The following is a 144,179-nucleotide window of genomic DNA, read 5'->3' on the forward strand; positions in this document are numbered from 1 at the left end:
TTAATTTATTACTGTCTCTATTATTATTTTAAATTTTATAAATAAATAAGTTAAATAATAAAATATATGAATATATATTTATAAATTAACTATAAAAATAAATTATTAATAAAGATGGAAAAAGAGATAAAAAATAAATGATTGATAAGGAGAAGAGAAAGAAATTATTAATGACCAGAAGAGAGGTAAATAAAATTTAAAATGTTGAGTCATCATGCCTAGTCAGCCTTCCACATAGTTTCGCTGCAAATCTTTCGCTTCCCTTATCATTACTCTTTTTTATAAAAGCAAGTTTTCTTCATTGTTTCTTTTTTCTTCTTTGGCCAATACCCCGTTCTTCACTCCCTCTAACTTTTTTGCACCTTAACATTCAAGCCAACTCTTGCCCATTTACCCAAAACATACACACTCACATATTGTCTTATGGTCCCGAGAAAATGAGATTTTATTTTTACGTAACTTATTTCAGATTTGTATATAAAATAATCGTTTGAGCAACATACCAAATGAGGATAAAGAACCACCCAATGAAATTACAAAAAAAACATGCAAAAACATTCACATTATACAAATCATACACACTTGCTACATAAATGAGATTGTAATGTTCGATTTGAAAAGCAAATTAAGCAAAAAATGATTATTTGAAGAGTATGACATTAGAAATTAAGCAAAAAATGTTTTACACAAATTTAAGTACAACTCTGTGCCACACGATGTGCCGCTTCGCGTAACGTGATGTGTGCCGACCGTGCCGCTTCGCGTGCCGACCGTGCCGTTTCGCGATGGGCCTTCACGAAACGTGAAGCCATTCGCGAAACGTGAAGTCGCGAGAATCAAATGAATCTTCCCTGAAACGGAACCGAATTAGAGCAATATCAACTTCATCATCGACAAAATGAACAACCACGATGAACAATAAGATGAATAATAAGAAAACCTCATGGTTTAGGTTTGAAAATGAATATAATGAAAATAAAACATAAATCGATCCAATCACCTGATATTAGAACGTGTTTTCGTCGTCGATCTGTATAATGTGTTCGTGTAGGTTTAAGTTTTCGCCGTGGTTCCGCCGCCGTCGTGCCGTCGCGATAAGAGAGAGAAGAGAGAGAAAGAAAATGACGAAATGAAAAAATTTAAGTATTTATATAAAAAATATTCTTTCGCGAAACGCGAAGCCCCTTCGCGTTTTGCAAAAAGGGTAATTTTGTCAAAAAAAAAAAATAAAACACCACGAACGCAATTAAATTTTTTTTGCCACCACCTCAAATAACCTCATCTTTGAGGTCATTTACTCAAATTTCCCCATTAAGAGGGTTGATTTTTACCTTTAAAATACATTTCTCCTGTTGTTTTGACTTATGGATATTATAATAGAAAGAAGGAATGAGTTAAAATGCGGTTCATAATGGTGCAAGAATATTATAAAATATTTAATTAAAGTACGTACAAAGAAATGACGACTTTCATTCTTTTTCCACTACTAGCAGGCTTCAACTAAATCTTTTATTTTGAATTGACACCAATTCAAGTATTGGATATTATTGACATCAAATACAAATTTCAAGATTTTAAACCTGTATGTACAAAATTTGGATAAGAGAATGATACATAATTTATTAATACTTTAAAATATAAGTTTTGAGAATGTAAGTGTATACCTGCACTGTTAATTATGTGAGGTAAAGAGAAAACTGTTGACAACATAGAATATAAAGTCTATCTTATAATTATTGTCAGTTGCTTTATTGTTTAGAATCAATCATCTTTGGCATTACAGTTGTTCTAGGACCATAACTATTTTGTGTCATTCCCCATCGTCTCCTCCAGTCTTTCAATTGTTCATCATATTTGGTGGACTTTGTATCGTTTCCAATAGACTCATTAATTTCAATTTCCTCTCTAGGGATGCCCAATACGACTAAACATCATCTTTCTCAATTTTTACTTCCTCGCCATTCCGCAGGCTGATCGTACAATTATCGTAGTCGAATGACCTGACGAGGTGCCAAGAGAGTTCGCTTGAACATTTTAAAAAGCCAAGTGTAAGAAATCCTTTGAAGCCTATAGCCTTCACGACCTCTTTTTGTTCTTTTGTTAATGCTTTTATTAGATTGAAAAGGTAATTTAACGAGGTCATAGTCAAGAAAATGTGGTGTCCAAATTTTCTTGGGGAGGGAGGAGGTGAATGATCTAGAGATGAGGAAACATATTGTGAGGTGGAAGCTAGAGATGAGGGAGCGGAGGGTGTAGTGGGAGTAGTAGCAGTAATGGCCATCAATGACAAATCTGTTGTCGAGGGCCGATGACGGTTCCTTTTATATACTCTACAAAAAATAAATAGGATATTAACAAATAAAGACGAAGAAGAAAAATGATATTAACAATGAAAGCTATCATAAAATTTCAACGAAATAATCCCGAATATGACCATGTTTTGGAAGAAATAGTCCTGAATATGGTCATCTTCGGGAAGAAATGGTCCCGAACATGGTCATGTTTGAGAAGAAATGGTCCTGAACATTGTCAGTCTAGGAAGATTTTAAGTATCATGTGAAACAATCAACTTATGAACAATCAACCTATGAATAATAATCATATGAATAACCAACCTATGAATACATGGTTGTAGCCTTATCCAAAGAAACAATCAACCTATGAATAACTGGCATAAACTTTTCTTGTTATTTATAGAATAGTTTCTAGAAACTTATACAACTGTTATTGATAGTGTCAGGATCGGTGTTGACTATAGAAACGGGGGTCTGACTACAATTAACATCTTAAGACTTTCAATTCGATTTTAACTATGTTAGAAGTTAAAACTTGTTTCTATTTTTCACAAATCTTCACAAACTCTTGACAAGTTCAAGTGCGGAACAGTTTGTTGGATTCGAAGCGTCAGATAGATGAATGCAAGCAACAGAAAGTAAAGAACACAATGAGTTTTATAGATGTTCGGAGATAAAACTCCTACGTCACCCATTCTTCATCAACATTAAGGATATTCACTAGAAGACTTTGCTTTAGTACAACAACTGCACAAACCCAATTAGAAACCTACATGACTTAACAACTGCCTACTTTTGAACTTCTAGCTAACCCTCTTTTGAACAGAACAACCTCTATTCAGCTTAAAATACTGAAATTTCACATAGAAAGAACAATAGATGAATTATAGAATATTCACAATGTGAGTACTTTTCTCTTGAGCTTTAGAGTGAGAGATATGCATATGACAAGAATAACTCAAAGTGATCAAGAGAGAAAGTTGGTTGATAGAGAGATCGAGCAAGCTTCATGCAAAAAGTTGTTCGTCCGTTGTCCTTGGGTATCTATATATATTTGAAGAGAACCAACGATCGAATCTTCTTTGTGGACACGTGTCATGTGTCTGTTGGACGACAACCAATAGTACGATAGTACATCAGACTATGATCATTGGGATCATGACCGTACATGACTGATAGTACGCCAAATATCCTCTGATATTGTGTTGTACTAGAGAGGTACAACGCGGATAATTTGAATGATAAGCTCATACGTGCCAGTCTTTCATTTGTTGAGATCAACTTGCGTGATAGACTGTTAAAAACGAAAACTGCAGATGAGCTGAAAAAAGATGAGACGCTCCTTCAGAAGTAGTTTGATGAAGATAGACGATGTCTGCTCGCGCTCTTCTTCAGACCTCGTCTGATGAAGATAGACGACGTCTGCTAGCGCTCTTCTTCAGACCTCGTCTGATGAAGATAGACGACGTCTGCTCGCACTCTTCTTCAGACCTCGTCTGATGAAGATAGATGACGTCTGCTCGCGCTCTTCTTCAGACCTCGTCTGATGAAGATAGACGACGTCTGCTCGCGCTCTTCTTCAGACCTCGTCTGATGAAGATAAACGACGTTTTCTCGCGCTCTTCTTCATACCTCGTCTGATGAAGATAGACGACATCTGCTCGTGCTCTTTTTCAAACCTCGTCTGATGAAAATAGACGACGTTTGCTCGCGCTTTTCTTCAGACCTTGTTTGATGAAGATAAACGACGTCTGCTCGCACATTACTCAGACCACGTCTGAAGTAATTTAGACGACATCTACTCGCACATTACTCAGACCACGTCTGAAGTAATTTAGACAACGTCTACTCACGCATTACTCAGACCACGTCTGAAGTAATTTAGACGACATCTACTCGCGCATTACTCAGACCACGTCAGAAGTAATTTAGACGACGTCTACTCTCGCATTACTCAGACCACGTCTGAAGTAATTTAGATGACGTCTACTCGCGCATTACTCAGACCACGTCTAAAGTAATTTACACGACGTCTACTCGCGCATTACTCAGACCACGTCTGAAGTAATTTAGACGACGTCTACTTAGACAATCTTCTTTTATATCTATACCTACACAAGAATAAATTACCCAACTTAGTTTTGTTCAAACCCCATCATCAAAATAATGTCGTACATATTCTTTAAAGTTAATTAATTATTTATTTCTTAATTAGTCTTTTTTTATTTAATTTAATATAACAATTTTCCCCCTATTGATGATGTTAAAACTCAGTTAAAAACAAGTTAAATAAGAAAATCAAGTTAAAACATGAACTCAAAACATTATCCAATATGTTTATGTCAAAAATAAAATACATAAGATGATCGATTAAGGTTCTTCCCTTTTAACTCTTGGAGTTCCGTTTTGAAGACCCATTTCTTCAAACATAAGATGTTCCAATTGACCTCCTCCTCTTCGACTACCACTGCCACCACCTCCATTGCCTCCACGACCACCTCGATCAGTTTGGCAGTTACCTCGGCCACCTTGAACAGGCTTCCTTTTGGATCGAGTGCCACGAGCACTTGCCCCCCATCTATTGTTACATTCCCCCTTTTAACATTATCAGGGTTGACATCAACAAGGGCTCTAGATTTGGCAGCAACAGCTAGAGCATCTTCTTTGGCCTAAAAATGCCTAGCAATTGTTTCTGCTTCTTCCAAGCGTTCGACTTCAGCACTCCTTAGAGATTTGGCGACTTCTAACCGTTGAAGATTGAGAGATTCAAACAAAGTCCTTGTCTCATTGTGAAGCTCAAGAGTGAAGGACTTAGTCTGGTCATGAATGTCAGAGTTGTGCCTGTGCATATTTTATTGCATCCTCATATACTGAGTGTGGAAGAGCTTTATTTCATAAGTGTTTTATAGCAGGTTCTTATTGGTATCCTTCAAAGTAGTAGATAAGACAACAATAACTTCATTAGTTGCTGCAGATCCCCTTTCAATGTCTTGCACCCTGGAAGACATATCTTGTAATTATTGTTACATGGGAGCAAAAGCATCTAGAAGGATCTTTTGGAAGCTCACAACTCTAGGAGAACCTTCCTCAAAAGAGGATGGGGCAGAAGAGACAATTTGCGAAACAACAGGAACAAAGCGAATATGATTGGCATGAAGACTTACCTGTATCGAATGCTCTAGTTCTTTGTTTTGGGCTGGTGCTTGGGGAGCATTGATCATTGCCTTGTAATCATCTCTAGCTCATTGGATCTCAGTGCAGAACTCCATAACGTAACTTGATATATCTTCAGATCGAAGATGATATCAGGAAGGGAGTTGGATTTGGATTGAATGGGAGACAAACATTTGGATTGTTGAGAAGATGGACGTCTTTCTTTAGATTCCTTCTCATTAGATGAAGAAGAAGAAGATTCAGCAACTTGGGCTTCAGACGCCCTTTGGGAACGGACACGTTCCCCCTCAATAGACGGGGTTTACTCTTGTTCGGACGACTTCGAGAGTTCCCCCTCAACAGATGGCATCTGTTCTGGTTTGGACAAGGGGGAAACTTCAGATGTTCCCTTCTAAATGGGCATAAGCGTCTGCTTAGACGTAGGAGAAGTAGCTTCCTCAATAAGAGGAATTTCTTGTTGAGCTTTAGACGGGAGGGGCGTCTACTCAACATAATGACAAGTAGAGAATCGCCTTTCCTCGATGGATGATTCTAGTTGCTCGTTGAAATAAAGAGTCGCATGCTCTTCATCTACCAAGAGCATCTGCTCTACTATGAAGATTTGACGAGGCTCTTCTTGAGGAGACGACATGTCATCAATGCATACTATTGGCTCATCATCGTTTGGGCAGTTGAACTCTGCACGTAATGGTTTATTCTGAAGAGCCTTAGATCGGGATGACTCGGTGCCGTGAACGAATCTCATGGCAGTAGAGCAATATGACTCCATAAGCAGATTAAGGCGGTTAAGGATCTTCGCCTCCGTTTGAGCTATTTTGTGATAGTCAAAGTGCTATTTTTCTAACAAAAGATCAGATGTTTCATGAAAGAACCAAGCACATTACTGTATGATATCATTTTATACATGATGTTCTTGGTTACATGGTGATATTGATGTGAGCAAAATAGTAATGTTGATAATCATACTAATATGATGAAGGCGCTCCCCATTGCTATGTTTGAGCATTGCTCGGAATTAGATGGTCTTGGTTATTGAAGCCCATAGGGCTTTTGTAAAAGGTGGAGACTATAATGGTTATTGTCTATATTTTGAAGATTAATTTTTATTTTGACATACTGGATCTGTGTCAAGGTGGATATTGTTAGATTATGGTGACCTATATGGGTTTTGATCGGTCCTAGACTTAGGCTCGCGGTATAATAAAATAAAATCATAACTGTTTGATATTGGGCCCACTAGGTCTATTTATGTGACCTATAAATATGGTCTTAGTTAGAGTTTTATTAACACACATAATATATTTCTCATTATTCTTCTCTATCTCTCTCTTAGTTGTAATCTTCTATTTTAACCATAATGAATTGTTTCCTCCTCTGCCCATGGTTTTTTCCATCTTGAGTTTCCACATAAATCTTGTATTATTTATGTGATTTCTTGGTTGATACTTCATCTCTTCTTTATCTTAATTAGTCTTAGATTCATATTCTATTTTTCAACATATTACAATCGGCATTCAATATAAGAATAATAGTTCTTTAACACTTTGACTCATACATTCGGTTGAAGCTCTCATTTTTACTCAAAATCGGTTACTCTCTAGCCTTGATTTAGGTCCTATTTGTTTGTTAAAATAAGCAAAAATCTTATTTGATTTTAGATTTCAATAACTGGTATCAAAACTTTGTTGATATTTTTTTTTGGGAAAAACGACTTAGCGTCATTTTATTAAAAATTCCCAAAAATGGGAAAAAAACCACGAGTTTAAGAGATCATTCTAGACAGGCCTAGAATGATTTTGAAGTCGTAACATTCTGAATAAAAGCTAAAAAGCTAAAAACGTAAATGAATTATCTGATTATAATGCTTTCAATTCTAGTGAGTTTAAAAAACGATAAATTCCAATTCCTACAGATATTCCAGTTATGCTCCGTGCTTGAAATTCTTCTCCACGTTCCCGCGAGGGCGCTGTAATCCGATACAATATCTTTCCATAACTCTACAATGCTCCTGCGGGTTCTGTCATATACCATTGCATTCCGTTCTTGTCAAATGTTATACACCACTACTCCAAAGCCGCACTTGAACACGCTTATTGCAAATCTATTTTCCTTGACTTTGAGTAGTGCTGCATCATTGATTTCATTCCATTCGCTTGAGAAACTGATCAGCTCCAGGCTTTTATAGAATCTGTCGCAAAGCTCCGAAGCAATACAGCAACTCCTGAATAGGTGATCTATGGTTTCTTCATTTCCTCTATATAAAAGACAGCTCGCGTCCAGGATGCTCATATACTTACTGATACGATCACGAGTGCTGAGTCTTTCCTAGAAGGCGAGCCATAAGATGAATTGGTGTCTAGGGATAATCTTCGTTGACCATACAAGAGGAGCCCATTCTACTTTTTGCGCTTTTTCTCGGGTTATCTCCCATATTTTCTTCGATACTAGTTTCCCATTGTCCTCAGCTTTCCATTCATGAATATCCGGTATGTCGTGTAGTTATATGTTACTTATATGATCAAGTATCCTCTGTCTTTCTGAATTTCTTCTGAGGAGTGAGTCCCAATTCCCGTCTTTAATGTCTCTGATTTTCACTTCTGTGCAGTCCCTTCTGATGCGGGTATTTTAAACTCCTTCTTGTGGATGATAGGCTGGTTTTCGAACCAGGGGTCGTGCCAGAATAGAGTGTCTTTCCCGTCCCCTAGTCGGATGTCATAAAGATCTGCAATATCGCTTCTTAGTTTAAGAATCTTTTTCAGAGACCAGCTCATACCTTCATGAATTTTGCAGATCCAGATGTTGGTTTCGTATTTCATAAACCTCGTATGCACCCATTTGATCCATAGTGACTCCTGATTGCGCTCCAAAGCCCATAGATGCTTGAAGATGAGAGCCTTATTCCACTCGATACAGTTTTCAAGCCGATGTCTCCCTCGTCCTTCGGCTTGCAGAGAGCGGTCCATTTGACTTTTTTTCCTCCTTTTTCGCTACTGCCTCAGATCTTTGTTGAGATTTAACATAAACTAATTAGAGAATAAGAGGTTGTGTTCTGCATCTGGGTTCTAATTCTCAGAATAGATCGACAACGGTTGTGAGAAGAAAGGGTGAAGCTTGTTTGACTAGTCGAAGCTACCAGACGAAGACAAATTTTAGCAGCAATAATAAGAAGTAGGCCTCTTCTTTGTTAGTTGGTTTTGAAAACAAGGTTTTCGATTTTCTCTTTATTGCTAATAGATCTATAGAAATTGAAAGAGAGATGAAAGTTTTCAGATCCAATTTTTCAATCTGTCAAAAAACAGAGATCTAGAGATATATTTTTATTAAAGAAGATAGAAGATAATAACAGCAAATGACAGTAGGAGAGAGAAATAAATCAAAAAGCTTAAGTTTCCTTTATTTAGGTCATGTTTGTTTGTCAAAATAAACAAAAGGCTTATTTTATTCCAGATGTCAATAAGTTCTCGAGGCTTTATTTAGCTTTGGTTTTGGACTTGTTTGATTTATGTTGAAACTTGTTTGTTTCAAAGTGAAAATTTGAGCGTGTTAAGATGTCTTCTTCTAATGCCAAATTTGAAGCTGTAAAGTTCAATGGAATGGGTAATTTCAGTTTGTGGCAAATGAGAGTTAAAGATTTGGTAGCGCAACAAGAAATTATGAAAGCCTTGTGTGCTGAAAAACCAATAAGAATGAAGGACAAAGATTGGGAAAAGTTGTAACAACGGACATCGGAGACCATACAACTTTGTTTGGTAGATGAAATCATTTATCATGTGATGAATCTGCAATATCCAAATGATATATGAAAAAGTTAGAAAGTTAATTTATGTCTAAATCATTTACAACCAAGTTATATCTAAAGTATAGGTTATATGAGCTAAAATTCATGAAGATTCAGATTTTGTTTAGCATTTGAATATCTTTAGTCAGATAATCAAGGATTTAGCACATCTTGATGTGAATATTGATGATGAAGATAGAGCAAAGATTTGTGTGTGCTCATTACCGTCTTCCTACGAGCACATGTTGACTACTCTGATATATGAAAAAAAACTATCATAGTTGAAGAAATTATTGCAGCATTGTTGGCCCAAAACCAACGGAAGTATAATGTATGGGAAAATTCTTAATTCGACAGTTTGCATGTTATGGGAAATCAAGGACGTTGAAGAAGGAATGGAAAAGAGTATTCTGGAAGAGAAAAATTCATATCCAAGTCAAGGAGCAAAAAGACGTTTTGTTATTATAATTTCAAGGAGCCGGGACATATAAAGAAAAATTGTCCAAAGTCAACTAATGGTGTTGAATCTTCCAAATCTATGAACATTGTCCAAAAAGATGACTTGGAGTAGAATGATGGTGGTGTACTTTCAATTACACATAGTTAATTCAAATGGATTCTTGATTCGGGATGTTCTCATAACAAAATGCCTAACAAAGAGTGGTTTGGTTAATACAAGTCATGTAATTTTGGCTTTGTTCACTTAGGTGATAATAGATGTTATAGTATTATTGGCATGAGTGAATTCAAAATTAAGATGTGTGATGGTACTGTTAGAAATTCTTTTAATGTTAGACATATACCTGAAGTGAAAAAGAATTTGATCTCATTTAGTACTTTACATGAAAATGAATATTCTCATAAAATTGATGAGGATCGAGAAACCATTAACATTTGTAAAGTTGCATTGATTGTCATGAAAGGAAAGCAGACCAAAGAGAATATATACACATTATTGTTTGGGAGTATAATTATAGATAGAGTTTATTAATTTGAGTCAAGTGATGATAACACAAAATTATGGTATATGCATCTTGGGCATATGAGCGAGTGTGGAATGGTTGAATTACATAAAAGAAATATGTTGAAAGGTGTTTAGAGCTGTAAGTTAGAATTTTTCAAATTATATGTTTTTAAAAAAACAGACTAAAGTTAGTTCTGCAGCTAGTAATCACAATACAAAAGGAATTCTTAAATATGTGTATTCTAACGTATAAGGTCCGCAAGGAGGATCGGACTTATCAAAACTGTGGTCATGGGCATAGTTGTCTACTAGGCGCAGCAGATGGTCATTCTGAAAAAAGTAATGAAGGAGCTCGACACGTTGATGAGGAACTTTATCTAGGGCAGTAGCGGAAGAGGAGGAAAGAAAATCAAATGGACCGCTCTCTGCAAACCGAAGGACGAGGGAGGCATCGACTTGAAGAACTGTATCGAGTGGAACAAGGCTTTAACCATCAAGCATATGTGAGCTTTTGAGCGCAATCATGAGTCACTATGGATCAAATGTGTGCATATGAGGTTTATGAAACACGAAACCAGCATTTGGACCTGCAAAATTCACGAAGGTATGAGTTGGTTTCTGAAAAAAATTCTTAAACTAAGAAGCGATATTGCAGATCTTTACAACATTCGGCTAGGGGACGGGAAATACACTCTATTCTAGAACGACCCCTATTTCGAAAACCAACCTATCATCCACAAGGAGAAGTTTCAAAATACCCATATCAGAAGGGACTGCGCAAAAGCGAAAATTAGAGACATCAAAGACGGGAATTGGAACTCGCTCCTGAGAAAAATTCCAGAAGGAAAGAGGATATTTGATCATATAAGTAACATACAACTACACGACAGACCGAATATTCATAAATGGAAAGTTGAGGACAATCGGAAGTTGGTATCGAAAAAAATATTGGCGGTAACCCGAGTAAAAGCGCAGAAAGTAGAATGGGCTCCTCTTGTATGGTCAACAAAGATTATCCCTCGACACCAATTCATCATATGGCTCGCCTTTTGGGAAAGACTCAACACTCGTGATCGTATCAGCAAGTATATATGAGCATCCCAGACGCGAGCTGTCTTCTATGCATAAGAAATGAAGAAACCATAGATCACCTATTCGGGAGCTGCTATATTGCTTTGGAGCTTTAGGACAGATTCTATAAAAGCCTAGAGCTGATAAGTTTCCCAAGCAAATGAAATAAAATCAAAGAAGTAACACTACTCAAAGCCAAGGGAAATAGATTTGCAACAAGCGTGTTCAAGTGCGGCTTTTGAGTAGTGGTGTATAACATTTAGCAAGAATGAAATGTAAGGATATATGGCAGAACCCGTAGGAGCGTTGAAGAGTTATAGAAAAATATTGTATCAGATTGCAACGCCCTCGCGGGAACGTGGAGAAGAATTCCAAGCACGGAGCAGAACTGGAATATTTGGAGGTCTGATAAAGGTATAGAATACACAAATACGTAGTTCAAGAAATTTTGTGAAGAGCATGGTATTCAAAGACATATATAGTACGTAAGAAACCACAACAAAATAGTGTGTCAGAAAGGATGAACAAATTCATTGTTGGGAAGGCAAGGTTTTTGAGATTGAATGTGGGGCTTCCTAAAATTATTGGGTAGAAGTTATGAATATGGCGGGGTACCTCATTAATAAATCACCACGGGCATCCTTGGGATGTAAACTTGTTGAAGAAGTGTCGACAGATAATGTAGTTGACTTTAATAATTTAAAGATTTTTGGTTGTCCAACTCATGTGCTTGTATCGGGTGATGAAAGATAAAAACTTGATCCAAAATCCAAGCAATGCATCTTTCTAGGTTTTAAAAAAGATGTTAAAGGATACATGTTTTGTGATCCAACTGTAAAGAAAATTGTTATCAGTAGAGATGCGATATTTAATAAACAATCTATGTTACAACAGAGCAAAAACATCATTGTGAAAACTTGTTTTGTTTCAGATACAATACAGATGGATTTAGAAAAATCCTCGGTAACATCTGATAGGCTAAGGATTAATTTAGAATAGCCTTTAGTGGTATTTGATAGGGGAGAGAGTTCAAATTCAGCGTCTGGTCGTGATACAAATGTTTTACAAGACTACACTCAAGTTAGAGATAGAAAAAGAAAGACAAAGATGCACTAATGTGAAAAACTCCTAATAGATTTGGTATGAAGACATGGTCTCATTCTCTCTACTTATAAATGATGATGAGCGAGTAAGCATTTAGGAAGCTATTACAAGTCAAGTGAAAGATAAATGGATGAGTGTGATGATTGAGGAGATGGAGTCTTTGTAGAAGAATTATACATGGGAGCTAGCTCAACTTCCTGAGGGTAAGAAATCGATTGGGTGTAAATGAGTCTATAAGAAAAATCCAACAATATCATAAAAAGAAGGGAAAAAGTTCAAGGCTCGACTTGTTGTAAAGTTTTTTTTATAATAGATGGTGATAGATTATGATGAAAACTTTTCTCTAGTGGTTATATATACTTCAATTAGGGCAATGCTTGTGATAGTAGTCAGTCGTGATTTGCATCTAGAGCAAATGGATGTTAAAACTTCTTTTTTTCAAGGTGATTTTGAGAAGAAAATTTATACGAAGCAACCAAAAATATTCTCTCAATCTAAACGTGAACATCTAGTTTGTAGGTTAAAGAAATCGGTGTACGAGTTAAAACAATCTTCAAGACAGTCGTACAAAATGTTTGACTCCTACATGATTAAAATTGGTTATAGACGATGCAAATGTGATTTTTATGTTTATGTCAAAAGTTTTGATGATGGGTCTTTTATTTTTCTATTATTTTATATGGATGATATGTTGATTGTTGCACAACATATGCATGATATTGTTAGCTTGAAAACTTTGTTGGAAAAAAGTTCGATATGAAAGACTTAGGCGTTGCGAAGATGATTATTGTTAGCTTTAAATTCACAGGAATAGAAGCTCAAGAAAATTATGATTATCTCAACGAGACTATGTTAAAAAAGTACTAAACATATTTGGGATGAGCAATTTGAAGTTAGTGTCCGCTCCTTTGGCGAATTATTTTAATTTTTTTTAACAATGTCTGAAGACGGACAAGGATATTGAAGTCGTGACAAATATTCCATATGCAAATGTAGTTGGTTGTTTGATGTATGTGATGGTTTGTACACAACCGAATTTGGCTCAAGATGTGAGCAAGTTAGTAAATAATGAAAAAGCCTAGTAAACAACATTATGAAGCAATCAAATGTATCTTTAGATAATTGAAGGACACTTCAAGTTATGGTATTATTTTTGGTGGTGAACGACTTAATTATATAGTTGTTGGACATGTGAATTCAGACTATGCTGATGATATGCATGATAGAAGGTCTACAACCAAGTTTGTGTTTACTCTTTGTGGAGGACGAATATGTTAGAAATCAACAATTTAGTCTACAGTGACATTATCAACAACTGAAACAGAGTATATAATAATAGTTGAAGTTGTTAAAGAAGCATTGTAGCTTAATGGGCTAATAAAGGAATTGGGTATGAAGCAAGGTGGAGTTCAATTATTTTATAACAGTCAAAGTGCCATTTATTTGGAAAATAATCAGGTGTACCATGATATTATGAATCATATTGATGTGAGATTTCACAATATCAAATAGTTGATCGCATATGGTGAAATACTATTATAGAAGGTTTATACTAGTGAGAATCTAGCTGATATGTTGACGAAACCAGTTAGTACTGACAATTTTAGACATTGTTTTGGTTTATTGAATGTCTCAAGTTGTTAGGGAATGGTGGTAGACCAGCCACTTGTAGCGCCTGAAATTCTATGTTCTTATCTTCTAAAAATTTTGAATTTCTCAAAGATAAAGGTGTGTGATTTATCTCTTACAAGATGGAATATTTGTCAATGTGGAGATTATTGTATAATGAGACTTATATAGACATGTTAATTAAATTTAGAGTTAATGGGTTGGGCCTAAAGTAGTTTAGTTTTGTGATATAATGTACTATTCTATAAATATAATGTAATATAGGGTTTTAACATTAAGAGTGAAATAATATAATCGACGACACTTTCGAGGACGTAAATAATTTGGCCGAACCTTGTTATATCTTGTTTTTTTTCTCTGTTGTTATTAGTTTACGTGATTATTCGAATTAGCATAAATAAAATAGATCAAATAATGATCTTACATCCAAAAATAAATAAGATAATTAAGTTTTATTCATATTTAATTTTGTTATCTAATTATTTATTTCAATTATGATATAGAATTTTTAGTAAAATTGTTGATAAATGAAAATTTGTACTGGTTTAATTGTTTTGTTTAATAGATTACAAATATGTTTATATATTATGGTTTTGAATTTTTTTAAAGTCAAAGTTAACTTCAAATTTAGTTATTAAGTTTGTGTAATTTTTGTAGAGTGAATTTGGATTACTCGGAAATTGAATTCCTCAAACTTGAAAATTGTAGTTAAATGTATGTTTTTGTATTTCATAAACCAATTTGAGTTGATGCTTTCGTATTATGTAAATAAGATTCAAGTTGATGTTTTTAATTGATTAAACACATTCTGTATAACTGGTTTCATGCAGATTTTATTTAACAGTTTTGAGAGGGTTTTTTATAAGCTATGTTATGCTGGTTTTATTTTAATTTGTAATTCTTTTTAAATATATTGAATACTATTGTTATTACTAATTAGTTGCTGAAATTAGATATCAGTTTAAAGTAGTAATGCAGTTTTTACTTATGTAGTTTGTACGTAGTTGTTTAACAGGTTATGACTAAATTTTGAAGGAGGATTTTTTAACTAGGTTTTTGAGCAGATTTTTTTGTGTGAATAAATATCTTAATATTGTGAATGTTCAAAAGAAGAAATTGACGAAGGAGGTTTAGATTTAAGACATTAGTACATTAATCAAAAATAGATTTACAACAAGCGTGTTCAACTGCGGCTTTGGAGCAGTGGTGTATAACATTTGGCAAAAAACGGAATGCAAGGGTATATAGCAGAATCCGCAGGAACGTTGAAGAGTTATGAAAAGATATTGTATCAGATTGCAGCGCCCTTGCGGGAATGTGGACAAGAATTCCAAGCTCGGAACAGAACTGGAATATCTGTAGAAACAGAAATTTACCGTTTTTTTAACTCACTAGAATTGAAAGCATTGTAATCAGATAATTTATTTACGTTTTTAACTTTTTAACTTTTATTCAGAATGTTACGACTTCAAAATCATTCTAGGCCTGTCTAGAATAATCTCTTAAACTCGTGATTTTTTTTCTCATTTTTTAAAATTTTTAATGAAATGATGCTAAGTCATTTCCCAAAAAAATAAAATAAAAAATAAAATAGATTAACGGAAGACATGACTTTTGAAATCCATTACTCAAAACCCATTTAGTTAAAAAAGGATAAACTCAGGTTTAGGGTTTAAATGATAAAGCATCAAAACAAAATAGTGCTAATACTCTAAACATATTACCTTTTTCCATGAAAAACACTTGCATAAACCAAATCTAAGACATCATTCAAACCCAATTAAACTGAAAAAGTAAAACATTTAAAACACAAAACTAAAAAAAATAATTCATTAACATAATGGCGAGGTCAATACTCTTCAAAATCCTATGATCTAGCATACTTGGTACTGGAGAATAATGATAAAACATATTCCCAGTGAAGTTTGTAAGCTTTCCCTTTTGACTATAAACTTATTTTTCATTTCAATTTTTTTAACAATCAAAACCAACATAAATTTAGAAAGGATATAACAGAAAAGCAAAATCTCCTTAGTCCTAGAGAATATTGACAAAACATAGCATAAAAACAAATAAAAATAATCATATTCTTGCTCAGTGTGTAAAATATCAATCTTTCATACTTGGTTTGATGTATGGTTATTTATATACTTTTGTTATTGGTTTGTATTGCCTAATTCTGCAATAAAACTAATATACTTGTTTATATGGGGGATTTTACATTGGAAGAGATCTGTTTTGACTTTAAAAATAAATAAAAGATGCAACATAGTAAATGGGGTATAACATAAACTTAATTTTGGTTCTATCAATCTTTGAGGTAAGTAATAAAATATTTAGAAAAAACAAAAACCTGCAAACTAGCACGAAGCAGCATCAACTAGAGGCCCCGACTGAACAAGTTAATGAATACTGAAAAGATAATCAATTAAGTTCACAAATACACAACTAGCTTTCTAGCTGTGAGATGTCCCCTTTGAGTCATTCTCTATTTTTTAGTTTGATGTTTTGTGGTTCTTTACATTGTTCTTCCTCATCACATATATGATTACAACAATGTTACTACCTTATATTGGAGGTTACATTTCAATTTTTCCTGCGATAAGGTGTTTAATGAAATGGTTTTACCTTTTCAAAATAGCATGTGAGACGGTGCATCAATGGATTAACCTTGGGCACCTCCGAATCACGAAAAGATGTCAGAACAGGCCCTTGTTTTGCATATTGTTGAACATCCAGCCGCACTAACGAATGTAGTCAATCATTGACGATGATGTAGAGACAAGGAGGACATGGGATTAACACGATCGTTTATAATGATTATGAACAACAACCACATATCTTGGAGGTTAATTTTATACAAAACAAATGACAAGAGTATGATGGAATAGTGGTGTGGAGGGTGTTCAAAACAATACTACTAAATATGATTTGAACATGTGAATTGAGTATGAGAGAAACATGCGAAGTGAATAGAAGCTTTTAAGCTTTGAATCAATCTTTGGTGGACTCTATCTCTCCCTCAATACGAACAACAAAGTGGGGTTGAGCCCCATTTTTGAAGATTATTTGTCATTCAAATTTCAAAAGAAGAGTTTTCTTTGTATTGCATTTTGTGACAATATTAATTTCTGACACAACTTATATTGTATTTGGTTTTATTTTCTCACAAAAGATTATCTCTCATGCTAATTGTGGAAGAATCACTTTTCAAAAAAGAAAATCTTGCCAAAACAAAGTAGTTATAGTAGAAATTTGGGGTCAAGACATGATGCTATATATATATATTAGGTTATGGTTGATACTCTCCTCTAACAAATAACAAATTTCTTTTTTCTACACCATATGGAGGCTTCATTTTGGAGAAGATCAAAACAAATATACCAAAGAACAATTGTCTACACGAAAAGAGAGTTTTGCAACCTGGTGGATGCAAAGGAATACTAAATTAAACTTGATCAGATTATGAAAAATGTATAGAAATCTATGAAATCATTCTCACTTTTCAAAAAATACATTGTATATGAAATTAGAACCCATCCATGATCCAACTGCATTAGATTCTCTCTAATAACATATTGATTAAAATGAAAATAATGAAGATATAATATTATCATGTCATGTTAGTATCTCCAAAGAAATAAATCATAATCTAAAACAAAATCAGAACCTCACTTATACAGATGTAGGCTCTCCAAAAACAAGAGATTGAAAGAAAGAGAAACAACTCAATCATCTACAATAAGAAACCAGTATTTGATTGATTAATGAATAGTCTCACATTTTCAAAAAAAAATAACAATTATTTTCAAGATATATATAAGCCCTATCATGATTTTTATGGCTTCCATTTAATCATCTTCCACAAAAATGTGAATTAATGAAAAGATTTTCAAGAAAAAACATCATTAAAACTAGCAAGAGCAAACTCAAAACCCTTTGAAGTTTGATATGAGCTTATATATATAGATAGATTCTTAGATAGCTTGAGAAAGAGGAAATACCATGAAATGAAGAATGAATGCACTTGCATTTCAACAGATCTGCAAAATCCATGAAAGAAAACCCATCAGAAAACCTAGTTTTCTTTCTCTCTCATGGAGAAAATACCATCGATCTCCCGTTCGTCCGCATGTTCTACACCAGTCTATCTATAAACAAAACACGTACCCATTAACGTTATTCGTCAATCGGTTACATTAGGGTTTACCTAATCGAACAAATCCAATAAAAAAGATTTCTGTCTAAACCTATTCTTACATTCAAACGAATATTAGCTAGCTTTTTCGCTGTTACATTCATTAGAACAAAGAAACTGAATCAAACTAAGAATAAGATGAACCCTAAAAACTTAATAAAAACGGTTCAAGGAAAGAGATAAGCGGACATGCCGGAATTAATCCGGCGGTGTAAACTGACAGATAGAGCAGTGAGCACGCAAAAGTAACTGTATATATCATCTATACAATTAAACCGCTGTGTGCTCACTCTCTTCTGTCAATTTGAACCGCGTTTTCATCCCCCATAAACCCTATTTCCATGAACAATAATCAGATCTGAGAGAGAAGATAGAAGATAAACTACACATGCATTTGAATAAATAAAAACAGTCAATGTATCTAGCCAAAAGGTAGAGAAGAAGAGATAAGATTTTATTTGCACTCTCTCTCTCTCTCTCTCTCTCTCTCTAGGGCTCTGCATTCATCTGCTTAATTACAACGCCGGACAGGCCGGTGGTGGTGACACGTGGACGACGGCACGCCGATCGGAGCTAATCTAAACAGTACCCGACAGCAAAAATAAGGTAGAGAGAGAAAGAAGAAAAAAAAAAGGACGAATCCAGATGATTGACATTGTTTGTGGGAGATGAGGGGACGTTAATTTATGCAAAAAATTTCACTAATTTATTTGTTTAATGGAACATTCTTTATCGCTTTCGCCTATAACAACGGAGAAACACCATCACACCCCACTACGTGTTCGGTCGTGGTTGGTTGGTGGAATAAATTAATTGTGAATTTTGGTTTTAAGAATATGATGCTTTTTTATATTAAATAGACATAATGTTATTCAACTTGACTGTCAAAAAAAATTGATCTCAAATATGATGACTATATGTATAAATAAACTAATAAAATGTAGAAAAATAAAAAATTATCCCATTCCAAATAAAAAAATAATGATTGTTCTTGAGATATTATAGTTGAACCAACTAATATAATACAACTCAATGGTCTGTTTTCTAAGCTAAGTTCTAAAGTTTCAAGTCTTGTTTTTATTTGAAAAATCGACAAAGACTGTTTAACAAACTTTTTGCTAATTTGAGTGAGCAATTAAGTATCTAATCTATTATAAAAAAAAAAAAAAAAAAAAAAAAAAAAAAAAAAAAAACTCAAATATATGTATGGTTGCTTAAGTCATTTTCTTTTGGTGGATGATTTTTTTTTTTAAAAAGACAAATAATATTAATTTTTTAATATAGAAAGTTAGAAATGACAACGAGTACCTGCATACTGATATTTGTGGATACCTAATGGTCGAGGTTGGATATTTTAAATGTCAGGGTCAGAGAAGGTTACTCGATCAGGTTTAAGGTCGACCGATGGGAAGTGTGCGAAACTAAAACTCATTAAAAAAAAAAATATAACTGTTTTTTAATACATAAGGTGACTTTTCACCTTCCACATGTTACAGATCATTAAAATAAATATTTCATTTATTTTGTTCTTATCTATACATCATCTCAATTTTAATTTTTTAATATTCTCAATATTATTTCTCTCTCATGAGTCATTAGTTTTAACTTATTTTTAATAACAAAATGTAATTAGTTCTTTTTCCTTACTCTTCATTTTCATTTTTTCTTCTTCTACTTTTATCTTTAAATTTTGTTTAAACAAAGTTTTTGTTTTCTTAACATCTACTTAAGTAGGAAAGTAATCAAATATTTATGTCTTTTATCATTTTCATCAAATAATTATCTTTAAACATGACTTTCATTTTTATTTCAAATGTTTGATAATATCATTAAAATAAACTTTTAAGAATGGCAGATATGGATTTTTCACAAAACTTCATCCAATCAAATATTACAGTTATATTAATATTAAATAAATAAAAAATAATAATTTTTTATTTTAGACTCAAACCTGAGTTGTTTTTATTAGAGGATCAAACTTTAAACTGTGTCAGATGAGTTCGAACTCTCAAAATTTTAGTCCGTTGAATATTTTAAGAAATGGATAAAACGTGTCATCTTATTTTAACATATTATTTTCATTTTCTAATTAATTTGTCACATTTTTAAATAAAATGATATGTAAAGACGTTTTAGACATTTTTAAACGTGTCATCTTATTTTAACATATTATTTTCATTTTCTAATTAATTTGTCACGTATTTAAATAAAATGATATGTAAAGACGTTTTAGACATTTTTTTTTTTGTAAAAATGAAGTATTTTTATTTAGATTTACGTATTTTAATCTGTCAAAATTTGTTTGAGTGACTAAAGAAATGTGTAATATTTTTTTAAGAAAAAATTGTATTTATTTTTCAAATAACTTCATAACAATATAACTGTATATAATTTATCATTTTTAGAAGTATTTTTGTGTTAAATTAAATATATTTTCGAGATATAAGTTTTCAAAATTGTTAAATACAGTTTGGATGCCTTGAAAAGTGTGTAATGTGAGGCAATAATTGGAAAAATAAACAAATGAATTGCTATTATTTTTTATAAATATGGTAAATTAATTAAAAAATAAAAATATTATGTTAAAGTAAGATGACACAAGTTTATTTGTGAAAATTTTTAAATGACTAAAATTATAATAGATAAAGTCTAATATCGTATCATTTAAATCTTATTTAGTGAAAACGACACAAGTTCTAGCCGCGAACTAACAATTGAGCCTTAGATAAAATTAGGATAAAGTTTTAATTATATATTTGTTTCTAAAATTGTGGACTTAAGAAATGTATTAATTTTTAAACTATGTGAAATTATTTTTTCGTCTGGTTGAATAAAAAATTGGAATAATTTGTTTCTTTACAAAATTTATAATGATTATAAATAATAAAAATAACTAATGGTGTGAGAAAAAAAATAAAAAAAAACATCAAAAATTTAAATGAATATTTTCATTTACTAATACTAATCAAGAAGATAGGAGGGTGTAACATAATTGAGATGCTACTAGTTGAACTATAGGTTGGTCTCCTAGAGAACTCAACAATTTTATCTCTTATTGTTTTAAGAGGGTTTAATTTCTAGACTATGCAAATACATCTCTCTTATTGCAATTAGTGATATTTGAATTTGAGATCTCAACTTTTCGAATACAAATCATGTTTACTTAGAATTTTTTTTAAAGAAAATTTGTTTTCTATAGTAGGCTAATATAACATCCAATTTGCATGATCTTTTATTTCAATTAAAGTGTTTTTTAAGTGATATTCAAATTTGAAATCTCAACCTCTCGAATACAAATTGTATTACTCGAGCTATTAGGGTCATTTCTTAGAAGTGAAGGCTCTATCAAGATGCTCTCATTCTAAATTTGTCTTAATTTGTGTCTTCTTAGATGTGAAGGCTCTATCATGATGCTCTCATTCTAAATTTGTTGTATGTCTTCTTCTTCTTACTACAAATGATGGGAAAGTATTTTGAGGGGCATTTGATTTAAGAGTAACATTGGCTATATATGAATGTCATAATAATTTGGATGATGAGTGATTTGGCCGGCCTCTACAATTATTGGAACTTGGACACTTATAGTTTGATGACGATCAACGGTCTATCATGGACCCTCGACATATACTATGTGAATTGAAAAAAAAAATGGCGAGAATCAACGAAAAAACATTTAACTTGAAGTTTAAAAGTCTTTATGAATGAGACTATAAGTAATTCTTTCTCATTATTTATTATTATTAATAGAAATTAATTTTTGATAAATTTAGTAACCAAACTAGTAAGAAACTGAAATAATAGTCATATGATATATATAAATGTTTGAATTGATACTTTAGATCTAGATCTTGTAAATTTTGAGAGAATCTAGTCATCAATTTTAAAAAAAAAAACATTAAGTAATTAATGGATATAAAAGGAAAAGAAAACAAGATATCCCAATTTGTTTTGAAATATGAAAGTTTGTCTACCGTCAAGATGGGACTGTGACTCAATTAGGGGACAGTTTGGATTTGTAGTATTTTATTCCAAGATTAATTAATTTGTTTTCATTAGAGAGAAGGAGAATCTTTATTTTCAAAGAAACAAATACGTCATATCATTAATTTCAAATAGATAATTCATTTTTTAATAGAAACAAGTAGGCATTAATTTTTTATTTTTAACTAGATCATTTGGATCATTTTTTCCATTATCAATTGAACTTTGGAGTATGGTTAAGATAATTGGAGAAGAGAAGTCCTCGTGAGGAAAATCCCAAAAATGAACAAATTGAGAAGAGTATGCTTATTGAATCAAATATAATTTCTCAAAATTATACAATAGTTATATATATAATACAAAAGATTAAAAATAAATATAATTAAACAAATTCACATAGTAAAAAAGCATGATTCCAAATTTTATTTCAAACCGTTCCTTAAAACAGATTATTATTTTCTGTTTTTGTTTGAGCTTATAAATTAGTTATATACCCATTTTGTAAGTAATTTAGTGTACTATACCGCAAACTTAATTGTTATAAAATATAAAAGATATTCAAACTCAAAAGTCACAACTAAAAATGAAGAATAAAATGTGGGATGGGAAGAATTTTCTAAGTCATTTTTTATTATTAATAAGGATTAATTCTATAGCTAGAACGACCCTCACAAATTGCAAATACTAATTTGTTAACAATTAATCGTATTGAAGCTATAGCGTCATCGTTTGCTGGAATCGAACTCTCGAACCTCAAAAGATTCATTTACAGATCAAGGGAGTTATTGTTAAAAGTGGAAGGGAGACCGAGATAAATCTTTCCACATATCCTTAATCTGGTGCCTGCAGCAACTCTTCTTGAGGCGCGCTCCCTCTTCAGCAGAAGCTGGAGACGGGTCCGACATACTTTTTAAATCCATCTCCTTAACATATTTTCCTCCATATGAGATGTCTCAACTTATTTGGTCACTTGATATGATGAGAAGACTCATTGGCTTATTAATAATTTGTAATATAATATTTATATTATATTATTGTGGTGAAAACCATCCCTAAGAATTAAAGTGAAATAATAATCGTAGTGGCATGGAGAACAATAGTATAAAAATAAGAAATAACAACACAAAAATCTTATCCAGGTTTGGACCAACAATGTTTTACGTCATACTTTTGGAGAATCAATTCAATAGAGTCAATAGGGAATACAAACTCTAACTCTCTCTGTTTGTTCTAGGTTTTAGTCTCACACCCTCCTCTCGTTTACATTGTATATATATATGGACTTTTAAAATTCATAATTAAGGTAAAGATAATGTGATATCTTGGACATCTCCACCATGATATGATCTCGTGGTGATTTAGTTGATATTTTTTTTTATAAAAAAACGATTTGATTGACATCTTCACCATTATGTGATTTAATGTCTTTTTGAAACCAACAAATAATCGCACATATCTTTTTTCCTCTTTTTGTACCTAACATTGAGGCACACCAAATTGGGTCTCAAAACCCTAAGCCTAAGTCTACAAAATTCTCCACATTGCATCTATATTTATCGTCAAATGAATAAGTCTCATCATCAACACCCTAGAACTGATCCTCCTACTTCTCTGATTATGTTCCAACCTTTGTGACGTGAATTAAGTCGCAACATTTCCGAAGCTTGATTCCCGTCACCACCTTCGCGGTCATATCTGTAGGATTTGCCTCTAGTGAACCTTCTCCACAACTACAGTTCCACTCGCTATGACATCTTGAATGTAGTGAAGTCGAATGTCGATGTGCTTTGTGCGTTTGTGAAACATCAAGTTCTTGGTCAAGTGTATGGCGCTTTGGTTATCACAAAAATAACTATCGTGTATCGTGCTTCACCCCCAAATTCACCCACGAGACCCTTCAACCAAAGTGCCTCCTTGACGCCCTCTATCACAATGATATATTTAGCCTCCGTTGTTGAAAGGGCAACTACGGATTGTAATTGTGCCTTCAAACTTACCGAGCATTCAAATAGGGTAAGCACATATCCCGTTAGGGATCTTCTTCTTTTCAATTCACCTGCAAAATCAGCATCAACAAATCATCTCAACTTATCATCACCTACACCCTCCCATTTAAAACAAAGACCGATATCTAAGGATCCCCCAACGTAACGGAGAACCCACTTCATCGCCTCTCAATGTTCTTTCCTTGGATTCTCCATAAAGAGAATAACAACACTAACCGCGTGAGCAAGATCGGGTCACGTACATACCATGGCATACATAGGCTCTTGACGACACTCGCATATGGGGTGTTTTCCATTCACATAGTTTCTTCCTCAGTATTTGGTGATATCTGTGAGTAGAGTTTGAAATGAGTAGTTAATGGCGTTTGAACCACCTTAGTATCATACATACTAACTTGGTGCCCACTTTTCGGAGGTAGTCGGTTTGAGACACGAACATGGAGCCTTTCTCCCGATCCCGCCTAATCACCATCCCCAAAATTTTCTTTGTCGACCCCATATCCTTCATCTCGAACTCATTCTTTAGAAAACTCTTGACCTTGAAAACCTCTTCCTTGTTTCTCGATGTAGTCAACATATCATGAATGTATAACAATAGAAAGACCCTGCAACCATTAACCCACTTGACATAAACACAACTATCAAAATTGTTACTCACGAAATCATTGCAAACCATGAACTCATTAAAGCGAAAACACTGTTGTCTTAAGAATTATTTCAAACCATAAAGCGAGCGTTTAAGGAGACATATATTTCATTCATCACCAGGTTTAACGAACACCTTAGGTTGCGTCATGAAGATCTTCTCCTCTATGTTCCCATGAAGAAATGTCATATTCACGCCCATTTGCTCGAGCTCCAAGTCAAAATGGCTCACTAGAGAGAGCAACACACGAATGGACATGTGCTTCACTACCAGGAAATAGATCTCATTAAAGTTGACCCCTTCGTATTGTGTGAATCCCTTAACTACCAATCTCGCCTTAAACCTTGGCTTGTTACTACCCTCTACACCTTCTTTATAATTGAACACCCACTTTTAACCAACCACCCGCTAATTCTTAAGTTTGTCCACCAATTTTCACATCTCGTTTTTGTCAAGCGATTTCATCTCCTCCATCATAGCACGCTTCCATTTGGTTCTTTCATTTCTCTATATTGCTTCTTTAAACAATCTTGGCACTGAATCTTGTACCTTATCTTCCACAAGAAATGCAAAAGCCGCCAAATCGAAGTAACCAAATCTCTATAAAGCTTGGGTTGTCCTACGGTCTCTATCTCGCGCTAACTAATAAGAGTTAATGGTCACTTATGTACCTTCCTATTCTACCTGAACGTCTGTTTCATCCTCTTCACTAGCCTCCCTCGTGTCTACCGATTCTTTAGTAATCCCTCCTAGGAACTCCACTTCAAATTCTCTCCAACGACTTTGCTAGCTTTGACTAACTATGTTGCTCCATAATAGGAATCGGTTTCCCTAAAGACTTCTTCTGGTGTCTTGCATTCCAATGTCGTCGATGGACAATGATTGATAAGATAAGCCGTAGTGTTAGCCGCCTCACCCCAAAACCGCTTGGATATACCAACCTCAAACAACATACATCGGACATGCTCAAGTAGTGTTCTTTTCATTTGCTCCGCCAAACCATTCTGTTGTGTGTCTGTTGGACGGTTTTATGACAAACTATCTTTTCTTCCTTGATAAACTTATTGAATTCCTCGCATAGGTACTCAAAACCATTATCTATTCGGAGCTTTTTAACCTTCTTCTCAGTTTGAGTCTCAATCATCTTCTTCAACTCCTTGAACTTAACAAATGCCTCATCCTTGTGCTTCAAGATGTATACTCAAATCTTACGCGAACAATCATCAATGAATGTGATAAAGTACCGACCTACACCTGGTGTTACAGTCCTCGTCGCCCCCACAAGTTTGGACATAATTGAGCGTCTTCCGAGTCACTTTAACCAACTGTCCAAACTTCACCCTTGTAACTTTACCGTATATGTAGTTCTCGTAAAACTCTAAATCATCATGTTACTCATTTCCAAAATAGTCTCTCTTACTAAATTCCTTTATACCCCTCTTACTCACGTGTCCCAATATCTTATTCCATAGACTCATGGGCGATACATGTCGAGGCTCCGCCACTACCGCCATATCATCAACCAAGGTGCTGCCCTGAAAGACGTAAAGACACTTCTCTTGTACCCCTTTCATTACCACTATCGACCCCTTTGTGACACTCGATATGTTATTCTCACCCTTCCATAAAAAACCAAGTTGGTCTAGTGAGCCGAGTGAGATTAAATTCCTTCAAGGGTCTAAGACGTGTCCTACGTTCGTCAATACCCTCTCGATTCCATCATGTGTCTTCAAACGCAGTCATATAATCCCCATAACCCTACAAGACTTGTTGTTACCTAACAAAATATCACCCACCGAAGAATTCTCATAGGTCTTGAACTAACTCTTATTAGGTGTCATATGGAACAAACACCCGAAATTCATAATCCAACGCTTGTTGAACTAATTAGTGGAGACAACGAGAATGTCCACACTTTCGTACCCATTTTTGACCTCTTGAACAACCATTGCTTCTCCACTTTTCTTTCCACCATTACTTAAATATGGACAATCTCACTTAAAGTTACCCTCCTTGTCATAATTATAGAACATAGTAGATTTCTTTTTGATAGACTTCAAATGCCTCTTCTTCTTACTTTTATTGTCTTTCCTCTCGGTTCTCCTTTAAACCAAGAATCCATCTCCACTTAAATTGCTCTCTTCATTCTTCTTCTTTTGGTCCTTTGATCTCAACGAGCTCATTACATCATCGATAATCCTCCCTCCTTCCCATGCTCAAGTATGTCTACGAACGTCTCTTACGACTTCGGTAAAGAATTCAAAAGCATCAACGCCTTATCCTCATACTTATATTGCTCTACGATATTTTCCAAATCAAGGAGAATCTTGAAATAATCGTCGAGATGCGTATGCAAGTCCTTCCCCTCAGTCATTCTAAACTTGAAGAATATTTGTTTGATGTAAATCTGAGATGATAATGTCTTAGTCATATACAAAGACTCCAACTGAGGCCACACCTCTATTGTCGTCGTTAGACTAACAACATCTCACAACACATAATCACTTATAATAAGAATCAAGGTGTTATAGGCCATTTCCAACACCTCCATCTTTTTCTCAACGTCTATCGAGGTCAGTAATTGAAATTTCCCCTCGAGTGCTTTAACAACTCTCATGTTTTCTAAGTGTGCCCTCATCTTCATCTTCCATAACCCAAAGTCCTCTATCCCATCAAACTTCTTGATATCAACCCTAGAAGTCAACCTCATCGCAAATTTTCAAATAATTGACCAAATCAAGAAAAAAAATACTGATAAAAAAAATCGAACCGCGACCGCCTTAGCCCAACTTGGCTCTGATACTAATTTGTGGTGAAAAACTATCACCCTAAGAATAAAAGCATAATACTGGCAATCGTAGTGAAATGTAGAACAATGACGTAAAAGTATGAAAAAACAAAAATAATGACACAAGAATCTTACTCAAATTCGGACCAAAACTGTCATACGTCCTACTTTTGAAGAATCAATTCAATAGAGTTATAATAGGGATTAAAAACTCTAACTCTCTCTTTTTGTTCTAGGTTTAGTCTCATACTCTCTTCTCGTTTACAATGTATATATATAGACTTTTAGAATTCATAATTAGGGTAAAGATCATGTGATATCTTTGACATTTTCACCATGATATGATCTCATAGTGATTTAGTTGACATTTCTTATAATAATACGATTTGATTGACATTTTCACCATTATGTGATTTCCTACATTTTTTAATCCAACAAATAATTGCACATATTATCCTTCCCCTTTTTTACTTAAAACCTTAGGCACACCAAATTGGGTCTTAACACCCTAGGCACAATTCCACAATCATTATATATTATTATATACTATATAATAGAAATCAAGAGCTTTTAGTCCAATACATAAAACCACATATAAAGAGAATAAACAAAAGTAAGAGTTAGATATTTAGAGTTTTGGCGAGACAATCGAGCAGTCGAATAATGTAGGTTTGGGTTCGTATCATAGGTGGTGAATTCTCGTAGAGCTCTCTACAATCTAAATAGTCTAGATCTTTATTTAGACTTCTCTCAATACTCGCTTGAGTATTCCACTTCGGTGAGATAGTTCTTTGTAATTGTTCTTATTGTAATCCATAATTAACGATAAGGACTTTGTATTAGTGAACATCTAGGGTGCTATAGAAGATTTCTGAGTAACTTACTACAATATAGGGAAAGTTCTTTTAAGATGCCAACGGGTCCTATGATTTTTTATCATTGTTCAATTTTCTACGCAAAAATTGATGTGTCTATGTGTGCTTGATTTTATTTTTGTTATTTAGTTTAGTTCTTTTGATTATCTTAGTGTGGCATGTGAAGAGGAAAAACAACTATTTTTGTTATCAAAGAGATTTTTCCAACAAGTGGTATCCAAGCATTTGGTTGGACTGATCAAATTTCTTATGTGCCAAATGAATGAGTAGAATTCGAGGGGGATAATTAAGTTTACCTCGATAATCTTTTCGGTCTAAAAATTTAAGATGCTAGATTTGCTAATTTGCAGAGATTTTTTTAGGCTTGTACAAGGTGTTATAAAAAACATACAAATAAAAGAAGTAATAAAAGAAGTAAACACATTCAAGAATTTGATAACGGAGTTCAGTCAAATATTACCTACGTCATTGAGCATAAGGCTATCAATTAATAAGAAGAAAGAGTTACAAATATTGGGTACTTCAAATCAAAATAAGAAGAGTATAATTTATAGACTATGAAACTTCCCTCACTCCCATCATTATCCGATATGGGATTTTAATTGAGTCAAAAAGTCAACAAATCTCCACATTTGCACAATATCTAATATAAATCGTCATCATTAAAAAATAATTCTTGAGTACTTTCAGCTTGGCGTTCTTCAATGTCGACTCAAAAACGCACAAGATATTTACCAAATCAAAACAATGCTTAAATTTATCTTTTGTAACCACCTTAGTCATCAAATTTGCAAGATTCTCTAGTATTAAAGTCCATAAAGAGAGTCATCTTTGCTCGTGGATTTAATTTTTATTCAAATACATGATAATATACATAAAACCCAAAATATGCAAAGAATCACAATTACTTGGAAGTTTTCTAGACCATATCTCTAATGGAATCTTGCCACAAAGTGCAGATGATGGTAGGAGATTTACCGAATATTGAGTGTATGTCACATCCTCTAGCCAAAATCTCTTGTATAATCTAGAATTAGACAACATATAACAAAATTTTCTACCAATGTCTTGTTCATACGTTTCGATACTCCATTCTACTGTAGTGTTTTTCTAACTATGAAGTGTTGAACTGTGTCACACTCTTAGCATAACTTCTAAAATGGATCGTTCTTGTATTCTCCACTATTATTAATTTAGAGAATTTTGATCTTTCTTCTTGTCTGGTTTTCAACTTGAGTTTTCTATTTAAGGAAAATCTCAAATACTTCATCTTTGTTCTTCATAGTAAACACCCATACTCTTCTGAAAAAATAATCAACAAAAGTAACAAAAGAATGTCAATCTCCAAGAGATAAGATCTTGATAGATCCCAGACATTTGCATGCACATAGTCCAAAATACCCTTGGTGTTATGGATAGCAATGCCAAATTTACTCGTTTTATTTTCCAAGAACACAATGTTTATAAAAATCTAGTTTACAAACTTTTGTTACATTTCAATAATTATTGATTGACAAAAGTTTGCATAGATTTCTCACTAGCATGTCCCAAACGCATATGAAATAGCTTTATTGCCTCTAATTCCTTAATACTGTCGGAAGTTAATGCAATTGGTGTTGTCCCATTAACTACACTACCTTGATAGTAATATATATTATTACTTTTCATGATGGCTTTCAAAACCACTAGTGCTCTAGAGGCCACTTTAAAAATTACATTTTCCATACTCATATATATAGGTCTTTTCACTACAAGGTCGCCAAATAAATGAGATTCTTTTTCATATTCGGTATGTACCGAACATCTCTAACAATTCTAATAGATCCAACATCATTTCTCAACTTAATTGAACCTATCCCTTTTGTTTTACATGTATTATCATTCCCCACATTAATAAATCCTTCATCTAATTCTTCAAAGTGAAATAACCATTCTCAAGCTGGTGGCATATGGTAAGTGCAGGCCGAGTTCAGTATCCACGCGTCAGGATGAGATGTTGTGTGTGACATCGTTAAAGAGGAGTCTGAATTTGCATTGCTTTTATTTTCTATAACACTTGTATCTTCAGGATCTTTCCTTTTCTTCTTCAGCTTTCTGCAGTTTTCTTCCAATTTTATTTCTCACGACAGAAAGCATATTCAACTTTGACAACTCTACTTTTGGATCTTCCTCCCTCCCTTTTGATTTTCTTTGTTGGCAGCCTTTTGCCACTAATGCTTCATATGTTGTAGATATTTTATTTTTATTTTTATCATACTTTCTCAATTCATAACTATATAAAGTAGAATTTACACCATCAAAAGATATTTTCCATCCCGTGAAGTAACGTTATTTATAAATGTTCAAATTTATCAGGAATGGGTGATTACAACATCAAAACCAAATCTTCATCCTCAAATTTTACATCAAGATTTAAAAAATCTAGTAGTAATTGATTAAACTTAGAGATGTGTTCATTCATAGTGATACCTAACTGGTAATCAAATCGGAACAAATGTTTTTTATAAGGAGTTTATTCTAACCACTCTACTTCATAAATTTGTTCTCTAATGCTTATCATAATTTATATGCAAAAATTTCGTTCTTAACGGCATACGTATGCTCTCTAGAGAGGCATGATCGAATTGTTATGTACACCAATCGATTCATGATACTCTAGTTTTCTTCTATATCATCTAGCATTTTGACCTCAATAAAAACATCTAGACCCTATTAGAAAAAAAAATCTAGAACCTCACATTGCCAAATACAAAATACCTAGTACCATCAAATATTTTTATCGCAAATTTCAAATTCGACATTGAGGGTCCTCGTCTAGGATGATGAAGAAATTTATGCCCATTTTGAAGACTGAAACGCCATGACAAGAATGAATCTCTAGCTATGATACCACTTGGTGAGGAAAAAAGACAGATAAAAGAAAAAACGATAGAAAAAACACACTCAAAATTTAATAACGGAGTTCGGCCAAATATTGACTACATCTCCGAGCATTAAGGCTATCAATTAATAAGGAAAAAGATATATATATATATATATTAAGTGCTTTTAATCAATGGAGTAGAGTTTCTTTTATAGACTAAGAAACTTCTCTCACTCCTATCATCATTCAATGTTGGATTCTAATTATGCCAAAAAGTCAACACAAGACATAACAAAACTAGACACGATAAGAGATGAAATTTGGAAAATTCTAAATTGGAAAGTAGTAGATACGATCATGTAGTGGGTTGAAAAATCATTTTCCACCGTATTATAGAATAAAACAACGCGTAGTCTCTTTGGAAAAGGTTGGAGTCGATGTTTAAGAAGGTTTATTCTAGGAACAAGGCAATGATAACTCGACAACTCATAAACTTGAAGTACAAAGACAATGGAAAGATGATAGAGAACACTAAAAATTTATTGGCTTGGTGAATTAGATGACATCGATGAATATGACTCTCGATGATGACCTACAAACTCTACTACTTCTTAGCTCATTACTGGATAGTTGGGAAACGCTAGTGATTTCATTGAGAAATTTAACGAAAAATGGTATTCAAATAATGGACATGGTCAAAGATAATATTTTCAATGAAGATTCTACAAGAAGAGAGAAAGGTGAACCAACTTCAAAAACCCTAGTATGTGAAAATTCAGAGTCGCGTGAAAGGAGTAAAATCAGATCTCCACATAGAATAAAGGAAAGGAATGACTCGAACAAATGAAGATCAAAGTCTCATGATGATCTTAAGAGTTATCAATGTAACAAACTTGGATGCATGAAGAGAGAATGCTAGATATGAAAATGAGAGCAAAATTAAGTGCAGAATGGTGAAAAAGAAACAAATATGGTTGTAGAGGGAAATGTCATCGTCATGTGCGAGGATGGTTGCTTAATCTCATAAGTTAAGACATTGATTAGGTGATTGATTCCGATGATTCTTTTCACGTTACTTCTCATGATAATTTTTTCTCTACATATTTGAGTGGAGATTTTGGCAATCTCCGAATGGGTAACAACGGTTCATCGAAGATAATGGGTATCAATGACATTTTTCTTAAAGACTACAATCGGTTACAAGCTGATACTTAGATATGTGAGGCACATTCTAGACATTTTCCTCAACATGATTTCTATAGGAAAATTTGATAACGAGGGTTTTATGAATTATTTTGGTGAAGGTTGGTGGAAGCTCGCCAAATATTCGCTCATGATGGCTAGATGAACTAAAACAAATACGTTGTATGTAATGCAAGCCAAATTTTACAAGGGAGAGATTAACTTAATTCAAAAAGATGTGGATATTGATTTGTGACACATAAGGTTTTCCCACATCAATGAGAATGATCTTGAAGATCTCATTAGGAAACAATTCATTCCCAATTTGTAAAGTACGTCTTTAAAAACCTATGATGTTTATTTAGTAGGAAAAACACATAGAATTGCATTTCATATACTCCATCCGCATAGAAAATCAAATGTTCTTGATTTGATTTATACTGATGTTTGTTCTATGCAAGAAAAATCTCTCGATGAAGCATATTATTTTGTAACTTTTATTAATGATCAATATAGAAATGTTTGGTTTTATGTTCTAAAAACTAAAGAACAATTGTTAAAGGTCTTTAAAGATTTATATGCTAAAGTTGAGAGAGAAACAAGTAGAAAATTGCGACGCTTGAAGTCAGACAACAAAGGTGAATATAGAGGTCTATTTGAATGATATTGTAGAAATCACGAAATCAGATTAGAAAAAACACTTTCAAAGAAACATTGGCACAATGATCTAGTTGAAAGAATGAACTAAACGATTGAAGAAATGGTGTTGTGTATGTTGTCTCATTTAAACTTACTTAAGTCCTTTTGGGGGGGAGACGACGAGAACCACAGTTGACTTGATAAACCTTTCTCCTATAACAACATTGAACAATGATATTCTGAATACGGTTTAGACAGGAAAATATGTCTCTTACAAGTATTTGAGAGTCTTTGGTTGCATGGCGTTCGTTCATATCCCAAAAAATGAAAGGTCAAAGCTTGATGATAAAGTGAAATTATATGTCTTCATGGGGTATAGTCATAAAGAATTCGGATACAGGCTATGGGATCCAATGACGAAGAAGATCGTAATAAGTAGAGATGTTGTGTTTCTTGAAGACCAAGTTACATGTGATAGTGAATAGGTTGAATAAGATTGTTCTTCTACTAAAATTTATGTTAGTTTGGATGGAACTTTATCTGTCATGAGTTTTTATTATGAGGGAGACACTCAAGAAGGAGACAATGATGGTATCAATCACGAAAAATCAGTTGAACACATTGAGGAAGAAACTACACCGGCGTTAGTTAAATAACCTTTGAAAATATCTAATATGGAGAGTCAACCCTCTATTAGACATCCTTCCAATAAGTAACTTTTGTTCACAAATGGAGAATAAATATAAACATACTAAGAAGTAGTTAAAGTTGATGACAATAATGAGTGGTTGAAAGACATGCAAAAGAGATGCAATCCTTACATGATAACTACTCGTACGACTTGGTAAAGCTAACTCAAAGAAAGAAAGCACTCAAGAATAAATGTGTGTGCAAGTTAAAGACCGAGAACAATATCTCACAATTAAGGTACAAGGCTCAATTAGTTATGAAGGGTTTTGGTTAGAAAAAAAGGGATTGACTTTGAAGAAATCTCTTCGGTGGTAAAGAATTGCTCCTCGAGTTGCACTAGAGTTGGTTGTACGCCTAAACCTAGAGGTGGAATAACTTGACATGAACTTTTTTTCTTCATGGTGAATTAGAATAAGGAGAGTTTATATGGAGAAACCCGAGAGATTCAAAGTCAGAAGCAAGGAACAACATGTGAATTATGGATGTAGTAAGACTACATCAAAACATTGCGTGTTTATTAAAAAGTACTTAGATGACGACTTCATCTCTATTGTTGTATGTCAATGACATGTTGATCATTGGTCTTATGCTGTCAAGATTAATAAACTGAAAATAAAGTTGAGAAATATTTTTGCAATGAAAGACTTAGGGTTAGCGAAGAAGATTCTTGGAATAAAGATCTCGCGTGATAGGAAAAATAAAAAATTGTGGATATCTCAAGAAAGCTACATCAAGAAGGTTCTTAAACGATTCAATATTACTACAGCGAAAACAGTCAACTCTCCACTTACAAGTCACTTTAAGCTTTATACAAAGAAATATTTGACAAGTGAAGTGGATACTCAAATTTGGGAAAAGAGCACTAAGAAATAGTCAAGTGGATACTCAGGTATCTAAAAGGCACTTCAAATATGTGCTTGTGTTTTAGTAGTTACTAGCCTATTCTAGTTGGTACACTAACTCAGATATGGCTGGTGACGTTGATTTTAGAAAGTATGTTTTAAGATTTTTGATGACCTTCATAGTAGGAGTTGGCTCTTGGCAGTCCAAGTTGTAGAAGTGTGTTGCTCAATAAGAAAAGTTATAAGGAAGAGTTGTGGATGAGAATATTCTTAGAAGAATTTGGTCTGCAATAAGAAAAGTACATCATGTATAGTGATAGCTAAAGCGTTATTCAACTCTCCAAAAACTTCATATTCTATTCGAGATCCAAGCATATTGAAGTGAGGTACCATTGGATTCGAGATGTGCTCAAGCCAAAATAATTGAACTTAGAAAAAGTTTATATTAGTGATAATGAATCTAATATAATGACCAAACATTTGTCTAAAGAGAAGCTTGAAACTTATCGACAAATAGAGGACTTGTTAGAGCCCACTCAATGATCTGAAGGGAGAGTTTGTTGGGTCCAACTAATGTGATGGGTGTTGGGGTAACCATCCCATTGGGCTTGGAATAACAACATATTATATATTATATTATTATATATTATATAATAGGTAATAAGAATTTCTAGTCAAATACAAGAAATCACACATCGAAAGATTAAACAAAAGTAAGAGTTTGATATTCAGAGTTTCAGCAAGACAGTTAGTCGAACGAGGTCAGTTTTGGCTAAAATCATAGGTGGTGAATCCTCGTAGAGTTCTCTACAATTTCACTAGTATATATCTTTGTTTAGACTTTTTTCAGATACTCGTTTGAGTAAAGACTTTGTATTAGTGAACATCTAGTGTGTTAGAGAATATTTTAGTGTATTTCACTACAATATAGTGAAAGTTCTTTTAAAAGGCCTACTAGTCTCGTGGTTTTTTGTCCTTGTTAGATTTTCCATGCTAAAATTGATATGTCTGTGTTAGGGGTGGGTCGACATAGTATACTTTAATATTTTATTCATACCTTATACCTTACCGAAATTTTCGGTATACAAAAAATTCATACATTTATCTTACCTTGATTTCGGTATACCTTGATTTCGCTATACCTTAATTTTGGTATACAAAAAAATCATATTTTTATCTTACCTTGATTTTGGTATACCTTAATTTCGGTACGATGTCTGTATTATATATCTTTGATACCTAAAAAATATATTAACTTCAAAAAAAATCAATTTAATATAGTTACCACATAAACTTTATACAAAACTAAAAATAGATATTTATCATAAATTAAACTATTCATTTTAAAATCTATCATTTGTAAAATTAGCAAATGTTAGAAATTAAAGTTAGTTAAAAAAAATAGAGTTAACGAGAATAAACAAAGGCATAGTCTTAAAGTTAGACTAAAGTGAAGGCGAAAGAGTAAAATTCAGAACGGTCTTTAATCATATTTGTATATGCAAATTTGTTTTATAAATTGATAATACAACTCATGTTAGATAATAATATTAATAATAAATATTAGTTAATTTAGACTCTATTAATAATAAAAACTCACTCTTTTAATTTTTTTCAATTTTCTTAAACAATTCAAGTTCATCATCATTTGAAGAATATTTCTATAAGTTCAATCCTTTTGTTTTTAGTCAATCATTTGTGCAAACCAATATTTTCACAGGACTCTAACTGTTCTAAAATTATTCACTATCATTTTACCCAAACTGAAAGTAGACTCACTAACAACCGTTAATGATTAAATTGTAAAAATATCTTTGACAATAATTGAAAGGATTGAATACCAAATTTCACTTCCTTTTCACCACTCGAAGAAATTGAAAGTTGGGTTGGATCTTTTTCAATCTTATTGGTAAGGTAGAGATTGCATTGAATAATATTTTAGTATGATTATATTTTAATATTATTCAAAAAAATTATTTCTATAATTAAATTAATATTAAATCTATTTAATTATTTCTTTATAAGTATTATATATACATTATATATATTTTAATTTATAAATACTATTTCAGTATTTCGGTATATCTCAATATATCAAAGTTTCAAAAATATCATACATTTACCGTATCAATAATTTTGATATCGGTACTATACCTTACATTTTTCGGTATACCTTAAAAATTGATATTTTCGATATATTGCGGTACGGTATTTTCGATATACCTATAATATCGATAATTTTTCTCACCCCTAGTCGTTGTGTATAAGGGTGTTCAATATTTGGTCTGAACCGAATATCCGGCCGAATTCGAATTCACCGAATTCAAATAAACCGAATTTGAATTTCATTTTCGATTTTCGAATCGAATTTCAAACCAATTCAAATTCAAATACGGTTTTCGAATTAGTTTTCGAGTTTGGGTTTCAACTCGAAAACCAAACCGAAAACCGAATTCATTTTTATATTATTTATTCTTCCAAACTTAGTTTATGAAAAAGTTCAAAATAATCAAATTAGAATATTTTGAACTCGAGATTTAATAATAATAAAAAAATAACAAAAGCACCAGTGGTCTAGTGGTATAATAGTACTCTGTCACGGTACAGAATTGGGTTTAATTTCTGACTTCTGCAATTTATTTTGAGTTATGCTAGTTTCAAAAAAAATGAATTCGGTTCGGTTTTTGAATTGGCTAAAAAAATAAAAATTCGAATAAACCGAACCGGGAAACTCAAATAACCCGAAAACTGAACCGGTGAATACCCTTAGCTGTGTACTTAATTTTATTTTTTGTTATTTGGCTTAGTTCTATTGATTATCTCATTGTGGCATACAAAGAGATAAATAATAACTATTACACGTTTTTTTTCAACAAAAAAAAAATGTTTTTTCCAACACAAACTACATTCAAGTGAGAAGCCGTGTAAAGAAGAGATAACTAATTAGTAGAGGCTTGTCAATATAAACTTAATCCAATAGAATTTTTTTTGAATAATTTTAGCAATAATTAGAAAAATGTTAGAATATATTATAAAAAATATAAATATGGCAGTTCAATGAATTGAAAAAACATCTTGATGGAATTTGAGTGATTTTTATGGTTAGTGTTGTTTATATTAATTTTAATATTATTCTTGTATATATGTTTGGGTAACTCAAGAGAAATTGTGTCTAAGTAGTATCATCTTATCGGTTTTGTGTTTTTGTAAGATTAAATGTGAAATCATTGAAAATTTTAACTTAAAAATAATTTAAAAAGATATTACATGTATCAATCATAAAAACACAATAATAGAAAGAAAAAATATATATATATTATTTATCCACTTAAATTAATTAATAGAAAAAATATCTTCCAAAAATCGAAGGTTGGACTTTTTATGGGAAACCGAAACCACGCCTTCATACATACAATCCTGCTACTAATTAATTATATATAAATAAAAGCTCTTCATTGCCATAAATTAGATCATAACAAATGTCTTTGGTTAGCATATTAATTGGATTTGGACCATTTCTAAATATTTGTGTACATTATTATTATTATTATTTATTCTTAAATATATTTATTTTTTACAAAGTACTGTTTGCCACTGGATCCTGGACCATCATCGGTATTTGTGTCCATCTATTCAATATTCTTCTGTTATTGGTTCAATTTTATAGCTTTAGTAAGAAAAAAACACTCACTATTAAAATTGGAGACCATTCTTTTATTTGATATTGTTTGACTTTTCTAATAGTTAATGGTAATTTTTAGATTTAAGTAGTCTTTTTTTATTTGAATTACTTGAGATTTATTTTTATATAATTATCACTAAATCGAATTAGAGTCAGACTACACATTATTTTATATGCATTCTTAATTTTATTTAAAATGTGTGTAATATTATTTTTATTATGTTATTGTTATTCAAGAAGTTTACTTATTAACTTATCTCATTGGGTTTGTGTCTTTCTATCACAAAATGAATGGAAAATAATTATATTTTAAAAATATATATATAAAGTTTGTTCATTTTTATTTTTAAAACAAACTATAATTAAATATATATATATATATGTTTGGTCAAATTGTGATCCACTGTTTAATTAATTAACTAAAATGTCTGTTATTTAAAAAAATATATATTATTATGTTATTAATACCTTTAAATTTTTTTATTAAAAATATTTATTTTCTTAAAATCACTCAACTCAACATTTTTTAAATAAAATAAAATTTATTTAAATAACTCAAAAATCAATAATTTGCTCATGAAATAGAACATTATTCAAAAAATTAATAAAATCTCAAAGTATTATATATTACATAAATATATTATATTTATTTTTTATTTATTTTTAAAAGTTAACATGGTCACTTAACTATGACCTCCAACTTCGAGTGTGTTTAGTGAACATCGAATTCATGATATATATTTAATTTGGATCTCTTAAATTCGACTTTTGACAATTGAGTTTACCATGAATTATATTTTTTTTTATAAATTATATCTGACGGTGTTAATTTAAAAATAACCAACTACTCAAATAACCACTTATTAAACATAATAATAATAATAATAATAATAATAATAATAATAATAATAATAATAATAATAATAATAATAATAATATAATAGTAATAGTCATAGTCAAATTAGCCATGGTAACTCAAATAACAATATCAACTATAAGTTTTTTTCTTTAGGTATTTTGTTTGATTTTCTTTCAAAATATTTAAATTGAAGTTAATGTGAAAGTGGTAGGTTATTATTCTAGCCTCACGAAGAGATAATTCCAAGTGGACAAAGAACCTTGTCATAAATAAATGAATAAATATTGATAATAATAATAAAAATAAATTAATTAATTAATAATGAGTTGAAATCAATGGTGGGGGTGTTGCATTGCATTATGATCAACTCCTTTAGCATATTCTGACCGATTTTGATTGATATGCCACCACCTTACCACAACACTATCCCAGATCATCATGAATTATATATAATACATATATATATATGTGAAAATCTTATTAATTAATTAAAAATTCTAATGAAATTCAATCCCATATATTTTCTTTCATTCCATTTTTATTTTCACTCTGATATATATATATAGTGCCTTTAAGCCACTCAAAGACACCAAAAATTGAAACAAAGTTTTTGAGAAAAATAAGTAGGTGCAACTTGTGTAAAAAAAATGAAAGCTTTATTCATATTTCTTTAATCATGATTTTTGTTGAGAACTCTGGGTTAAAGCAATAGAAATTTGATCTCGTTTGGATTCTTCCTTCTTTTGGAATGGGTTGGCCTTGAAACATCGAGCTAGGGTCGAAATTTCAAAATCGTAGTGTTTGTGTGGGTTGTCTAGACCTTTGGAAAAAAACGGAATTGATGCAATTTTCATCATGTTTCGACAAACAATAATACAATTGAGGCGAAACCATAAAGAATTATGTTGGACAAATATCTGTTTTCAGTTAAATTTGTGCTCTTTTTTTCAAATTTCGACGTTTTTGTTATTTTTGTTTGAGGTGTGGCTCTTGTTTACTTTCAACGGAAGTTTGTGTTCGGTCATTTGCTTATATCGTAGAGAAGATCTTCACAAATGTATATAAAATAATATTTATTTGAGTATTCATAGGAGAAACATACAAATAATCAATTACATTAATACTACTATTTGTAATGTTCTAGAATTGTACTATTAGTTAATAATTAATTTAGTGAAATATAACAAAGTAGATTATAATTGGAACAAATATTTTTTTCCAATAATTAAGTGAAATAAATCAATCATAGGACCACAAAAGGTGAGGCACTTTAGTGTTGCAGAAGCATGTGTGGTTATGGGAAGGTGGGGGGAATGGAATGGGATCTTGCAAATAGCTATTTCTTTTAACTAAACAATAAATAAACCCTTAAAATATTTTATTATTTTGAAAATCACAATTAAAAGCTATTTGAAGAACAATTCATTTTGATCCTCAACATAGTTATTTTGAAAATCACTCTTTAACATTTTCTCAAATTAGTCTTCAATAATTTGGTTATACATTGATGTATAAATCGATCAAATTAATCCGACTTATCACTTTTTATTATGATAATTTATATTAAAAAGTTTTTACCAGAGATTTTATTATATTTTTTATGCTCTCCATCAAAATAAGGACAATAATATGATTTTATACTTTGAAAAATAAAATAAAAGATTAGATTCATTGTGATTTAAACCCCCTTTTCAACAATATAATGGAATTTGCCCCCCTAACAAACAAGTATGATGGATTTTTTTAACTTTATGACTTTCTAAGGAGAAATTGCCATACATAGAGAATTTTGTAATAGGATTATTTTATTTATTGTATTTATATATAGTCACAATTATCCCATAACAAAAAAAATAAGAACTCCACAATAACTTAAAATACATTACACTTTATAAAGCCACATATTAAATAAATTCTTCAACTTATTTTGGTATAATTTATACTTCAAGGTTTATAAGATAAATATATAGAACATTACATGAATTACAATTGATCAATGTTTTATAAATTACAATAATTCTATGTTATTGTCACAACAAACAAAACAATAAAAACTCTTTATTATTGCTCATGTTGAACTTAGATTAAAATAAGTTCTTATAAATATTAAAACTCAAAATATAAATAAAATTAACTTCAAATTAAATGTTATTTAAGATAGACTCTATATAAGGGATCACAACTCTTAAATCAAAGAAATTAAGAGTAATATATTTTAAAAATTCTTGAATTAAATACTTGTATATAATATGTATTGAAATAATTTTAAAATTAAATACTTGTATATTTGAGAAAGAGATATATAACCGCGGTCCTGCTCTCGACTTTTCTTTTAGTCGAGTAAAGAGATAACGCGTGCGAATATGTTAGAAGAATTCGGCCCTTCTTTTTCAAAAATATTGAAGGATCTTTTCTTTTTCTAAAATAATGAACTAATGTTACAATTATTGAGGCAAAAATGAAGTGTTTACATTTATTTTTAAGGGTATTTGGTATTAATAAAGATTGATATTGGTTGTTCCTCTTTTGAGAACGGCCAAAAGCCATGTCCCTTCACATGAAAGAAATGATCATGTCACTCAATTGAAATATTTTTTCACCAATTATAATAATATTATTAACTAAAGAATATATATATAATACAAGAAGGTATAAAGTCCCCATGTTACCAATATATATGTATGTATTTATTAGCTTTATAAAGTATAACCATCCGCATGCAATAGCTTTGACCATATTGCATAATCTTCAATTAAATATTATTAATAATAATAAAAAAATTAAGAAGCATATTTCTCTCTCTAGGGTTTTCAAACAAGATCTTAGATTTATGATCACTAAGTCTTTAAAGTCTAATGTTATGATGGACAAAGCAAAGCAAGTTCTTCAAGAAAGTACTAGAGATCAAATTATTATTATATTATATCAAATACTTTTCAAATTTATTTTTTAATAAAATACTTGAAACAAAATTGGTATATATATATTTAAAAAAATAAAGAATTTTCTTACAACAAATTAGTCACATCCAATAGGTTAACTCAAACCAAAAAAAAATGTTTAAATTTAATTCTCAATAAAATAATTATCCTAAATTAAAGGAAATTAAGATAACTGAAGTGAAATCAGTTTTACTATAAAAAAAATTTCTTAAAATTAATTCTCATTAAAATTGCCCTTAAATAAAAGTTCTAATTTAAAACACCAGGGATTTTCTAATTATTTTTGAAAAATAAATTCTAATTTAAAACAAATTAATTTGATGTCAGTCAATTGAAATATTTTCACATGTTTCCTTATATAAAGCTATTGTGAATTTTTTCATAAATTTAGAATAAAACTGTTTTTGCTTGCATAGATAATTGTTTTCTGTATTACTTTGTTTGTTGGTATGGTGAGTATTTCATATATTTATATGGATAAAGATATTCCAAGATTAGTTGAATTCAGGTTAGTATATATATAACTCAAATTACCCAATTAATTTAAGAAAATAAATTATTATTATTATTATTATGAATAGCAACATTTTATAATACTTATAATTTATTATATAACAAATTTTTATCATTTATTTTAAATAATATTTTTAACTTACATAAATTATTTTATAAATGATTAAATAATATTAATCACGTTCAATTAAAATATTATTAAATGTAAAATAAAATTACTTAGACGTTAATTAAAAAATAAATATGACTTTTATATATTTTATTCTTTTAATTTATTAATTTATTTCATCATTTTATTATAATTTAATTTTATGTGTAATAAGAAAATAGGTTTATTGGATAAAAAAAATGCATTAAACGTGTTAATAGATAAAAACGTGTTAAATGAGTCAAAAATATATTAAGCATGTCTTAATCTTAAACATGTAAAGATGTGTTGCACAAATTAAAAACGTGTCAAGCGGATTAAAATTATTAAATTAGTCAATAGTATAAATTTGATCAAAAACGTGTTAAACAAAAAATAAAAGATTAAACAGATCAAAACGTGTTAAATTAAATAATCATGTATTAAACATATCAAAAACGTGTTAAACGAATTAAAAATATATTACACGGGTTAAAAATATATTGAGCGAGTCAAAACTATGTCAAACGTATCAAAAACTTGTTAATGGATCAAAACGAGTCAAACATACCAAAAACAAAAACGTATAAAATTAGTTAATTACGTTTTAAATATGTCTTTATGTTAATTGTATTAAACAGGTAGAAACATGTTAATCGGATAAGAGCGTGTTAAAATAATAATAATAAATTTAATTTTAAATGTTAAGTATTTTCAGTTAATCGAATAAAAGCGTGTTAAAAAAATAATAATAAATTTAATTTTAAACGTTAAGTATTTTCAACCGTCATCCAAAATCAAATATTTTTTTTGTTCGTAAAAAATTATTAATAAATAATATAATTATACATCAAATTTATTTTGAAAAACTTATATCAATATATTAGTTTTGGAACACGAATAATATAATATAATATATATATATATATATTTATATATTTATATATATTGTAGTTATATATATATATTGTAGTTCAATGTTTGAAAACTGAATATTAAAAAATATTTAGGTATAATTGTAACTAAATCATGTATATTTTAACTATGATTATTCAATTTAAACGAATATGTCAGATTTTACTTGCTTGCATCAATATTCTCAACTACATATTAATAATTAGAACAAAAAGTCATTATCCCCAATTATTTTTCTTCAAATAAAATATATTCTCTTGAACAGAATGTTATAAAGATTATAATAAATATGTAATGGCTCCACAATGGTGTCATCAAATGAAACAATGCACGATTTCCGAATCTCCCTATAACCATATCTTTCTTTCTATATTATTATTATGTACAAATTCCCTTTATATAACTTAAATTGAAAAAAAGTTCATATATAAAATGCAAAAAGAGTTGATATATTCTTTTAACTTGACAATAATTTAAATTGAAAGAATATTAGGTTTTCTACCATGAAAGATATATGTTTTTGTGCACATATGCAAGAATGTTTTCAAGTGCTCAAACACAAATAATAATAATAAAAAGAGCATAATCCTAATAGATCAAATCCAAGAAGATCAAGAAAGTAAAGAAAAAAAGAGATTAAATTTGAGAAAAATAAATGAAATAATTAGAGTTTCCAAATTGATCAATATTAGTAGGAAGCCTAACTAGCCAAAGGGATAGAGATGAATATTGTCAAAATAGAGCATTACAATAAAATCCATTGGATAAAAACATTCCTAAAGATGAACAAATTTTCGGACATTTGGAGTGCCCGAAAATATGACCAATATCATCAAAAAAGAAAAAGAAGGGCCTGAGGAGTTAAAGAAGACAAGATCAAGTTAATTAATCCTACAACAGCACACACCAACATCATCATCAAATCAGAATTAAACAATGTCATATGCATCTGAAAACCCAAATAGAACTTCTACTAGCCTTTGTTTCTACTAGCAGAAGCAAGAAATCAAAGCCCCTTAAGAGAATCTAAACATTTTCGGTCATTCTCAGTACCTCTTTCGCTTCTTCATTCTCTTCGAGCTAGCTCCGCCAGATTTGGATGTCTCAACTGGTGACGATTTCCCCTTCTTAACTCCTCCGGAGATCTTCTCTTCCACAGATTCTTTCTTCTCATCCTTTCCGGTTGATTTTCCTTTCTTACCCGATACTTGCTTAACCTCAATTTCAGGCAACTTTTTTGCAGTCTCTTCTTCTTCATCTTCTTCATCTGAAGTATTATTTTCCTTTTCGCTATCATCCGGAGGGGGGGTTTTACCCTTGAATTTCTTCTCCAGCTTCGACTTGCTGTTTGACTTTGACCAACTGCCCTCGTTTTTCGACTTGCTGTTAGAACCAATGGGTTTTTTAACTGTTTTCTGAGAAATCACTTTTGGTCTGTCGCTATCGCTGTCATCAGATTTCAGTGACTTTGACTCTGTTGTTTTGCCTTCGTCTGTGTCCTCTTCATCCTCGCTAGATTTTTTACCAGATTTTGTAGCCGTCACTTTTGATTTGGGCAACGGTTTTTTACCTCTGTCGTGTATTATGTATAGATTTAACATAAGAAAGTTTGATTAACATTTGAAGAAAGGTTTAGTGATGCTACATACCGAGAAGAATCTGTCTTTCCTTGCTTAGGTGTTTTTTCTGCAGTTTTTGATTTCTTCTTTTGGAGCCTGATAACAGAGAAGCAAAATAAGAAAGAAAACATCAAGAATAGTTAACTATTTCATTTTCTGCTTTGCAGGACAAAAGAAATTACTAAGGCCTTAATTCATGTGAGTTATTTGAGATTAATTTTAAATAACCCACTCTCTGATCAAACTATTTACTCATCAATCAAATATCAAAATATCTTCTGTTTTGGTTCAATATTTTATTTAACTCATTATATAGTATGCCCCAGATTCATTATACAAGATGTCTTTTTACCTAATTTTCAATAACTTCCATCAAACAAAGTTAATTTGAAAATAACCACTAGATCAAAAAAGGCCTAAAACTGTTGCATTTGTTTTTAAATAAATAAAAAGATAACAACTAAATCTAATTAAAATGTCAAAATAAACCTGAGAACCGCTTTATATATTTCCACGGTTTGGATGGGAAACAACTAATAAATTTTTTATCAGTGTATAACTTAGTTTTCAAATGTGATCTCATATGGATCCACATCCAACGAAAAATTTGACAGAAAAAACTGTTTTCAAATGAAGACAATATTTACTCTATCTCTGGTTTCTGTTTCAAACAATTATAACTATCAACACAAACTGACAATTATTTCTCCATACAGGCATATAACTATTCGGTCATATAAAAGGCCAATTACCATATTACTAACATGTTAGAAAAGAAGAATATCAAAGGAAAGCCAACTACTGATAATTTTTGGTGTGATAGAAAGAGCTTAAACAACCTAACTAGATCAATCCTCTTCTTATGTGAAACACAAGAGACCCCAAAATCCTCAGTTTAAAAATTTCTCCAATTTAATAGAAAAGGGAACAAATAACTTCAACAAGGGGTAGATCGCTGCCTTGGGAATGGATTTGACAGCAAAGTGTGATACCGCCAAAAGAAAACCAAATTTGTTTTTTTTACAAAAAAATATTGATTGAGTTCTTGCAGTAATCAACATATAGTATTATAATGTTCAATTAAAATTTTAATGATTGTACTAAATCAAAAATAGAGAATCTAAGAGAAGTTCTACATACATTCCAGATAACCCCTCTGAGCTTTGATACTCATCCTCTTCTTCCTGTGAAGAAAATAATATATCCCCTCATAAGTGTATATCAGGGAAAAACATAATGTTAAATTACAAAAAAATACCTACCATAAGAGTTTTAGATTCATCTTCTACAAATTCCCATCGCTCCTTCTTAAGAATTAAAGTCTCCTCATCCCCATCATCATACAAAACCTTTCAGAGAATCACATCAGACTATTATTATTATGTCCCTAGAAGCAAAGGTGATGAGCAAGTAGACAACAAACCAACCTTATGCTTCTTTTTAACAGAATCAAAAGAATCAATTACACCAAAATAGAACCTGCAATACATAATATGTATAAGCAATACAAGCAGAATCTGACAACAAAAATAAACAGATTTAATAATAGGTATAAATGTAAACAAAAATTCAATTTTAACTTTTGGCAATTTTCTTAATGGGACCGTAATTGTGTTAAAGATTGTGAAAAAATTCAATTCCATAATTGGTATAAATGTAAGCTAAATTACTTACTGTGCATCATCCGGCCACCATACTTTAACCTTGGAACCAACCAAACTGTCATTATATTTTATATCACCTGAAGCCTGACATGAACCAATAATCTGTTAACCAAAGGTTGCTGCAAATTTGAATTAGTAACAGGAATTTACCCTAAAACAAAGTATAGCTACAATTAAAAAAGTTATCTTATATAGTTGATGGAGGGAGATTGAAGTAGTAATCTACGGATAGTCGGATATAAAGGATCCTGAAGAGGCAGTGATAGGAAACTTCCAATAACAAGCTCTTAGAACACACTTCAATATAATGAGGGAATTAGACTTACTTCATCTTTTCCACTGCGCTTCCTCTTGGAACTTATCTTAGGAGTTTCCTCTGAATAATCCATATCTTCAGGCGATGTTGAGGAAGGTTTTGTCGGATGTTGAGTTTCCTGTCAGAGAATAGAACAAAAGGTGAATTTTCATAAGACTTCCTAATAAAGCAAATCTATATATATAACCGGCAATAGAACAAAAGGTGAATTTACATAAGACTTCCTAATAAGCACATCTATATATATATAACAAAGCACATAAAACTCACTTTATCTTTTCCTGAATTACGCTTGGTCTTAGATTTTATCTTGGGAGTTTCTTCCACCATATGATCCTCACTTTCATCATCAAGCAATTTGTTGTAACGTTTTGGTGAAATTTGAAGATCCTGTAATACAACAATTATTAGCATGCTATTCTACATGAAAAGACCATGGAAATCAGGTACATCCCACACAAGGAAATAAAAATTAGCACCTTTTTGTCGGCTTTGGAAGAGGACTTTGAAGTCATATCCTTGTCAGAGTTACTTTTGACCTGGCCACTTTTTCCCCCACTTTTCCGTTTCAACGACGATATGTCAGTATTGCTACTTGTGCCTTTCTTATCTATAGTTGTCGTCTTTCTTCCTTGTCCACCTACCACAGGTGTAGACTTACTTTCGGTTGTATCTTTAACAGACACCCTCTTCCCCGACTGTTTTTTATTTCTCACTTCTGAATCACTTGGCCCCTCAACTCCTTGCTTCAGCTTTTTATTTACCTGTGCTGACTTTTTGGGTTGATTCTCATCGAGAAGAGTTTCACTTTGGGATGGAGAAGCAAGTTGTTCATTCTTTTGTGTATTTCTTGAAAGTTTGGCTTGCTGTGAAGGTGGACAGGGAACCTCTTCATTATGGTCTATGAGTTCTGACAGTTTGCCTGCTTCTTTCTCACCATCATCAACAAAGGAGGAGCCAGAAGGCTCTCTAGTGGAAAAGGAGTTGAGTTTTCTTCGTCTTTTCCTGCTAGTAGTAGTCTGGCCTGATTTCGATTCAGGTTTTATCACCTTAGTGTTATTTAATTCAACAGATTCAGCCTTAGTTGCTTCATTAGTATCTATGAGTTGGTCAGTGTCTTGGCCTTCATCTGGAGTTTTGGAACTTCCTCTGGCAGTTTCCTCTGTCTTAAACTTTAGTTTAAACACCTTTATGTTGCCCAAATCACCAGATTCAGCCTTACCAGCTTCATTAACATCATCGGGCTTCTTTGATCTCTTTCTGCCAGTTAGCTCTGATTTTGAGCTTGATTTAACTATTTTTGAGCTTTCCAAATCAGCAGGCTCAATCTCATTATTTTCTGTTACTTGGTCAGTTTCTTGGGCATCATCCTCAGGTTTCTTCGAACCCTTCTCAGTTGTTTCTTCTGATTTCAGCTTCAATTTTACCACTGTTGTGCTTCCCAAATCATTGGATCCAGCCTTACTTTCCATGTTATTATTATCTAACTGTTCAGAATGTTGACCATCCTCAGGTTCAGCGTTGATTGCTTCGTTGGGATCAGATTTTTTGTCATCTGATTTTTTATCAGTATGTTGTCCATCCTCTGACATGTTGGTAATAATCTTCATGGATTGTTCAGGCTGTAACTCAATTTGAACCTCTTTTGTGATGTCCGGTGTTAGAGATATAACAGCAGTGTTTTCATTAGTATCTACCAATTCCTCATGTCCTGCTGAAGGACCTTCACTATTGTCTTTGGAAGAATCATTAATCTTAGCTGCCTGTGGAGATCCATCGGGAACTGCATCCTTAATGGGTTCATCATCTACAGTTTCATCAGGCACCTAAATCAAGCAAAAGTGATTTCTCAGTCAATTTTTTGTCTAAGAATGATTCGCTAAACAATGAAAAGATAAGAAATACTAAATTTCTAGGAGTCAACATGAGAACACCAACCAGGTTGTCAGATGGTGCTGACGCGACAGCTCTCTCATCATCCTGAGACGAATTGATAAGCTAAAAGAATTATATTGAGCTGTTTTGTTACCAACTTTCTTTTCATGTTGACCATGATCCGAAAATCTACATTTGATATATTCGGAAAAAATCGCAATGATTTAAAAAAAAATGATCATGATAACCCCAATCGAACAAGGCTTTATACCAAACAAATGAAAATCATTATCAATTTTAACTTTGGAAATTTTCTAATTAAATCTTCATTGTGAGAAAATGTAAGTTTTGAAATAGGCTCCCAAGTAAAAAATGAAGACAAATATAAGCTGATACATTAAAATTCAATAAGAGAATAAGAATATTAAGAAGGGAGGGTTTTCTAGCAACATGCCTGAGGTATATCATTTGTGGATGATTCAACTAATATATTCTCCTCAACCTGAAGAAAATTAAATATAATTAGGTAATGTTCACCAAAAAGAAAGAACTGAGCCAAAGTTTGAACATGTTCATATTTGTTTGACATAATTATTGGTAAACGACTTGCCTGAGGCACATCATGTGATGACGGTTCGACCAAAGTTTCCTCCACAGCCTAAAAAATATTAAAACGAGTAAATAATTCATGTTCATTCAAACTGAAAATCAAACTCAATGTTGCCTAAAGAATAAATTTGAGACAAATAAAAGACATTTGACCAACAATAAAGAAGCATACAGGTGGTTCTCCACATGCAGGACCATCATTTTCTGCTTGAACACCATTTTCTTTAACACAAGTTATCCCACATATACCAGCAACCACATTACTATATTCATCTAAAGAAAGGGCTTCAGTTTCTACAGCTTGTACAAGACACGGTTTGATTTTTGCAGCACAGCTTTCAAATACTTTCTCAGCTAATTTGCGGGCCTCCAACAATATTTCCTGGAATTTCAAGGTCAAGAAGAACATATATTTTGTAAGGACAACAAAAATCCAATATTACGTTGTGATAATAATAATCAACCTGATTGTCCTTCTTTAAAATAGCTAAAACAGGAGAGAGCAGCTCAAGGGAAACGTCTTCACTTTCTTCCAGTACGAGTACCATAATGGCCATCATAGCAGAAAAGACATTCTCTGGATGATAATCCCTAACAAATCAAATGAAGAGCGATCTTTAGAAGATATATATATCATTTACAAAAGACAAAATGCAGTAAGAAAGTAAACTTTTTTCATATATAGTTACGTAGATCAATTAGTTATATAGCATTTGATGTGTTTAAAATACAAAAACCTATTTGAGTTCAAGAATAACATATTGAAACAAATTGTAATCCCAACCTTATGGTTTTCAGAAAGTGCTGAAACATGTCAGCAATAAGCCATTCACATTCCAGATCTAACATGATCACACATGATCTAACTTTAGCAACTGTTTCTAAAATCGAGGTCCTTTTGGTGTATGAACGGCTTGACTTATCAGATAAGTTTTCGAACGAGGATACAATCAACTCAAAGACCTCCTGTAATACAGAAATGTCAAACTTAAACTGTAAGCAGAAGGGAGACAATATATTCATATAAAACAAAAGATAGCAAAAGAAATACCTTCATCTTCTCATCATCATATGGAGCTTCCGGTGCAGTGATTCGGGTTATCTCACTGATACAACAGGCAACTGCAACTTTCACATCTATATCTGAATGTTTTATAAGTTCATTTGCAACCAATGATTTCATCGATGGAATAATTGCATCTAACATCGACTTGGGTGGCGACTGTTCCACTTCTATTAGGAGAGCCTCAATATGCTACAATTAACACACAAAAACAGACACAAGATCTAGCACATCAACAAAGTAATTAAAAATCTGAAATGTAGATACAAAACTAGTTTGTTTAAGAACCAACAGTAAAACTAATTGAAAACTCATCACAAATTGAAAGTGAACTTTTTAGTTTGGTATACAAATCATTTTCAAGATAATAATTCATATTACAGTGCAACAACCTCCACTGTAACAACATTATGATGAACATTGATGAATCATGTTGATATCAGATGATCTATTAGTTCAAACTTAACAGACAAAATTAGGTTTCATCACTTTTTTACAGGGCAATAGTGTTCGGCAGACTAAATATGATACATTAACAAAACACAACAAATGCATACTATTAGCTGCTTTAAACCTAAACATAAAACTTGAAAACAGATATCTTCATGTTGAAGATTAAATACCACCCATCAAAAAGCACAAAAATTGCAATCTTTTCAATCACAGTAAAACCAATTACATCCAAAACAGATTGTAAGAGATATAGTGTATGAAAAGAAGAAGAAACAGTTAAACCTAATTGAAAAATCTAGAAATCACAAGTGTTATTAGACTTATTAGGTCAAAATTAATAAATCCAGCAGGCAGGCTAAATTACAAGAAAAATAAAAACAGAGGAGGAAAAACTAAAACAATGAAAAAATGACCTACATCAAGTTTTTCAAGCAGTTCATCCACCGAAGTTGGAGGCGGAAGGAGATTATTCCCAGCTTTAACAAGCTGATCTCCGAGTTTTTCTCCCGAAGACGTCATCTTGTTCTTGTTATTCTTCCTACCAGATACAAAAACGAAAAGGGAAATCCCGCCGAATGTGAATAAACAAAAGTATGAAATTGAAACCCTAGAAAACTGAGAAATGGGTTGTTGAATCTGTAAGAAAGATGAAATGAAAAAGTGAAATTGGTATGAGAATAAAACCGTGCATATGATGAAGCCCTAGACCCCAAAGCAAAGCCACGAACTGTCCCTTCCTTAAACAAAGGACTGAACCGAAAGAGTTCACACTTCCCCGTCCGTAGAGAGAGAGAGGTTAGAGAGAGAAAGAGAAAATATTTTCTTTTTTAATGGAGAGAGAAATCTAAACCTGAAATAAATTGTCGATCCAATTTTTATTTTCCTCCTCATGACTTGGGCTTATCAAACTTCTATGGCTTACTTCAATTTATTTATTTTAATTGCTTTTCTAACATTATATAATATATATATATATATTGGATTATCACAAAATTATATTTTCTTTAGATAATTTTAGTTTTATATTTGTAATTTCCATTTCAGTTTATATATATAATTAACTTCTTTTTCGCCAACGAATTTCTTTATGTTTCGCGCGAAGCGGTTTTGTTGCCAAATATGTTCGGACAACGGTATTTATAGATTAGTCGATCGTGTTATGACTAACTGACTATGGTATTTTCTTATTTATTATTTATTTTGCTCATTTATTTTATAATCTATTATTACCAATTATACATGGATTTTGATTGTGGAAATTTGACGAAATGACCTTAGAGGGTCTTATTTAAGTTTTTGACCGGCGCATAAAATTAAATGTGTTGGTGAGACGCAACCGCCACTCACGAGACGCAATTTTTTTTTTTTAAAAAAAAAAATCATCTCACGTATACCGGTTGCGTCTCGCGAATGCCGGTTACGTCTCGCGATTGTGGACTTTTCACACGACATCCGGTTGCGTCTCGCAACGGGTCATTTTCGTTTAAAAGAAAAAGGTGTCACCAACGTATTTAATTTTATACGCTGGTCAAAAACTCAAATAAGGTGATCTTTAATGTATTTAGTCAATTTTTTCTTTAATTGAGGTTATATATCCTAATGGATGAAAAAAAAAATTATATTTATAATATTTTGAAATTTAATTTAATAATAAATATATAAATTTATTTGACTTCATTTCTTTAAAAATGAAATAGAGAAAGTAATCTAAATATACCTGAATGATATTTTTATTTCAATCATATTATATATATATATATATATATATATATATATAGTTATATATTTTATGAATATTATACCTTTTTATGTCAATCATATTACATATATAGATATATATATATATAACGGAACCTTAAACTTAATTCTTAACAATATTTTTTATTTTAAATGAAATTATTTTTATTTTTTTTACTAAAATAAAATATGACAATAGAATAAACACATAAATATATACCATGTAAATTAAAGTGGTGACATTTAAAAATAAATTTTAAAAATTGAATAAAGGACATTCTCAAACTACGATTTTGTATAAGTCGTTGAGTATTATCGGTCTCATCTATACTTAACAAAGTCAAATTTACATGTTTATTGTCCTCTTTTTGAGTTCTAGTACCATGCACCGAAAATGTATCAGGCTCAAGTGATTCAACGAAGCGACGAAAGGTGAATATGTACTTGGGCCATGTACATGTCGCCCGTCACACCTTGAAAATTGGTTTCGCCCAAAGTATGACTCACAAAAAAAATGTATTTGCAATTGTTTCCAAGTTAATCCTCCAATAATCCTCCAAGTACATATAATTCAGTCTTTTCATAAATGGATTCATCACTCACTCACTTGGATGGTCGCATAAGGAGAATATCTCTTACATAAGTTCCATTGAATTTGACTCCCCTTTCAAAACTAATAATTCATGTAAGGAGTGTTTCATCAACTATGTTCAACTGCCCTCACCATTTTGGAATTTTGATATGAATTCCTGAATAATAGAAAAAGTGGTTGAGTTTATTTTATTCAATTTTCATAAATTAGTTGAATTAAAATGTTGTAGTTAGTAGTTATTTAAATATAAAATTAGACAAATTGTTCAAGTGCATCTTTAAAAACACTTGGGCCTCGATCTAATTTGAATTTTCTAAATAATCCAACAAAATCAATTATCACTCACTCCCCCTCTCATCAATCAAATTAATCAATTCATTAACCAAAATACTAAAATATCAGTTATTTTAAATTATTATTATTTATTTTATTAATATATATAAATACTTTAAGTCTTTTTAACAAAAATAAAATAAAATTGTCATTTTCTCAAAATTATCACCCACAATCATTATTTTATTTCTCCAGATTATTTAAATAACCTGAACCAACAAGCTCGTATAGAGATGAATTTGAGTCGAGGTTAAATATCAATAAATTTTCTTAGTGTTAAATATTTTCTACAAATGTTAGGAACGATAAAATATTATATATATTATATATATATATATATATATATATATATATATATATATATATATATATTTATCAATTTATTATTGTATTTTTTATTTATCAAAACTCATAATAAATTAGAGTTTGTCCAATTTTTATATTTTATCACACCACCACTTTAAATCAAATGTTAAAAGACCTCTCTAGTCTTTACATAATTTTGTTGTAAAAACGTGGACCATTTTTAAACATATAATGTTAGTGAAACATTTTCAGCATTAATATTTATTTACAAAGTTGACTTATTCCAATTAGACATCTTACAAATACAAAACCAGACACATCTTCATAACAAATAACAATATGTATATTTTTAAGATTGAGACTTAATCACAATTCACAACTACATAACCATATGTTTGGCAACAAAGTGGTGGTTCATTCTTCTTTATCCCGAACCTTGTCTAGAACCGAACTTAAATATATTCATCACTCGATCTAGATTATTTATTATGAAAGCGAAAAGAAGAGAACCATCTTCTAGACCAAAACAGAGAAAAGTGAAGGTGAGCTATTCAAGTTGATTAGAAGATTTGTTGAGCCAATTTCATTAAGTTACCTCTCATATCATGACCAGCGACGTTCAATGTCAAAACATATATTTTTATTTTGCACCTATTTGAAAACACATAAAATTGAAATGTATATAATTAAGGTATATTTCATAACCTTATTTTATTTAAATCGATATCTGTATGAGATATTTTGAAAAATAAATAAATAAATTTAGAATTTTTTTTTTGTTCATATAGATATGAATGTTTCCAAACAAAGTCAAATCTAATCTTATATTTTGAACTTGAGAAGTCATTCCTGGCTCGGCTCCTGCAATTCCGGGAGGAGTGGGTAGTTGGGCACTGGATCCCTTTGGACCTGGAGAATTTGTGACGATGTGTCGGGGTTTTGTGAACCAACTGGTCGCTCCTATAGTTTTTAATATCAGACCTTTTTTTTTGTTGCCTAGGTTACACCTTCGGAATACTCTGGAGGAGAATTTAGCTCTACTTCTTCAATCTGAACTTTACGCCACCCCGACCCAACCCCAACCCCAACCCCAACGGGAGAGACGACTAGAGGAGCGAAATGAAGGCTTTGACTTTATTCTATTACTCCAAGACTTTAGCAACCTTAGAAATCATTGTGGATGTTAGAATAGTGATTTTCAGATCCAACTAAATCAATTTTACTAAAACTAGTTTTCATGCATATTTTTTTAGAATTGTAACAATTTATTTCTGGAATCTAAACAATATATATTATAGATCCGACACTAATATATTATTATATTGTATATGAGACCAAATTGAAACCAACTTTTGTATCATCTGTGTTTGGATATGTGCAAGTTTGTAATTAAATTTATAGCTGAAAGAGATACATGACATTGACAAAATAAAATATTATTTTAAAATAACTTCATCATTCAAGATCCAAATTTAAAACCATTTTTTTTTCTTTTTCAAATAAGCCAATTATATTAGAGAAAATGATGTGTTTAATGTGAAAAGGGACATAGTGAAATTTGAAAATGAAGTGCACATGATGAGAATGCCAAATAGCTCTCATATTGGCTACTAGTCATGATAATTCTTCCTCAGCCATCCTCAAATTGTATCTGTCCCTAACAATGTTTAAATAGCCTGCCCAATTTCTAAATGTCCCGATTATTAGCTATTGGCGAATGCAACCGCTATAAACCGACATTAAAGGTCGATGTCAAACACTTAACTCTTTGTCAATAATTATGTTCTAACCTACAAAGAAATTAAAATATAAAATGGTTACTAAACTCAAAGCTAGAACTACCTAATTCAAACTATAAACTATGATATATATATGTAAATGTTATCTTTGTAATATAATATGTTTTTGAAAATTTGGATTTGTACTAATATTATATATGAGAAAATTGAAATGATACACTTTAAATAGGCCCACTATTCAATTATTCTATCTAGAATCTAGACCCTCCACTTAAATGTCTTGGTTTGACTTTATTCCTTGACCATTATAGGTGTAGGATGTATATAGTAATAAAGGACAATTATGAAAATATTTATTAAGTTGTATTTTTTATTTTATTTCTGAATTAACTCTAATTAAATATTATTTTATATTTTTTAATAATTATATCACTAAATTTATTAACCAACATATTAAAATAAATTTTATTTTTAAAAATATAATTTATTTTATTTAAAAAATATTGTATAAATTTATTATAATAAATGCATGAAATGCAGGCATCATATGAATTGAACTCACATTTATTTTATTTTTATATTGGAACTCGTTTGATGTTGAGATTTTAGATCCTTTCATATTTTTGGTTTTTAATTAAAAATATAAATTAGATCATGTTCCATTTTTATTATAATTATCTTCATTATTTTATTGACTAAAATATTATTATTTTATTTTTATTAAATTCAAATTTTAAATATAAAATAACATTTTAATAATTCATCTAATAACTCATTCTTTTATCAAATGTTATTTATTTTTTAAATATAAAATTCCAAAAAAACTTAAAATCAAACAAGCTCTAAATGAATTTTTAAATTAGGAGAATATATAATGGTCAAGTGGATGAAGTTTTTATTTGAGTCTTGAATTAGTTGTTGCATAATCTAGACTCTAGATGCATGACAAATGTTTTGATATGTGTCACCTAAATTGGAACCTATAAAAATATATATATATATATATATATATTTAAGTGATCCAAAACTACCTTACTTATTTAGACTATATTAATTACAAAGAATTGTTTTTTTTTTAGGATATCCTTGTTTTATAATTATTTTTTTTCATATAAATCTAAACCATTTTTTTAAAGGATCCTCATGATGTTTTATAAATTAAAATTGTTTACTTGGAATTTGTTTACGGGTAATTATTAACCAAATAAATATTGACCTCATACTATCTAGTCGGATCACTAATTTGTCCGACCACAATTGGAGAAAAAAATAAATTATAATTAAGTTTTTATATAAAAATAGAATATTAAACTTTTTATCTTAAAATAAAATTAAAATTAGTCCATACTTTTTCAATTTTTGTTACTCAATTGTATGGCCCATAATTTTTGACCGAAACGTACAAAAAAAAATTAGGTTATCTTCGTCTTTTTTATGTTCGGAATAAAATTAGGTCGAATAAAAATGTTAAAAACGGGTGAATTTAAAATGATTCAAAGTAGACCCAATAATATCTATACAAATTTAAACTTGTTTGTTGAATTTTGTGTTTTTATTCTCTACTCGCTCGGTTAATTTTAATTTTTTTTTTTTTATGGATTTGTGATTTAGTTATTTTTATTTTGTGTCAACATCATTTTAATTTGAAAAGAAGAGATGTGAATTAATTACATCGGATTAAGTTGGAGTTGAGTTAGGTAAATTGGGTCAATCGGGTTGGGTTCGGGTCAATCATAAATAAACAGGTCAAAATTTTTGACACGAATTGCTAAATATGTCAAGTTCAAGTTAGTATCGCTCAACCCGTTAACCTATCAACTTAAAACTGTCTCGAATTGTCACCTTACTCAACGGATCAATAACAAGTACTCGAGCCATATTAGACCCATCCCAACCCAACCCGAATTTGATGAAAACTTTTATTTTCGATATTTAAATCGAACATAAAATATTTGGTCAAATGTAAATTTTTTTTTTTGCCAAACAAGATTGTTACTTTATGAGGATAAATACAAGAAAGTTTTTTCCTTTTAAATATTGAGTTTACAAATGTGATCATCCAATATCCAATATAGAAATCTGACAGAAGAATCAAAATTAACCATACCTGATACTCAAAGCTTGTTCTTTGTTGCTTAAAACGGTAAACTCATTGAAGAAGAAGACCCAAATGATCTAACCTTGAAATGATCAGATTCAGATTGTACAAAATCCATTGTCAAATTAGCCCTCCTCACAATCCTCATCATGTTCTTCACCAAACTCTGATTCACCAATTTCTTCACCGATTCCCTTTCTTCACTCACCCCTCCTCTCACTTCACCAACATTAACATCTCTCTCCATTGGAGCCGACGCCGAACCTTCTTTCCCTTTCTCCATTCTCAAACACACCAACAACCTCGAAGCTCTCTTCTGTGCTAATACACTACCCAATAGCGTTAACTCAAGAAGACATGAACCAATACCTGCATCAATCATGGCATTTCTATCTCTATACGATCTATGCGCCATAACCATCAAAACGTAGAGTGTTTTCTCTTGACAATTTGGGGAGTCAGTCCAATTCAGGGCATCGATTAGAATAGGGAATGCGTCTGGGTAAGAGCTGATTGATTCACGACCATCGGAAGTGGAAACAATGTTGCTGAGAATAGAGAGGATTCTTTCACTGAATTCCATGTCTCCTAATGTATTCATTAGAAATGGAATCAGATCTGATTCTATTATGGTTGGTATGTTTAATGGAGAGATTGATAAATTGTAGATTGCTTTGAGAGAATCTTGCTTTGCTTGAGATTGAGAAGCGATGGTTGTGTTGATTAAGGTCGTTGCTAGAATTTGGATTGCACCTGATGAACCGATGAATGGTTTATTTGAATCCAGAGCACTTAAGCTAAGGAAATTGGCGACGATTGCTTCTGTAATGGATTGGTTTGAATGATGAGTTGATGATTTGATAATATTCATCATCTTGTGAATACCTCCTGCTTTAACTATATCTGCTTTGTTTCTGCAACAAGTTGAAGATCATTGAAGAAGTTAAGAAAACTGAAATTGATAATAGCTAGCGATCAAGAACAGAAATAGACTTACTCGTCGTTTCCGATTCCTAGATTGAGAAGAGCGTAGAGACAGGCGATTAGAGATTCAACATCATCGGAATCAAGCATAATCACTAACGGCGAAATTGCTCCGATCAAAGCGATATTTCTTCTCGCATCGGAATCATCTTTCGTAAGTCTCCTAATATAAGTCGCACCAGTTAAAACATCGCCGTGCTGAAGCTTCAATACCGCTCTTCTCATCTCCTCGAGCTTCTGCATTTTCATTTTGACATCCTCCGATTCATCGCAGTAATCAATATCAGTCAGACTGAAGAGCTCTGACAACTTCTTCGATCCGATTCTGACTACTACATTCTTAGTCTCTGATTCGCATTCGGATTCGGATTTCTCCTTCCGCCTTACCTGCGGCGATTGATAACCGTCACCGTCTCTTCCAATGCAAGAACTAGCTCCGCAGCGCAAACTGATGATTATTTTACGGCGAAACGATGTAGATGAAAAGGTAGTCCATAGACGGACATTGCTGCTAGTTTCGTTGACTGATTGTTCAAAAACGAGTGATCCTACATTGTTGGAACTGCACGGAGCCATCTTCTGTTGATTCATTATCTATGATCTAGTATAGATTCTATCATTTCCGTATAATCGAATTCAATAACTAAGGAAACGTATCCTTTACTTCACGGTATTATATAGATTCTATAGAGAGAGAGAGAATGTTGCAGAGATGATAAAAACTGTAATGAAATGATTGAAATCCCACCATCTTTATATATATATAAGGAGAAAGAAAGTTTTTTTTTTTTTCACCCATTTTACTTTTTTTATTTATTTTTTTTTTAGGATTACGTGACACAATTTTATTTTTTTATTTTTTACAAAATTTAATTATAAATTTTTTTGGACGAAAATGTCCCAGTTGCGTCACACAATCGCGTCACGCAATCGCGAGACAAAAAAAAATTAAAAATAAATAAATAAAAAATTCCGGTTGCAGCGTCACGCAACTGGAGTTGCATTACGCAAGGGTATAATTGTCATTAAAAAAAGAGGATCATCAGCGCTATTTAAATTATGCGCTCACACTATCCTCATTTAGGCCTATCGGTGGGTCATTTCCTTAAAGAAATGGAGCTTAAGCTTATTAAAGTTGTTTAAATGGGTCATTATACTTATATTCATGTCAAACTGAGATATTAACTTTTGTTGAAATGATTGTGACTAGGGATGAGAATGAAGTCGTTAGTTTCGGGGAATTGCATTATCATCCCCTGACGGAGATTTTAAATAAGAACTATCCTCGCTGGCAGATTTTAAATAAGAACTATCCTCGCTCCACCTCGATCTCCGATGGAGATTTTAAAACGGATTATTCCTGTGGTAAAAATGAAAATCATATTAAATTTAAAATATAAATAATAATATCAAATAATTCATATATTTATAAGATAACACAAATTTTGAAGGATTGTATTAAATAATAGAAGATGAAATTTTTTTTTTGAAATTAAAAAAAAAGAGAAATGATTGAGAGAGAGAATTTGAGGGAGGAAATGACGTGACACAATTTGATTAACTAAAAAAAATAATAAAATTTATCTCTCTTCTCTCCTTCTCAAACTTTTATCTTTTTTTCAACGTAGTGACACATCATTACCTCCCTCAAATTCTCTCCCCTATCACTCATCTTAAAAAAATAATGATGACATTAATTAAATAAATATATATTAAATAATCATTATTAAAAACAAAAATTGGGTTTGGTTCGGGATCAGTGTGGAACATGTAAATACCATCTCGTTCCGAATCACAATCAACATATTTCGGGTTTAACTTCAACCGTCTCAATTTCGGGTTTAACTTCAACCTACTCAATTTCCGATCAAATTCATTTTAGTTGAAATTACTGAGAAATTATTAATATCAGATTATAAAAACTCAACATTCACCATATATATATTTATATATGAAATAAATATATAATTTTTTTAAAATAATTAGAGGGAGGTTAATTTTTTTTTTTCAATGGTTTTTTTTAGAATAGAAGGGTGTTATTTTTATTTCATAACTAACATTAAAGTTGGTATTGCACTTTGTTCGGTTTGACATCTTATTTAGGAAGATTAATTTTTTTCGTTTTGATTTTTATAATATAAAAAATACACTTGGTGGATCGTTTACGATTTATATCCTCCGATTGTGTTAGTGATATTTTTTGAATCCTTATTTAACCTATTTTTTTTATTTTTTTTTCAGTGGACGAAAATAACGGATCTAAAGTTATTTTTTATTTTTTCAATAAAATATTATTTGAACTATTTTTTTATGGATACCCACTTATATATCCTCCCATAATCTATATATATATAATGATGCTTAATTTTTAAAGTGTCCAGATTACCAGGTCGAGAGCTGTGGTTAATTTGGATATTTGAGTCGGATTGTGGGTTGACCCGTTTTTAAATTTAAAACGGTTAAAAATAAAATTAAAAATGCTAGAGGTATGTTTCGAACTTGCAACCTAACAAACCAACTAGGCTACAAAGACTTTATATTTTAAATTCAACACCAAATTTGATAAACGCGGGATGTTTTAATATTAATATAAGTATAACTTTTTAACTAACTAATCTATATATATATAATGATGCTTAATTTTTAAAGTGTCCGGATTGCCGGATCGAGAGCTGTGGTTAATTTGAATATTTGGGTCGGATTATGGGTTGACCCGTTTTAAAATTTAAAACGGTTAAAAATAAAATTAAAAATGCTAGAGGTATGTTTTGAACTTGCAACCTAACAAAACAAGTACAACTCTTTAACCAGCTAAGCCACAAAGACTTTATATTTTAAATTCAACACCAAATTTGATAAACGAAGAATATTTTAATATTAATATAAGTTCAACTTTTTACTAGTTTGTATAATAGCTTATTATCATTTTCGTAAGACATTGTTTCATTTTAATGGTAAAATACATTAATTTATATTATTTATTATTTATTTTTATATATTTAATTTCCAGTTAAAATTTAATAAAAACTAATTCTTTTAAAAAAAAAAATAAAAAAATAAATTTAATATAACTTTAGTGTAAAATAATTAAATGAAAGAGTTGGGAGTAAAAGTATAAAAAATAAATAAAAAACTTGTAAGTGGGAAAGGGGTGGATACAAACTGATCCTTAAGCTAAAAAAAGAGAGGGAAATAACAGGTCAAAATAGTTTGTATTATGGAGTATGGACAAGAAAACATAAAAATAAATAAAGTTCCATAAAAGTAAGCTAGGGATGACTATCTAATAATACATATGACATAAACAAAACATGATTTGGATATAATGGCCCATTCCAGTTGTCTTCACTACAAATATCCATTGAATCTTAGACTTTGCAAATTTCACACATGAAGACAAACTTTTTTTTTCCTATTACTTCAAAGTAATCAATCCTACTACAAAACCCTTTATTTACCAAAACACCATTTTTGTTGCAATATTAGTGTTAACTGCTGGCAGCAATAGGAGGATCCATTGCAAAACTGTTTCCATTCAATTTCTTGATAATAAGTCGGTTTTTCGAAGAAGACGGTGAATTGTCTGCATCAATAATGATAGAGTCGTCTTCATTGAAATCTCCTTTCAAGATCCCTTTAGCTATTTCGTTTTCAACTAACTGTTGGATAACTCTCTTAACTGGCCTTGCACCAAAGTTTGGTTCGAACCCTAGTTTTCCCAGTAGTTCTACTGCTTCCGGTGTGTATTGTAGATCGATCTTCCTTTGTTCGAGTCTTTCCTTTAGCCGATTTAACTGCAGTTTGCAAAATGAAAATAATGCATAAGTTCAAAACATTAACTTAAATATTGAAATACTCTGCTTATTTGGATTTAAGCCTAGAGCTTTTTTGATGAAGGGTTATTTAGATATTATCCAAATATACTCATTTTCATCTTCAATCATATATTTGAATTATCATATTATATATGTATGTTATTTACCAAAAAATACCCACTTCATCAATCCTAACCTATATAATCTACTTTTTCATCAATCTAACTTATATTTCTTTTCAAATAATCAGATTATTTAGAAAATACCCTACATCTACAGTTAAAAGTACGAACAAATAACGGAAACACAATCAATTACCTGAATCTCAACAATCTTGCTGATTTCGCTCGTGTCGAGAGGTTGAAAGATGATATATTCGTCAATTCGGTTCATGAACTCAGGCCGGAAAGTCTGTCTGGCCAGCTCAACTACCTGTGTTTTCATTAGATCGTAAACTGCCTCCTTACTTTTTTCGTGTTTGGTTTGAAGAGTATCAAGGATATGATGAGAACAGATATTTGACGTCATAATGACAACACAATTCGTAAAGCTAACCGTCCTTCCTTGAGAATCGGTTATCCTCCCATCATCCAATAATTGCAACAAGATATTAAACACATCATGATGTGCCTTCTCGATCTCATCGAATAACACAACACAATAAGGCCTCCGTCTGACAACTTCGGTCAACTGCCCGCCTTCCTCATAACCTACGTACCCAGGCGGAGCCCCCACCAATCGAGAAACCGCATGTTTTTCCATATACTCGCTCATATCGATCCTAACTAAAGCGTTTTCTGTGTTGAAGAGGTATCCGGCCAGGGCCTTTGCGAGTTCTGTTTTTCCAACACCAGTGGGACCCATGAACATGAAGCTCGCAATTGGACGGTTAGGATCGGACAGACCTGCTCTAGACCGTCGGATAGCATCCGCAACTGATTTAACTGCCATGTCCTGCCCAACAACTCTTTTGTGGAGAACTTGTTCCAACATGACCAGTTTATCCCTCTCCGACTGCTGAAGATTCGATAAGGGTATCCCCGTCCATTTACTTACAATTTCAGTAATATCTATATCCGTAACCAGCTCACGGAGTAACGATCCTCCGGAGTTGCGGTATTCAGTCAGGTTATTCTCGGATTCATCCAGCTGGCGCTGGAGCGATATCATTGTTCCGTATTTGAGTTCGGCTGCGCGGTTCAAGTCGTACTCACGCTCGGCTGCTTCCATTTCAAGATTTACTCGATCAATCTATTACACAAGAAAAGATTTGGTTTTCTATGTAAGAATTTTAAAAAGGGATTAAAGAATTTGTATTGAAGTGATTTTTGTACCTCTTCTTTGATAGAACGGATTCTGTTCATAAGAACTTTTTCACGTCCCCATTGCTCGTTTAACTCGTTTTGCTTTTGTTTGAGTGAGTTGAGATCGGCCTCCAATTTCGTTAACCTTTCTTTTGAAGCTTTGTCTGTGTCTTTTTTCAGAGAGAGTTTTTCCATTTCTAACTTTAGGACGGCTCTATCAATCTCATCTAACTCTGTGGGTTTTGAAGTGATCTCCATTTTCAGCTTTGCTGCAGCTTCATCTACTAGATCAATGGCTGTAATAGCAAAAAAGTAAATAGAAAAGGACACAATCAGATTAAACTTGGAAGAATAAGCCAAAAACAAAAAGAAAGCATGTGCCATTTGCAAACACATTATTGTTCATCTTTCTTTGTTATGTTTCTGCATACAGATCCATGTACAAAATCATTAACAAAATTTTGAATCTCTGACTGCTTAAGTTAGTTTAGTTTTCAAATATGTATGTATCAGGATCCAAAAGGGATACTCGGGCCTTGGTTGATGAATGTTTATATCCAAATTAATACACTTTATGCCATTATCAATAATTTCACAATCAAATCATGAACTAAAAACCCTTACTTTATACTTTATAACATTTAAAATATTAAATACAAAGGATATATTGGTCATTTAACCCAGATAATCAAAAAAGGTTTCCAATAACCAAATAATTTCATGAAAACCCACCCTACACCAAACAAAGTCCTAGGTATGGCTCAATAATAAATAACCAAGAGCTTGTTTTAAGTGGTTTATTTGGTCATACCACTAAAATATCCTTAATATTTATTATTTTAATATTAAAAAAATGAAAATATGTTGATTAATTATGTGAATGATTTGATGAAAAAAGAGATTGATAATGGGATATTAGTTTATTTATTAGATCCAAATAAACATCATCAAGCAAGCAAGCTGCAAATAATTACTATGGAGAAGATTTTTGTTTAGCCATTCTGAAAGCATATAAATTTATAATGCTTCTGCATTGTTGAGTTTGAGGCAGAAGCAACATTCTCCTTATTATATTTGTTTCCCATTTCCCCTCTCCCAATAAACAAGTGTGTGATTAGTTGAGTAATCAGTTTACCTTTGTCGGGCAGGAACCGCTCAGTTATATATCGATCTGCAAGGACTGCAGCTGAAACAAGTGCACTGTCTGATATTTTAACACCATGATGAAGCTCATAGCGTTCACGCAGTCCTCGAAGAATGGAGATGGTATCTCCTACAGATGGCTGTCCACAGGAAACCTGTTGAAATCTACGTTCTAAAGCAGGATCCTTTTCAATGTATTTCCTATATTCGGTTAATGTGGTAGCTCCAATGCATCGAAGCTCACCACGACCTAGCATTGGCTTCAACAAGTTTCCTGCATCCATTGCTCCACCAGTAGCACCTGCAGACAACATAAGCAGAACCCACCAAATGAATTACAAGTTACTCACAAAGAATTATGCATTTATTTATTTTGAAGAAAAATGTAATTTTCATTGGCATTGACCATGATGTTACTAGATATTCTTGGAGAACTAATCAAATATAGTAGCAAAATAGCTATGGGTTTAACATAGAAAGGTTACTCCTATTCCATACTTATAAACCTCCATGGTGCTTTCTCCAGCCAATTTAATAATTCAGAAATGAGGTTATCAAAAGTTTCTGGTTACATCATTCACTTCGAGCTTCTTCAATGTGGGGTCATTTCAATAAATCTGGATTTCTTTTCTAAAAATCTTGGTTCATGTAAAAAGTGGTTTTGTTTGGATTATTTTGATAAAATGACTTCAAATCTTTAGTATTTTAGTCATTTTGATGGTGGAAGTGATTGGTGATGGAATATTGGTCCACATCAAACAAGTTCTTCAAAATCATTCGATTTATCAACCAACAAACTAAATTATTCTTTTATAACATTTAAAAATATTAAATCCTAAAGATATTTATTTTGGTCCCAAATAAACTCTATTAATCAAACAATATTTGTTTGCCAAAAGAAAAACACATAGCTCTTATATACAACTAAATGTGCTGTTTCCAACAATGGTGTAAAGCCCATATGATTGTAATAGAACAAACAGTAACAATTATTTCCTAGCAGATTGCAGATTATATTAAATGATAGATATAGCTCTTTCATACTAAACAACAATATATAAATAATGTTTTAGGAGAATTAAATGTTAATCACTCACCAGCTCCAACGACTGTATGAATCTCATCGATGAATAAAATAATTTGCCCATTTGAAGCCGTGACTTCTTTAAGTACAGCTTTTAACCTCTCCTCAAAATCACCTCTAAATTTTGCACCAGCAAGTAATGAACCCATATCCAGGGAGATCAACTGTAAGTAAGAACAGGGAAGCAAAGTTAACATAAAATCTAGATTGTTTTGCTGTTTCTGAAGGTACTAAAAATTCAAGAAGCTTGAGTAAAGAAAAAATTGACCTTCCGATTCAGTAAGGGTTCAGGAACATCTCCCCGAACAATTCTTTGGGCTAATCTGCAACATGTTTCAAAATGTTAATGAAAAACATATAAATGTAGAGTATGTATTATTTGGAGTAACAAAAGAATGATATTGAATCTAGTTTATGTATAAGTAGCTAACACACTAACCCAATAACTTACTATACTAATCACCATAATACCTCTACACTATAATTTGACTAATCTATCCTCCTAATAACGTCCAAGGATTACAATGAAGATGAATATGATTTGAAAAACTTCAATATATTGTATATAGAACTATAACTACCATACCCTTCTGCTATTGCAGTTTTCCCAACTCCAGGCTCACCAATAATGACAGGGTTATTCTTCGTCCTGCGTGATAGAATCTGAATGCACCTTCGAATTTCATCATCTCTGCCTATAACCGGATCAAGTTTCCCTCGCCTAGCAAGCTCAGTCAAATCATTACCATATTTTTCAAGAGCCTCATACTTCCCTTCAGGATCTATATCAAAGAAGTAAGTCAGATCATGCTTGAATGAGAGCAAATAGAAAGTCAAGCAAGATACCACTACAGGTATTAAACAGCAAATGCACATTCAGATATAAATAAGTGGAAATTCAATAAGGAAAGGCATAAGCTATCTAAGAAACAACTTTTCATAGTATATATGTCTAAGTTCAAGATGATTCAAGCATGACATTTAGGTGGTATTACACGTTCATACTTTGGTCAGTGACTCTCTGAGTTCCACGAACAGCTTGAACAGCTTCCTTTAGAGTTTTCTCGCTAATTTGAAGGTCTTTCAACAACTTCTGCCCAAATCTCCTGTCTTTAAGCAATGCTAGTACTAGATGTTCCAAGAAATCTCCCATTTCTTTCTTAAGAACCCTAGCATTTTCCAAGAGGGACTTCAAATGTGATCCTACTATAGGGCCACTAGTGTCACCACCAATCTGCTAGGCAAAGATTAACTTCATGAATCAGATTAGTTTTAGAGTTAAAAGTTAACAACAATGATTACAAAATCCAGTGTTGTTCATACCTTGGGTTGTTGAGCTATATAATCCTCTGTTGCTTGTAAAACAGATGTATTGTCAAGACCAGCTTTTGTGAAAATTCTTCGACCCAGACCATCTTTTTGCTCCAAGAGCGCTTTCACTAAATGCTCCGTTTCCACCACTTGTTGTTTGCTAACCCGAACTGCATCTACTGCTCCAACAATTCCCTCCCAAGCCATCTCAGTGAAATCGGAGTTATTGATCTGGCAATGTGATATTGATATACAACAATTGATAAGATAATGAAACTGCCAATACCCACATTAACATTGGAATTGATAATTAATGGTACCCGGCTAGAACTGGTGTCTGTAGAGAAAGAATGATGACTGTTGAATCCTTTGTTTGATGAAGCATAATTGGATAGGGAACACTTTAAATCTCCAATACCGGCGATTCGATTATTGGTTGGTCTTGTAAGGCTGTCCTGACCAAATAAACGCGATGGAATCTCGCTGGAACCGAAGATGGTGCGGCATGATTGTGATCGAGCTAAAGAATTAAGAATTAAAGTCTCCTCATCCCCATCATCATACAAAACCTTTTAGAGAATCACATCAGACTATTATTATCATGTCCCTAGAAACAAAGGTGATGAGCAAGTACACAACAAACCAACCTTATGCTTCTTTTTAACAGAATCAAAAGAATCAATTACACCAAGATAGAACCTGCAATACATAATATATATAAGCAATACAAGCAGAATCTGACAACAAAAATAAACAGATTTAATATGTAAGAATACAAAATTCAAACCAATTGTTGCACAACTTCAACATCTCTTCAATAACAAAATAGAGAACAAAATTAATGAAAAGAATACAAGTGAAGTAAAACAATATTCTGAAACTCAGACATCAATTCTCAAACTTTATATGGTCTATATGCTATCACAATTTATGATTTGCACCATGATCCGAAAAAAACTACATTTGTTATGTTTGTCAAATATCAAAATGATTTAAAAAATAATTTGACATGGATCATGGATCAAAATCTAGAAAATAAGTTGGATAATCAATCTAAAAACAATCTTATGCCAAAGGAAAGAAAAAAACTTTCAATTTTAACTTTGGCGATTTTCTTAATGGGATCGTAGTTGTGTTAAAGATTGTGAAAAAATTCAATTCCATATTAGGTAAATGTAGGCTAAATTACTTACTGTGCATCATCAGGCCACCATACTTTAACCTTGGAACCAACCAAACTGTCATTATATTTTATATCACCTGAAGCCTGACATGAACCAATAATCTGTTAACCAAAAGTTGCTGCAAATTTGAATTAGTAACAGGAATTTACCCTAAAACAAAGTATAGTTAATTAAAAAAATTCTCTTATATAGTTGATGGAGGGAGATTGAAGTAGTAATCTACGGATAGTCGGATATAAAGGATCCTGAAGAGGCAATGATAGGAAACTTCCAATAACAAGCTCTTAGAACACACTTCAATATAATGAGGGAATTAGACTTACTTCATCTTTTCCACTGCGCTTCCTCTTGGAACTTAACTTAAGAGTTTCCTCTGAATAATCCATATCTTCAGGTGATGTTGAGGAAGGTTTTGTCGGATGTTGAGTTTCCTGTCAGAGAATAGAAGAAAATGTGAATTTACATAAGACTTCATATTAAAGCACATCTATATATATAACACAACACATAAAACTCACTTTATCTTTTCCTGAATTACGCTTCGTCTTAGAGTTTATCTTGGGAGTTTCTTCCACCATATGATCCTCACTTTCATCATCAAGCAATTTGTTGTAACGTTTTGGTGAAATTTGAAGATCCTGTAATACAACAATTATTAGAATGCTATTCTACATGAAAAACCACATGGAAATCAGGTACATCCAAAAAGGAAATAAAAATTAGCACCTTTTTGTGGGCTTTGGAAGAAGACTTTGAAGTCATATCTTTGTCAGAGTTACTTTTGACCTGGCTACTTTGTCCCCCACTTTTCCGTTTCAACGACGATGTGTCAGTATTGCTACTTGTGTCTTTCTTATCTATAGTTGCCGTCTTTCTTCCTTGTCCACCTACCACAGGTGCAGACTTACTTTCGGTTGTATCTCTAACAGACACCTTCCCCGACTGTTTTTTATTTCTCACTTCTGAATCACTTGGCCCCTTCAACACCTTGCTGACTTTCTGATTTTTGCTTTGATTTAACCATTTTTGAGCATCCCAAATCACCAGGCACAATCTCATTATTTCTGTTATTTGGTCAGTTTCTTGGGCATCATCCTCTGGTTTCAGCTTCAATTTTACCACTTTTGTGCTTCCCAAATCACTGGATTCAGCCTTACTTTCCATATTATTATTATCTAACTGTTCAGAATGTTGACCATCCTCAGGTTCAGCGTTGATTGCTTCGTTGGTATCAGATTTTTTGTCATCAGATTTTTTATCAGTATGTTGTCCATCCTCTGACATGTTGGTAATAATCTTCATGGATTGTTCAGGCAGTAACTCAATTTGAACCTCTTTTGTGATGTCAGGTGTTAGAGATATAACAGCAGTGTTTTCATTCATATCTACCAATTCATCATGGCCTGCTGAAGGACCTTCATTATTGTCTTCGGCAGAATCATTAATCTTAGCTGCCTGTGGAGATCCATCAGGAACTGCATCCTTAATGGGTTCATCATCTACAGTTTCACCAGGCACCTAAATCAAGCAAAAGTGATTTCTCAGTCAATTTTTTTTGTCTAACAATGATTAACTAAACAATGAAAAGATAAGAAATACTAAATTTCTAGGAGTCAACATGAGAACACCAACCAGGTTGTCAGATGGTGCTGACTCGACAGCTCTCTCATCATCCTGAGACGAATTGATAAGCTAAAAGAATTATATTGAGCTGTTTTGTTACCAACTTTCTTTTCATGTTGACCATGATCCGAAAAATCTACATTTGATATATTCGGAAAAAATCGCAATGATCTAAAAAAAAAAATGATCATGATAACCCCAATCGAACAAGGCTTTATACCAAACAAATGAAAATCATTATCAATTTTAACTTTGGCAATTTTCTAATTAAATTGTCATTGTGACAAAATGTTAGTTTTGAAATAGGCTCCCAAGTCAAAAATGAAGACAAATATAAGCTGATACATTAAAATTCAATAAGAGAATAAGAATATTAAGAAGGGAGGGTTTGCTAGCAACATACCTGAGGTATATCATTTGTGGATGATTCAACTAATATATTATCCTCAACCTGAAGAAGATAAAATATATTTAGGTAATGTTCACCAAAAAGAAAGAACTGAGCCAATGTTTGAATATGTTCATATTTGTTTGACAAAAATACTGGTAAACGACTTGCCTGAGGCACATCATGTGATGACGGTTCGACCAAATTTTCCTCCACAGCCTGAAAAATATTAAAACGAGTAAATAATTCATGTTCATCCAAACTGAAAATCAAACTCAATATTGCCTAAAGAATAAATTTGAGACAAATAAAAGACATTTGACCAACAATAAAGAAGCATACAGGTGGTTCCCCACATGCAGGACCATCATTTTCTGCTTGACCACCATTTTCTTTAACACAGGTTATCCCACATATACCAGCAACCACATTACTATATTCATCTAAAGAAAGAGCTTCAGTTTCTACAGCTTGTACAAGACACGGTTTGATTTTTGCAGCACAGCTTTCAAATACTTTTTCAGCTAATTTGCGGGCCTCCAGCAATATTTCCTGGAAATTCAAGGTCAAGGAGAACATATATTTTGTAAGGACAACAAAAATCTAGTATTATGTTGTGATAATAATAATCAACCTGATTATCCTTCTTTAAAATAGCTAAAACAGGAGAGAGCAGCTCAAGGGAAACGTCTTCACTTTCTTCCAGTACGTGTACCATAATGGCCATCATATAAGAAAAGACATTCTTTGGATGATAATCCCTAACAAATCAAATGAAGAGCGATCTTTAGAAGATATATATATATATATATCATTTACAAAAGACAAAATGCAGTAAGAAAGTAAACTTTTTTCATATATAGTTACGTAGATCAATTAGTTATATAGCATTTGATGTGTTTTAAATACAAACACCTATTTGAGTTCAAGAATAACATATTGAATCAAATTTTAGTCTCAACCTTATGGTTTTCAGAAAGTGCTGAAACATGTCAGCAATAAGCCATTCACATTCCAGATCTAACATGATCACACATGATCTAACATTAGCAACTGTTTTTAAAATCGAGGTCCTTTTGGTGTATGAACGGCTTGACTTGTCAGATAAGTTTTCGAACGAGGATACAATCAACTCAAAGACCTCCTGTAAATTCAGAAATGTCAAATTTTAACTGTAAGCAGAAGGGAGACAATATATTCATATAAAACAAAAGATAGCAAAAGAAATACCTCCATCTTCTCATCATCATATGGAACTTCCGGTGCAGTGATTCTGGTTATCTCACTGATACAACAGGCAACTGCAACTTTCACATCTATATCTGAATGTTTTATAAGTTCATTTGCAACCAATGATTTAATCAATGGAATAATAGCCTCTAACATCGACTTGGGTGGCAACTGTTCCACTTTTATTAGGAGAGCCTCAATATGCTACAAATAACACACAAAAACAGACACAAGATCTAGCACATCAACAAAGTAATTAAAAATCTGAAATGTAGATACAAAACTAGTATGTATCAGAACCAACAGTAGAACTAATTAAAAGCTTATCACAAATTGAAAGCGAACTTTTTAGTTTTGTAGACAAATCATTTTCAAGATAATAATTCAAATTACAGTGCAATAACCTCCACTGTAACAGCATTACGATGAACATGGATGAATCATGTTGATATCAAATGATCTATTAATTCAAACTTAACACACAAAATTAGATTTCATCACTTTTTTTGTAGGGAAATAGTGTTTCGCAGACTAAATATGATACATTAACAAAAGGCAACAAATGCATACTATTAGTTGTTTTGAATCTAAACATACAACTTGAAAACAGATATCTTCAAGTTGAAGATTAATTATCACCCATCAAGAAGCACAAAATTGCAATCTTTTCAATCACAGTAAAACCAATTAGATCCAAAACAGGTTGTAAGAGATATAGTGCATGAAAAGAAGAAGGAACAGTTAAACCTAATTGAAAACATCTATGAATCACAAGTGTTATTAGACTTATTAGGTCAGAATTAATAAATCCAGCAAGCAGGCTAAATTACAAGAAAAATAAAAACAGAGGAAAAACTAAAACAATGAAAAAATGACCTACGTCAAGCTTTTCAAGCAGTTCATCAACCGAAGTTGGAGGCGGAAGGAGATTATTCCCAGCTTTGACAAGCTGATCTCCGAGTTTTTCTCCCGAAGACGTCATCTTGTTCTTGTTATTCTTCCTACCAGATACAAAAACGAAAAGGGAAATCGCGCCGAATGTGAATAAACAAAACTATGAAATTGAAACACTAGAAAACTAAGAAATGGGTTGTTGAATCTGTAAGAAAGATGAAATGAAAAAGTAAAATTGGTATGAGAATAAAACCGTCCATATGATGAATGTTAGAAGCCCTAGACCCCAAAACAAAGCCACGAACTGTCCCTTCCTTAAACAAAGGACTGAACCGAAAGAGTTCACACTTCCCGTCCGTAGAGAGAGAGAGATTAGAGAGAGAAATATCAAAATAATTTATAAAATAATTTGACATGGATCATGGATCACATATAACCTGGATCAAAATCTAAAAAATAAGTTGGATAATCAATCTCAAAACAATCTTATGCCAAAGGAAAGAAAAAAACTTTCAATTTTAACTTTGGCGATTTTCTTAATTGGATTGTAGTTGTGTTAAAGATTGTGAAAAAATTCAATTCCATAATAGGTAAATGTAGGCTAAATTACTTACTGTGCATCATCCGGGCAGTATACTTTAACCTTGGAACCAACCAAACTGTCATTATATTTTATATCACCTGAAGCCTGATATGAAACAATAATCTGTTAACCAAAGGTTGCTGCAAATTTGAATTAGTAACAGGAATTTACCCTAAAACAAAGTATAGCTACAATTAAAAAAATTATCTTATATAGTTGATGGAGGGAGATTGAAGTAGTAATCTACGGATAGTCGGATATAAAGGATCCTGAAGAGGCAGTGATAGGAAACTTCGAATTACAAGCTCTTAGAACACACTACAATATAATGAGGGAATTAGACTTACTTCATCTTTTCCACCGCGCTTCCTCTTGGAACTTAACTTAGGAGTTTCCTCTGAATAATCTATATCTTCAGGCGATGTTGAGGAAGGTTTTGTCGGATGTTGAGTTTCCTGTCAGAGAATAGAAAAAAAGGTGAATTTACATAAGACTTCCTAATAAAGCACATCTATATATATAGCACAGCACATAAAACTCACTTTATCTTTTTCTGAATTACGTTTCGTCTTAGATTTTATTTTGGGAGTTTCTTCCACCATATGATCCTCACTTTCATCATCAAGCAATTTGTTGTAACGTTTTGGTGAAATTTGAAGATCCTGTAATACAACAATTATTAGAATGCTATTCTACATGAAAAACCATGGAAATCAGGTACATCCCAAAAGGAAATAAAAATTAGCACCTTTTTGTGGGCTTTGGAAGAAGACTTTGAAGTCATATCCTTGTCAGAGTTACTTTTGATCTGGCTACCTTTTCCCCCACTTTTCCGTTTCAACGACGATATGTCAATATTGCTACTTGTGCCTTTCTTATCTATAGTTCGCGTCCTTCTTACTTGTCCACCTACTACAGGTGTAGACTTACTTTCGGTTGTATCTTTAACAGACACCTTCTTCCCCAACAGTTTTTTATTTCTCACTTCTGAATCACTTGGCCCCTCAACTCCTTGCTTCAACTTTTTATTTACCTGTGCAGACCTTTTTGGTTGATTCTCATCAAGAAGAGTTTCACTTTGGGATGGAGAAGCAAGTTGTTCATTCTTTTGTGTATTTCCTGAAAGTTTGGCTTGCTGTGAAGGTGGACAGGGAACCTCTTCATTATGGTCTATGAGTTCTGACAGTTTGCCTGCTTCTTTCTCACCATCATCAACAAAGGAGGAGCCAGAAGGCTCTCTAGTGGAAAAGGAGTTGAGTTTTCTTCGTCTTTTCCTGCTAGTAGTAGTCTGCCCTGATTTCGACTCAGGTTTTATCACCTTAGTGCTATTTAATTCAGCCTTAGTTGCTTCATTAGTATCTGTGAGTTGGCCAGTGTCTTGACCTTCATCTGGAGTTTTGGAACTTCCTCTGGCAGTTTCCTCTGACTTAAACTTTAGTTTAAACACCTTTATGTTGCCCAAATCACCAGATTCAGCCTTACCAGCTTCATTAGCATCATCGGGCTTCTTTGATCTCTTTCTGCCAGTTAGCTCTGATTTTCGCTTTGATTTAACCATTTTTGAGCTTTCCAAATCAACAGGCTCAATCTCATTATTTTCTGTTATTTGGTCAGTTTCTTGGGCATCATCCTCTGGTATCTTCGAACCCTTCCCAGTTGTTTCTTCTGATTTCAGCTTCAATTTTACCACTTTTGTGCTTCCCAAATCACTGGATTCAGCCTTACTTTCCATATTATTATTATCTAACTGTTCAGAATGTTGACCATCCTCAGGTTCAGCGTTGATTGCTTCGTTGGTATCAGATTTTTTGTCATCAGATTTTTTATCAGTATGTTGTCCATCCTCTGACATGTTGGTAATAATCTTCATGGATTGTTCAGGCAGTAACTCAATTTGAACCTCTTTTGTGATGTCAGGTGTTAGAGATATAACAGCAGTGTTTTCATTCATATCTACCAATTCATCATGGCCTGCTGAAGGACCTTCATTATTGTCTTCGGCAGAATCATTAATCTTAGCTGCCTGTGGAGATCCATCAGGAACTGCATCCTTAATGGGTTCATCATCTACAGTTTCACCAGGCACCTAAATCAAGCAAAAGTGATTTCTCAGTCAATTTTTTTTGTCTAACAATGATTAACTAAACAATGAAAAGATAAGAAATACTAAATTTCTAGGAGTCAACATGAGAACACCAACCAGGTTGTCAGATGGTGCTGACTCGACAGCTCTCTCATCATCCTGAGACGAATTGATAAGCTAAAAGAATTATATTGAGCTGTTTTGTTACCAACTTTCTTTTCATGTTGACCATGATCCGAAAAATCTACATTTGATATATTCGGAAAAAATCGCAATGATCTAAAAAAAAAATGATCATGATAACCCCAATCGAACAAGGCTTTATACCAAACAAATGAAAATCATTATCAATTTTAACTTTGGCAATTTTCTAATTAAATTGTCATTGTGACAAAATGTTAGTTTTGAAATAGGCTCCCAAGTCAAAAATGAAGACAAATATAAGCTGATACATTAAAATTCAATAAGAGAATAAGAATATTAAGAAGGGAGGGTTTGCTAGCAACATACCTGAGGTATATCATTTGTGGATGATTCAACTAATATATTATCCTCAACCTGAAGAAGATAAAATATATTTAGGTAATGTTCACCAAAAAGAAAGAACTGAGCCAATGTTTGAATATGTTCATATTTGTTTGACAAAAATACTGGTAAACGACTTGCCTGAGGCACATCATGTGATGACGGTTCGACCAAATTTTCCTCCACAGCCTGAAAAATATTAAAACGAGTAAATAATTCATGTTCATCCAAACTGAAAATCAAACTCAATATTGCCTAAAGAATAAATTTGAGACAAATAAAAGACATTTGACCAACAATAAAGAAGCATACAGGTGGTTCCCCACATGCAGGACCATCATTTTCTGCTTGACCACCATTTTCTTTAACACGGGTTATCCCACATATACCAGCAACCACATTACTATATTCATCTAAAGAAAGAGCTTCAGTTTCTACAGCTTGTACAAGACACGGTTTGATTTTTGCAGCACAGCTTTCAAATACTTTTTCAGCTAATTTGCGGGCCTCCAGCAATATTTCCTGGAAATTCAAGGTCAAGGAGAACATATATTTTGTAAGGACAACAAAAATCTAGTATTATGTTGTGAATAATAATCAACCTGATTATCCTTCTTTAAAATAGCTAAAACAGGAGAGAGCAGCTCAAGGGAAACGTCTTCACTTTCTTCCAGTACGTGTACCATAATGGCCATCATATAAGAAAAGACATTCTTTGGATGATAATCCCTAACAAATCAAATGAAGAGCGATCTTTAGAAGATATATATATATATATATCATTTACAAAAGACAAAATGCAGTAAGAAAGTAAACTTTTTTCATATATAGTTACGTAGATCAATTAGTTATATAGCATTTGATGTGTTTTAAATACAAACACCTATTTGAGTTCAAGAATAACATATTGAATCAAATTTTAGTCTCAACCTTATGGTTTTCAGAAAGTGCTGAAACATGTCAGCAATAAGCCATTCACATTCCAGATCTAACATGATCACACATGATCTAACATTAGCAACTGTTTTTAAAATCGAGGTCCTTTTGGTGTATGAACGGCTTGACTTGTCAGATAAGTTTTCGAACGAGGATACAATCAACTCAAAGACCTCCTGTAAATTCAGAAATGTCAAATTTTAACTGTAAGCAGAAGGGAGACAATATATTCATATAAAACAAAAGATAGCAAAAGAAATACCTCCATCTTCTCATCATCATATGGAACTTCCGGTGCAGTGATTCTGGTTATCTCACTGATACAACAGGCAACTGCAACTTTCACATCTATATCTGAATGTTTTATAAGTTCATTTGCAACCAATGATTTAATCAATGGAATAATAGCCTCTAACATCGACTTGGGTGGCAACTGTTCCACTTTTATTAGGAGAGCCTCAATATGCTACAAATAACACACAAAAACAGACACAAGATCTAGCACATCAACAAAGTAATTAAAAATCTGAAATGTAGATACAAAACTAGTATGTATCAGAACCAACAGTAGAACTAATTAAAAGCTTATCACAAATTGAAAGCGAACTTTTTAGTTTTGTAGACAAATCATTTTCAAGATAATAATTCAAATTACAGTGCAATAACCTCCACTGTAACAGCATTACGATGAACATGGATGAATCATGTTGATATCAAATGATCTATTAATTCAAACTTAACACACAAAATTAGATTTCATCACTTTTTTTGTAGGGAAATAGTGTTTCGCAGACTAAATATGATACATTAACAAAAGGCAACAAATGCATACTATTAGTTGTTTTGAATCTAAACATACAACTTGAAAACAGATATCTTCAAGTTGAAGATTAATTATCACCCATCAAGAAGCACAAAATTGCAATCTTTTCAATCACAGTAAAACCAATTAGATCCAAAACAGGTTGTAAGAGATATAGTGCATGAAAAGAAGAAGGAACAGTTAAACCTAATTGAAAACATCTATGAATCACAAGTGTTATTAGACTTATTAGGTCAGAATTAATAAATCCAGCAAGCAGGCTAAATTACAAGAAAAATAAAAACAGAGGAAAAACTAAAACAATGAAAAAATGACCTACGTCAAGCTTTTCAAGCAGTTCATCAACCGAAGTTGGAGGCGGAAGGAGATTATTCCCAGCTTTGACAAGCTGATCTCCGAGTTTTTCTCCCGAAGACGTCATCTTGTTCTTGTTATTCTTCCTACCAGATACAAAAACGAAAAGGGAAATCGCGCCGAATGTGAATAAACAAAACTATGAAATTGAAACACTAGAAAACTAAGAAATGGGTTGTTGAATCTGTAAGAAAGATGAAATGAAAAAGTAAAATTGGTATGAGAATAAAACCGTCCATATGATGAATGTTAGAAGCCCTAGACCCCAAAACAAAGCCACGAACTGTCCCTTCCTTAAACAAAGGACTGAACCGAAAGAGTTCACACTTCCCGTCCGTAGAGAGAGAGAGATTAGAGAGAGAAATATCAAAATAATTTATAAAATAATTTGACATGGATCATGGATCACATATAACCTGGATCAAAATCTAAAAAATAAGTTGGATAATCAATCTCAAAACAATCTTATGCCAAAGGAAAGAAAAAAACTTTCAATTTTAACTTTGGCGATTTTCTTAATTGGATTGTAGTTGTGTTAAAGATTGTGAAAAATTCAATTCCATAATAGGTAAATGTAGGCTAAATTACTTACTGTGCATCATCCGGGCAGTATACTTTAACCTTGGAACCAACCAAACTGTCATTATATTTTATATCACCTGAAGCCTGATATGAAACAATAATCTGTTAACCAAAGGTTGCTGCAAATTTGAATTAGTAACAGGAATTTACCCTAAAACAAAGTATAGCTACAATTAAAAAAATTATCTTATATAGTTGATGGAGGGAGATTGAAGTAGTAATCTACGGATAGTCGGATATAAAGGATCCTGAAGAGGCAGTGATAGGAAACTTCGAATTACAAGCTCTTAGAACACACTACAATATAATGAGGGAATTAGACTTACTTCATCTTTTCCACCGCGCTTCCTCTTGGAACTTAACTTAGGAGTTTCCTCTGAATAATCTATATCTTCAGGCGATGTTGAGGAAGGTTTTGTCGGATGTTGAGTTTCCTGTCAGAGAATAGAAAAAAAGGTGAATTTACATAAGACTTCCTAATAAAGCACATCTATATATATAGCACAGCACATAAAACTCACTTTATCTTTTTCTGAATTACGTTTCGTCTTAGATTTTATTTTGGGAGTTTCTTCCACCATATGATCCTCACTTTCATCATCAAGCAATTTGTTGTAACGTTTTGGTGAAATTTGAAGATCCTGTAATACAACAATTATTAGAATGCTATTCTACATGAAAAACCATGGAAATCAGGTACATCCCAAAAGGAAATAAAAATTAGCACCTTTTTGTGGGCTTTGGAAGAAGACTTTGAAGTCATATCCTTGTCAGAGTTACTTTTGATCTGGCTACCTTTTCCCCCACTTTTCCGTTTCAACGACGATATGTCAATATTGCTACTTGTGCCTTTCTTATCTATAGTTCGCGTCCTTCTTACTTGTCCACCTACTACAGGTGTAGACTTACTTTCGGTTGTATCTTTAACAGACACCTTCTTCCCCAACAGTTTTTTATTTCTCACTTCTGAATCACTTGGCCCCTCAACTCCTTGCTTCAACTTTTTATTTACCTGTGCAGACCTTTTTGGTTGATTCTCATCAAGAAGAGTTTCACTTTGGGATGGAGAAGCAAGTTGTTCATTCTTTTGTGTATTTCCTGAAAGTTTGGCTTGCTGTGAAGGTGGACAGGGAACCTCTTCATTATGGTCTATGAGTTCTGACAGTTTGCCTGCTTCTTTCTCACCATCATCAACAAAGGAGGAGCCAGAAGGCTCTCTAGTGGAAAAGGAGTTGAGTTTTCTTCGTCTTTTCCTGCTAGTAGTAGTCTGCCCTGATTTCGACTCAGGTTTTATCACCTTAGTGCTATTTAATTCAGCCTTAGTTGCTTCATTAGTATCTGTGAGTTGGCCAGTGTCTTGACCTTCATCTGGAGTTTTGGAACTTCCTCTGGCAGTTTCCTCTGACTTAAACTTTAGTTTAAACACCTTTATGTTGCCCAAATCACCAGATTCAGCCTTACCAGCTTCATTAGCATCATCGGGCTTCTTTGATCTCTTTCTGCCAGTTAGCTCTGATTTTCGCTTTGATTTAACCATTTTTGAGCTTTCCAAATCAACAGGCTCAATCTCATTATTTTCTGTTATTTGGTCAGTTTCTTGGGCATCATCCTCTGGTATCTTCGAACCCTTCCCAGTTGTTTCTTCTGATTTCAGCTTCAATTTTACCACTTTTGTGCTTCCCAAATCACTGGATTCAGCCTTACTTTCCATATTATTATTATCTAACTGTTCAGAATGTTGACCATCCTCAGGTTCAGCGTTGATTGCTTCGTTGGTATCAGATTTTTTGTCATCAGATTTTTTATCAGTATGTTGTCCATCCTCTGACATGTTGGTAATAATCTTCATGGATTGTTCAGGCAGTAACTCAATTTGAACCTCTTTTGTGATGTCAGGTGTTAGAGATATAACAGCAGTGTTTTCATTCATATCTACCAATTCATCATGGCCTGCTGAAGGACCTTCATTATTGTCTTCGGCAGAATCATTAATCTTAGCTGCCTGTGGAGATCCATCAGGAACTGCATCCTTAATGGGTTCATCATCTACAGTTTCACCAGGCACCTAAATCAAGCAAAAGTGATTTCTCAGTCAATTTTTTTTGTCTAACAATGATTAACTAAACAATGAAAAGATAAGAAATACTAAATTTCTAGGAGTCAACATGAGAACACCAACCAGGTTGTCAGATGGTGCTGACTCGACAGCTCTCTCATCATCCTGAGACGAATTGATAAGCTAAAAGAATTATATTGAGCTGTTTTGTTACCAACTTTCTTTTCATGTTGACCATGATCCGAAAAATCTACATTTGATATATTCGGAAAAAATCGCAATGATCTAAAAAAAAAATGATCATGATAACCCCAATCGAACAAGGCTTTATACCAAACAAATGAAAATCATTATCAATTTTAACTTTGGCAATTTTCTAATTAAATTGTCATTGTGACAAAATGTTAGTTTTGAAATAGGCTCCCAAGTCAAAAATGAAGACAAATATAAGCTGATACATTAAAATTCAATAAGAGAATAAGAATATTAAGAAGGGAGGGTTTGCTAGCAACATACCTGAGGTATATCATTTGTGGATGATTCAACTAATATATTATCCTCAACCTGAAGAAGATAAAATATATTTAGGTAATGTTCACCAAAAAGAAAGAACTGAGCCAATGTTTGAATATGTTCATATTTGTTTGACAAAAATACTGGTAAACGACTTGCCTGAGGCACATCATGTGATGACGGTTCGACCAAATTTTCCTCCACAGCCTGAAAAATATTAAAACGAGTAAATAATTCATGTTCATCCAAACTGAAAATCAAACTCAATATTGCCTAAAGAATAAATTTGAGACAAATAAAAGACATTTGACCAACAATAAAGAAGCATACAGGTGGTTCCCCACATGCAGGACCATCATTTTCTGCTTGACCACCATTTTCTTTAACACGGGTTATCCCACATATACCAGCAACCACATTACTATATTCATCTAAAGAAAGAGCTTCAGTTTCTACAGCTTGTACAAGACACGGTTTGATTTTTGCAGCACAGCTTTCAAATACTTTTTCAGCTAATTTGCGGGCCTCCAGCAATATTTCCTGGAAATTCAAGGTCAAGGAGAACATATATTTTGTAAGGACAACAAAAATCTAGTATTATGTTGTGAATAATAATCAACCTGATTATCCTTCTTTAAAATAGCTAAAACAGGAGAGAGCAGCTCAAGGGAAACGTCTTCACTTTCTTCCAGTACGTGTACCATAATGGCCATCATATAAGAAAAGACATTCTTTGGATGATAATCCCTAACAAATCAAATGAAGAGCGATCTTTAGAAGATATATATATATATATATATCATTTACAAAAGACAAAATGCAGTAAGAAAGTAAACTTTTTTCATATATAGTTACGTAGATCAATTAGTTATATAGCATTTGATGTGTTTTAAATACAAACACCTATTTGAGTTCAAGAATAACATATTGAATCAAATTTTAGTCTCAACCTTATGGTTTTCAGAAAGTGCTGAAACATGTCAGCAATAAGCCATTCACATTCCAGATCTAACATGATCACACATGATCTAACATTAGCAACTGTTTTTAAAATCGAGGTCCTTTTGGTGTATGAACGGCTTGACTTGTCAGATAAGTTTTCGAACGAGGATACAATCAACTCAAAGACCTCCTGTAAATTCAGAAATGTCAAATTTTAACTGTAAGCAGAAGGGAGACAATATATTCATATAAAACAAAAGATAGCAAAAGAAATACCTCCATCTTCTCATCATCATATGGAACTTCCGGTGCAGTGATTCTGGTTATCTCACTGATACAACAGGCAACTGCAACTTTCACATCTATATCTGAATGTTTTATAAGTTCATTTGCAACCAATGATTTAATCAATGGAATAATAGCCTCTAACATCGACTTGGGTGGCAACTGTTCCACTTTTATTAGGAGAGCCTCAATATGCTACAAATAACACACAAAAACAGACACAAGATCTAGCACATCAACAAAGTAATTAAAAATCTGAAATGTAGATACAAAACTAGTATGTATCAGAACCAACAGTAGAACTAATTAAAAGCTTATCACAAATTGAAAGCGAACTTTTTAGTTTTGTAGACAAATCATTTTCAAGATAATAATTCAAATTACAGTGCAATAACCTCCACTGTAACAGCATTACGATGAACATGGATGAATCATGTTGATATCAAATGATCTATTAATTCAAACTTAACACACAAAATTAGATTTCATCACTTTTTTTGTAGGGAAATAGTGTTTCGCAGACTAAATATGATACATTAACAAAAGGCAACAAATGCATACTATTAGTTGTTTTGAATCTAAACATACAACTTGAAAACAGATATCTTCAAGTTGAAGATTAATTATCACCCATCAAAAAGCACAAAATTGCAATCTTTTCAATCACAGTAAAACCAATTAGATCCAAAACAGGTTGTAAGAGATATAGTGCATGAAAAGAAGAAGGAACAGTTAAACCTAATTGAAAACATCTATGAATCACAAGTGTTATTAGACTTATTAGGTCAGAATTAATAAATCCAGCAAGCAGGCTAAATTACAAGAAAAATAAAAACAGAGGAAAAACTAAAACAATGAAAAAATGACCTACGTCAAGCTTTTCAAGCAGTTCATCAACCGAAGTTGGAGGCGGAAGGAGATTATTCCCAGCTTTGACAAGCTGATCTCCGAGTTTTTCTCCCGAAGACGTCATCTTGTTCTTGTTATTCTTCCTACCAGATACAAAAACGAAAAGGGAAATCGCGCCGAATGTGAATAAACAAAACTATGAAATTGAAACACTAGAAAACTAAGAAATGGGTTGTTGAATCTGTAAGAAAGATGAAATGAAAAAGTAAAATTGGTATGAGAATAAAACCGTCCATATGATGAATGTTAGAAGCCCTAGACCCCAAAACAAAGCCACGAACTGTCCCTTCCTTAAACAAAGGACTGAACCGAAAGAGTTCACACTTCCCCGTCCGTAGAGAGAGAGAGATTAGAGAGAGAAATATCAATTTAATTTATAAAATAATTTGACATGGATCATGGATCACATATAACCTGGATCAAAATCTAGAAAATAAGTTGGATAATCAATCTCAAAACAATCTTATGACAAAGGAAAGAAAAAAACTTTAAATTTTAACTTTGGCGATTTTCTTAATGGGATCGTAGTTGTGTTAAAGATTGTGAAAAATTTCAATTCCATAATAGGTAAATGTAGGCTAAATTACTTACTGTGCATCATCCGGGCAGCATACTTTATCCTTGGAACCAACCAAACTGTCATTATATTTTATATCACCTGAAGCCTGATATGAAACAATAATCTGTTAACCAAAGGTTGCTGCAAATTTGAATTAGTAACAGGAATTTACCCTAAAACAAAGTATAGCTACAATTAAAAAAATTATCTTATATATTTGATGGAGGGAGATTGAAGTAGTAATCTACGGATAGTCGGATATAAAGGATCCTGAAGAGGCAGTGATAGGAAACTTCCAATAACAGCTCTTAGAACACACTACAATATAATGAGGGAATTAGACTTACTTCATCTTTTCCACCGCGCTTCCTCTTGGAACTTAACTTAGGAGTTTCCTCTGAATAATCTATATCTTCAGGCGATGTTGAGGAAGGTTTTGTCGGATGTTGAGTTTCCTGTCAGAGAATAGAAAAAAAGGTGAATTTACATAAGACTTCCTAATAAAGCACATCTATATATATAGCACAGCACATAAAACTCACTTTATCTTTTTCTGAATTACGTTTCGTCTTAGATTTTATTTTGGGAGTTTCTTCCACCATATGATCCTCACTTTCATCATCAAGCAATTTGTTGTAACGTTTTGGTGAAATTTGAAGATCCTGTAATACAACAATTATTAGAATGCTATTCTACATGAAAAACCATGGAAATCAGGTACATCCCAAAAGGAAATAAAAATTAGCACCTTTTTGTGGGCTTTGGAAGAAGACTTTGAAGTCATATCCTTGTCAGAGTTACGTTTGACCTGGCTACCTTTTCCCCCACTTTTCCGTTTCAACGACGATATGTCAATATTGCTACTTGTGCCTTTCTTATCTATAGTTCGCGTCCTTCTTACTTGTCCACCTACTACAGGTGTAGACTTACTTTCGGTTGTATCTTTAACAGACACCTTCTTCCCCAACTGTTTTTTATTTCTCACTTCTGAATCACTTGGCCCCTCAACTCCTTGCTTCAACTTTTTATTTACCTGTGCAGACCTTTTTGGTTGATTCTCATCAAGAAGAGTTTCACTTTGGGATGGAGAAGCAAGTTGTTCATTCTTTTGTGTATTTCCTGAAAGTTTGGCTTGCTGTGAAGGTGGACAGGGAACCTCTTCATTATGGTCTATGAGTTCTGACAGTTTGCCTGCTTCTTTCTCACCATCATCAACAAAGGAGGAGCCAGAAGGCTCTCTAGTGGAAAAGGAGTTGAGTTTTCTTCGTCTTTTCCTGCTAGTAGTAGTCTGCCCTGATTTCGACTCAGGTTTTATCACCTTAGTGCTATTTAATTCAGCCTTAGTTGCTTCATTAGTATCTGTGAGTTGGCCAGTGTCTTGACCTTCATCTGGAGTTTTGGAACTTCCTCTGGCAGTTTCCTCTGACTTAAACTTTAGTTTAAACACCTTTATGTTGCCCAAATCACCAGATTCAGCCTTACCAGCTTCATTAGCATCATCGGGCTTCTTTGATCTCTTTCTGCCAGTTAGCTCTGATTTTCGCTTTGATTTAACCATTTTTGAGCTTTCCAAATCAACAGGCTCAATCTCATTATTTTCTGTTATTTGGTCAGTTTCTTGGGCATCATCCTCTGGTATCTTCGAACCCTTCCCAGTTGTTTCTTCTGATTTCAGCTTCAATTTTACCACTTTTGTGCTTCCCAAATCACTGGATTCAGCCTTACTTTCCATATTATTATTATCTAACTGTTCAGAATGTTGACCATCCTCAGGTTCAGCGTTGATTGCTTCGTTGGTATCAGATTTTTTGTCATCAGATTTTTTATCAGTATGTTGTCCATCCTCTGACATGTTGGTAATAATCTTCATGGATTGTTCAGGCAGTAACTCAATTTGAACCTCTTTTGTGATGTCAGGTGTTAGAGATATAACAGCAGTGTTTTCATTCATATCTACCAATTCATCATGGCCTGCTGAAGGACCTTCATTATTGTCTTCGGCAGAATCATTAATCTTAGCTGCCTGTGGAGATCCATCAGGAACTGCATCCTTAATGGGTTCATCATCTACAGTTTCACCAGGCACCTAAATCAAGCAAAAGTGATTTCTCAGTCAATTTTTTTTGTCTAACAATGATTAACTAAACAATGAAAAGATAAGAAATACTAAATTTCTAGGAGTCAACATGAGAACACCAACCAGGTTGTCAGATGGTGCTGACTCGACAGCTCTCTCATCATCCTGAGACGAATTGATAAGCTAAAAGAATTATATTGAGCTGTTTTGTTACCAACTTTCTTTTCATGTTGACCATGATCCGAAAAATCTACATTTGATATATTCGGAAAAAATCGCAATGATCTAAAAAAAAAATGATCATGATAACCCCAATCGAACAAGGCTTTATACCAAACAAATGAAAATCATTATCAATTTTAACTTTGGCAATTTTCTAATTAAATTGTCATTGTGACAAAATGTTAGTTTTGAAATAGGCTCCCAAGTCAAAAATGAAGACAAATATAAGCTGATACATTAAAATTCAATAAGAGAATAAGAATATTAAGAAGGGAGGGTTTGCTAGCAACATACCTGAGGTATATCATTTGTGGATGATTCAACTAATATATTATCCTCAACCTGAAGAAGATAAAATATATTTAGGTAATGTTCACCAAAAAGAAAGAACTGAGCCAATGTTTGAATATGTTCATATTTGTTTGACAAAAATACTGGTAAACGACTTGCCTGAGGCACATCATGTGATGACGGTTCGACCAAATTTTCCTCCACAGCCTGAAAAATATTAAAACGAGTAAATAATTCATGTTCATCCAAACTGAAAATCAAACTCAATATTGCCTAAAGAATAAATTTGAGACAAATAAAAGACATTTGACCAACAATAAAGAAGCATACAGGTGGTTCCCCACATGCAGGACCATCATTTTCTGCTTGACCACCATTTTCTTTAACACGGGTTATCCCACATATACCAGCAACCACATTACTATATTCATCTAAAGAAAGAGCTTCAGTTTCTACAGCTTGTACAAGACACGGTTTGATTTTTGCAGCACAGCTTTCAAATACTTTTTCAGCTAATTTGCGGGCCTCCAGCAATATTTCCTGGAAATTCAAGGTCAAGGAGAACATATATTTTGTAAGGACAACAAAAATCTAGTATTATGTTGTGATAATAATAATCAACCTGATTATCCTTCTTTAAAATAGCTAAAACAGGAGAGAGCAGCTCAAGGGAAACGTCTTCACTTTCTTCCAGTACGTGTACCATAATGGCCATCATATAAGAAAAGACATTCTTTGGATGATAATCCCTAACAAATCAAATGAAGAGCGATCTTTAGAAGATATATATATATATATATCATTTACAAAAGACAAAATGCAGTAAGAAAGTAAACTTTTTTCATATATAGTTACGTAGATCAATTAGTTATATAGCATTTGATGTGTTTTAAATACAAACACCTATTTGAGTTCAAGAATAACATATTGAATCAAATTTTAGTCTCAACCTTATGGTTTTCAGAAAGTGCTGAAACATGTCAGCAATAAGCCATTCACATTCCAGATCTAACATGATCACACATGATCTAACATTAGCAACTGTTTTTAAAATCGAGGTCCTTTTGGTGTATGAACGGCTTGACTTGTCAGATAAGTTTTCGAACGAGGATACAATCAACTCAAAGACCTCCTGTAAATTCAGAAATGTCAAATTTTAACTGTAAGCAGAAGGGAGACAATATATTCATATAAAACAAAAGATAGCAAAAGAAATACCTCCATCTTCTCATCATCATATGGAACTTCCGGTGCAGTGATTCTGGTTATCTCACTGATACAACAGGCAACTGCAACTTTCACATCTATATCTGAATGTTTTATAAGTTCATTTGCAACCAATGATTTAATCAATGGAATAATAGCCTCTAACATCGACTTGGGTGGCAACTGTTCCACTTTTATTAGGAGAGCCTCAATATGCTACAAATAACACACAAAAACAGACACAAGATCTAGCACATCAACAAAGTAATTAAAAATCTGAAATGTAGATACAAAACTAGTATGTATCAGAACCAACAGTAGAACTAATTAAAAGCTTATCACAAATTGAAAGCGAACTTTTTAGTTTTGTAGACAAATCATTTTCAAGATAATAATTCAAATTACAGTGCAATAACCTCCACTGTAACAGCATTACGATGAACATGGATGAATCATGTTGATATCAAATGATCTATTAATTCAAACTTAACACACAAAATTAGATTTCATCACTTTTTTTGTAGGGAAATAGTGTTTCGCAGACTAAATATGATACATTAACAAAAGGCAACAAATGCATACTATTAGTTGTTTTGAATCTAAACATACAACTTGAAAACAGATATCTTCAAGTTGAAGATTAATTATCACCCATCAAGAAGCACAAAATTGCAATCTTTTCAATCACAGTAAAACCAATTAGATCCAAAACAGGTTGTAAGAGATATAGTGCATGAAAAGAAGAAGGAACAGTTAAACCTAATTGAAAACATCTATGAATCACAAGTGTTATTAGACTTATTAGGTCAGAATTAATAAATCCAGCAAGCAGGCTAAATTACAAGAAAAATAAAAACAGAGGAAAAACTAAAACAATGAAAAAATGACCTACGTCAAGCTTTTCAAGCAGTTCATCAACCGAAGTTGGAGGCGGAAGGAGATTATTCCCAGCTTTGACAAGCTGATCTCCGAGTTTTTCTCCCGAAGACGTCATCTTGTTCTTGTTATTCTTCCTACCAGATACAAAAACGAAAAGGGAAATCGCGCCGAATGTGAATAAACAAAACTATGAAATTGAAACACTAGAAAACTAAGAAATGGGTTGTTGAATCTGTAAGAAAGATGAAATGAAAAAGTAAAATTGGTATGAGAATAAAACCGTCCATATGATGAATGTTAGAAGCCCTAGACCCCAAAACAAAGCCACGAACTGTCCCTTCCTTAAACAAAGGACTGAACCGAAAGAGTTCACACTTCCCCGTCCGTAGAGAGAGAGAGATTAGAGAGAGAAATATCAATTTAATTTATAAAATAATTTGACATGGATCATGGATCACATATAACCTGGATCAAAATCTAGAAAATAAGTTGGATAATCAATCTCAAAACAATCTTATGACAAAGGAAAGAAAAAAACTTTAAATTTTAACTTTGGCGATTTTCTTAATGGGATCGTAGTTGTGTTAAAGATTGTGAAAAATTTCAATTCCATAATAGGTAAATGTAGGCTAAATTACTTACTGTGCATCATCCGGGCAGCATACTTTATCCTTGGAACCAACCAAACTGTCATTATATTTTATATCACCTGAAGCCTGATATGAAACAATAATCTGTTAACCAAAGGTTGCTGCAAATTTGAATTAGTAACAGGAATTTACCCTAAAACAAAGTATAGCTACAATTAAAAAAATTATCTTATATATTTGATGGAGGGAGATTGAAGTAGTAATCTACGGATAGTCGGATATAAAGGATCCTGAAGAGGCAGTGATAGGAAACTTCCAATAACAGCTCTTAGAACACACTACAATATAATGAGGGAATTAGACTTACTTCATCTTTTCCACCGCGCTTCCTCTTGGAACTTAACTTAGGAGTTTCCTCTGAATAATCTATATCTTCAGGCGATGTTGAGGAAGGTTTTGTCGGATGTTGAGTTTCCTGTCAGAGAATAGAAAAAAAGGTGAATTTACATAAGACTTCCTAATAAAGCACATCTATATATATAGCACAGCACATAAAACTCACTTTATCTTTTTCTGAATTACGTTTCGTCTTAGATTTTATTTTGGGAGTTTCTTCCACCATATGATCCTCACTTTCATCATCAAGCAATTTGTTGTAACGTTTTGGTGAAATTTGAAGATCCTGTAATACAACAATTATTAGAATGCTATTCTACATGAAAAACCATGGAAATCAGGTACATCCCAAAAGGAAATAAAAATTAGCACCTTTTTGTGGGCTTTGGAAGAAGACTTTGAAGTCATATCCTTGTCAGAGTTACGTTTGACCTGGCTACCTTTTCCCCCACTTTTCCGTTTCAACGACGATATGTCAATATTGCTACTTGTGCCTTTCTTATCTATAGTTCGCGTCCTTCTTACTTGTCCACCTACTACAGGTGTAGACTTACTTTCGGTTGTATCTTTAACAGACACCTTCTTCCCCAACTGTTTTTTATTTCTCACTTCTGAATCACTTGGCCCCTCAACTCTTTGCTTCAACTTTTTATTTACCTGTGCAGACCTTTTTGGTTGATTCTCATCAAGAAGAGTTTCACTTTGGGATGGAGAAGCAAGTTGTTCATTCTTTTGTGTATTTCCTGAAAGTTTGGCTTGCTGTGAAGGTGGACAGGGAACCTCTTCATTATGGTCTATGAGTTCTGACAGTTTGCCTGCTTCTTTCTCACCATCATCAACAAAGGAGGAGCCAGAAGGCTCTCTAGTGGAAAAGGAGTTGAGTTTTCTTCGTCTTTTCCTGCTAGTAGTAGTCTGCCCTGATTTCGACTCAGGTTTTATCACCTTAGTGCTATTTAATTCAGCCTTAGTTGCTTCATTAGTATCTGTGAGTTGGCCAGTGTCTTGACCTTCATCTGGAGTTTTGGAACTTCCTCTGGCAGTTTCCTCTGACTTAAACTTTAGTTTAAACACCTTTATGTTGCCCAAATCACCAGATTCAGCCTTACCAGCTTCATTAGCATCATCGGGCTTCTTTGATCTCTTTCTGCCAGTTAGCTCTGATTTTCGCTTTGATTTAACCATTTTTGAGCTTTCCAAATCAACAGGCTCAATCTCATTATTTTCTGTTATTTGGTCAGTTTCTTGGGCATCATCCTCTGGTATCTTCGAACCCTTCCCAGTTGTTTCTTCTGATTTCAGCTTCAATTTTACCACTTTTGTGCTTCCCAAATCACTGGATTCAGCCTTACTTTCCATATTATTATTATCTAACTGTTCAGAATGTTGACCATCCTCAGGTTCAGCGTTGATTGCTTCGTTGGTATCAGATTTTTTGTCATCAGATTTTTTATCAGTATGTTGTCCATCCTCTGACATGTTGGTAATAATCTTCATGGATTGTTCAGGCAGTAACTCAATTTGAACCTCTTTTGTGATGTCAGGTGTTAGAGATATAACAGCAGTGTTTTCATTCATATCTACCAATTCATCATGGCCTGCTGAAGGACCTTCATTATTGTCTTCGGCAGAATCATTAATCTTAGCTGCCTGTGGAGATCCATCAGGAACTGCATCCTTAATGGGTTCATCATCTACAGTTTCACCAGGCACCTAAATCAAGCAAAAGTGATTTCTCAGTCAATTTTTTTTGTCTAACAATGATTAACTAAACAATGAAAAGATAAGAAATACTAAATTTCTAGGAGTCAACATGAGAACACCAACCAGGTTGTCAGATGGTGCTGACTCGACAGCTCTCTCATCATCCTGAGACGAATTGATAAGCTAAAAGAATTATATTGAGCTGTTTTGTTACCAACTTTCTTTTCATGTTGACCATGATCCGAAAAATCTACATTTGATATATTCGGAAAAAATCGCAATGATCTAAAAAAAAAATGATCATGATAACCCCAATCGAACAAGGCTTTATACCAAACAAATGAAAATCATTATCAATTTTAACTTTGGCAATTTTCTAATTAAATTGTCATTGTGACAAAATGTTAGTTTTGAAATAGGCTCCCAAGTCAAAAATGAAGACAAATATAAGCTGATACATTAAAATTCAATAAGAGAATAAGAATATTAAGAAGGGAGGGTTTGCTAGCAACATACCTGAGGTATATCATTTGTGGATGATTCAACTAATATATTATCCTCAACCTGAAGAAGATAAAATATATTTAGGTAATGTTCACCAAAAAGAAAGAACTGAGCCAATGTTTGAATATGTTCATATTTGTTTGACAAAAATACTGGTAAACGACTTGCCTGAGGCACATCATGTGATGACGGTTCGACCAAATTTTCCTCCACAGCCTGAAAAATATTAAAACGAGTAAATAATTCATGTTCATCCAAACTGAAAATCAAACTCAATATTGCCTAAAGAATAAATTTGAGACAAATAAAAGACATTTGACCAACAATAAAGAAGCATACAGGTGGTTCCCCACATGCAGGACCATCATTTTCTGCTTGACCACCATTTTCTTTAACACGGGTTATCCCACATATACCAGCAACCACATTACTATATTCATCTAAAGAAAGAGCTTCAGTTTCTACAGCTTGTACAAGACACGGTTTGATTTTTGCAGCACAGCTTTCAAATACTTTTTCAGCTAATTTGCGGGCCTCCAGCAATATTTCCTGGAAATTCAAGGTCAAGGAGAACATATATTTTGTAAGGACAACAAAAATCTAGTATTATGTTGTGAATAATAATCAACCTGATTATCCTTCTTTAAAATAGCTAAAACAGGAGAGAGCAGCTCAAGGGAAACGTCTTCACTTTCTTCCAGTACGTGTACCATAATGGCCATCATATAAGAAAAGACATTCTTTGGATGATAATCCCTAACAAATCAAATGAAGAGCGATCTTTAGAAGATATATATATATATATATCATTTACAAAAGACAAAATGCAGTAAGAAAGTAAACTTTTTTCATATATAGTTACGTAGATCAATTAGTTATATAGCATTTGATGTGTTTTAAATACAAACACCTATTTGAGTTCAAGAATAACATATTGAATCAAATTTTAGTCTCAACCTTATGGTTTTCAGAAAGTGCTGAAACATGTCAGCAATAAGCCATTCACATTCCAGATCTAACATGATCACACATGATCTAACATTAGCAACTGTTTTTAAAATCGAGGTCCTTTTGGTGTATGAACGGCTTGACTTGTCAGATAAGTTTTCGAACGAGGATACAATCAACTCAAAGACCTCCTGTAAATTCAGAAATGTCAAATTTTAACTGTAAGCAGAAGGGAGACAATATATTCATATAAAACAAAAGATAGCAAAAGAAATACCTCCATCTTCTCATCATCATATGGAACTTCCGGTGCAGTGATTCTGGTTATCTCACTGATACAACAGGCAACTGCAACTTTCACATCTATATCTGAATGTTTTATAAGTTCATTTGCAACCAATGATTTAATCAATGGAATAATAGCCTCTAACATCGACTTGGGTGGCAACTGTTCCACTTTTATTAGGAGAGCCTCAATATGCTACAAATAACACACAAAAACAGACACAAGATCTAGCACATCAACAAAGTAATTAAAAATCTGAAATGTAGATACAAAACTAGTATGTATCAGAACCAACAGTAGAACTAATTAAAAGCTTATCACAAATTGAAAGCGAACTTTTTAGTTTTGTAGACAAATCATTTTCAAGATAATAATTCAAATTACAGTGCAATAACCTCCACTGTAACAGCATTACGATGAACATGGATGAATCATGTTGATATCAAATGATCTATTAATTCAAACTTAACACACAAAATTAGATTTCATCACTTTTTTTGTAGGGAAATAGTGTTTCGCAGACTAAATATGATACATTAACAAAAGGCAACAAATGCATACTATTAGTTGTTTTGAATCTAAACATACAACTTGAAAACAGATATCTTCAAGTTGAAGATTAATTATCACCCATCAAGAAGCACAAAATTGCAATCTTTTCAATCACAGTAAAACCAATTAGATCCAAAACAGGTTGTAAGAGATATAGTGCATGAAAAGAAGAAGGAACAGTTAAACCTAATTGAAAACATCTATGAATCACAAGTGTTATTAGACTTATTAGGTCAGAATTAATAAATCCAGCAAGCAGGCTAAATTACAAGAAAAATAAAAACAGAGGAAAAACTAAAACAATGAAAAAATGACCTACGTCAAGCTTTTCAAGCAGTTCATCAACCGAAGTTGGAGGCGGAAGGAGATTATTCCCAGCTTTGACAAGCTGATCTCCGAGTTTTTCTCCCGAAGACGTCATCTTGTTCTTGTTATTCTTCCTACCAGATACAAAAACGAAAAGGGAAATCGCGCCGAATGTGAATAAACAAAACTATGAAATTGAAACACTAGAAAACTAAGAAATGGGTTGTTGAATCTGTAAGAAAGATGAAATGAAAAAGTAAAATTGGTATGAGAATAAAACCGTCCATATGATGAATGTTAGAAGCCCTAGACCCCAAAACAAAGCCACGAACTGTCCCTTCCTTAAACAAAGGACTGAACCGAAAGAGTTCACACTTCCCCGTCCGTAGAGAGAGAGAGATTAGAGAGAGAAATATCAATTTAATTTATAAAATAATTTGACATGGATCATGGATCACATATAACCTGGATCAAAATCTAGAAAATAAGTTGGATAATCAATCTCAAAACAATCTTATGACAAAGGAAAGAAAAAAACTTTAAATTTTAACTTTGGCGATTTTCTTAATGGGATCGTAGTTGTGTTAAAGATTGTGAAAAATTTCAATTCCATAATAGGTAAATGTAGGCTAAATTACTTACTGTGCATCATCCGGGCAGCATACTTTATCCTTGGAACCAACCAAACTGTCATTATATTTTATATCACCTGAAGCCTGATATGAAACAATAATCTGTTAACCAAAGGTTGCTGCAAATTTGAATTAGTAACAGGAATTTACCCTAAAACAAAGTATAGCTACAATTAAAAAAATTATCTTATATATTTGATGGAGGGAGATTGAAGTAGTAATCTACGGATAGTCGGATATAAAGGATCCTGAAGAGGCAGTGATAGGAAACTTCCAATAACAGCTCTTAGAACACACTACAATATAATGAGGGAATTAGACTTACTTCATCTTTTCCACCGCGCTTCCTCTTGGAACTTAACTTAGGAGTTTCCTCTGAATAATCTATATCTTCAGGCGATGTTGAGGAAGGTTTTGTCGGATGTTGAGTTTCCTGTCAGAGAATAGAAAAAAAGGTGAATTTACATAAGACTTCCTAATAAAGCACATCTATATATATAGCACAGCACATAAAACTCACTTTATCTTTTTCTGAATTACGTTTCGTCTTAGATTTTATTTTGGGAGTTTCTTCCACCATATGATCCTCACTTTCATCATCAAGCAATTTGTTGTAACGTTTTGGTGAAATTTGAAGATCCTGTAATACAACAATTATTAGAATGCTATTCTACATGAAAAACCATGGAAATCAGGTACATCCCAAAAGGAAATAAAAATTAGCACCTTTTTGTGGGCTTTGGAAGAAGACTTTGAAGTCATATCCTTGTCAGAGTTACGTTTGACCTGGCTACCTTTTCCCCCACTTTTCCGTTTCAACGACGATATGTCAATATTGCTACTTGTGCCTTTCTTATCTATAGTTCGCGTCCTTCTTACTTGTCCACCTACTACAGGTGTAGACTTACTTTCGGTTGTATCTTTAACAGACACCTTCTTCCCCAACTGTTTTTTATTTCTCACTTCTGAATCACTTGGCCCCTCAACTCTTTGCTTCAACTTTTTATTTACCTGTGCAGACCTTTTTGGTTGATTCTCATCAAGAAGAGTTTCACTTTGGGATGGAGAAGCAAGTTGTTCATTCTTTTGTGTATTTCCTGAAAGTTTGGCTTGCTGTGAAGGTGGACAGGGAACCTCTTCATTATGGTCTATGAGTTCTGACAGTTTGCCTGCTTCTTTCTCACCATCATCAACAAAGGAGGAGCCAGAAGGCTCTCTAGTGGAAAAGGAGTTGAGTTTTCTTCGTCTTTTCCTGCTAGTAGTAGTCTGCCCTGATTTCGACTCAGGTTTTATCACCTTAGTGCTATTTAATTCAGCCTTAGTTGCTTCATTAGTATCTGTGAGTTGGCCAGTGTCTTGACCTTCATCTGGAGTTTTGGAACTTCCTCTGGCAGTTTCCTCTGACTTAAACTTTAGTTTAAACACCTTTATGTTGCCCAAATCACCAGATTCAGCCTTACCAGCTTCATTAGCATCATCGGGCTTCTTTGATCTCTTTCTGCCAGTTAGCTCTGATTTTCGCTTTGATTTAACCATTTTTGAGCTTTCCAAATCAACAGGCTCAATCTCATTATTTTCTGTTATTTGGTCAGTTTCTTGGGCATCATCCTCTGGTATCTTCGAACCCTTCCCAGTTGTTTCTTCTGATTTCAGCTTCAATTTTACCACTTTTGTGCTTCCCAAATCACTGGATTCAGCCTTACTTTCCATATTATTATTATCTAACTGTTCAGAATGTTGACCATCCTCAGGTTCAGCGTTGATTGCTTCGTTGGTATCAGATTTTTTGTCATCAGATTTTTTATCAGTATGTTGTCCATCCTCTGACATGTTGGTAATAATCTTCATGGATTGTTCAGGCAGTAACTCAATTTGAACCTCTTTTGTGATGTCAGGTGTTAGAGATATAACAGCAGTGTTTTCATTCATATCTACCAATTCATCATGGCCTGCTGAAGGACCTTCATTATTGTCTTCGGCAGAATCATTAATCTTAGCTGCCTGTGGAGATCCATCAGGAACTGCATCCTTAATGGGTTCATCATCTACAGTTTCACCAGGCACCTAAATCAAGCAAAAGTGATTTCTCAGTCAATTTTTTTTGTCTAACAATGATTAACTAAACAATGAAAAGATAAGAAATACTAAATTTCTAGGAGTCAACATGAGAACACCAACCAGGTTGTCAGATGGTGCTGACTCGACAGCTCTCTCATCATCCTGAGACGAATTGATAAGCTAAAAGAATTATATTGAGCTGTTTTGTTACCAACTTTCTTTTCATGTTGACCATGATCCGAAAAATCTACATTTGATATATTCGGAAAAAATCGCAATGATCTAAAAAAAAAATGATCATGATAACCCCAATCGAACAAGGCTTTATACCAAACAAATGAAAATCATTATCAATTTTAACTTTGGCAATTTTCTAATTAAATTGTCATTGTGACAAAATGTTAGTTTTGAAATAGGCTCCCAAGTCAAAAATGAAGACAAATATAAGCTGATACATTAAAATTCAATAAGAGAATAAGAATATTAAGAAGGGAGGGTTTGCTAGCAACATACCTGAGGTATATCATTTGTGGATGATTCAACTAATATATTATCCTCAACCTGAAGAAGATAAAATATATTTAGGTAATGTTCACCAAAAAGAAAGAACTGAGCCAATGTTTGAATATGTTCATATTTGTTTGACAAAAATACTGGTAAACGACTTGCCTGAGGCACATCATGTGATGACGGTTCGACCAAATTTTCCTCCACAGCCTGAAAAATATTAAAACGAGTAAATAATTCATGTTCATCCAAACTGAAAATCAAACTCAATATTGCCTAAAGAATAAATTTGAGACAAATAAAAGACATTTGACCAACAATAAAGAAGCATACAGGTGGTTCCCCACATGCAGGACCATCATTTTCTGCTTGACCACCATTTTCTTTAACACGGGTTATCCCACATATACCAGCAACCACATTACTATATTCATCTAAAGAAAGAGCTTCAGTTTCTACAGCTTGTACAAGACACGGTTTGATTTTTGCAGCACAGCTTTCAAATACTTTTTCAGCTAATTTGCGGGCCTCCAGCAATATTTCCTGGAAATTCAAGGTCAAGGAGAACATATATTTTGTAAGGACAACAAAAATCTAGTATTATGTTGTGAATAATAATCAACCTGATTATCCTTCTTTAAAATAGCTAAAACAGGAGAGAGCAGCTCAAGGGAAACGTCTTCACTTTCTTCCAGTACGTGTACCATAATGGCCATCATATAAGAAAAGACATTCTTTGGATGATAATCCCTAACAAATCAAATGAAGAGCGATCTTTAGAAGATATATATATATATATATCATTTACAAAAGACAAAATGCAGTAAGAAAGTAAACTTTTTTCATATATAGTTACGTAGATCAATTAGTTATATAGCATTTGATGTGTTTTAAATACAAACACCTATTTGAGTTCAAGAATAACATATTGAATCAAATTTTAGTCTCAACCTTATGGTTTTCAGAAAGTGCTGAAACATGTCAGCAATAAGCCATTCACATTCCAGATCTAACATGATCACACATGATCTAACATTAGCAACTGTTTTTAAAATCGAGGTCCTTTTGGTGTATGAACGGCTTGACTTGTCAGATAAGTTTTCGAACGAGGATACAATCAACTCAAAGACCTCCTGTAAATTCAGAAATGTCAAATTTTAACTGTAAGCAGAAGGGAGACAATATATTCATATAAAACAAAAGATAGCAAAAGAAATACCTCCATCTTCTCATCATCATATGGAACTTCCGGTGCAGTGATTCTGGTTATCTCACTGATACAACAGGCAACTGCAACTTTCACATCTATATCTGAATGTTTTATAAGTTCATTTGCAACCAATGATTTAATCAATGGAATAATAGCCTCTAACATCGACTTGGGTGGCAACTGTTCCACTTTTATTAGGAGAGCCTCAATATGCTACAAATAACACACAAAAACAGACACAAGATCTAGCACATCAACAAAGTAATTAAAAATCTGAAATGTAGATACAAAACTAGTATGTATCAGAACCAACAGTAGAACTAATTAAAAGCTTATCACAAATTGAAAGCGAACTTTTTAGTTTTGTAGACAAATCATTTTCAAGATAATAATTCAAATTACAGTGCAATAACCTCCACTGTAACAGCATTACGATGAACATGGATGAATCATGTTGATATCAAATGATCTATTAATTCAAACTTAACACACAAAATTAGATTTCATCACTTTTTTTGTAGGGAAATAGTGTTTCGCAGACTAAATATGATACATTAACAAAAGGCAACAAATGCATACTATTAGTTGTTTTGAATCTAAACATACAACTTGAAAACAGATATCTTCAAGTTGAAGATTAATTATCACCCATCAAGAAGCACAAAATTGCAATCTTTTCAATCACAGTAAAACCAATTAGATCCAAAACAGGTTGTAAGAGATATAGTGCATGAAAAGAAGAAGGAACAGTTAAACCTAATTGAAAACATCTATGAATCACAAGTGTTATTAGACTTATTAGGTCAGAATTAATAAATCCAGCAAGCAGGCTAAATTACAAGAAAAATAAAAACAGAGGAAAAACTAAAACAATGAAAAAATGACCTACGTCAAGCTTTTCAAGCAGTTCATCAACCGAAGTTGGAGGCGGAAGGAGATTATTCCCAGCTTTGACAAGCTGATCTCCGAGTTTTTCTCCCGAAGACGTCATCTTGTTCTTGTTATTCTTCCTACCAGATACAAAAACGAAAAGGGAAATCGCGCCGAATGTGAATAAACAAAACTATGAAATTGAAACACTAGAAAACTAAGAAATGGGTTGTTGAATCTGTAAGAAAGATGAAATGAAAAAGTAAAATTGGTATGAGAATAAAACCGTCCATATGATGAATGTTAGAAGCCCTAGACCCCAAAACAAAGCCACGAACTGTCCCTTCCTTAAACAAAGGACTGAACCGAAAGAGTTCACACTTCCCCGTCCGTAGAGAGAGAGAGATTAGAGAGAGAAATATCAATTTAATTTATAAAATAATTTGACATGGATCATGGATCACATATAACCTGGATCAAAATCTAGAAAATAAGTTGGATAATCAATCTCAAAACAATCTTATGACAAAGGAAAGAAAAAAACTTTAAATTTTAACTTTGGCGATTTTCTTAATGGGATCGTAGTTGTGTTAAAGATTGTGAAAAATTTCAATTCCATAATAGGTAAATGTAGGCTAAATTACTTACTGTGCATCATCCGGGCAGCATACTTTATCCTTGGAACCAACCAAACTGTCATTATATTTTATATCACCTGAAGCCTGATATGAAACAATAATCTGTTAACCAAAGGTTGCTGCAAATTTGAATTAGTAACAGGAATTTACCCTAAAACAAAGTATAGCTACAATTAAAAAAATTATCTTATATATTTGATGGAGGGAGATTGAAGTAGTAATCTACGGATAGTCGGATATAAAGGATCCTGAAGAGGCAGTGATAGGAAACTTCCAATAACAGCTCTTAGAACACACTACAATATAATGAGGGAATTAGACTTACTTCATCTTTTCCACCGCGCTTCCTCTTGGAACTTAACTTAGGAGTTTCCTCTGAATAATCTATATCTTCAGGCGATGTTGAGGAAGGTTTTGTCGGATGTTGAGTTTCCTGTCAGATAATAGAAAAAAAGGTGAATTTACATAAGACTTCCTAATAAAGCACATCTATATATATATATATAACACAGCACATAAAACTCACTTTATCTTTTCCTGAATTACGCTTGGTCTTAGATTTTATCTTGGGAGTTTCTTCCACCATATGATCCTCACTTTCATCATCAAGCAATTTGTTGTAACGTTTTGGTGAAATTTGAAGATCCTGTAATACAACAATTATTAGAATGCTATTCTACATGAAAAACCATGGAAATCAGGTACATCCCAAAAGGAAATAAAAATTAGCACCTTTTTGTGGGCTTTGGAAGAAGACTTTGAAGTCATATCCTTGTCAGAGTTACTTTTGACCTGGCTACTTTTCCCCCCACTTTTCCGTTTCAACGACGATATGTCAATATTGCTACTAGTGCCTTTCTTATCTATAGTTGCCGTCTTTCTTCCTTGTCCACCTACCACAGGTGTAGACTTACTTTCGGTTGTATCTCTAACAGACACCTTCTTCCCCAACTGTTTTTTATTTCTCACTTCTGAATCACTTGGCCCCTCAGCTCCTTGCTTCACTCATCAAGAAGAGTTTCACTTTGGGATGGAGAAGCAAGTTGTTCATTCTTTTGTGTATTTCCTGAAAGTTTGGCTTGCTGTGAAGGTGGACAGGGAACCTCTTCATTATGGTCTATGAGTTCTGACAGTTTGCCTGGCTTCTTTCTCACCATCATCAACAAAGGAGGAGCCAGAAGGCTCTCTAGTGGAAAAGGAGTTGAGTTTTCTTCGTCTTTTCCTGCTAGTAGTAGTCTGCCCTGATTTCGACTCAGGTTTTATCACCTTAGTGCTATTTAATTCAGCCTTAGTTGCTTCATTAGTATCTGTGAGTTGGCCAGTGTCTTGACCTTCATCTGGAGTTTTGGAACTTCCTCTGGCAGTTTCCTCTGACTTAAACTTTAGTTTAAACACCTTTATGTTGCCCAAATCACCAGATTCAGCCTTACCAGCTTCATTAGCATCATCGGGCTTCTTTGATCTCTTTCTGCCAGTTAGCTCTGATTTTCGCTTTGATTTAACCATTCAACTTTTATTTTCTCCGAGTTTTTCTCCTGAAGACGTCATCTTGTTCTTGTTATTCTTCCTACCAGATACAAAAACGAAAAGGGAAATCCCGCCGAATGTGAATAAACAAAACTATGAAATTGAAACCCTAGAAAACTAAGAAATGAGTTGTTGAATCTGTAAGAAAGATGAAATGAAAAAGTGAAATTGGTATGAGAATAAAACCGTGCATATGATGAATGTAAGAAGAAGCCCTAGACCCCAAAGCAAAGCCACGAACTGTCCATTCCTTAAACAAAGCACTGAACCGAAAGAGTTCATACTTCCCCGTCCGTAGAGTGAGAGATTAGATAGAGAAATCTAAACTTGAAATAAAATTTTATTTTCTTCATGATGACTTGGGATTATCAAACTTCTCTCATTTACTTCAATTTATTTATTTTAATTGGATTATCACAAAACTATATTTTCTTTTTTTTTTCCAGATAATTTCAATTTTTGAAAATTCAATTTCAGTTTATGTATATAATTCATCATTTTCTTTTTCTCCAACGAATTTCTTTATGTTTCGCGTGAAGGGTTTTGTTTAGAGATGGCAATGGGTACCCGTATGCCCGATATTTGTGGGTACCCAATAGTCGGGTTCGGGTATTTTAAATCGGGGTCGGGGTCGGGCATGGGGAGAGGGAGAAGGTACCCAGTTGGGTACGGGGTCGGGATGGGGAGTATGCAAAACCCAAACCCAATACCCGGTTATATTAATATTATTGATTTTTTTTTATTAAAGTTTAATGTGTGACTTTTCAAAAATGTTTCATCATTACAAATGTATCATAAATATACATCATTTAATTTGATCTTATCCAAACTTCACTCCAGACATAATCATAAATACACTACACTCCAACTTTAATTATTTTATATTCCCAAAAATATATTTCTCTACGTAACTTCAATTTTTATTTTAATAACAAAATATTACTCTCTCTCATAATTTTTCATATTCAATCTCTAATTTTTTCCCAATATTCATTCTACTTTTTCTCCGCTCTAGTTTATCTTCTTCAATATTTACAAAAATTATGAGGTAGGTAAGTAATGGTTTTATTTTTATTTTTAATATTTCGATATTACTAATGTTAAAATTATTTATTAAAGTTGTGTTTCTTTTTTTTTTCAATCTTTATAATCTTATAAGTAATTTAATCGGGTAATGGAGTACCCGTCGGGGATCGGATACCCAACGAATCGGGGATGGTATAGAAGTAGAGATATCCGTCAGGTTCGGAGTCGGGATCGGATAATGAAATGAAAATCGGGTTTCGTTCTTCCGTTCCTGGAGCCCCACGTGACTCCTATTTTTACTCAAGCTAATGTGCCTCAAAACCACTCCGGGATGGGTACTTCACTACCCGTCGGGTAGGGTACCCGTTGCCATCTCTAGTTTTGTTGCCAAAAACTGACTGTAAGTATGTTCCGACAAGGTATTATTAGGTTAGTCAGGTCGGTGATCACCTACCACCGACTATGGTATTTTCTTATTTTATTTATTTATTTATTTTATAATAAATCATTACCAATTATATATGATTTTTTTTTATAATATTTTAAAATTTAATTTAATTATAAATATATAAATTTTTTGACTTCATTTTTTAAAATTGAACTAAAATCCAAATATAGAAAGTAATCTAAATAAACACGAATGAAATGATTCTATAAGAATATTATACTTTTTATTATATATATATATATATATTAATATATGGATTAATTAAGCATAAACCAAATCTTAAACTTAATTCTTAACAATATATTTTATTTTAAATAAAAGTATTTTTATTTTTTTCACTACATTAAAATATGATAATAGAATAAACACATAAATATATACCATGTAAATTAAAGTGGTGACAAGTAAAAATAAATTAAAAAATTGTATAAAGAACATTCAACTCAAACTACGATTTTGTAAAAGTCATTGAGTGTTATCGGTTACATTTACACTTGACAAAGTCGAATCTACACGCTTATTGTCCTCTTTTTTAGTTCTAACTCTATAGCATCGAAAATGTATCAAGGCTCAAATGATTCATCGAAGCGGCGCGCAGTGAATATGTACCGGGCTCAGTACACGCCGTCCGTCACACCCTGGGAATTGGTTTTGCCCGAAATATTGACTCACTAGAAAACGTATTTACATATGCGACCATGAATCGTTTCCAAATTAATTCTCCAAATACATATAATTCAGTCTTTTCATAAATGGATTCATCACTCAATTGGATACATGCATATGAAGTATATTTCTTCCATAAGTTCCATTAAATTGGACTCCCCTTTCTAAACTAATAATTCAAGGATTGTTTCATGAACTATGTTCAACTGCTCTCACCATTTTGGAATTTTGATAAGAATTCCTCTAATGAATCATAGAAAAAGTGGTTAATTGAAATTAAAGTACTTGGTTAATAGTTATTTAAATATAAAATTTGACAAATTGTTCAAGTGCAACTTTAAAAAGACCTTGTAGAGATGAATTTAAAGTCTAGTTTCGTGGACAAAAAATATCAATAAATTTTCTTAGTGCAAAATATTTTCCACAAATATCAGGAACCATAAAATAATATCTTAAAATATGACTTAGTTATATATATATTGTTTTTTTTTTTTCAAAACTCATAATCAAATTCATCTCCAAAAAGTTTTTTTTTTTTTTAAATGAATCAAACTCATAATAAATTAGAGTTTGTCCAATTTTTATATTTTATCACGCCACCACTTTAAATCAAATGTTAAAGGACCTCTTTACATAATTTTGTTGTAAAAACGTAAACCATTTTTAAACATATAATGTTGAAAATATTTTTTACAAAGTTGACGCATTCCAATTAGACAATTAACACATACAAAAACACATCTTCATAAAAGATAAAAATATTTATATTTTTAAGATTGAGACTTAATTACAACTAAATAAGTGTATATGTTTGACAAGAAAGTGGTGGTTCATTCTTCTTTTTCACGACCCTTGTCTAGAACCGAACTTAATTGTATTCATCAACCGAACTAGATTATTTATTATGAAAGTGAAATGAAAAGAACCATCTAATAGAAAAAAAAAGGGAGAAAAGAGAATGTAAGCTATTCAAGTTGATTAAAGGATTTGATGAGCCAATTTTATTAATTAAGTTACATCTTAAATGGTGACCTTCACAGTCAAAACATATATTTTTATTCTGCATCTATTTGAAAACACTTAAAATTGAAGTGAAACTAAGTTAAATCGTTTTCTTTTTCGCCAACTAACTTTTTTATGTTTCGCGCGAAACAATTTTGTTGCCAAAAACCAACAGTAAGAATGTTCGGACAACGATATTGTTAGGTTAATCCGTCGTAACATGACCGATTATAGTATTTTCTTATTTGTTATTTATTTTGCTCATTTATTTTATGATTTATCATTGCCAATTATATATGGATTTTATTAGGTTCTAATTCAAATAGAGAAAGTAATCTAAATAGACATGAAAGATATGACTCTATAGGAATATTATATTTTTATTTCAATCATATTATATATATATGAATTGATTAATTAAGCATAAACCAAATTCTAAACTTATATCTTAACTATACTTTTAATGAAATTATTTTTAATTTTTTCACTAAAATAGAATATGATAATAGAATGAAACACATAAATATATACCATATAAACTAAAGTGGTGACAAGTAAGAATAAATTTTAAAAATTGTATAAAGACATTTAACTCATACTACCATTTTGTATAAGTTGTTGAGTATTGTCTATCATATTTACACTTGACAAAGTCGGAGTCTACATGTTTATTGTCCTCTTTTTGAGATGTTAAATTAAATGGATTCATCACTCAATCGTTTGTTTGGATACCCGCATATTGAGAATATCTTTTCCATTGAATTGGACTCCCATTTCTAAACTAATAATTCAACTATTCAAGTAAGAAGGGGTGTTTCATCAACTATGTTCAATTGCTCTCACTATTTTGGAATTTTGGCACGAATTCCTCTAAGTGAGTCATTTGATACAAACCTCTAATGAATCATAGAAAAAAGTGGTTGAATTTATTGAATTCAATTTGCATAAATTAATTGAATTAAAAGTCCATGGTTAATCGTTACTGTTAGGATCCACTAGAAGATTTGATTGAATACAACACTCGTACGCAACCCAGTCGAACAACCATAACTTAGTTACTGCCTACTTTCGAACTCCTAGTACACACTATTGTTGAACAAAAATAGATTCTGTCAACTTACAATTCTCACCACTCACATAGAATAGGTAGTATTGCAATACAGACTTGGAGATTTAACACACTTAAAATGCTTTAATGAAACTTGAGAGGATTACTCGGAAGATGTGAGTTACAACCGCTTGAAGTTTAGAGAGAAAGTTGTTCACAAGGTTCCGAGGTTTTTTAGGTGTTTTATCTGGTCGATCTTTGTTCTCTTAAATATGCATATGTCAACGGATATGTTTTTCTTCTTCAATGGATACATTTTGCTTCATATGACATCTTTCTTGATCTTCATTGGTTGAGGTTTAGAGAAGTAAATTGGATAGGATATCCTTTGATCTTGTTTGTATTTTGATTATAATAAGTCAAGATAGCATTAATTGGATTATGATTTCCTAGGAGCATACAACAAGGATAATTTATCTTTTGGTGCTCTTGACTGTCTGAACTGTGTTGACAGACAACTGCTATCAAAGGGTTTCCTCAGACTTGCACCAAAATAGAAATAAAGTCCTGATGTAGCATAAAGTTGATTCCTACTGCTACCGGAAATGTGTTTGTATTTTGAGAAACAGTGAAACCGATTTTATCTACTACCGATTACGCTTTTGGGAAATCGATGTCTATTACCGGTTACGCTTCAAGAGAACCGATGTTTACTACCGGTTACGCTTCTAGAGAACCGATGTCTACTACCAGTTACGCTTCTGGAGAAACCGATATCTACTACCGGTTACGCTTCTTGAGAAACCGATGTCTACTACCGGTTATGCTTTTTGAGAAACCGGTGTCTACTACCGGTTATGCTTTGACCGATGTGTAGAATACGGATAATTGAGATAACCAATTTCCTTAAGTGCTGATGTAGAGAGTTGAACCGACTTGATAGAATATCAATCAACTTTTCTTTGATAAAATTAACTTAATTAAGTTCTTTATTAATAGTTAATTAATACTAATCATTAATTACATATTTTTACTTAACAATTTCTCCTTTTTTGATTATTTAATCTAAATATTCAAAACCTTGTAAATTTGTAATTGTTGACTGATTATGCTAAGTTAATTTTTCATTTTAATCTAACAATTTCTCCATCTTTGATTGTTTAGAATAAATTATCAAAGTCAGTTAGACTTATCAAAAACAGTGATCTGATCTTTATTTGTTTCTTAGTAATTTCTCCTCTTTTGATATTTTTATCTAAAGATTTATCAAAACCAGTAGTGAATAGCAGAATAATTATCATAAAAACACCCTTGTTTGATAGATAGAAAATAGTGTTGTTAGCAAAGATAACCAGATGTTCAACATAAGAGAACTTTAAGTGTAAGATGCATAAGTAAAAGAACAGAGATAAACGAGAAGTTTTAACGTCTCCCTCTTTTCGGCTTCGGATCCAGTTTTGAAAAGTCGCCTATGAGTCTCGTCATAAAACCTTGGCTTGGTTGACCTGAAATATTGACTTCAGGGCTCCGTGCCCTTAGTTGATCGAGTATCTCGTCAATGCTGAGTCCACCAGCTCGTCGTAACCTACGGCCTAACCTTGCGCTGCGTGGGATTTTTGGTGGAGGTGCTTCAGGTTGAGACCGAGTGTTCGCGACTTGAGTGTTATATTGGGACAACATCATATCATCCGCCGTTGCCGTAATTTGTGTAGTTTTTCTTCGTTTAATATCTTTAGTCTTTTTAGATGTACTGACATTTGCATTCTCCTCCTCTTGAATACGTCGTGCATCTTCTTCATGTTCTCTGAATTTCTCAGCATCAACGTGTTTAGCAGCCTCATCATTTGCATTCTCCTCCTCTTGAATACGTTTGGAAGCTTCTTCATGTTCACTGAGTTTCTCAACATCAGTAGTGTTTTGAGATTTGGCCATCTTTAAAAGTTGCGATGATACAACTTCAACAACAGTGAGTGTCTTGCAGATCATGGGTTTCATCTGTCCCAATTCCTGCCTCAACTTTGTCAGTTCTTGATTATGGGAACCTGAAGAGGATGCTTGCTTCCTTTTCATTTCATCCAGTCGGGCATTAATAGATTCTTTCCACAGAGCTAGAGCTTCCAAGACAATCTGTCGGATGTTCTGCCTTGGGGTTTTCTCAGAGTCAGATCGAGTTGAGACGTGAGATCCAAGAGAAACGGCTCGGAGAGGACGAGCATGATGAGAGATAACTTGAAGAGACAGTTCCGGACGAGCCGATTCTTCAATATTTGCATTCCTATTCTTATGACCGAGACTTCTTTGAATTTAGAGGACTTACCCGATTTAGATGGAGTAGGGGTTTGCTTCTTGGCGGGTGGAGCTTCAATTTCCTCTTCAATGATTTGTTTTTCTAAGGGAGGAGTTTCAACACCAGTCGGTTTGGAATTCTCAATCTAATGGGAAGGCGCATGTCCCCTGTTAGCTGCAGATGAAGGATTTGAGACTACTGTATCCTGCCTATCCTTGTTTGCATCTTCATCAGATAATGACTCTAGTAGACGAGATACTACTACGTCAGCCGAAGTAATTTTATTTCTTTCGGCAATTCGTTCAAACTCTTGTTTAGACATTCCAAGATATTTTTCTTTAATGCACCGTCCTCTAACTTCATACCCATCAAAAAGTTCTCTTTCTTCTGAACTTGTCCATTTTCTTGGTGAGGTTCTTCCTTCAGGAGTCGATTGCTCGGTTTTAATGATTTGAGTTTCGCCTTGAGGAGGCATCTCTTCAACGAGAACCAGCGGTTCCTTCTCGTCATCGTGTTTTAGTTCGGTTTGAGGGCAGGGGATAGTGATTTCTTCCGAAGTAGACGTTGGCTCGCCGTCCTCATATTTCAAAGTGATGGACAAAAATTCTTCCATAACTGCTTTCAAAAGTTTAATTACTTCCTCGTCTACCCTTGCAGTAACAACCATATGATTATACTTTTTCTTGCATTCTTTAAGGGACAAAAACTACACTCTTCCTCTCGCATATGCTTCTACGAACTCGCTTCTTCGCAGGGCTTTAGCAACAGATTTGGTCTTGATTAAAGAGAAAATCGTTTTTTTCCAAAATAAGAAGTTCAGACCACTTCTGTTCTTCAGGAGCTCGTGGGAATATGTTACGACTTGTTTCGTAAGGTGTGTTTATGAGTTCTTGATCTCTAGGATCAAGTTCTTGATCTCTATAATCAACGGGCAGCGCAAGGTTTTTGATAGAGAATTTGGGATGAGGGGATAGAAGAACCAAGGGTGCGAAGAGAAATACTGTTGGTCTATACCAAACAGTCCATAGTAAATAATAATAGACAAATGGGGGCGAAGTTCATATCTTCATTATTCCATTCATGGGTCCTTGGGGAAGAAGGATCAGCCTTATATAGGTGATGTCTTGCCCCAGAATATTCGGTTACAACAACTACTAGAAAATAACATAATTCGGTTTGTAAAATAGAAAAGTAAAGCAAAACAAAATATTAAAACAACAAAACAGAAATCTGGCCCATGTGCACAATAGGACCGAGAAAGGTTGCTGGAATTGTTCTAGGACCGAGGCCTTAATTTGGAGACCCTAACAAAATACCTCACTAAAACTTGTTCTGAGTCTTATATGTGCCCATGAGTAGAACAAGTCAATGTATGGACTAGCCTTTGTCTCAACTTTTTCGAGGATAAGCTTCATGGTTTCCCAAGCCTTTGGAGATACGTCGAGGGGCGACTCAAGAGTAGGCGGTGGAGTGTCGTTGTCTGATTTTCCTTGGCCGTCTTCAACAACTTTTTCAGATTCCGAAATCAATTCCCTAATCCTCCTCGCGGCTCTCATTGCAGAAAATTTACCTCGGTTTGGGGCTTCTTTCGTGAGGATGTAATTTCAGTTGTTACTCTTAGTCTCTCTCTGGCACGGTTGGTGGTACTAGCGGCAGATTCAGCGACTAAACTTAATTCCTTTGATGATGCGGCATGAGTGGACGGATTAATTCTTTTCGAACCGCCCGCTAACCTTCCTCCTACCTTCTTAGTATTAATAGTCTTTCCTCCACTCGATTGTTGGCGAGTCGCCTCGGAGTTAGACTCCTTGGCTTTGTTTATTTTAGTAATATAGAGACCACTAGAGACAGTAATTATAATTTTGCTAGAGCTTAGTGGGATACCTAGACCGATATGAACGTTCATATGTGCCAGAATCCACCTAATCTACATTGCGAAGCTAAGACTTCGTTTGTTGTGGGGAAAAACTATTTCTCACAAAGTGTTAAATAATATTAGCCCCCAATTGATCTTATCGCCCTTACGATGACAATTATCATATCAAACTTTGACTGGGTCATGTTGTTGAAGTTTCTGCCCCTTCCTTGTAATGCTTTAGCGACAATATCGCACAGAACGCGATATTCGCACTTTAAGTCTTTCTTTTTGCCGTTAATGCTCACCGGAACACCACTATCGGTGAACAAGGACTGTAGTTTAGATAGAGCAGTCGGAGATAGCGCTTCAGAGAAACCCTAACCCGTGGTTGGGAGTCTCAAGACTTTGGCGAACAGTTGTTCGGTAATGGTGAACTCCACACCGTTCACTTTGGTGACAACAGAACCTGCGACCAGTTTTTCCGAATCAAAGAATGCCCGGATCTCTTCAGGGTAGTAGCTAGGAGGGCCTTCCAGAAAATATCTTAGACCAGATTTTTCAACGAATCAGAGTATCTTTTGTAACTCAATACTTCTAGAATCATAAATAGAATCGAAATTCACCTGCAAAATATGATTAAACAATGCATTATCCTTGCCCATGACTGTGGATTTGGAGAAAATGAAGAGACGACTTCTAGAGAGAAGATAGAGAGAAATAAAAAAGTTAGAGTGAGATGTTAGGTTTCCGAATTATGAGTCCAAAATCGGCATGCATTGCCTATACATAAGGAAGGTACATTTTATTTCAATAAACGAAATTTGGGGGTAAGGAATCATCACTTTTCGACGCGTGTATCCACATCCTATCAAAAGAGGGAAAAATGGCGCTCTTTTGAAAATAAGTGTGTTCCCAATAAAACATTCATTATAACTCATAAATATTTTATAACGGTTGAAAATTAAATTAAAATAAATGCTTTAATTTATTTATGACATTTACTTGATGCATCTTCTAATAAACGACAATTTCATTTATAGTAAAAAGAAAAACCGATTAATCTTTAAGCAACCGGTTCATGAAACAAAATGACCGGGTTACTTTTCCAAACATAACATTAGATAGATTTTGATCCTAAAATTAATGACTTGGAGATCCTAGAGTCATTTCTTTCTTGATCATATCTCTTTCTACCCTATCAATATATGACTAGACCATTTCCTTTGTTAGAAGCTGGGATGGATTTGGTCCGACTCCAAAATCGAGGTAGATGTCAAGATCAAAGAAATGACCGCTTAGTTGAGATGCATAACCAGTCAGCATTTTGTGTGAAGAAACCATTTTCTTTAAGATCATTTTCTTTAGATTATCGAAGATCACCTTCGACCAGTTTATGGAAATGCCTCTCGTGATGGCTATCATCATTTTAAAAGCTTTTTAGGAGTACATGTTGACAGATTCCTTGGCTAGAATGGATTTGCCAACGACTTTGCTAAGAATATGGTATTCGGTTTGTAGGAGGGATTTAACTCCATTAGTTTCGACGGGATCAAAAGAACATGAGAAGTAATAAGACATATCATCGATGATTTTATTTGAGAAGGAGAAGTCAGTAAATCCTTCAGTCGGAAGTTCGTAGCTTTGTGCGAAATCTTCTTCATCGAAAATGAATTTCTTGCCTTGAACTTTAGACATGATGAGATTTTTGCGAAACACCTTAGCATTTTTGAAGAACTCTACTACTACATCATCATATATAACATGACGATCTTCAAGGAAAGGTCTTAAGCCCGTGTTCTCTAGGGACTTGAACATGGAGACGATTTCTTTGTTTCCACTTGATAGAACTAACTCGAAGTCGATGAGGAGGGTATTATTAGTGAGGGATGGATTCATTTATTTGATTTCTAAAAGAAGGAAGGAGTCTTTTGTTTGTGAGGAAGTTTTAGAACGAAGGAGGATGTAGTTTGCAAATTCCGCTAGTACTTATTATATTGAAATTGTCCACTTTATATCCTGCATAGTCTGCATCCGAATAGCTTATTATATTGAAATTGGAATCCTTCGGATACCACAGTTCCAGGTTTTGAGTTCCCTTAAGGTATTTCAATATTATCTTTGTAACAACATAATGTGATTGATTGGGATTGACCTGAAATCTCCTATATACACCAACCGCAAACAGAATGTCTAGTCGACTTGTTGTTAGGTAGAGAAGAGAGCCGATAATTCCCCAATAGGCAGTGATGTCAATGCTTTGATCATCTTCATCCTTAACTAGTTTAATCGATGAGCTCATTGGAGTTAAGGCAGAAGAGCAACTTTCCATATCGAACCTCTTTAATAGCTCCTTTGTGTACTTTGCCTGATTGATGAAAGTGCCTTCTTCAATCTATCGAACCTGAAGGCCTAGGAAAAAGCTTAACTCCCCCATCATACTCATTTCAAACTTATTTGTCATCATCTTGGAAAACTTTTCACACAGTTTGGGGTTAGTTGATCCAAAGATAATATCATCAACATAAATTTGTACAAGCAAGATGTGCTCATATTTCTCAAATTTAAATAATGTCTTATCTACAGATCATATGGTGAAGTCATAATTAAATAAGAACTTTGTAAGTGTATCGTACCAAGCTCTAGGAGCTTGTTTAAGACCGTAAAGTACCTTATCTAATCTATAAACATTACTAATCAATGCAAGATTCTTAAACCGGGCGATTGTTCAACATAAACTTCTTCATTGATTATACCATTTAGAAAAGCACTTTTAACATCCATGTGAAAAACTTTAAAATTTTTAAAAGTAGCAAACGCTAGAAATATTCTAATAGCCTCGAGTTTGGCAATAGGAGCAAATGACTCTTTAAAGTCAATGTCTTCTTCCTGTTTGTAGCCTTGGACCACTAGTCTAGCCTTGTTCCTCGTAACCAAATCGTTTTCATTGAGTTTATTTCGAAAGACCCATCTAGTTCCAATGACAGATTAATTAGCTGGTCTTGGAACTAGATGTCAGACTTTGTTCCTCTCAAACTAGTTTAGTTCCTCCTGCATTGCTAAAATCCAATCTGGATCAAGCAATGTTTCATCCACCTTTTTAGGTTCAATTTGTGAGATAAAAGCAGAATTTGCACATTCTTCTAACAATTGATGTATGGTCCTAATAGGTGAAGATTGGTTACATATGACTAGCTCCGGAGGATGATTTTTATTCATTTGAGGTTCGGTCCTGAAATACTTTCTGACCGACCGATTATTTGATCAAGATTTGACTAACCGGTAGGCTGATTAATATTAGACCGAGCGGTTTCCTTGACAATATCCGAAGTGTCGTCTACTTGCTGCGGAACAGCTTGATCTTGCTGAACTTTAGCGTTATCAACCGTTTGGTCATAGACAATTCTTTGATAGACCTGAACTTCATCTTCACTATAAGATTGAATATTAATATTCTCCAATCTATTAGATAAATCAATGGCTATTGAAGTGTTACTCTCAACAGATTCATCAAATACAACATGTGATGATTCTTCAACAGTTAGAGTTCTATTATTATAAACTCTATATGCTTTACTGACTGTAGAATATCTTATCATAATACCAACATCAGATTTGCATCAAAAGCGGTCAAATAGTTTTTGTCATTGTTGTGGATATAACACTTACAACCAAAGATCTTAAAATACCGGATATTAAGAACTTTGTCATGTTAAATCTCAAAAGGCATTTTATCAAATCTTTTATTTATCATGGACATGTTTTGAGTATGACATGTTGTATTGATAGCTTCTACCCAAAGTTTTTGAGCAACACCTGAATCGGCTATCATGGATCTAGCAGCTTCCTTAAGGGTTATATTTCTCCTTTCAGCTAAGCCATTATTTTGAGGAGTTCTAGCACTAGACAACTCGTGTCTAATACCCGATTTTTCAAGATACGCAGTTAAGACTCTATTAGTGAATTCAGTGCCTCTATCACTTCTATTTTATTAATACGTACAGATTTTTCATTTTGTAATCTTTTAAGCATTTTGATTAGATTTGGCATTGCTTAGTCTTTGGAAACTAAGAAAATAACCCAAGTAAACTTAGAGTAATCATCAATAATTACTAAGGTGTAGTTCATTCCTCCTAAACTAGTCACTCTAACCGGACCGAAAAGATCTATATGTAAAAATTCTAAACATCTTTTATATTGAATGTTTCCCTTACTTTTGAAAGTTGAATTGATTTGTTTTCCCATTTGACAAGTAGAGCAAACCTTGTCTTTTGAAAACTTCGTGTTAGGAATCTCTTTAACTATCTCTTTAGTGCAAATAGAATTGATTGTTTTAAAATTCAAATGATTTAATCTTTTATGCCAAAGTCAGTTTTGGTCATTTTTAGCAATCATGCAAACATGATTAGAGAATTTATTTTTCCATTTTACTTTATAAATATTTCTTACCCTATGCCCTGTCAATAAGGTATTTCCCTGTTGATTCTTAACTAGACATGCTTTTTTTGAAATTCAACAATGTATCCTATGTCACACATTTGACTTATGTTAAGCAAGTTATAGTATAGATTTTCAAAAAGTAGGACATTGTTTATAGTTAGGTTTCCATGGACAATTTTACCCTTGCCCACAGCCTTACCCTTAGAGTTGTCACCAAAAGTGATCCTTGAACCAAATTCTTTCACAATATCGGTTAACAACTTGTTGTTTCTAGTCATGTGCATTGAGCATCCGCTATCCAAGTATCATTCTGAATCTTCCAAGTACTTGACCCTTTTATCCTGCAAAATAGATCTATTTATACCTTTTGGTACCCACATTTAATTGGGTCCACGGTTAATTAGTCCCTTGGGAATCCATACTTGTCTTATTTTGATGATTCTCCTAATGTTCGTCTTAATAATTCTATATGCATTAAGCTTGACATCTCTCTGTCTACCACTAGATGAGTCATCATATTTTGAAAAAAGGTTTTGAGAGTTCCTTTTTGAACGTTTCTAATGTATATATCAAGCCAACCAATTATCTTTTCTTCTCTCAGGACTAAGCCACCGTGACTAGTTAGTTGGCTCAACGTATTTCAGTTCCTTTTTACTTCCTGACTCATCTGTATCATGACTTGCTTCATTGTTGGTAATGTACCCTTGACAAAGATTATGAAAAGAAACTTGCCTTTATTGGGTTTCAACTCTTTGCATGACTTATCCGGATTACTGTTGTCATAGCCTAGACCGAACTTGTAGTTGGTAGGTCTTTGATGACTCGTCATCTGGCTCACAACATCTTCAGATTTCGGCCATGCAGCAATCACATATTTGGTTCTTTAGTTTTCTTTAATTAACAATTGAACTGTCTCCTTGAGCATTTTATTTTCAGAGGATAGTTCAATTATTTTGCCAGTTTGGTTATTTGGCTAAGTTAATACGAGATTAGACAGATTCTTGTACTCAATGACCATGTCATTGAGTGTAGTAATCAGATATTCTCGGGTGAACTCCTTAGAAGTAAAGTCGAATACCTCTTCTTCATTTGCCATGAAGCATCTGACTTCTTCATTGTCATTGTCTGAATCCCTTTGAACTCATTTTCTTCCACCATCATCAGCTAACAAGGCTTTTTGGATCTCCTTATTGTGCTTGGATGGTTGATAATACTCCCTTGGTTTCTGATCGGTCGACTTTCTATCATCTCTTATTGGCTTCCGACATTCCGACTTCTAGTGACCTAAAGCATCACAATTAAAACAACAAACATTAGCTTTATTACCGTTTGAGTAGTTGTAGTTATAGAAATTGTTGGGTTGATTATTCTTCATGAATTTTCTAAACTTCTTGGCAAACATAGTCATCGCGTCATCGCTGAATTGTTCAGCTGACTTGATAGGTATTAGAGCTGCCGGTTCCACAGAGGACACAAAAGCTCTGGTCGCTATTAAAGTTGAAGGCTCATCTTCATTTCTTGAGTTCATCTCAAACTCACAGGCTTTCAGATCTTCAAAGATGTTATGTAACCACATCTTATGAAGACTTCTTGATTATCTCATCACCATGGTTTTTACATCCCAAGCGCTGGGAAGAGCTCTTAGCGCTTTGACGATTGTCTCTTTATTGTCGTAGGTTTTTCTCAGAAGTGAGAGTTCATTCACAATGCTTGTGAAACGATCACCAAATTCTTTCATGGTTTCTCCGAGGTGCATCCTAACATTTTTGATTTTTTTGGTGGCCACCATGATTTTGTTTTCCTTGGTTTGCTCGTTTCCTTCGTGTAGATGGATGATTGTCTCACATACTTCTTTTGTAGTAGAGCATGCTCTGATTTTTGCGAACGTGTTTTTGTCCAAAGTGTTGTAGATGGCGTTTCTGGCTAGGTTGTCAAGATTATTCCTTCTTTTATCCTCATTCGTCCACTCGCTTCTTTCCTTATCAATCTTTATTGGACCATCAGAGATAACATGAATCATGTCATCATCTATTGTAGATAGATGCACTTGCATTCGTAGCTTCCAATCGATAAAATCTTCACTTTCGAGTATTGGAGCCTTGTTGTCGTTAGACATGCTAGCGTCTGGTTGCTTGAGAATAGAGACTAGTTGCTCTAATACCACTTGTTAGGATCGGGATCGCCAATAGAGACTAGGGTTCAACTATTGATGAACGCTTACACACACACCGGTTGATAATAACCCTATTAGAGGTTAATATCAGTTTCTATTCTACGCAAGTTATCATAAACTTTTGAACCGAGTTCAAGTGCGGAAGTGTTTGTTTCAATTTGAAATAACAACAACTAAACGGTTTAGAGGATAAAATGAAGCAAAAACACGACACAAAGTTTATGGATGATCGGAGATAAAGCTCCTACGTCACCCCTTCTTCTCAACCTTGTGAATGATATCCACTAGAAGATTTGATTGAATACAACACTCGTACGCAACCCAATCGAACAGTTAGAACTTAGTTATTGCCTGCTTTCGAACTCCTAGTATACACTCTTGTTGAACAGAAACAGATTTTGTCAACTTACAATGCTCACCACTCACATAGAATATGTAGTATTGCAATACAGACTTGGAGATTTAACACACTTAAATCGCTTAATGAAACTAGAGAGGATTGCTCGGAACATGTGAGTTACAACCGCTTGAAGTTTAGAGAGAAAGTTGTTCACAAGGTTCCGAGGATTTTTTAGGTGTTTTATCCGGTTGATCTTTGTTCTCTTAAATAAGAATATGTCAACGGATATATTTTTCTTCTTCAACGAATACATTTTGCTTCATAGGACATCTTTCTTGATCTTAATTGGTTGAGGTTTAGAGAAGTACATTGGATAGGATATCCTTTGATCTTGTCTGTACTTTGATTATAATAAGTCAAGATGACATTAATTGGATTATGATTTCCTAGGAGCATACAACAAGGATAATTTATCTTTTGGTGCTCTTGACCGTCTGAACTATGTTGGAAGACAGCTGATATCAAAGGTTTTCCTCAGACTTGCACCAAAATGGAAATAATGTCCTGACGTAGCATAAAGCTAATTTTCTGTCTCTACCGGAAACATGTTTGTATTTTGAGAAGTAGTAAAACCGATTTCATCTGCTACCGATTACGTTTCTAGAGAAACTGATGTCTACTATCGGTTACGCTTCTTAAGAAACCAATGTCTACTACCGGTTACGCTTCGACCGATGTGCAGAATACCAATAATTGAGATAACTGATTTCCTTAAGTGCTGAAATAGAGAGTTGAACCGACTTGATAGAATACCGATAAATTTTTCTTTTGGTTTTCTTTAATCTGCACAAAATTAACTCAATTAAGTTCTTTATTAATAGTTAATAAATACTAATGATTAATTACATATTTTTACTTAACATTTACTTAAATATAAAATGAGACAAATTGTACCTTTAAAACACCTCATAAAGATGAATTTGAGTCGAGTTTGGGCGATAAAAAATATCAATAAATTTTCTTAATGTCAAATATTTTCCAAAAATATTAGGTACGATAAAATAATATCTTAAAATAAAAATATGACTTAGTTATATATATATATATATATATATATATATATATTTTTATATATATATATATATATTTATATATTTATATATATATATATATATATATTTATCAATTTGTTATTGTATTTATTTTTTTAAAAATCTTAATCAAATTTATCTCCATTTTTCTTAAATGAACCAATTCATAATAAATTAGAGTTTGTCCAATTTTTATATTTTATCACATCACCCCCTTTAAATTAAATGTTAAAGGACTTCTTTACATAATTTTGTTGTAAAAACGTGGAAACATATAATGTTAGTGGAACATTTTCAACATTAATATTTATTTACAAAGTTGACTTGTTACAGCTAGACATTTAACAAATACAAAACCAACCGACACATCTTCATAACAGAAAAAAATATGTATATTTTTAAGATTGCGATTAGCGGTGAGCATTGAGCATTGGTGAATTAATCCGTAATCCAATCCGATTCGAATCTAAATTACTAATTCGTATTGAATTAGAATTATTCAAATTATTCCAACTATCTAAATAATAATATATATTTTTCAATTTTTTTCTTTAAATTACATCTCAGCTTACATTAAATAATAAAATTAGGTAATTATATTTTCTTAATCCAAGAGGTAAGTATTTGCCGTACTAATCCGAACCGAATTCGAATTACAAAATTGGATTAACTATTTTGGTTTGGATTAAATTCGGATTGAGTTTAGTTTAGGTCTTGTTCTCTTTAGAGCATTTGTAGCAGAATCCTTAAAATGTGTTTTATCTTTATTATGAAGATAAATAATAGAAAAGTTATAAAAAAATGTTTTATCAAATTCCCTATCCTTATAATTTTTTAGGGATGATGAATAGTGAATCTTTATATTTAGGGATTACTGTAGCATCCCTAAATAATAAAATAATATATTTTCTCTTTCATGAATATTTAAATATATATGAATAAGTAATTAAGTGGTTGAGGTAGTTGAAAAGTTGGTTGTTTTAATGAATATTTAAATGATATATGGATAAGGATAAGAAAGCTGATGTAAAATAATTTATATTTTGATTCTCTAAAATAAGGATATTATTATTTTATATTATTTTTAGGGATACAAAATAGGGAAGCTGGTACAAATGCCCTTAGGTTATTTAAAAACCCACACAAAATCCATTTTCTAATCAATCACTTCTCATCAATCACATCACTCATATCATTAACCAAAATACAAAAATACCCTCTATTTTAAATTATTATTTTTTATTTTATTTATATATATCAATACCCTTTAAGTCTTTTTACCAAAAATAATCATTACTTTCTCAAAATCATCACCCATCATCCAATTTTTCTCCCTCTTAGTTTTTTAAAAAACCCACAACCGAACAAGGCCTTAGATTAGATTTGAATAATCCAACTAATTTAAAATTATTGAATAATTTCAAGTTGGCATTTACAAATATATGAATATTTTTTAGTTTGGATTGTCCAAACCATATTCAATACAATTCATATCCAATCCGTAGTAATTAGTAATATGGTTTGGATTATGGATTTGATAAATTTAGTTTGGATTTAATACGGATTAGACAAAACCGATTGGTTTTACCCGTTTGTTCACTCCTAATTGAGACTTAAAACACAACTATATAAATGTATATGTTTCGCAACAAAGTGGTGGTACATTCTTCTTTTTCATGACTCTTGTCTAGAACCTAACGTATTCATCACCCGAACTAGATTATTTGTTATGAAAGCGAAAATACGAGAGCCATCTAATAGACAAAATAGAGAAAAGAGAAGGTGAGTTATTCAAGTTGATTAGAGGATTTTATGAGTCAATTTCATTAAGTTATCTTGACGAGCTACCTTCTTTGTCAAAACATATATTTTTGTTCTACACTTATTTGAAAACACTTAAAGTTAAAGTGAAGTTGAGTTTGAACAGAAAAACGTTATTAAATTTGTTAATATGTATATAATTAAAGTATATTTTATAACATTATTTTATCTAAATTAATATTCGAATGAGATATTTTAATAAATAAATAAATTTAGATTTTTTTTTTTTTTTTCATATTACTGATCTGGACGTTTCCAAACAAAATCAGATCTAATCCTATATATTCAACCTGAGAAGTGAGTTATTAGTCCAAGACTTTAGTAACCTTAGAAATCATTGTGGATATTAGAATGGTGATTTTTAGATCCAACTAACACAATTTTACTTAAACTAGTTTTAATGCATATTTTTTCAAGAATTGTAGCAATTTATTTCTAGATTCTAAACAATATATATTACACAGGTCTGACTAGGGATGAATCTATGTAGAGGCTCGGTCCACCCCGATTTTTTTTAACGGTTAAAATTTGACATTACCCCCTAATTTTAAAAAAACTTTCAATAGAATTCATTATTTTATTTATTTAATTATTAAAAAATTGTAAAATTTACTTTTATTTACCTGTTTTATCCAAAAATTTTTGGTTTTTCAATTTAGTCCACTCTAAAATTTTTTTAAGCCTATCCACCACCGAATTTTGGGTCCGACTAATATATTATTATATTATATTATATATTGAAACCACCTTTTGTATCGTCTGTGTTTGAATATGTTGCAAGTTTTTAATTAAATTTATAGATGATAGAGATGCACGACATTGACAAAAGAAAATAATATTTTAAAATAACTATCATTCAAGATCCATATTTAAAACCATTTTTTCTTTATCAAATAGCCAATTATATTAGAGAAAATGATATGTGTTTAATGTGAAAAGGAACATAGTGAAATTTGAAAATGAAGTGCACATGATGAGAATGCCAAATAGCTCTCATATTGGCTACTAGTCATGATAATTCTACCTTAGCCATCCTCAAATTGTGTCTATCCCTACAATGGTTAAATAGCCAATTTGACAGAAACTAAATGCCCCGATTATTCCGATATTGGATATTGGCGAATGCAACATCTATAAACCGACATTAAAGGTCGATATCAAACACTTACGTCTTTGTCAATAATTATGTTCTACCCTAAAAAGAAATTAAAATATAAAATGGTTACTAAACTCAAAGCTAGAACTACCTAATTCAAACTATAAGTTTATATATATATATTATGTTCTACCCTAAAAAGAAATTAAAATATAAAATGGTTACTAAACTCAAAGCTAGAACTACCTAATTCAAACTATAAGTTATTATATATATATATATATATATATATATATATATATATATATATATATATATATATATATATATATATATATATATATATATATATATATATATATATATTTATGTTATCTTTGTAATATAATATGTTTTTGAAAATTTGGATTTGTACCAATATTATATATGAGAAATTGAAATGATACACTTTAAATAGGCCCACTATTCAATTATTCTATCTAGAATCTAGACCCTCCACTTAAATGTCTTGGTTTGACTTTATTCCTTGATTATTATTGAGGTAGGGTTTAGAAAGGGTTTTTTTAAAAACTTAGTGAAAAAAAATAATGATGAAAAAAATAATAATTTTAAGGAGATTGATGATTATTTTTATTTTTTTTTTTGTTAAAAAGATTTAAAAGGTATTAATATATAAATAAAATAAATAATAATCATTTAAAATATATTATATTTTAATATTTTGGTTAATAAAATAAGTGATTTAAATGTTAAAAAGCAATTAATTAAAAAATGGATTTTGGTTGAGTTTTTTTAAAAATTCAAAGAAAACATGGCCTATGAAAATATTTATTAAGTTTTATTTTTTATTTTATTTTTGAATTAATCCTAATTAAATATTATTTTATATTTTTTTAATAATTATATCACTAAATTTATTAATCAATATATTAAAATATATTTTATTTTAAAAAATATAATTTATTTTATCATTATATATTAATATTTTTTAAATTATTTTAAAAAAATAAAAATAATATTTTTTTTCTGGAATTACTAAAATAAATGCATGAAATTCAGGAGAGTTGTGGTTAATTTGGATACTTGGGTCGGATTGTGGGTTGACCCGTTTTTAAATTTAAAACGGTTAAAAATAAAATTAAAAATGCTAGAGGTATGTTTCGAACTTGCAACTTAACAAGAACAAGTACAACTTTTTAACCAAACTAGGCTACAAAGACAAATAACTCATTTTAAAGACAAATAAATATATAAATTATATATATAGTGGTGAGAAATAATTAATTTTAAAAAAATTAAGAATTTTTATATTTAATTTTTTATTATCTTAAATATATATTTATCAAATATAATATATATTTGAAAATATATATTTTGTTATTTGACTTATTATTGTCCTTATTATTATTATTCTAATTTTCTTATAAATAAATAAGTTAAATAATAAAATATATAAATATAAATTTATAAATTAATAATATAAATAAATTATTAATAAGACTCTCTAACCAAGCTAAAGAAAAGTTACAGAAGTACGAAAATGAGAGAGAAGTCAACCTTCTTTTGTCAGATTTAAAAGATAAAAATAAATTATTAATAAAAAGAAGAGAAATAAATTATTAATGAATTAGAGAAATAAATAAAATTTTAAAAAGAGAAAAAAAGAAATTACGTTTAAATAATATATATATATATAATTTTAAAATTATATATTTATATATTTTATTTATTTATTTTTCTTATTATAACTCATTTTAAAGACAAATAAATATATAAATTATATATATAGAGGTGAGAAATAATTAATTTAAAAAAAATAAGAATTTTTATATTTAATTTTTTATTATCTTAAATATATATATTTGAAAATATGTATTTTATTATTTGATTTATTATTGTCCCTATTATTATTCTAATTTTCTTATAAATAAATAAGTTAAATAATAAAATATATAAATATAAATTTATAAATTAATAATATAAATAAAGATTGAAGAGATAAAAATAAATGATTAATAAAAAGAAGAGAAATAAATTATTAATGAACTAGAGAGATAAATAAAATTTAATATGTTGAGTCATCATGTTTGGGAAGACATTATTTACATTTAAAACTTAATCACTCACATTTGTAGACATTATTTTATATTATTTATTAATTAATTTAATATATTTAATTTTTAATTAAAATTTAATAAAAACTAATTCTTTACACACACACAAAAAAAAATTTAATATAACTTTGTGTAAAATAATTGTATGAAAGAGTTGGGAGTACAAGTATAAAAAATAAATAAATAACTTGTGAGTGTGAAAGGGGTGATACAAACTGATCCTTAAGATAAAAAAAATAATTTGTATTATGGAGTATGGACAAGATAAGATAAAAATAAATAAATAAAGTTCCATAAAAGTAAGCTAGGGATGACTATCTAATAATGTAATACGTGAATAATACATATGACATAAACAAAACATGATTTGGATATAATGGCCCATTCCAGTTGTCTTCACTACAAATATCCATTGAATCTTAGACTTTGCAAATTTCACACATGATGACAAAAACTTATTTTTTCTATTACTTCAAAGTAATCAATCCTACTACAAAACCCTTTATTTACCAAAACACCATTTTTGTTGCAATTTTAGTGTTAACTGCTGGCAGCAATAGGAGGATCCATTGCAAAACTGTTTCCATTCAATTTCTTGATAATAAGTCGGTTTTTCGAAGAAGACGGTGAATTGTCTGCATCAATAATGATAGAGTCGTCTTCATTGAAATCTCCTTTCAAGATCCCTTTAGCTATTTCGTTTTCAACTAACTGTTGGATAACTCTCTTAACTGGCCTTGCACCAAAGTTTGGTTCGAACCCTAGTTTTCCCAGTAGTTCTATTGCTTCCGGAGTGTATTGTAGATCGATCTTCCTTTGTTCGAGTCTTTCCTTTAGCCGATTTAACTGCAGTTTGCAAAATGAAAAATAATGCATAAATAATATGGCATGTTTGATGAGGAAGAATAACCAAATTCTCATCTTCGAAATCATTCAAAACATTAACTTAAATATTGAAAGACTGTCTGCTTATTTGGATTTAAGCCTAGAGCCTTTTTGATGAAGGGTTATTTAGATATTATCCAAATATTCTCATTTTCATCTTCAATCATATATTTGAATTATCATATTATATATGTATGTTATTTACCAAAAAATACCCACTTCATCAATCCTAACCTAAACAATCTACTTTTTCATCAATCTAACTTATATTTCTTTTCAAATAATCAGATTATTTAGAAAACACCCTACATCAAACAAGCTCCTACAGTTAAAAGAACGGACAAATAACAACGGAAACACAATCAATTACCTGAATCTCAACGATCTTGCTGATTTCGCTCGTGTCGAGAGGTTGAAAGACGATATATTCGTCGATTCGGTTCATGAACTCAGGCCGGAAAGTCTGTCTGGCCAGCTCAACTACCTGTGTTTTCATTAGATCGTAAACCGCCTCCTTACTTTCGTGTTTGGTTCGAAGAGTATCAAGTATATGATGAGAACCGATATTCGACGTCATAATGACAACACAATTCGTAAAGCTAACCGTCCTTCCTTGAGAATCGGTTATCCTCCCATCATCCAATAATTGCAACAAGATATTAAACACATCATGATGTGCCTTCTCGATCTCATCGAATAACACAACACAATAAGGCCTCCGTCTGACAACTTCGGTCAACTGCCCGCCTTCCTCATAACCTACGTACCCGGGCGGAGCCCCCACCAATCGAGAAACCGCATGTTTTTCCATATACTCGCTCATATCGATCCTAACTAAAGCATTTTCTGTGTTGAAGAGGTATCCGGCCAGGGCCTTTGCGAGTTCTGTTTTTCCAACACCAGTGGGACCCATGAACATGAAGCTCGCGATTGGACGGTTAGGATCAGACAGACCTGCTCTAGACCGTCGGATGGCATCCGCAACTGATTTAACTGCCATGTCCTGCCCAACAACTCTTTTGTGGAGAACTTGTTCCAACATGACGAGTTTATCCCTCTCCGACTGCTGAAGATTCGATAAGGGTATCCCCGTCCATTTACTTACAATTTCAGTAATATCTATATCCGTAACCAGCTCACGGAGTAACGATCCTCCGGAGTTGCGGTATTCAGTCAGGTTATTCTCGGATTCATCCAGCTGACGCTGGAGCGATATCATTGTTCCGTATTTGAGTTCTGCTGCGCGGTTCAAGTCGTACTCACGCTCGGCTGCTTCCATTTCAAGATTTACTCTATCAATCTATTACACAAGAAAAAATTGGTTTTCTATATAAGAATTTTAAAAAGGGATTAAAGAATTTGTATTGAAGTGATTTTTGTACCTCTTCTTTGATAGAACGGATTCTGTTCATAAGAACTTTTTCACGTCCCCATTGCTCATTTAACTCGTTTTGCTTTTGTTTGAGTGAGTCGAGATCGGCCTCCAATTTTGTTAACCTTTCTTTTGAAGCTTTGTCTGTGTCTTTTTTCAGAGAGAGTTTTTCCATTTCTAACTTTAGGACGGCTCTATCAATCTCATCTAACTCGGTGGGTTTTGAAGTGATCTCCATTTTCAGCTTTGCTGCAGCTTCATCTACTAGATCAATGGCTGTAATAGCAAAAAAGTAAATAGAAAAGGACACAATCAGATTAAGCTTGGAAGAATAAGCCAAAAACAAAAAGAAAGCATGTGCCATTTGTAAACACCTTATTGTTCATCTTTCTTTGTTATGTTTCTGCATACAGATCCATGCACAAAAACATGAACAAAATTTTGAATCTCTGAATGATTAAGTTAGTTTAGTTTTCAAATATGTACGTATCAAGGGATACTCGGGCCTTGGTTGATGAATGTTTATATCCAAATTAATACACTTTATGCCATTATCAATAATTTCACAATCAAATCATGAACTAAAAACCCTTACTTTATACTTTATAACATTTAAAATATTAAATACAAAGGATATATTGGTCATTTAACCCAGATAATCCACTTTTTCATCAAACAAGGTTTCCAATAACCAGATAATTTCATGAAAACCCACCCTACACCAAACAAACTCTAGGTATGGCTCAATAATAAATAACCAAGAGCTTGTTTTAAGTGGTTTATTTGGTCATATCACTAAAATATTCTTAATATTTATTATTTTAATATTAGAAAAAATGAAAATATGTTGATTAATTATGTGAATGATTTGATGAAAAAAGAGATTGATAAACATCATCAAGCAAGCAAGCTGCAAATAATAACTATGGAGAAGATTTTTGTTTAGCCATTCTAAAAGCAGATAAATTTATAATGCTTCTGCATTGTTGAGTTTGAGGCATAATCAACATTCTCCTTATTATATTTGTTTCCCATTTTCCCCCCTCTCAATAAACAAGTGTGTGATTAGTTGAGTAATCAGTTTACCTTTGTCGGGCAGGAACCGCTCAGTTATATATCGATCTGCAAGGACTGCGGCTGAAACAAGTGCACTGTCTGATATTTTAACACCATGATGAAGCTCATAGCGTTCACGCAGTCCTCGAAGAATGGAGATGGTATCTCCTACAGATGGCTGTCCACAGAAAACCTGTTGAAATCTACGTTCTAAAGCAGGATCCTTTTCAATGTATTTCCTATATTCGGTTAATGTGGTAGCTCCAATGCATCGAAGTTCACCACGACCTAGCATTGGCTTCAATAAGTTTCCTGCATCCATTGCTCCACCAGTAGCACCTGCAGACAACATAAGCAGAACCCACCAAATGAATTACAAGTTACTCATAAAGAATTATGCATTTATTTATTTTGAAGAAAAATGTAATTTTCATTGGCATTGACCATGATGTTACTAGATATTCTTGGAGCACTTATCAAATATAGTAGCAAAATAGCTATGTGTTTAACATAGAAAGGTTAGTCCTATTCCATACTTATAAACCTCCATGGTGCTTTCTCCAGCCAATTAAATAATTCAGAAATGCGGTTATCAAAAGTTTCTGGTTACATCTAAGATTGTTTGATAATAAATCCACATCCCATTATCATTCACTTCGAGCTTCTTCAATGTGGGGTCATTTCAATAAATCTGGATTTCTTTTCTAAAAATCTTGGTTCATGTAAAGAGTGGTTTTGTTTGGATTATTTTGATAAAATGACTTCAAATCTTTAGTATTTTAGTCATTTTGATGGTGGAAGTGATTGGTGATGGAATATTGGTCCACATCAAACAAGTTCTTCAAAATCATTCCATTTATCAACCAACAAACTAAATTATTCTTTTATAACATTTACAAATATTAAATCCTAAAGATATTTATTTTGGTCCCAAATAAACTCTATTAATCAAACAATATTTGTTTGCCAAAAGAAAAACACATAGCTCTTATATACAACTAAATGTGCTGTTTCCAACAATGGTGTAAAGCCCATATGATTGTAATAGAACAAACAGTAACAATTATTTCCTAGAAGATTGCAGATTATATTAAATGATAGATATAGCTCTTTCAAACTAAACAACAATATATAAATAATGTTTTAGGACAATTAAATGTTAATCACTCACCAGCTCCAACGACTGTATGAATCTCATCGATGAATAAAATAAATTGCCCATTTGAAGCCGTGACTTCTTTAAGTACAGCTTTTAACCTCTCCTCAAAATCACCTCTAAATTTTGCACCAGCAAGTAATGAACCCATATCCAGGGAGATCAACTGTAAGTAAGAACAGGGAAGCAAAGTTAACATAAAATCTAGATTGTTTTTCTGTTTCTGAAGGTACTAACAATTCAAGAAGCTTGAGTAAAGAAAAAATTGACCTTCCGATTCAGTAAGGGTTCAGGAACATCTCCCCGAACAATTCTTTGGGCTAATCTGCAACATGTTTCAAAATGTTAATGAAAAACATATAAATGTAGAGTATGTATTATTTGGAGTAACAAAAGAATGATATTGAATCTAGTTTATGTATAAGTAGCTAACACACTAACCCAATAACTTACTATACTAATCACCATAATACCTCTACACTATAATTTGACTAATCTATCCTCCTAATAACGTTATATTGTCTTATTCCAGCCTAAATGAAAATGTCCAAGGATTACAATGAAGATGAATATGATTCGAAAAACTTCAATATATTGTATATAGAACTATAACTACCATACCCTTCTGCTATTGCAGTTTTCCCAACTCCAGGCTCACCAATAATGACAGGGTTATTCTTCGTCCTGCGTGATAGAATCTGAATGCACCTTCGAATTTCATCATCTCTGCCTATAACCGGATCAAGTTTCCCTCGCCTAGCAAGCTCAGTCAAATCATTACCATATTTTTCAAGAGCCTCATACTTCCCTTCAGGATCTATATCAAAGAAGTAAGTCAGATCATGCTTGAATGAGAGCAAATAGAAAGTCAAGCAAGATACCACTGCATGTATTAAACAGCAAATGCACATTCAGATATAAAGAAGTGGAAATTCATTCAATAAGGAAAGGTATAAGCTATCTAAGAAATAACTTTTCATAGTATATATGTCTAAGTTCAAGATGATTCAAGCATGACATTTAGGTGGTATTACACGTTCATACTTTGGTCAGTGACTCTCTGAGTTCCACGAACAGCTTGAACAGCTTCCTTTAGAGTTTTCTCGCTAATTTGAAGGTCTTTCAACAACTTCTGCCCAAATCTCCTGTCTTTAAGCAATGCTAGTACTAAATGTTCAACAGAGACAAAGGAATCTCCCATTTCTTTCTTAAGAACCCTAGCATTTTCCAAGAGGGACTTCAAATGTGATCCTACTATAGGGCCACTAGTGTCACCACCAATCTGCTAGGTAAAGATTAACTTCATGAATCAGATTAGTTTTAGAGTTAAAAGTTAACAACAATGATTACAAAATCCAGTATTGTTCATGCCTTGGGTTGCTGAGCTATATAATCCTCTGTTGCTTGTAAAACAGATGTGTTATCAAGACCAGCTTTTGTAAAAATTCTTCGACCCAGACCATCTTTTTGCTCCAAGAGCGCTTTCACTAAATGCTCCGTTTCCACCACTTGTTGTTTGCTAACCCGAGCTGCATCTACTGCTCCAACAATTCCCTCCCAAGCCATCTCAGTGAAATCGGAGTTATTGATCTGACAATGTGATATTGATATACAACTATTGATAAGATAATGAAACTGCCAATACCCACATTAACATATGAATTAATAATGAATGGTACCTGACTAGAACTGGTGTCTGTAGAGAAAGAACGATGAAAGTTGAATCCTTTGTTTGATGAAGCATAATTGGATAGGGAACAGTTTAAATCTCTAATACCGGCGATTCGATTATGGGTTGGTCTTGTAAGGCTGTTCTGACCAAATAAACGCGATGGAATCTCGCTGGCACCGAAGATGGTGCGGCGAGATTGTGATCGAACTGAAGCTCTGAGTGATGTTAAAGCTAACCTTGTGAGCCTTGCCTTGGATGCTGCCCTGGTTATCGACATGATTGTGGAATGTGTAGAGACAGAGATAGATAGATAGAGCCTTGTTGTTGCACTAAGCTTGGATTTTCAAGTTCTTAGAAATCGTTTGAAGTTGCAGAAATGGAGGCTTTGGTTTGTAGAGGGGGAATAGAACTCTGTAGAACAATCTTCCATCTTCTTTCTTTTAGATTATAAAATAAATCTCAGCAAGATAAGAGGGAATAAGCTTATAATTAAGAAATTCATAAATTAATTAATATGCTATCTTTTTATTTTAATTAGGTAAAATATGATAAAATTATAAAACAATTTATAAAAATTCCATTTATGTATTATGTATATGTTATTATGTATAGAATGTTATACAATGACAAGAAAATATAATATATATATTTAATTAGGTAAAATATAAATGAATTTTATGTCAAAAAATAATTTAAAACAATATTATTAATTAGTTACATTAATTTACATTAATGAAGATATCAAAATAAATGTAAGCAAATTAAATTTAATTTAGCAATCAATAAATACATTATATATATATATAATTACTTTAATTAAGCGTATAAAATTGGATGCTTTCGAATATGATAGATTGAAAACTTGCCAATGATCTCAAGATCGTTTTTCAATCAAAAAATTGAACAATCAAGTAATATTTAAAATTGGTCGAACTGAAATATAAAAATTTAAATTTGAATTCATAAGTTGAATTATAACACGAATTAAATTTTATTGTGAGTTGGAGAATACTGTTAAACTCTTTTAAAAATTTATGATCTCTAAAACTTTATAGAGAACTTCAAAAATTTAAGAAAAGTTATGAAAATTTTAATGATAATTTTTTTTTAGAGATGTACTAAGGGCTTGATATTGGAATCCTTAGCTTCGCTTAACCTTAAAGAAGTATTTATAGTCTTTCTGAGTCGATGATCCAATTAGTTCTATATTTACCGAAGTAAAATTTTAAATCTAGTTCTCTCTTCTATATTTATCTAAAAATGTAAGAGAATACTAATATATTTTTCCAAAGCTTGAAATAACATGTTTCACATCTTAAACAAGTATGACAAAATTGCATTTATCTTGATTTTAGTGGTTTATGCAGGAATGGTTGTTTCTATTCTTTATAAAGTTATATTATAGTATATCTATTTGTCTTTCAATTTATTTATTTTTCAAGGAATTAATAATTATTAAAAACTTGTTATCTACTCGTTAAAGTTCTTTTTATTTAATTATGCTATCATTTTTTAAGATAATATTGTTGAGAGCATTTAAATATATTTTTTTATTATTTAAAATGTCAATAATAGTAAAAAATGTAATTTTTAACGATAATTGCGACACTTAAATTAATGTTACCGACACTTAAATAAGCGTCGTTAAAATTTGCACTGACTCTGATTCTAGCAATGCAAAAACGTTAGTGATTTGGCGATGCTTATAATGGTTGACATAACTTTTTTATGGGTCGTCAAAAATCTTTTTTGTTGTAGTATATGGTTTAGAATAGAGGAGCCCAAATAACAATGTCATGGATAATTTATGCGATTTCCCTAATTTTAACTCGCTTAACGATGATATGTTTGAACGATGATATGTTTGAAGGACAATGTTTTGTAGATTAGCAAATTACAATTGATGTAATAAAATCAAGTTGGTAAGTGACTCTAGAAATTAACATGTTTTAAAGAACATTATAGTGTTATATGAGGCAAAATGTAACGTTGCTGAATGTCCATAGAAAATTTGAGTTATAAAATAAGAGATATGTTAAATACAAATTACTAAACATCTTGCTGAACATATCTATATTTTGAAAGCAATCCAATAAAACCACAATAAACTTATCTACAAAATAATTTGAAGTGTCATAAAGCAATAAGAAATAATATTTCTACTATTGAATATTCTTGATCTTATATCTATTTTGAATTGTTATTCATTATTTCATTTTTTTTTTTGAGAAATAGCTTACGCCATTAATTAAAAAGACCTAAAAATGGTAAAAGGAGTACAAGAGCTTAAATTGAGTTTACAATAATTTGCTCAAAGTTAACACACGATGGCCATGATGAATTCACAGTTGGTCTAAGAAACGCACACGAACATGAAATCAAAGTAAAAAAGTGAATAAGGAATGAAACTAGCAATCAATCAACTAAAACAAGACGATAGAGGTTGATTTCCTCAAACTCGTCTATCTTGTCTTTTCCCTTGTTCTTTCTTTCCTTCTTGCTTGTCACTCTTAGATCTTTTTGGGATAAATTTTCGGATAGAGTTCCGACTTCTTCGTCTTCTTTAGATTCTCTTGTCACTTTTTTCCTTTTGGACTTGAGTTTGTAGTTGAACGTATGAGTTGTTTCCCTTAAGGTGATTTTTTTGACAACGTTGCGACTTTCATTGGTTTCGGAGCTCATGGTTTTCAAGATGCTTTGGCTTCCGCTATCACCCACGTCGACGCTGGGCTTTTCGAACTTAATTAGTGGGAAAAGGGCCTCGGTTTCAAGATTGATGGGATCAAGATCGGTTTGGTTCTCGATCACGTGTTCATTGTGGCTTTCATTTTCTTTGAGGATTTCGATATAGGATTCTTGACCACCTTGACATTCTCTTGTTCGGGGGTGACCATGGGCTTCTTTTGCTTTTCCCCGACCTCTTTTTACGGATGCTCGTACATGACCTCAATGGTGACCATGTTTCCATTCCGGCATCTTAGCTCGAATTTTTCCGGTTTTGTACTCGTTGAGTCGATCTCAATGCAAATGTGGGTAAACATTACCCGTTCAAACAAGTCAAGTCGGGATTTAGCTTAAGCGGCTTTCTAATGAGTCCGGTGAGGTAGGCAAGTGCTTTGGCATTACAAAGGTGTAGTGGGATTTTTCTCAATCTCACTCACACTTGTTCGGATTGTGGCAGTTTGCTATTGATGTCCATTTCTTCATTCCATTTGGCGAGCTTGAAACATAAGCTGGACATAAGGTGAAATCTGAGTCGGCAATAGCTTGGGCTTCGAACTCTATGCCAAAAGTGAGAAAGAAATAGCCAAAGTCGTTGACTTTGATTTTTTTGAGTCCCTTTTCGCTCCATTGTCATAGGGGGCCTTGATTGCTCGGAATGGGGCCTTGTGGGTGCCCATGAAGTGACCGACGACAAGTCGCTTCCAATCGTTAACACATCCCTCTTCAATTTCTAGGGGGAGTTCGATTTAGAGCGGGTGTTCGAGCGTTTTAATTTTTAGGCTAGGATCCACATTGAGCTTGCCTCCATTAGCTATCCCGTTTTGCCCCAAACCTTATTGGTTTGGCATGCTCGGTTTGCGTTTCTTTGAGTAGTGTAGGCATAGGTTTTGGGGAACTTGTAGAACTCCCTTATGACACTAACCGACCACATAACAATTTCCTCATATTCGGCTTTATCGAATGAGTTTCAATCTTGCTCGAATCGGATTTTTAATTGGCAAATGATTTGCTTGCTCCTTTCATTGGTCATGACAAGTTCATGCCTTTGGAATTGGGTGAGGGACTTGAGAATTTGGTTTCGAATTTCCGCCAAATTTGCAATTTTATTTCGTCCCATGGTCCACGACTTATCGAGGATTTGAGCGGTCGGGTTGGGGATGTCGTGACATGCTGTAGTGGCTGAGGTGAACCTGGCAGGAAAAACAACATCGTGACCGGTCAGGGTGGCAGCGACATGGCCTGTCGAAGGAGTAGCGTTGCTAGTTTGGTTGACAGTAGCCATGTCGGTCGGGGTGGAGGCTACATGACCGGTCATGGGAGGGGCGTCATGGCCGGTTAAGAGATGATTCGGGAGACAGGCGCGACTGGTTGATAGACCAGCCATGAGACTAGTCGATGCAATAGTTGGATTGAAGGCAGCGTCATCTTGATCAACAGTGTTGTGACCGATCGGACAATTAGAAGAAGTGGCATCCCTTTCAGCCAATTTCTCCAGACTCCTTTTATTTTTCCTTGTGCTTTTAGGTCGGTTGAGGAGAATGGTTGAGCGTAGACTCATCGTGGCTCAGCCTGCGCAGTAGACAACCAAATGCCTTAATAACCGGCAACAATTCAGACCTACAGCAGAAATCAACAACAGTAATCTGTAGCAGAAGATGACAATATAGGAGCCAGCAAAAGCCACCCAACCCAAACCAGCCTGATTGAGGAGCAAACTGCACAGAAGACGACAACCAACAAATCTCCAAAAATCAGCCAAAAGAAACTAGAAACAACAAGCAAAACCAACTACACAACATAACGGCGCTAGAGAATATCGTGTCGTCCGTGCAGATTGGGTTGTGCCGCTTGTGCCTATTGTGCCGCCCGTGTCGATTGTGTCGTGTCGCCTGTGTCAATTGCGCTTCCTTTGATCAATGCTGATTTCGGCACCAATTTTATGACTTTTGACTTAAGACAATATCGTGTTGCCTATGCCTATCGTGCCGCTGTGCCGATCGTGCCATATTGTGTCGTTTGTGCCGATCGCGTTTCCTTAAAATTATCCAGAGATTTTCTTTCTATTTCTTTATTTCATATTTATATATTTAGGCAAGGAAGAGTTCATACTTTAAAGTGAATATCATAAGGAATCAATGTACAAATATAATATTAGCTACAAGAAGGCTTAATTAACCAAACTATAATCATTAAAAATCTACAATCTAATTTACAAAATTAAAATAATAATTTTGATTTATTTTTGAATGAATAAAATCAAAATAATTAACTCCAAAGCCAAAATCCAATTAAAAACAATTAATTAGATCAATTATTGTGATAATTAATTAAGGAAAATGGTCAAAATAGAAAAAAATTTATTTAGGATAAATATTGTACTCATTTATCTTAAAATAATTTTATAAAAAATCAAGGTATGAAAATAAATAATTAAGGATGAAATGAGATACTCATTTCATCTCTCAAAATTATTTATTTAACTCTAAAATATATTTTAAAAATTGATAAAATATTTGCCATATTTATTTTAATATTTTGTGTATTTAAAAAGATCAAAACTAAAGTCAAATGGGTGAAAGAAAAATTAATTTCAAACAAATCCTTCAAGTTTTAAATTAAAAATAAATTTGTAATCGGGTGTAGCATAAATACAAATTTATTTCTACAATAGGAATCGCGTCCATCGGATAAATGCTAAATTATCATTCAACGTCCTAGGCGCACCCGTGTAGCCAGCTGTAACCGAAGAGGCGCATGTCCACATCTCACCAGATTGGCTAACGCCCGTTAATCAAATCGCTAACGGAACGCCTAAACGCCAACGACGTTCGATAGACCGTTAACGGAACGCGCTAAAGCACATGAAACAACGTTGTTTCATGCGCCACCTTCGTCTTCATCGTGATCGGCTGAGAAGATAAGATCAAAATCTAATTTTGATTTCTCAAAAGTGAAACTTCCTCCACGGTCAACCAAAATGGTTGATTTAATGGATGAAATGATCCTCCTACTTCGGTGATCATTTCTCCTACAAGAATATGAATGAATCATCCCTATTCTGACTAGTTGACTCAAGAACAACCAAAATATCATTAATGGTTTTTTCTGATTTGATCCATTTGGATGAATGAATCGATCTTGGGAGACTATAAAAATAGCTTACCTGAATCATTTCGAAGGCAATAGATCCACTCTCCACCTTCAAATCAAAGAAATAAGAAATTCGTCATTAATGCTTCAAGCTTTCAGATTTTTCAAAATTTTCAAATTTTCTGTTTGAGATCTTAAAGCTTGGATCTAAGAGTGTTCTCCAATCCTTTGTAAGGTTCCAATCACCCTCTAATTCATATTTACAGTTTGAATTTGAAATTTTTATATTTCAAATTTCATAAGCTTGTATGCTTGCTGTTTAATGATGTTTATGGTTAAAAATCAATCATAGGATCATTTATAAACTTTCTAGATAGGTTAGAAACAATCAATCAACCTAAAACATAAAAAAACAAATTTAAATTTTTTTTTTTAAAAAAAAAAACACATTTGCTGTTCTTGGACTAATTCTCTTGAATCACAACCTAGAAAGTTTCCCAACATGATTGTAATAATGTTGGGCAACTGTTTGGATCATGTTTGATCCATCCCGATCATGGTTGATTAAAATAAATTTTTTCAAAATAATTAAAAATTTTAAGTTCTTGATTTGGTCAAAATGAGCAGCAAGTGTTATTATTTTGGAACAAATATGAATTTATTATTAAGTAAATTTGGCATACAATATATAAATTACATGAATGTGTTATAGTATTCAAACCATATATCACAACATGGCATAAAGTTATTTCGTCGTTTTGGCGTGAGTGAGTCTGTTGATATACAAGACATGGAGTAGAAATTGGTATTGGTTCAGGAGAAAATTGATCATTTCCCTATAAAATATGTTTTCAATATGGATGAAACTAGACTATTTATAGGCTATAATCTGATCATTCACTAGTAACAAAACAACTTGAAGGAAGTACTTATGGCATCGAACACTCTTAAGGTTTTAAAATAAAAATAAATATGTAACCGGGTGTAGCCGAAATATAGATTTATGTCTACAGAAGGAACCGCGTCCATCGGATGGATGCTGGATTACCATCCAACGTCCCAGATGCACCCATGTAGCCGATTGTAACCGAAGAGGGGCGCGTCCGCGTCTCACCAGATTCACTTTTGATTTCTCAAAAGTGGAACTTCTTCCACAATCAACCAAAATAGCTGATTTAAAGGCTGAAATGATCACCCTACTTCGGTGATCATTTCTCGTACAGTTGACTAAAAAATAACCAAAATACCATTAATAGTTTTTGGTGATTCGATCCACTTAGATGGATAAACTGACATTGGGAGGCTATACATAACTTTCCCGAATCATTCCGAAGGCAAGAGATCCACTCTTCACCTTCAAATCAAAGAAAATCAGAAATCTGCCAATTAAACTTTAAGCTTTCGGATTTTTCGAATTTTTTGATTAAGGCTTTAAAGCTTGGATCTAAGCATCTTAAAAGCTTCCCTAAGGATCTAGGAGTGTTCTCTAATCCTTGGTAAGGTTCCAATCACCCTCTAATTCATATATACATACTGAATTTAAAATTTTTATATTTCAAATTGCATAAGCTTGTATGCTTGTTGTTTATGATGTTTTATGGTTGGAAATCGATCATAGGATCATTTATAAACATTTTTGATATGTTAGAAATAATCAATCAACCTAAAACAGAAAAAACTCAAATTTTAATTTTAAAAATAAAAAAGTATTTGTTGTTCTTGGGCTAATTCTCTTGAATCACAGCTCAAAAAGCTTTCCAACATGATTGTAATCATGTTGGGAAACTGTTTGGACCATGTTTGATCCATCCCGATCATGTTTGATTCATCCCAGTCATGTTTGATCAAAATGAAAAATTCAAAATAATGGAGTTTTTTGAGTTCTTGATTTAGTCAAAACAAGCATCCATTGTTCTTGTTTGAGTACAATCAAGTATATGAGATATGATGAAACTATTGAATAACTCTTTTCTCCTCAAAATAGTTTTAAAACAAAAAAATCTAATTTTTTATCACAAACTAGTTTGAGTGATTTGATCATCATCATTCAGGTTGATTGATAAATTGAAATGATGATCAACATGTTCCTAAGAGCTTTGTGAAGCTACTCAAACCCTTGGATCAAAGAATCCTAGTTAAAAAACAAAATTACAAAACATTCTCTTTAGTGTTATTGAGTATCGAGAGGTCTAACCTAGGACTGAGATGTCCGACCGACAATCATCGGTACGGACCGAGACCTAGGACCGAGAAATTCAAACATAGGACTGGTCCTACCGATAAATTCGATAGGACCGAAAGGTTCGACCGATGTTCTTGAGCTATGACTAAGAGGCTTGACTAGTGTTCTTGAGCTAGAACCGAGAGGTCCAACCAATGATTTTTACATCTAACTAAGAATTTGAACCTATGATCTTGGACTCCTAAACCTAGGACCGATAACCTCCACCCAGGAATGTGAGGTCAATCCTAGGACCAATGAATCTTGAACACAACCAAGAATTTCCGAACTTAAGACCGATGAACCTAGCCTAGAGCTAGCCTAGGACCAGTGGGTTTATATACCCAGGCCGATTATCTTAGCCAAGGACCAAGAGTCCTTAACACTTAGATCGAGGGATTTCAACACTTCAACAGAAGATCCCGAGCCTCGATCGAGAGGCTCCTCAACCCGAACCAAGGGTTTTTAGACCCCAACTAACAAAAATGAACACAAGGCTTAGGACTCCGGTCCTAAGGCCTACTTGGTTCTATTTTTAAAAACCCAAAATTATTTTTATAATTTTGGAACCCCAAACCATTTTCTAAAAATTACAAAAAATTAGAAAATGCTTTCAAAATATTTTTAGGATATTTCCATAAAAATATTTTGACTAAGGCATATTTGGTGTTTATTTCTAAATCCTAACACCCTTGAAAATGACTGATGTTCTTCAGGTAAAATCCTCCTTAGCTATCATCACCAACATGTACCAACATTAAAATATTAATGTTTCAATATTTTAAATAACGCTAAAACCTAGAAGCATAACTAGGACCGGAAGAATAATCAATAAAAATAAATGTGATACAACCAAATTTCAAAAATCAACTTGATAAGTAGAGACCGTTTTTAAAACGGGTACGGATGATGAAGCGCAAAAACTCTTTCCTAAGTATCATCAAACTACAAACTAAAAGAAACTATAACTAATATGTTTGTACACGTACGCCACTTTTTATTGATTTTCAAAACTCAATTAGCGACTCTGTTTCAAAACAAATAATATTTTAAATTATTTTTGTTTAATTAATTTAAACAAATGGATTTCTAAAATATCAAATTGTAATTTGTTTACCCTAAATTCATGGATTATTTAAAATTGAACCCCAAATTAATTATTTTTAATTAATTCTAAAAGCTATCAAGAATCATTTGAAAATCTTTTAAATAATGATTTATTTTAAAATAAATTCTTGACACGTAAATCGAGGTTGAAATTCTCTAAACCTCGAGCTTTTCCGCGAAACCTAAACAAAAGGTTTTTCCAAGAGTTACACAAGCAAAGACAATATTAGATGTGTACGGCGATTGTAAGAACTTTTATTATAAACTTTCTAATTTTTAAAGTTTTTTGATGCATTTTAATCCATACATGAATGCTTTAGTTGAATTTGTGGTTGATATTACAAAACTCTTCACGTTTGTGTTTAAGCATGTATGGTGGATATTCAAATCCATGGCAGATGAGTGGTAACATGTTATTAGTATTTATGGTATACATTTTTAAAAGAAAAGTATAACAAGAAGTTATTAATTGCAATGAGATTTGATTTCAATAAGCTTCAATATCCACCTATTTATATTTTAGTTAATGAAGATAATACCGTCATTTGGTCTAGATCTATACGCCATCTTCGTATATTTATATGTCAAAATAGAAAGAAAGTGTGCATAATTTCATATTGTCATTCCGGAATCATTGAAGCAATGAAGAAATAATAAAATGGCTTTACTCTAGGCATGAGTATATATCATTTTTGTGTCTTCCATGCTCATAGTAATTTTAGTTCAACTTATCCTGAATCTTCTTTGAAGATGTTAAGATGGGTGGTCGGAAATACTAGTTAATTGAGAAAATTTGAAACAGTAATCAGACAAATGAAAGAGCTTAATTCATATGCTAACAATTAGTTATGAAATATTCAATTAAAGATGTGGATTATCTCTTGCGATGGAGGATATCGTTATGCTCAAGCAACAACAAATATGATCGAAATCTTAATGTTTGGCCTTTTTTTGTCAATCACATCAATAATGGAGTATATATATTACCGTTTTATAAAACTTGTCACATAAATGTGTACTCAAATTTTGAATGATCTTCAAAATGGACATACTTATTGCAAATTATCAAGAGATTTATTTGAAATGATCGAAAGTAAGACATCAATACAAAAAAATTGTTCCATACAATGAACAAAGTGAGATCTTTGAGGTGGTTAATGCACGTTACATAACCCAGAAGGGTTCTTGGAGAGGTGACAACAAACATATCATTGGCATATGTAAATGTCTTTATTTATCTGGAAATGATATCGGTATATTCTCCATGTTCACATACAATTGCTAATTGTATAGTGTGCAATCTCGACTAGGCTTAATACATTAAGACGTATCAGAAATTGACAATACTTTAAAGATGTGACAATATAAAAATAATTATATTTACCCCACCAAGGTAGTCTAGTGGTAAGAGTCGGCTTAAGAGACCAAAATACCACGAGTTCAATTCCATCTTAAATCGTTTTTAGTTTAAGCGAAGGGTCATAGTTGTGGGGTGTCATGCTAGTTCTCTTTTAGTTAAAAAAAAATTAATATTAAGGAGCTTCAACCTAATATAAGACAAATTAATTAAAAAATTTAAGAAGTTTGCATTTAGAGAAAGAAATATACTTGAAAAAAATTGAACTCAAAGTGTTTAAACACTATCTTACTAATCACTTGAAAACTTATATATTAGATTTTTATAAAATTGTATATATAATGATCATTTAATAGTTAATAATTTTTTTTTATGTTAGTCTTGAGCCTAGTACAAACCTTACATAAATAAATTTACCTTTCGCAAATATGGCTGAACACAACTTTGTTAATGATTTGTGTAGCCATAATTCTACCGATAAGGGAGACCTGCTAGCAAGTTAGTGCAGCTATTTCAGTTTGTAGGAGTATGAATGCAAGAGAATGAAATCTACAAAAATTAACTTATGTTTGCTAGGAAATAAGAGGAAAAGAAAGAATTATTCAAATTTGAACTGTTTTATTGAAAATGGCCATGTTCTCTTTTGGGTTTTTTAAAAAACCCAACCAAAATTAGTTTTTCAATCAATCATTTCTCAACAATCACATTACCCATTTTATTAATCAAAATACTAAAATACTCTTTATTTTAAATCATTATTTTTTATTTTATTCATATATATCAATACCTTTTAAGTATTTTTACCAAAATTAATCATCACTTTCTAAAAAAAAATCATCTAAAAAAAATGTACCTATCTAAAAATAATATATTATTTAAAACATTTTACATATCTATAAATAATATATTATTTAAAACATTTTCCGGGAGACCTACTAGCAGTTAGTGCAGCTATTTCAGTTTAATAAATAACTAAAGTATTATTTTATTTATTTATTTTATATAAAATAATGAGAATGATAAATAACTAAAGTCTGAGAAAAATCTTAGGTAATTTATAAGTTCACATTATTCAATATATAAATAACTGTTTTCAAATAGAATATTTTGTTGAACCAGAAACAAACTTTGTATTTAATAATTTTTTTTTTTTTAAAATAGTTAAAATTATTTCATTAAAATCTAAAAAATGAGAGGGTCATAAATCAATCATTTCATTAAAATATTAAAAGTGGGAAGGTAAAAAATCAAAGTTAGACAAACCATAATTATGATTAAAGATAACAATAAAAAAAACTTTAAAAAAACTGATTAGTATCATTTATACATTATAAAAAAAACAGAGATTACAAACAGAAATAACAGATTACAAATAGAAAGATTACATTCAAACTTAACCATCCCAGCCTGAAATTTTCGCATGCATCTTCACATTTCTTTTCCTCTAACAAATTTATTAAAATGATGTGAATTTATTTAACGAATTTATTTATTAAATGTTTTAGTTTGAAATAGAATAGTGTGGATCTTTGAGCTAATAACTTATAATACAAATTTATTAAAAATATTAGATAATTAATACAAACATTTTATTTAAATTATTTCTTTTATACATTTACAGAGTTATTTGAAAATAAATAAATTATATTAAGTATTAAGTTATTTAATAGTTAGTTGTGGCTTAAAAATTAAGTTTTAAATAATAATTTTTTGATATTAGGGTTCAAATTTAGTATTTAACCTAATTTTAAAATTATTTGTGGATTTGCTCATTATTAAATATCTCAACTTTAAAGTGGACATCAAGTAGAACTTTCTAGACATTTTCCACCTCTTAGAACTCCTTTGGATTGTGATTTTGCTCTGAATTCAATGAATTTATATAAAATAAGATAAAACAAAATTAGAATTTTAATTAATTAAATTTTAAAAAATAATATTTTATTTAATAGTGAATTATTTAAACATAATCTCAAAATTTTATTATATATTATAAAATTTTATTCTCTAAAATACTAGCAAGTCAACCCTTTACTTAAAATTTATCTAATAAAACTAAACTTTTGTCTTGACTAAGTTTAATTTTTTTATACATATAAATAAATATCAAACAACTCCTATTTAATAACATATTTGATAGTGATTTATTGAAATATAATTTCAAAATTTTATTTATATTGTTAGAGTTTATTCTATATAAAAAATAAAATAAAATTAGCACAACAAAGTTTTACTTAAATAAAGACTCAAAGTCTTCTTAACCTAGTTTAATGAAAAAAATTTTGGGATAAAATCCAGTTTTTATCCCAAAACTTAAACATCTTATCAACCATCAAATCAAATAATTTTATCATTTAAATACCAAAATTACCCTCTAATTTTATCCTCTCTTTCTAAACCACCATTCTCTCACCTACACCATATCCTCTAAAATCAAAGGGCAAATTAGTTTTTAAATTTTAAAAACCAATTTTTTTCTACTTTTTATTAAACAAGGGTTTTTTTGATAAAACCCAGACAAAACACAAAAAAACTCGTTCCTCAAACAAGGCCCTTATGTAAAAGACAAAGACTGATTTCATTTTTTTTTATAACATTTAAATAAATAAATATCAAACAACTCCTTAACAATTATCCAAAAAAAGTTTGAACAGTTGTCAGACAGCATTTTTTGCTTTTTCAGTTCCACTAACGACGTCGTATCTCCTTTCTCACTGGCCTTTCGCAAACCCTCTTTCACGTCTTCACCCTAAATTTCTGTTCTTTTTCTCTCTCTCTGAAATTCTCTCACCGGGCTTCCTCTGCAACACTTCAATTTGAACCCTTGAATCATCGAGGGAACACTATAGATAGAGTCACTCTATCAACCCTCGAGCCAGAAACCCGGCTCGAGATCTGCTCGTTTATACCGTTCTTTTCCGTCAATAAAGGTTAGATCTTGTTTCATCTGTTTGATTAATGGGTTTTTTCTTTTCCGATTTGGTTCTTCCGGACAGTACCCATATTTTGTTTTAATTTCTGCAGATCTGGCTGGATTAATCACATCGGGCGTTTTCCTGATTTCAAAATTGATTTAAGAATATGTCTTCGTTGCTCAAAAGTGATTCTATTCAAATCCGTGATGTTTGGAACGATAATCTTGAGGAAGAATTTGCACTGATTCGTGAAATTATTGATGATTACCCATATGTAGCGATGGATACAGAGTTTCCAGGTGTTGTTCTTCGCCCAGTTGGTGCTTTTAAGAACATCAATGACTACAACTATCAGACGTTAAAGGATAATGTTGATATGTTGAAGTTGATTCAGTTGGGTTTTACATTTTCAGATGAGAATGGAAACTTACCCACTTGTGGAACTGATAGAGGTTGCATTTGGCAGTTCAATTTTCGCGAATTCAATGTTATGGAAGATATTTTTGCTAATGATTCAATTGAGCTGCTGAAGCAATGTGGAATTGATTTCAAGAAGAATTCGGAGAAGGGAATTGATTCAAATCGATTTGCAGAGCTCTTGATGTCATCTGGAATCATTCTGAATGATGGTGTCCAATGGGTGACCTTTCACAGTGGTTATGATTTTGGGTATTTGCTAAAGTTATTGACTTGCAAAAGTTTACCTGAAACTCAATCTGGGTTCTTCGAGCTGATCTTTACATATTTCCCTATGGTTTATGACATCAAACATCTGATGAAATTCTGTAACAGTCTTCATGGTGGATTGAACAAACTTGCTGAGCTTTTGGAAGTTGAGAGGATTGGGATTTGCCATCAGGCAGGTTCTGATAGTTTACTCACTTCATGCACATTCAAGAAGTTGAAGGATAATTTCTTCAATGGATCTACAGTCCAGTACTCTGGTGTTCTTTATGGTCTTGGTGTTGAAAATGGTTCAGAGAAATAAATGTTTGTTTGAACTAGTAGGATTAATTAATGACTTGTCTTTGTACACAATTTGGGTAGAAATTTGTGTTCTTATTTTCAATGTTTGGCTTCTTTCTTCTATGTTGTAAACTTGATGATTACTGTAAAATATTACAGTTAGCAGTATCTCAAATTCTCAATAAGAGCCTTAATATTTAAAATTTTTGCAGTTTATACTTATTCAAATTTGGCCTGGTTACAGTCAAATACCTCAGGCAATCAATCTTGCTTGTAACCAGTAAAATTGTTTTTTATACCATCTTCATCCTTTGTTTGTACCTGGTACAATTGGGTTTCTTACAAAGTTACTTTGAGACATCCCAAACTTATCTATTTATCTCAACAGCATATTTCCTTTGACATATGAGAATTCCCTTATCAATTTGTAAAATTTCAGCACCCATATCTGCCGTATCAAATTCTTTCATCATAGAACTTGCAAAAGTGTACATTTTCTCATCATTTCCAGTATGCATAAGCTCATCGACATACAAACTAACTATTAACATATTATCATTCAAGTCGGTTTTAAT

General features: G+C 32.5%; 5 protein-coding genes across 30 annotated transcripts; 1 reads left to right on the top strand and 4 right to left on the bottom strand.

Moving 5' to 3' along the window:
• Window positions 1-44,453: 44,453 nt before the first annotated feature.
• Window positions 44,454-52,206, bottom strand: LOC124932854 (sister chromatid cohesion protein PDS5 homolog C-like). Of its 3 annotated transcripts, none has more exons than XM_047473563.1 (18): window positions 52,046-52,206; window positions 51,779-51,899; window positions 50,897-51,100; window positions 50,630-50,811; window positions 50,310-50,436; window positions 50,018-50,227; window positions 49,847-49,894; window positions 49,691-49,738; window positions 49,300-49,341; window positions 47,841-49,187; window positions 47,632-47,751; window positions 47,372-47,479; window positions 47,056-47,129; window positions 46,809-46,860; window positions 46,644-46,730; window positions 46,522-46,565; window positions 45,412-45,477; window positions 44,454-45,334 (listed from the first exon to the last, which is right to left on the bottom strand). In XM_047473563.1, exons 2-18 carry the CDS (start codon window positions 51,878-51,880, stop codon window positions 44,809-44,811), a joined length of 3,387 nt encoding a protein of 1,128 aa, XP_047329519.1. In that variant the 5' UTR covers window positions 51,881-51,899; window positions 52,046-52,206; the 3' UTR covers window positions 44,454-44,808. The 3 variants fall into 3 exon arrangements, with proteins under 3 accessions (XP_047329519.1, XP_047329518.1, XP_047329520.1); XM_047473562.1 differs by having other exon boundaries at window positions 49,300-49,359; XM_047473564.1 differs by lacking the exon at window positions 49,300-49,341.
• Window positions 52,207-58,180: 5,974 nt separating this feature from the next.
• Window positions 58,181-59,867, bottom strand: LOC124932857 (U-box domain-containing protein 6-like). The gene is made up of 2 exons (XM_047473566.1): window positions 59,164-59,867; window positions 58,181-59,080 (listed from the first exon to the last, which is right to left on the bottom strand). Exons 1-2 carry the CDS (start codon window positions 59,739-59,741, stop codon window positions 58,204-58,206), a joined length of 1,455 nt encoding a protein of 484 aa, XP_047329522.1. The 5' UTR covers window positions 59,742-59,867; the 3' UTR covers window positions 58,181-58,203.
• Window positions 59,868-62,545: 2,678 nt separating this feature from the next.
• Window positions 62,546-101,147, bottom strand: LOC124932852 (chaperone protein ClpB4, mitochondrial-like). 24 transcript variants are annotated; one of them, XM_047473543.1, is made up of 87 exons: window positions 100,882-101,147; window positions 100,676-100,795; window positions 100,475-100,582; window positions 100,160-100,233; window positions 99,531-99,651; window positions 98,651-98,854; window positions 98,383-98,564; window positions 98,055-98,181; window positions 97,765-97,974; window positions 97,594-97,641; window positions 97,438-97,485; window positions 97,045-97,086; window positions 95,593-96,930; window positions 95,387-95,506; window positions 95,192-95,299; window positions 94,877-94,950; window positions 94,248-94,368; window positions 93,368-93,571; window positions 93,100-93,281; window positions 92,772-92,898; window positions 92,482-92,691; window positions 92,311-92,358; window positions 92,155-92,202; window positions 91,762-91,821; window positions 90,310-91,647; window positions 90,104-90,223; window positions 89,909-90,016; window positions 89,594-89,667; window positions 88,965-89,085; window positions 88,085-88,288; window positions 87,817-87,998; window positions 87,489-87,615; window positions 87,197-87,406; window positions 87,026-87,073; window positions 86,870-86,917; window positions 86,477-86,536; window positions 85,025-86,362; window positions 84,819-84,938; window positions 84,624-84,731; window positions 84,309-84,382; window positions 83,680-83,800; window positions 82,800-83,003; window positions 82,532-82,713; window positions 82,202-82,328; window positions 81,912-82,121; window positions 81,741-81,788; window positions 81,585-81,632; window positions 81,192-81,251; window positions 79,740-81,077; window positions 79,534-79,653; window positions 79,339-79,446; window positions 79,023-79,096; window positions 78,396-78,516; window positions 77,516-77,719; window positions 77,248-77,429; window positions 76,920-77,046; window positions 76,630-76,839; window positions 76,459-76,506; window positions 76,303-76,350; window positions 75,910-75,969; window positions 74,458-75,795; window positions 74,252-74,371; window positions 74,057-74,164; window positions 73,741-73,814; window positions 73,113-73,233; window positions 72,233-72,436; window positions 71,965-72,146; window positions 71,637-71,763; window positions 71,345-71,554; window positions 71,174-71,221; window positions 71,018-71,065; window positions 70,624-70,683; window positions 69,718-70,509; window positions 69,510-69,629; window positions 69,315-69,422; window positions 69,001-69,074; window positions 68,455-68,506; window positions 68,128-68,376; window positions 67,820-68,038; window positions 67,502-67,730; window positions 67,083-67,278; window positions 66,765-66,819; window positions 66,510-66,660; window positions 65,405-65,713; window positions 64,300-64,565; window positions 63,284-64,216; window positions 62,546-62,944 (listed from the first exon to the last, which is right to left on the bottom strand). In XM_047473543.1, exons 1-87 carry the CDS (start codon window positions 100,915-100,917, stop codon window positions 62,639-62,641), a joined length of 18,579 nt encoding a protein of 6,192 aa, XP_047329499.1. In that variant the 5' UTR covers window positions 100,918-101,147; the 3' UTR covers window positions 62,546-62,638. The 24 variants fall into 24 exon arrangements, with proteins under 24 accessions (XP_047329499.1, XP_047329498.1, XP_047329497.1 ...); XM_047473542.1 differs by having other exon boundaries at window positions 91,762-91,803; window positions 97,045-97,104; XM_047473541.1 differs by having other exon boundaries at window positions 86,477-86,518; window positions 97,045-97,104.
• A 22,258-nt stretch (window positions 101,148-123,405) lies between these two features.
• Window positions 123,406-129,634, bottom strand: LOC124932856 (chaperone protein ClpB4, mitochondrial-like). The gene is made up of 10 exons (XM_047473565.1): window positions 129,232-129,634; window positions 128,924-129,142; window positions 128,597-128,834; window positions 128,174-128,369; window positions 127,823-127,877; window positions 127,568-127,718; window positions 126,427-126,735; window positions 125,351-125,616; window positions 124,339-125,268; window positions 123,406-123,929 (listed from the first exon to the last, which is right to left on the bottom strand). The coding sequence occupies exons 1-10, from the start codon at window positions 129,499-129,501 to the stop codon at window positions 123,624-123,626; spliced, it is 2,940 nt and encodes a 979-aa protein (XP_047329521.1). The 5' UTR covers window positions 129,502-129,634; the 3' UTR covers window positions 123,406-123,623.
• A 12,846-nt stretch (window positions 129,635-142,480) lies between these two features.
• Window positions 142,481-143,805, top strand: LOC124929392 (probable CCR4-associated factor 1 homolog 7). The gene is made up of 2 exons (XM_047469743.1): window positions 142,481-142,653; window positions 142,748-143,805. Exon 2 carries the CDS (start codon window positions 142,805-142,807, stop codon window positions 143,624-143,626), a length of 822 nt encoding a protein of 273 aa, XP_047325699.1. The 5' UTR covers window positions 142,481-142,653; window positions 142,748-142,804; the 3' UTR covers window positions 143,627-143,805.
• The last annotated feature ends 374 nt before the right edge of the window (window positions 143,806-144,179 follow it).

This window comes from Impatiens glandulifera, chromosome 3, assembly GCF_907164915.1.
Source record: "Impatiens glandulifera chromosome 3, dImpGla2.1, whole genome shotgun sequence".
NCBI classification, from domain to species: Eukaryota; Viridiplantae; Streptophyta; class Magnoliopsida; order Ericales; family Balsaminaceae; genus Impatiens; species Impatiens glandulifera.

Excerpts from the sequence above, each read along its gene's own strand:
- LOC124932854 (XM_047473562.1), bottom strand. The coding sequence starts at position 51,880 with ATGACGTCTTCGGGAGAAAAACTCGGAGATCAGCTTGTTAAAGCTGGG. Across the intron at positions 50,437-50,629 it reads CACTTTCTGAAAACCATAAG|GGATTATCATCCAGAGAATG; the intron begins GTTGGGATTACA and ends TTGATTTGTTAG. Across the intron at positions 49,360-49,690 it reads CCACAAATGATATACCTCAG|CTTATCAATTCGTCTCAGGA; the intron begins GCATGTTGCTAG and ends TAATTCTTTTAG.
- LOC124932857 (XM_047473566.1), bottom strand. The coding sequence starts at position 59,741 with ATGAATCAACAGAAGATGGCTCCGTGCAGTTCCAACAATGTAGGATCA. Across the intron at positions 59,081-59,163 it reads CTAGGAATCGGAAACGACGA|AAACAAAGCAGATATAGTTA; the intron begins GTAAGTCTATTT and ends AACTTGTTGCAG.
- LOC124929392 (XM_047469743.1), top strand. The coding sequence starts at position 142,805 with ATGTCTTCGTTGCTCAAAAGTGATTCTATTCAAATCCGTGATGTTTGG.
- LOC124932852 (XM_047473536.1), bottom strand. The coding sequence starts at position 100,917 with ATGACTTCAAAGTCTTCTTCCAAAGCCCACAAAAAG. Across the intron at positions 79,654-79,739 it reads CTTCCAAAGCCCACAAAAAG|GATCTTCAAATTTCACCAAA; the intron begins GTGCTAATTTTT and ends GTTGTATTACAG. Across the intron at positions 74,165-74,251 it reads GTAATTCAGAAAAAGATAAA|GAAACTCAACATCCGACAAA; the intron begins GTGAGTTTTATG and ends ATTCTCTGACAG.
- LOC124932856 (XM_047473565.1), bottom strand. The coding sequence starts at position 129,501 with ATGTCGATAACCAGGGCAGCATCCAAGGCAAGGCTCACAAGGTTAGCT. Across the intron at positions 125,269-125,350 it reads TCCGTTCTATCAAAGAAGAG|ATTGATAGAGTAAATCTTGA; the intron begins GTACAAAAATCA and ends CTTGTGTAATAG. Across the intron at positions 123,930-124,338 it reads GCAAGATCGTTGAGATTCAG|TTAAATCGGCTAAAGGAAAG; the intron begins GTAATTGATTGT and ends TGCAAACTGCAG.